The sequence below is a fragment of the Maniola jurtina genome, chromosome 10 (genome assembly GCF_905333055.1).
Source record: "Maniola jurtina chromosome 10, ilManJurt1.1, whole genome shotgun sequence".
NCBI lineage: Eukaryota > Metazoa > Arthropoda > Insecta > Lepidoptera > Nymphalidae > Maniola > Maniola jurtina.
In genome coordinates this window covers 10,857,747-11,001,925 of record NC_060038.1, presented here as the reverse complement: position 1 = coordinate 11,001,925, position 144,179 = coordinate 10,857,747, and the positions used below count along the sequence as shown (strand labels likewise).

At 35.8% G+C, this 144,179-nt stretch overlaps 7 protein-coding genes and 1 long non-coding RNA gene across 14 annotated transcripts; 2 read left to right on the top strand and 6 right to left on the bottom strand.

Moving 5' to 3' along the window:
* Positions 1 to 45,449: 45,449 nt before the first annotated feature.
* Positions 45,450 to 47,990, bottom strand: LOC123868709. Its single transcript, XM_045911272.1, has 5 exons — positions 47,769 to 47,990; positions 47,283 to 47,345; positions 46,903 to 46,992; positions 45,927 to 46,032; positions 45,450 to 45,605 (listed from the first exon to the last, which is right to left on the bottom strand). The coding sequence occupies exons 1-5, from the start codon at positions 47,863 to 47,865 to the stop codon at positions 45,572 to 45,574; spliced, it is 390 nt and encodes a 129-aa protein (XP_045767228.1). The 5' UTR covers positions 47,866 to 47,990; the 3' UTR covers positions 45,450 to 45,571.
* An 8,239-nt stretch (positions 47,991 to 56,229) lies between these two features.
* LOC123868708 (tetraspanin-5) lies at positions 56,230 to 74,565 on the bottom strand. 2 transcript variants are annotated; one of them, XM_045911271.1, is made up of 10 exons: positions 74,261 to 74,565; positions 73,541 to 73,661; positions 72,094 to 72,167; positions 71,755 to 71,829; positions 70,656 to 70,754; positions 69,058 to 69,237; positions 67,715 to 67,828; positions 66,813 to 66,929; positions 58,918 to 63,744; positions 56,230 to 58,779 (listed from the first exon to the last, which is right to left on the bottom strand). In XM_045911271.1, exons 1-9 carry the CDS (start codon positions 74,348 to 74,350, stop codon positions 63,676 to 63,678), a joined length of 939 nt encoding a protein of 312 aa, XP_045767227.1. In that variant the 5' UTR covers positions 74,351 to 74,565; the 3' UTR covers positions 56,230 to 58,779; positions 58,918 to 63,675. The 2 variants fall into 2 exon arrangements, with proteins under 2 accessions (XP_045767227.1, XP_045767226.1); XM_045911270.1 differs by lacking the exon at positions 67,715 to 67,828 and having other exon boundaries at positions 74,261 to 74,562.
* Positions 74,566 to 75,308: 743 nt separating this feature from the next.
* On the bottom strand, positions 75,309 to 87,756 carry LOC123868701 (transmembrane protease serine 9-like). Its single transcript, XM_045911260.1, has 13 exons — positions 87,635 to 87,756; positions 87,526 to 87,556; positions 86,999 to 87,164; positions 86,074 to 86,279; positions 85,149 to 85,351; positions 83,543 to 83,609; positions 83,101 to 83,145; positions 78,813 to 78,984; positions 78,072 to 78,280; positions 77,361 to 77,554; positions 76,858 to 76,915; positions 75,635 to 75,679; positions 75,309 to 75,488 (listed from the first exon to the last, which is right to left on the bottom strand). The coding sequence occupies exons 1-13, from the start codon at positions 87,680 to 87,682 to the stop codon at positions 75,412 to 75,414; spliced, it is 1,521 nt and encodes a 506-aa protein (XP_045767216.1). The 5' UTR covers positions 87,683 to 87,756; the 3' UTR covers positions 75,309 to 75,411.
* On the top strand, positions 87,756 to 92,128 carry LOC123868698 (acyl-CoA Delta-9 desaturase-like). Of its 3 annotated transcripts, none has more exons than XM_045911252.1 (7): positions 87,756 to 87,840; positions 88,335 to 88,827; positions 88,931 to 89,061; positions 90,118 to 90,323; positions 90,676 to 90,861; positions 90,968 to 91,163; positions 91,629 to 92,128. In XM_045911252.1, the coding sequence occupies exons 2-7, from the start codon at positions 88,584 to 88,586 to the stop codon at positions 91,854 to 91,856; spliced, it is 1,191 nt and encodes a 396-aa protein (XP_045767208.1). In that variant the 5' UTR covers positions 87,756 to 87,840; positions 88,335 to 88,583; the 3' UTR covers positions 91,857 to 92,128. The 3 variants fall into 3 exon arrangements, with proteins under 3 accessions (XP_045767208.1, XP_045767207.1, XP_045767209.1); XM_045911251.1 differs by having other exon boundaries at positions 87,787 to 87,869; XM_045911253.1 differs by lacking the exon at positions 88,335 to 88,827 and having other exon boundaries at positions 87,789 to 87,840; positions 88,958 to 89,061.
* An 87-nt stretch (positions 92,129 to 92,215) lies between these two features.
* LOC123869099 (transmembrane protease serine 9-like) lies at positions 92,216 to 106,526 on the bottom strand. Its single transcript, XM_045911836.1, has 14 exons — positions 106,472 to 106,526; positions 106,293 to 106,366; positions 105,350 to 105,428; positions 104,381 to 104,543; positions 101,447 to 101,649; positions 99,735 to 99,943; positions 98,266 to 98,323; positions 97,957 to 98,075; positions 96,529 to 96,649; positions 95,969 to 96,131; positions 95,134 to 95,339; positions 94,134 to 94,339; positions 93,129 to 93,186; positions 92,216 to 92,337 (listed from the first exon to the last, which is right to left on the bottom strand). The coding sequence occupies exons 1-14, from the start codon at positions 106,524 to 106,526 to the stop codon at positions 92,216 to 92,218; spliced, it is 1,836 nt and encodes a 611-aa protein (XP_045767792.1).
* A 1,720-nt stretch (positions 106,527 to 108,246) lies between these two features.
* LOC123868702 lies at positions 108,247 to 128,335 on the top strand. Its single transcript, XR_006796708.1, has 3 exons — positions 108,247 to 108,435; positions 123,142 to 123,145; positions 128,325 to 128,335. It is a non-coding gene; the product is annotated as an uncharacterized LOC123868702 (long non-coding RNA).
* LOC123868700 (trypsin-1-like) lies at positions 110,158 to 122,020 on the bottom strand. Its single transcript, XM_045911259.1, has 7 exons — positions 121,859 to 122,020; positions 120,667 to 120,781; positions 119,622 to 119,784; positions 113,787 to 113,992; positions 112,277 to 112,482; positions 110,973 to 111,033; positions 110,158 to 110,373 (listed from the first exon to the last, which is right to left on the bottom strand). Exons 1-7 carry the CDS (start codon positions 121,913 to 121,915, stop codon positions 110,252 to 110,254), a joined length of 930 nt encoding a protein of 309 aa, XP_045767215.1. The 5' UTR covers positions 121,916 to 122,020; the 3' UTR covers positions 110,158 to 110,251.
* LOC123868699 (trypsin-1-like) lies at positions 126,129 to 140,152 on the bottom strand. Of its 4 annotated transcripts, none has more exons than XM_045911254.1 (8): positions 139,863 to 140,152; positions 131,319 to 131,445; positions 130,406 to 130,441; positions 128,707 to 128,869; positions 128,020 to 128,228; positions 127,083 to 127,243; positions 126,684 to 126,774; positions 126,129 to 126,260 (listed from the first exon to the last, which is right to left on the bottom strand). In XM_045911254.1, exons 1-8 carry the CDS (start codon positions 139,956 to 139,958, stop codon positions 126,139 to 126,141), a joined length of 1,005 nt encoding a protein of 334 aa, XP_045767210.1. In that variant the 5' UTR covers positions 139,959 to 140,152; the 3' UTR covers positions 126,129 to 126,138. The 4 variants fall into 4 exon arrangements, with proteins under 4 accessions (XP_045767210.1, XP_045767213.1, XP_045767211.1 ...); XM_045911257.1 differs by having other exon boundaries at positions 131,338 to 131,445; positions 139,863 to 139,888; XM_045911255.1 differs by lacking the exon at positions 130,406 to 130,441.
* Between the last annotated feature and the right edge of the window lie 4,027 nt (positions 140,153 to 144,179).

The window sequence follows — 144,179 nt, the reverse complement described above, 5'->3', positions numbered from 1 at the left end:
TATAAATTTCGGCTGTGCATAATAAGTAGATATAGGTATACGTGTCAATGCGTTTAAGCATAATTAGCTATAAAAACTTAAGCTTAAACTTAAGTCTAAGCTGTATTTTGATAATAATAATATTGTGATAGGTGTGATTGTGGTCAAGCGCTTACCTATAGTGAATAAAAATAAATGTTTCAATCCCTTTCAATTAATATTAATGTGGAACATGGAAAAGAAAAAGGAATCTTATAAGGATTTATAAGTGATTGTGAATTTACCTGGTGTGAATGGTAACTCATTTCTATTATGAATTGCGTTTTATGAATTCTAGAAAGATTCCTTCAACTTGGCTGGACGGCTGGCTTTTATACGCCGACCGCTATGATTTATTGTTTAATTAATTATTGCAGTAAAATACTTATGACGGGCTTAGCCGCAGCTGTGTTACTCTTTGAAATCTTGGTACAAAGACGTACATTTAATTAATTTTATCAAAGTAATGGGTTACGCTGCCCTAATATGAATTTTAGAATTTATTTTCTCAGTTTTTATTTAAAAAGCCCTCTAGCTATATTTAAATTAATTAATTCTGTTTTATGCAGCGATCGTTGATTTTCAGTAAAGTAATTGCGTTTAAAAAATATTACGATCAACTACTATAATTGACCACGGAGCTAATATCAAAATGAGAAGAATTTAGTCCGTAACCCACTACGCTGGCCAAGTGCTGATTGGCAAACTTCACACATCTTTCAGAAAACTCTCAGGCATGCAAATTTGCTTGCGATGATTTTCATTCACGGTTAGAGCAAGTGATATTTAACTGCTCAATATGCAACTCAGAAAAGTTATATTATTCAAGAACGCCTCGTATAATGCATTACATACCTATCCATGCTATTTATATATTAATCAGCATGAGAAGAAAACCAGCTTAAATAAACACTGGCTCTATTCTGAGAACGTCTTCGGTTTTCGTTGCCTGGGCCAAAGAAGATATAAAATATTGGGGGTACCTACATAGATTAAACAAGAAATGTCAAAATGAAAATACTTTATTGATCATTGCCTTCGGTAGAATCAACAATGTCGCGTTTGTTCAACAGAGAACGAAAATTGCGATTGTTAAGTCAGTTTACTCTGTCAATATCATTGCGCATAATCGCTTTTCTTTTCTTTGTGTTTACTTGAGAATAAGTAATTTTGCGCCTAATAAGATAGGTATATGGTACCTACGGTATAATTTATACACCCTTTATAAATGTATGGAGATATTTTGGCGAATATTTTGACTATATTAGGTATATTTGTCACAATCGCGTAACCTTAACTAGAAATGGGTACCTATATTTCAAATTTTATTTATATCTACCCTCTTTTTCATTCTGACACTATTGCGTTTAAACTTTCGACACCTTTCTTTGCGACAGTTTTCTGATTAATGAGGGTACAACAGAAACATGGTAGGTGAAATATAGCAAAAATTAATTAATTAAGCAGCAATTATTTCAGTTGTCGACGGAGGGTTGATAAAGCCTGCGGGCACCTGTCGTTGCGTGCTGGTGTGCTTGATAATTTACGAGTACATCTTTATGGGCCCCATGCACTGAAATGGACGTAGGTATACACGTACGCTGGAAAAGGCTTGCCATACAATATGACAGTTAGTTTTATACCGATTTGAAACGCATCACCTAGAATACCGGGAATTAAAACTGACACTTTGTGTCAAATGGTCTTCGTGTTGACATCATGATGACAGAAATCTCATTACTAACATTTAGTTCCATTCCGCTCACTTCCTACTGCTATCAGCACCAAAACAGCAATCGCAGGTCCAGCGTATTCGTGTTAGTAATGGTCAGTGGCCGCATATAAATCTGTCATATTGGTGGTCATATTAAAATGATGTAATGTCTACTACTACAGAATACTAAATAAGGTAAAAGAAGATAATAACAAGTTGGAAAATAAAACAGTGATCTTGAGATCAAAATACTTTTTTTAGTTTAGCACTATTAAATATATGAATCCAAACTCATTTAGTCAGTAAAAATGGAAAAATTATAGGTACAGTAAAATTTCAGTAGCTTTAACTCAGATTTTTTCTTTCTCCTGTAAAAATTTCACGTAAATACATAAAGCATTTTATCTGTCAGCTCCTTCTATGTAATACCGGGGAAGCGTGCCACTGATTTTTAGAAACTCATAAAGAAATAATTTGCAACATCTCTATTTCTCTCTGTGCGTCTTATTCCCCCTTACTGCGAGTCGTAACCTCTTCTACCAAGGACCCTTTTGTGAACGAAGTCGTGCCATTTTCCTCGCTTCTTTGCGATATGAGATATGACACAAGTATTGCAAGGATTTGGAATTCTTTTCAAAATTCAGCGATCAGTATTTCCTAATAATTACAATCCGGTGAACAGGCATCGTCAAGGTAAACGCGCGCCATCACCAAAGCCACGTCATCACTTTCCATCAGGTGTGATTGTGGTCAAGGGCTTGCCTATAGTGAATTTAAAAAAAAATGCAGAGCTTCGTGGCCTTCATAGCAACATGAACTATGTGAAAATACGATTCAAAGTCAAAGTCAAACTCATTTATTCAAAGTACGTACTATTGTACTACTTTTGATGGTCAGAATTGTTATATTTGTACGATCTGTTCTGTTGTTCCATTACTCTAGTCATCTGCACGGCAACAAGCTCAGTTTATATTTATTCCGAATTCCGTCTACTAGGCTTCCCCAAAAAGTACAATATTTTGGGTAAAATAATACTTATAAGCTTTCATTACAAACCCCGAGGCAAGGCAATTTCCATTGTTTTCCATTTATCCAATTTATTATTATGGTTGTATTTTTGTATTCTTTTAGCTTGTTTTGTGTGTCGTGTTCCTGTTTCATGTTAATAGAGTGAACGCGAAGCGTGACGGTTTAATGAATAAGATATCACGGGAACAAATTCCGGGAAGGCTTTGTTTTGACTAAAAATATACAGTGCCTTTATGGCTTCGCGTGTGCGTTGAATTTTGCTTTTAGTCCGAGAGCCAGGGGATCAAAAGTCTCATAGATCCCACAGCTATCGACATCTTGCAAATCAAACGAGCACTTGATGAGAACTATAAGTTCCCTATTACTAACATATCCACTAGGTTTAATAAAATATCACAACAAGGTACCTACTTGGATAATTTTTTGCGGGTTAATAAGAAGGCAGTATCAGCTATAGTGACATAACCGACGACATCAATTTTAAGTTTCCGGTTATATACGGAATACGAGTATGTTTCGGTAATAAGGCGAAAATCACTATCCATATTATAAGAGTGCAAAAATGTGTTTGTTTGTTGGTTCGTTCTTTAATCATTTGACAGGTCGCAGCGGAGCAACGGATTGACGTGATTTTTTGCATGAGTATATTTAAAGACTTTACTTTTTATCCCAGAAAATCAATCAAGTACATGGGATTTTAAAACTTAAATTCACACGGGCGAAGTCGCCACCATCAGCTAGTGATATATATATTTTGATCCATATAATTTTTATACGCTCGACTCTCTGGCTTTTTGTTTTACTGTTGGAAAGCGTAGTGAGGCATCATGTAGGTATGCCTTAGTTGCGACAGCGTATATCCATCAATTGTGCCAAGTAAGCAATTTTGGCCCAGATCAGCGCAAGCGCAAGCTTATCTAACAAAAATAAAAGAATTATTATTATTATTTATTATTTATTTAATTAATTATTTAATTAGAACGGACCATTTATTTAAGTCCAATTACACTAATTAAATTAAATTACACAATCAAAATAAATTCAGAAAAAAAAAAAAAGTCAAAATCAAATATGTCAACTACAAATTCTCACAAAAGTGCAGAAATAAGAAATAAGAAAAGAATATACTTACTAGACAAGCTTTCGCACGACAAATATCCCCCTTTCCCCTCCAATTGTACGAAACAACGTCATAAGCGATTTGGATTTAAATAAAGGTGAACCGTGAACCTCATCAAAGTTTCTATCTTTAGGCCTTCAGGCTGTTTCAGACTCATTTTAATATAGCAGCCTCCCAACGCGAACAAGTTTGGGCGCCTACGGAAAGCGTAATTTGAGTATTTTATTTCAAAAGGTAATGTAACTTGTTTCCGAGCGAAACTGGTTTAAAGGTTAAAATAATTATGTTGTTGATGATACTATATGAATTATGATACTGATATTATAAATGCGGAAGTATGTCTGTCTGCTAGCTTTTCACGGTCAATCCGTTTAACAAATTTTGGCGAAAATTGGTACAGAAATCCCGGAATGCAATATTTCCGGGAATGGAAATAGGCTTTTTGTCGTGGAAAACAAAGAGTTCACGGGATTTTTAAAAGCCTATCCATATTACAAATTTTAGCGAAATTTGGTTCAGAGATAGCTCGCATCCCGACCGAACTACTTTTGTCCCGGAAAATCAAAATATGCTCACGTGATTTTTAAAAACCTAAGTCACCTAGGCGGACAAATCCGTGGGTGTCAACGAGTATGATAAAAAGTAAAGTAAAGTAAAAGTAAAATATTCTTTATTGTACACCAACAAAACAGTAATATATAAATAACATTATAGATTTATGTACAAAAGGCGGCCTTATCGCTAAAATAGCGATCTCTTCCAGGCAACCTTAGGGTGAGGAGATAATAAAAATTAAAGCAAGTGGAAGGGGTGTACTAATAAAATAAAGTAAATAAACATAATGTATATATAAAATTTAAAATAAATAATTAAGTATATAATAATAATAATATTACAGTAAATAAGAACGGAATAAGGATAGGAATAGACGACAGATACAAGGAATAAAAAGTAAAAATAAATAAATAAACACATCAGATTGAGGATAAATAGAATAGTTTCAGTTTCGTTTTGAAAATAGACAGAGATTTAGACTGTTTGATATCCAAGGGGAGAGAGTTCCAGAGCAAAAAAAAAAGATAAACTCTTCTTTCTATAATGTAGATCCCCACAACAGATTTTGAGTAATCCACACGAGAATAATTAAAAACTAAATATACGCAGCTCAGCTGCTCCCGCGCTTATGAAGTTTGTCAAGAAACATGGTAGTTTATACAAACTAAAATTCTATATAATTGCAATAAATCCAGTAAATTTGAAGAACGAGACAAAACTCTCTATATTGATTAAAATTAAAGGTCTCAGAATAATTCCATTTAAAATTTATATATACTCGTAGAATTCATTAAAACGGTCTTGCTTTTGTGCCAAACCGACAATGATAAAAGACAAACAATAGCCTTTTAAATCCTGGCCATGAATGAATCTAAATTAAGTATGCCTCTATGTAGTGTTATCAAATGCCTCGTTGTTCTATGGTTGACGAGGGCCTGGGTTGGATTCTCGGATTGGGTCAAAAATAATTAGATATTGGGTTCTTCTGTATTGAAATTCTCAACACAAGTCAGGAAGATGGCAGTGTATCACTCCCGTACTGATTTCTCTCCGGTCGTGTCGGATTTCCGTCCAATCGGCCTAAGAAAAAGAGTGAGGGAATGAGGAGTGCACCTGTGTTACACCAACTTGTGTACTTATAACAACTCCCGCGCAGTTGACTAACCACTGATTTTATTTCATGTTTTGTGTGCAATAAAGTTATCTATCTATCTGTCTGTAGAGATTGGCCGCCGCGCCGTGGCCAAAATCGGGTTGGGAGGACATTTCACATTACTACATAGAGATCATTGTATCGCACGCACCGGTTGCATGTTCAAATGTATGTTACTCAGCATGTATTCTGTACAAAATACGAGGTTGCGGCAGTGTGGCTTGACCAAAGTACTGTGGTAAGAAACTATTTCTACTGTACGACCCCGTATGAAGCAAATCACACAGTTGAATGAGCGCGACGTGACAGAAGACGGTAGGCTTCACCTAACAAAGGAAGAGTTTCGACATCAAGGTAGGTGTGCTCCTATGCGCACTTTGCAGTGTGGACGTCTTCATACAACAGGGATGTTGCCTATATCAAAATATTTTTTGGTTATTATTAGAAAGAGGGTCATCCGAAATACGTAAAATACAGGTCCTCTTTGACTTTTAAGTTTAATAACCATTAAATTCTTGATTAAACTACAAAAGCACGTCAAGTGTTTTGAAGTCACAATTCACTATTTCATATTATAAGCTCAGCTAAGCTAAGTTGCTTTTTTTTAGATTAATCAGAAGATTAATGCAATAAGAATAGTGGTGTTACCAATTAATAAGATTAATTGGTAGGGGTGTTACCAATTAATTAGATTAATTAATTAGATATTTTTTACATTACAACTCAGGTTTTGGTTTCGTATCGGCACGTATCGCTGCCATACTTATCGCGTTGTATAAAATCTAAGTCTTTTTATCTACTGTTTGCTACTGTTGTTTAGCAGGTATACCAAGATCGCTCGAAGTCATTAGTGACACGTCTCTAATGTATTTATTAGTCTCAACGTTAATATAAAGCTAAGATAAAGTTGCGATAAACTTTGACGTCTTTAATCAACTCTTTAAGAAGTTGCTTGCGTGATATACGTAAGAGAAAATTTCTTAAGCGATATTAATATTTTCCGTGTAAATCATTATTTTAACCTACTTTGTTAAACTTTGATCCAGTCTTCATTTCTAAACCTAAACGATTTTATCAAAAGTTATAGTATTAACAATAACTAGTAATAGTAATAACAGGTAACTTATTTGATTTGTGAATCCAAAATATGTGATTCGTTTTGTATAATCTAAGTATACCTAATTGTGAATAAGGGTCTGTTTATCTGCCTGTCTGCTTGTTACCTTTTTACAGTCTAGTTGCTAAATCAATCTTGACTAAATTGGGACCAGGGATAGGTCCCAGAGACAAAAGCAGTCAGGTTTTTAAAAACAATAAAAACAGAAAAGTATATTTCTGTAAAAAAACATTAACGGGATACTTTTCATTTACGGGAGTTGTGAGAAATGTCAAAATTCCATCAATTTGACAGAATTAGACCAGCCATCTAATCCAAACACCAAAACGGCAGTAGTATAGCTACCTAACTAAACAAACGAATTTTCTCGGTTTTGGATCAAGCTAGTTCACAAGCGCACTTCAGTTCCGAGTTTGCTTGCTTACTGTAAACCTCTGTAAATTTTTCAGATCTGAACGAATCAGGGTCACAACCCTCAGCAAAGAAGGAATACGACGAAATACATATTTATCTACATAATAACATAGGTACCTATGAGCTGAATGAGACTTGTAATGTACATATTACATATTATATGAAACTAGCTCATGCCCGCGACTGATTTTCTGGAATAAAAGTAACTTATGTCACTCTCCAGGTCTTCAACTATATCCATGTACAAAATCAGGTCAACCCGTTGCTCCCATGTGGTGTGATTGAAGAACAAACCAACAAACAAACATACTTTCTCATTTATAATATGGGTTGGCTAGTGATTATGGTGGTTACAACAACTCTTATGAATTCAAATGAAACACTAATGTTCGAACATGCCACAACAAACAAGAGATAAGATTAGAATCTCTTGATTGCGTTCCTTCCATTAGCGTCATTGTGAGTTTCTGTACGAGCTACACCTGTGCTATAACTCTGTTTGCGACCGTCATTTGGCTCTACATACTATAACTAATGATTATAATCTACTAAAATGTTATTTCGTGATGAAAGCTTTATGCCTGAGAGGACATTTCAGAAAACAAAGACTTTTGGACAGTATTTCTTTGGATTTGTAAAAAAGCGGGCTTAGCCTAATAAATAAGACGACCCCTATTCGGGAAGACTGGGGTTCGATCTGTGATACACACTTCTTAGTTTTTGGAGTTATGTGCATTTTAAGCAATTAAAAATCACTAATTGTTTTAAAAGAAAACATCGTGAAGAAACCCGCATGCTTCATGCTCAGCTTAAGGGCAATTCACACCAATTACGTACACGTGACACGTGCTTAGTGACGCGCGTAAACCCCTAAATCACCGGGTTACGGGGTGGACGTATGTCCACGCTTTATACAAGCGGTGTGCCATACAGTTCCATGTATTACAACGCAATGGTACACGCTACGTCTACGCAACGCTTACGCAGCCTGTGTGAACGAGCTATTATATTTTGAAAGGTGTGTGCAATCTGCCAATCCGCACTTGACTATAGCCTAAATCTTTTCATTCGTCAGAGAGGAGACTCGTACTCAAAAGTGATTCGGCGCTGTGATGGTTTGCGAATTGAGATGGTTTTGAGATACAAATCAGGGGAACTCAATTTTTTTCAAAAAACTTACTAAAAAGGCTATCACCTGAACTAGCGCATTCGCTAAAGAACAGGTTTTTTCGTTCACACGTGCCTTTTAAAATTGAACAAAATTTCGATACGAAAATTCTAAAAAAAAACCATTGCGGATTTTGCGTGCGCAGCGACGTTATTTTTTGTACGGTTAATAAACGCAGTAGGTCACTTATTTTTTATTTATTTTTTAAATTACATTCAGGTTTACCAAAAGACATTTTGTTTTAGCGTGACCTAGGCCCAGGCTTTGAACTTTTGCTATGAAGAACGGGGAATCACAATGATATTTTTAGAATAACTTTTTACTCATCAGTCTGAATACATAGTTCCTATATCTATCCAACTGCGCATAATATGAAGCCCAACTCAGCATAGAAACTCATAGAACATAATATGCAAATTGTTCATAAAATACTATTTAATCTGAAATCTGTATAGTACATAAATATTTTATAGCTCCATGAAAGTTTTGCAGTGCGGTGTGATGCTGTTTAAAATTCACGATTCACTCTGCACACAATAAATTAAACTGTAAAGCATTCCGGGCACTGTAAATTTTGCGCTTATTCCATACTAATTAAACTTTCTTTGTCTTTACACAACAATTGTAAAAGAGTCAATAAAATAATTAAACCATAACGCGTATAAAGAGATGAAGGACTCGCCATAATATGTGTTCTATCTGACAATAAGGCATTTGAAAAGTACGGTTAGCAAAGAAAGTATTTTGCATACAAACTTATTTCTACATTATTTAAAGTCAGTTTTTATGCAATATCATTAAATATTGCATAAAATGTAACATTATTTATAATTATTTAATAATGTACAAAAACTTAAAGCGCGAGTATTTAGCTAAAAACGACTAAGAAGACAAATCACGTGAAACGAATCGAGGATAAGTAGGTACCTGAGAATTTCTTAATTCAAAAATTCAAAATTCATAATGTTTTTATTCAATCAAACTTTTACAAGTGCTTTGGAATCGTCAAAAGCATCTACCACTGGTTCGGAACGCCTTTCCTACCGAGAAGAACCAGCAAGAAACGCGGCGGTTACTCTTTTCAAAGATTTGATATACCATGCCATGCCATGTATAAAAGTAATTAAATTAATCTAACCCACGAACTCATCTCTTCTAGTGACTAGACCAACGAGGTCAGTAATTTGGACTAGTGACAACACTTGTAAGGAAAGAATATATTATTTAAACTTTCACTTGTTTATTCAAAGTGTAATTGCTCCGAGGGGCCGCCGGTAAAGTGCGCTACATTTTAATTTTCGTGCTGGGAAAATGGGAATTGCTTCAAATCCCGCTCTCAACAAATGAGAACCATTGCGCAACCTACTTTATGTTTTTCTTTTTTAATTTGTTTTATTAGCAAATTAGATCTAGGAATAAGTAGTTCGAGGCCGTTGGTAGCTTGTTATCATTATTTAGCTTAGAAAATACGTTGGAACTGGCAGAAATAATTCGAGAAAAACTTCTGGGCATAATTTAAGTAAGTTAGTTTCATTCGAGAGGAATATTTTTACTATATTTCCAGTACCATCCCCAGTGTACTTAACTGTGGAATATAAGAATTTAGAACACAAAAAAGACAATAAAGGTTAAAAGAGTGGAATGAAATTCGAAAGTCGTCGGTTCAAACCCCACCCGTTGCTCTTTTTCATACCTACAAGCTTTGCGCTTAGTAGGAGGGTAAAGGGGGAATAATATAATCATCATGATAAGCTTGGCTAATATTTTTAAAAAATAAAATAAAAAACCAAAGGTATTAATCTTAGTACTAGTAAATACTTAGTACCGACCTCAGAGCAGTCTCCGATCGCCATGTCGGTAGAAGCTTAGATGCTTACGTATATATTTTAGCAAAGATCCTTACGCATTAAGTTAGGGTACGCCGCACGTGTCCCTGATAATATGATTGTAGTTAATTAGTCACGTGGATACAAGTTAATGAAACATTTAGCCGCATGCGTGGGTAATTTAATAAGCAGAAGAATAAGTGAGTTCCTATTTGAACCACTTTTATTTAAGTCAAAATAAGTTACAATTATATTTATATACTTAATCATTATTTTTGCAATTTCATCTTTCAGTTTTATTTCAGTTAAAACAAGTTGTAATTAATAAATGTTATTATGTATGTATAATAAATGTAATTATACTCATTATTTTTCAAATTTTAAAGCACCACAAGCTACGTTTGACAAGAATCATGCCAGGAGGAATATAAGGCTGAGTGTAGTGTAGGTATGAACGCACTTGCCTAGAAGATGCCTGCTTTCATGTTATCCGTAACAGGAAGCAGGGACGCTGGAAAGGCATGCTTTGTAGTCCATACCAGACATCCTGTGTGAAGCCAAGCCAAGTCGGCTAGTCTACATTAATATTGTGAAGATGCAATGTTTGTAAGTTTGAATGTAGGCGGTAATCTCCGGAAATATTCATTCGATTCTGAAAATTCTTTCAATGATACATAGCTACATTATTCCCGAATGCTATAGGTCATAAATTATATCACGCGGATGAAGTCGCGGGAAAAAGGTAGTCAGATATAAAATAGGAAGCTACATTTTATTAATTTTATATTATACGCTAAGTACCTTATGACTACACCAATTATAAACTTCTATTTAACCCCCTTAGGGATTGAATTTCCAAAAATCGTTTCTTAGCGGATGCTATAGCTATCTACAATCTGCATGCCAAATAGCCCGATACGTCCAGTGGTTTGAACTGTACGTTGATAGATCAGTCAGTCAGTCAATTAGTCAGACAGTTAGCTTTTCCTTTTATACTATACTAGCCGATGCCCGCGACTTCGCCCGCGTGCATTTAGGTTTTTCGAAATCCCGTGGGAACTCTTTGATTTTCCGGGATAAAAAGTAGCCTATGTGCTAATCCAGGATATTATCTATCTCCATTCTAAATTTCAGCCCAATCCGTCCAGTAGTTTTAGCGTGAAGGAGTAACAAACATACACACACACACACACACACACACACACACACACACATACAAACTTTCGCCTTTATAATATTAGTGTGATATTTAGAAAACCTAAGGTAGCAAACATGATACCCAACGTGGTACATAATACGTGTCTTGTATTACTTAAATAAGGGATGGTATCGTAGGAATGGCTCACCACACGTGTGGGTGTTTAATAAGAACAATAAGCATGTACGTGTTTAGACCACCTTTATTTAAGTTGAAATAAGTTATGAAGCGAACAATTTATGTCCGTTATTTTGAGTGCGGGCTATAAAGGTAAACGTTACAAAGGTGTACGTCAACGAAATAATTCCTCTTATTCTGGCTTTCCTTTGTAGTTCGGTTTTAATTAAATCAACTACTTTAAAGGCTCGTGCTTGGTTTTTCTTTGTGTATTTCGTCCTTAGTTTGGTTAGAGAAAATGTAGTTTTGCTTCAGAAATAAATTTATTTGGAGATCTACCCAGCAAAGCTTTAAATACTTTTAGTAAAAATTGTTTTTAAATAAGAAAACTCGCTACGACTTTTGAAGATTTTTTTTTTTTGTAAAATTCGTAGGGAAAATTAAACATATCAATTGATAAAAAGATTGATTGATTTATAAAAATAAAGATTCCCATTGATTTGAACTCTTTAATTTTTTGGGCTGAAAAGTAGCCTATCCAGGAACTTGTTTCACTTTAAAAAAATCACGTAGATCCGTGTGCCGACGTGATTAAAGGCAAATCATTAAAAAACACACTTTTGCATTTAAATGTTTGTCCCCCATTGATTTTGAAAACTATTTGGTTCATGTCCACCACTTTTGGAAAAGCGGGTCAGTTATGCCCGATAACCTTTTAACCTTATTTTTAATCTCTTTGTTGTTTTCCGTCTGAAAACTCTGAAATCACCCTGTAGTGCAGTAGAACCCGTAAGTAAGTGCGGGAGTAATGAGGGAAAGAGGTTTCAGTGAGCGGTTCATTAGTTTTATCCCACTAGTGAGGCGAGAGCTAAATAAGCCGTGAACTTTACTCGGGATTTTATACGTGAAATACAGAACCACATTTACAAGAGGTATTAGTTAACATATTATATTTGCAATTATATAAATACTTTTTATTATTTCTGTTTGATTTTGCTTACTAATATGATTGCTTATCTAATTAGGTTCGGACAAGTATGGCAATCGGGGTGGGAACGCCCCGCACACCCGCACGTCCCCTGCGCTAACCCGTTGCGGGATAGCGCGGGTGACGTGCGGGGCGAAGCGTCCCCTCGCCTCATACCCGATTGCCATGTCAACCTGTCGCGAACTATAGGTGAAAATACTACTCACTGACTGACTAATGAATGACTATTCTAAGGAACTTAAAACGCGTACAACTTGGGGTTTTGGTAGGTGAGTTATTTTTAGGGTGCGATTGAGGGTGCGTGAAAGGTTGTATTGTTGTCTTTTGTTTTTGATTCGTGGAAAATTATCTTATAGTGGCATGGACTGCTAAAATCGACGGCAACCAGTCTTGACATAAAGCGTAGGCAGACAAGGGGGCTATAACACTCAATCATATTGAGCAAAATTGGTTTGTAATAATTACAATACTTTGAAAATAAAGTATTAAACATTTTACTACGCAAAAGTTTCTTTTCACTATAAATTGTTATCTGCAAGGAAGTTCATTAGCGAAGCGGTACCTAATTAGAATTGTTTCGTTTGGAGCTAATTCCTGCCTTGGAAAATTTCTTTTTTCCATTCCATTTTTTTATGCAAATTTTGTAAATGGAACGCAGAACTCACAATTATTTAGAACTCTAGGTCGTCAGCTGTGGGATTAATACCTTTCATAAATAAAAAATTTAGTAGGTTATCTAAAATTTTCTCTGCTGAGTTTCTTATCGGCTCTTCTCTGAAATTCGAATTTTATTTCCTGACCGGTGATAGATTTTTAGAGTTAGAGACTGAGAGTTGAAATTTACACAGAGTGTGTAGTATTTCTATTACCTATAATATAACAAGATACACTAAAAACCAAGATGGCAAATTTTAAAATGACTGCCTTGCAAATTATTTTTTAAGTACACAGTGTTACGGAACCCTTCATACACAAGTCCGTCTCGCACTTGACCGGATTTTATTTGATTATTTTAGTCTGAAATCCATAATCTCCCTTTTTCCTTCAAGACTTTTCAATGAATCCAAGTTCGAATTGAGTACAATACAAGATAAAAATACAAAAATACTGACGGAGGTTTTACATAACCTACAGGGGATTTTACTAAACCTAAATCCATGCAAATGAAATCCCAGGTACCATTTGAGATTCTTATAAACTTCTGAATTTCAGGTAAGTATTTTAAATTTAATATTTCCAGCGAAAATCTCATAGTGCCTGCGGGAGGTAGCGGTACATACCGGAACAATTCCGTAAATCTCGCCGAATTGGGTAGCTCCGGTACGGGATTTACGGGATGTGATTACGTCTGCTAAGCCAACCAAATAGATCATTAACTTAATCGCGGATTACGACCCGAACAGACTCTCAATCAACAGATAATACAGGTGGAGTGCAAATTGGGATTGCGTAATGAAGGTTTTTATTACAGTAACTTTCACCATTTTTCAGTGAGACTTTTATTTTATTTTTCGTATTTCTGTAAAATTTGGTGTTCCGTTGAATCGATTTTGATGGAGCAATTTATTTCTAACTGACTTTGGTTCCAATTTGTACAGTATTAGTGATTCTACTTATACGACTAGGGATAGTACTAAGCAATAAAAAATGGTGAAGTCTGCCAATCCACACTCGTTAAGCGTGGTATTCTGAGAGATGACCTGTGCTCAGTAGTGTGCCAGCGATGAGTCGACGGTGAAAGAATCTTTCGGCAGCTACACCAAGCCTGATAGTTATTTTGTGCCTGTTACTTAATTCAATCTTGTGAATAAAACAATGTCTGAAACAGTATTCAAGTTAAAATTTTCGCACTGTTTCAGTTATTAACAAGTATAAATTAAAAATTTATAACACCCCCGACAAGTGAAGGTTACAGTAACTAGAAAAGAGCTGATAACTTTCAAACGGCTGAACCGATTTTCTTGGATGATAGCTAAGAACACTCTCGATCAAACCACCTTTCAAACAAAAAAAACTAAATTAAAATCGATTCATTCGTTTAGGCGCTACGATGCCACAGACAGATACACAGATACACACGTCAAACTTATAACACCCCTCTTTTTGGGTCGGAGGTTAAAAAACAGAACAGATAATTTCTCTATCCCTGTATATTTTTATAGAACAGGCGGTATTAAGTCAGTCTGCACACGCTGCACGACTCTAGATACTATAGAAACTTACCTATTATCTATGTATATCTTACAATTTGCTCCGGAGTCAGGATATTTGATATTAGGCATCTCATATACGGGAGGCGTAGCAAGCATATTGATTTTCATAACCAGACGCTGCCATATGGCTTAATATTGCGTATTTGTGTTGAACCTTTTTTTATACAGGTTAGCCTGCGACTGCAATCTCCCTGATGGTAACTGATGATGCAGTCTAAGATGTAAGCTGGCTAACCTGGAAGGAGAATGGCAGTTTTCACTAAACCCATATTCCTTTGGTTTCTACACGGCATCGTTAATCCATGCGGGCGAAGCTGCGAGTATCAGCAAGCTCTGTATTTTCAACTTTCTACAAATTACAGTTCGTGAGATACAGCACGGTGACAAACACACGGACGGACGGACGGACAGCGAAGGCTTAGTAATATAGTGCCTTTAGGACCCTTCGGATACGACGGGTCTACGGAAACATAAAAAATTACGTTCTTTTATAGCACTGATGAAGTCGGAGGGCGTCGGCCAATAGGTAATATTTAAATCTAACTGAAAAGCGTACCACTCCACGCCGACACGGAATTTCAATTTGCCGTCACCTGCAACTGCGCTCTATGATTGAGCACTAAATCATTCATTTCATACGTTTTCCAACGGTTAAACCTGGGCTAGGACTCTGATAACTGTGGGTTAAATGCGTACTTCGATAACATTTCGAATAAATTGGTTTTGGTGTAGATAAGTAGAATGGCTGTGATAGCCTAGTGGTTAGGCGTGCGCCTCCTAATCGTAGGTTGGGGGTTCGATCCCGGGTACGTACCTCTAACTTTTCCTCCTCCGCCGAAGCCTCCCTCCAGACTAGACCAAAAATTTTGAAAATTATATTATTCTAAACCCCTGCCGGGAATCGAACTCGGGATCTTTAACTAATAAGACCAGTATTGTGCCAGGGAAGCCGTTACTTAAGTATGGATTAGCCTTTTCTTTTTGTAAAGTGCCTGAAACAATTTAATTGAATAGGTTTATAAATCAACATTCAATTTACATAAAAAGTCAATTAGAAGGAATTTTTACAAACGTGAAAAGTCGTTCATCTCTCTAAATGAAAACGCGACCCTAATAAATAATTTGTATATAGACGCAATTAATTTTTTACACAACAAGATAAAGTACAATACTAAAACCAGACTAACCCCCTTAATAAACGCTGAAATATAGTAAAAAATATGGGTCTTTCGCTTGCTTTATTTTAATATCGTAGTATATTTATATTTATGAACACAGTACTTTCTCCTCTTTGATTTGATATCCCACTCGAAACAAAAGCAAAAAAAAATTTGAATACTCCTACTTTTTAACCCCCGACCCCAAAAAGAGGGGTGTTATAAGTTTGACGTGTGTATCTGTGTATCTGTGTGTCTGTGTATCTGTGTATCTGTCTGTGGCATCGTAGCGCCTAAACGAATGAACCGATTTTAATTTAGTTTTTTTTGTTTGAAAGGTGGCTTGATCGAGAGTGTTCTTAGCTATAATCCAACAAAATTGGTTCAGCCGTTTAAGAGTTATCAGCTCTTTTCTAGTTTTCTTGTAGAAAAGAAGGTTACATAACCGTTAGGTTCATAATATTATGTCAATTGACAAATGTCAAGCTGTCAAGATGGACGTTGCCTAAATACATAATTATTTATTTGAAAATGATGTTTTGGAAAACTCAGATACTTTAGATCGTAGGCGCGGAATAGTCCAAGAAAATCAGTTCAGCCGTTTGAAAGTTATCAGGTCTTTTCGGTTTTTTCTAGTTACTGTAACCTTCACTTGTCGGGGGTGTTATAAATTTTTAATTTACACTTGTTTGAATGTAGGATTTTCTTCGTATAAAGTGTAGCCTATATCACCCGGACCATAACAACAAATCAATTGATGCCTCATACATCAAAATTGGCCCAGTAATTTAGGCGCTGCGGTGGAACACACGTAATCTCATACAAACATACATACATAGACTGCTTAATAACCCTTCCTTTTGGCTTTGCCGTAGTCGGTTAAAAAGCTATCCATTTCTTGTTACTATGGGTGTTGCTCATCAGTATAAGTAAAAGGTTAATAGTCTTGAGTCAGTCTTTTAATAAGGTCTATCTAGCCGGAAAGCGCAGCATTAGCAGACCCTCCACTAGGTGGAAAGACGACATCAAACAAGATTCAAGATTCAATGATTCATTCAATAAAATGTAGGTACAATATGTTGAAATAATGTCTGATGAGCCTTATACATTTTACCACTATAACAAGTCTCAGTACTAAGTCAGTTAGCCGCTGGTTGCATGCAGTGCAAAACCATGGCAATATGTCCAGCAGTGGGCTTCTATCAGTCTAACTATTATTATTGATCTAACTGTTTATCTTCTTGATCAAAAAAGGTTACCATTCTATGCAGTCCATTTTTTCACTTGTGCTACATTAACACTAAGTATCTATTTCATACATATGGACGTAGGTTATCAGATTTAAATTACATTCTTATTAGGTATTTATTTTGTAGGTCCAATCATATACTATAGAAGGTATTTCGAAAGCCTAAGGGAAGATTTATTTATGAATAATACAACGGTAGCCCCTAACAAAATCGGACATTATTCCAAGTTATTATTCAAGACTGGTTCATATTGTGTATATATAAAATGAGCTTAATAAAGTGAGCTTGTATAGGGATAGTCCAGCAAGATGTGTACAGTAATCATTGAAATGAATTGTATTTATATCATGTCAGGAAAACTTGTGTCCTGTGTGTTAATGTCATTACTACCATTGGGAAGCAAATACTATCGAGAAGAAACTCAGCAATTGCTCTTTTTAAAAAGCAAAATATTACACTGCGTAGGTAGATATACCTACGATAAATAAAATTAAAGTTTATTCCAAGTAACAAATACCAATAAACGGAATAATAAAATTAATTATACCTGTTATTTTAAAATTAAGTTCTCAACGTTTAAATTATTAGTATTGCAAAGCAATTGAAGATCTGAAATAAAATTAAAAGGTTAAACAAAATAAATTGGTAAAATACCTAACTAAACTTTCAAGTTTAGTGGATAATGTAAATAATATTTGATCCTAGAGTTTTTATATAAACCAAAGTACTTAACTCAAAGTTAAAGGCCGATTCACACCAATTGCGTACACGTGACACATACGTAGTGATGCGTAACACACCGGGTTACGCATACGTTCACGCTTACGCAAGCGGTGTGCTATGTTTCATACAGTTCCATACATTACAACGCAATGGTACGCTACTACGCTTACGCAGCCTGTGTGAACCCGGCTATTAAGGATTACTGCACATGTACTGTCATAACTTGAAACCTCTTCATTTTAGCAGATTAACATAACTCTAGTGTCACGTTATTCAGCTTCAAAACTTACGCTCATAGTATTTACCATTCTCAAATGAACCTCCGGAGTTGCAGTTGTATGTATAATTTCTCATATACTCTGACATTTCTCGCCAGTCTAATGTTTTCACGCAGAAAATTACATAGAAGGCTCTCTAATATTGCAGAGCCAAATATAAAATCCTTCATACTTAAACTGCAGGAAGGAAAACTTTCACAAATCTTTTTAAAGTATATCCATAAAAGAATAAAGTCTGGGACAAAATTTTCAAAACTTAGACGGCGGTGTCGGAAAGAGACGTTATCATCGGAACACAGAAGTTACGCAATTTACATAAATCCCATATTAAGAGCACGCGTAGCTCCAGGCAGTACTAATATCATGTCATAATCCATTTTTCAACCTAAAAGATTACCAATATTCCCTTCATTCTACAACGACTTCCTATTCTGCCATATTTTATCTAAAAGCGTCCACCCGGTAGAAAAAGTTTGTAAATTATCGCCAAAACATGGAAATTTAGAAAAACTGATGCTTCTAAAAATATTTGCTACGTAGTACTATCAAACTATAAAATAACTACAAAATCGTTTGCATTCTTCTTTAGAAACATCTACCTATTTTTGAAAATTCTCATGATTTTCGGCAATAAATCATTTTAGTTTGTTAATCAATTGTTGGAAACATCTGAGTTTATAGTATCCCAACTATACCGACAATTTATTTAAAATCAATAGAGTCATGAAAACCTCTAGGAATTTAATTTTTAGGGTTCCGTACCTGAAAAGGAACAAGTGTAAATTAAAAATTTATAACACCCCCGACGATCCAAAGTATTTGAGTTTTCCAAAACATCATTTTCAAATAAATAATTATGTATTTAGGCAACGTCCATCTTGACAGCTTGACATTTGTCTATTGACATAATATTATGAACCTAACGGTTATCTAACCTTCTTTTCTACAACAAAACTAGAAAAGAGCTGATAACTCTTAAACGGCTGAACCAATTTTTTTAGATTATAGCTAAGAACACTCTCGATCAAGCCACCTTTCAAACAAAAAAAACTAAATTAAAATCGGTTCATTCGTTTATGCGCTACGATGCCACAGACAGATACACAGATACACAGATACACAGATACACAGATACACAGATACACAGATACACAGACACACAGATACACAGATACACACGTCAAACTTATAACACCCCTCTTTTTGGGTCGGGGGTTAAAAACAGAAGCCTTATAGGATCACTTTGTTGTCTGTCTGTATGTCCGTCGTGTCTGTCAAGAAACCTATAGGGCACTTCCCGCTGACCTAGTTTGACAAGTTTAACCTCGGTAAGCGGTTTTTGCTATTACGATTAAAGCTTATGATTCTATAAAGTATGATTATACTATCAGTCGTGCTGTCCAAATCACAGAGACCGTAATCAGCCAAATTGGACATCCAAAGCTCGGTTATCCATCCATCCCAACAAGCGCGAATTACTGTTGCCACTAGCAGCAGACTATATACACTGTCATCACTAGACGTTCAAATTCCCTTCAACATCATTACCATTCATTATCCTGATATACCAAAATTTGCCTTAATTCATGTCACAGAGACTACGCAAACTAATTAAAATTTGTTAACACATTCTGAGCTTCAGGCAATTAACGTTAATCCGCTGAAATATTCAGACAATGCTATTGAATCACGCAAGTACTCGTTCCTACTTAGTCCAAAACATTTCATCAGATAAATAATAACTCTACAAAATTTATTATATTTAACCTAGCGAATATAATGTAAATAATTTCCACAATAATTGTGAATGCAATATTGTCTATTATGTAATTGTTTTTAACCCCCGACCCAAAAAGACGTGTTATAAGTTTGACGTGTGTATCCGTGTCTGTGGCACTGTAGCTCCTAAACTAATGAACCGATTTTAATTTAGTTTTTTTGTTTGAAAGGTGACTTGATCGAGAGTGTTCTTAGCTATAATCCAACAAAATTGGTTCAGATGTTTGAAAGTTATCAGCTCTTTTCTAGTTACTGTAACCTTCACTTGTCAGGGGTGTAAATTTATAATTTACACTCGTTATAAAATTAATTAATTTCATTCCTTTCTGTAAAACCAGTGACGTTGTGATTTTATTGAACTAGCTGTTTCTGCCTGTGATTTATTTTACGGAATAACTGTTTAAGTTACTGGATAACACATCGCGAAATCGTCGATACTGTAAATGTCACATTAAAATTAATTCTGTTGATTCAAAGATTACCTAGCCTGGCCCGACAAAAAAAAACTGGGGTTTGGGTTTTAATAATACGTACCGGACTATATTATTATTTTGAAATAATTATTTTAATCCCTATATTTTTTATATATTTAGTCTATATCCCAAAATAAAAACATAATTTTATTCATTTTCACTAAGGGTGTCATTCACTGCGCGATTTTCTTCCGCAGAATTCTGTGGCATGGAAAGCTGTTCGTGCGTTTTTTTCGCGAATGCGCGCGTTTCAATAGAATTTCCATATGTCACAGAAATCTACAAATAAAATCGCGCGGTAAATATTCGCAATACGGGCTTATCTTTAGGGGTTCAATCTGACCTGTTTATTTTTCAGCAGTCTACAGAAAGTATTCAATTTGAAAGATCATGATATCGCCGGGGGTTCGGGCAAAGTTCGCAGAGGACACAAATTGAAGGTAATTGCGCTCCGTGGCTATTCCTTTCTCTTGTTTATTTGTGTTCGAGCAATTAACTTCGCCGAGCATCCGTGGTATTATTCGCTAGGTTTTAATTAAGTTTGAATAAAGCAGTGGAATAATCAATAATTTTATTTGTATTTAAAGTGTTGCAATATAATAATATTATATATCACATGGGAACTTTTATAAAGAGTAAAGTGTTGTTTGCTTATAATCTACTATAATTAAACTTTAAAATTATTGAACCGATTGTAATAATTCTTACCATTACAAGGATATGTTATCCAAAAGTAACATAGAACGAAATCGTATTTCTGGTTTAATTATTACAAAGCCTAAGTAGGTGATATAATAGGTATAATAATAAAGCAAAAATTTCCTAGAAATAATAAATCACCTCTAAGGTGAAGATGTAGGTGTAGATTGGGTAGTCTCCATTGCAGTTCTATTCATAAAGCTCCAAAGAAGTTTCTTCCTACTCAACCTTTAGATTCTAATAACTTGAGTAAGTAAAAGTCAAATTGAGAATAAATGTTAGTATTTTGATATTCAATAGATGGGAAAGCAATATAAAGTTAGTGCTGTCTGCTAGTTAAACGAACTTTAACAGTAGAAGCTTATTCTGGTCAAATATACCTACTATCGGGAAATTGCGATTTTATTTTGAATACAATACTTTGTGGTCAGTGCAGACATAAAATACGGCGTTATTATATAAAAGCTCTGAAAATTTTAAACGGTATTATAATATTTTTATCAGTGTATAAATAATAATAGGCATAAATAACGACCAGTTTACACAAAATATTGCAGCGGCAAAGCGGTTTTGTCGTGAATTATGAATACATTTCGCTGCGCGCTTCTGTGGCCACCGTATTTTGGATTCTGCTATTTCTACCGGTACACATTTAAGGTCCGAGATACATATAACGCGTCACGGTAGCGCGATGACAACGTGACAACTGCACATTAGATCATCATCACACAAATCGCGCGTACGTGTGTACGATTATCACATAAAACAAAGTCTTTTCGCCGAGTTTACCTGACTGTTTGCGCTAATCGCAGGAACTCCAGATTATGGTCTTCACCGATAGACCTAAAATAATTGCGACAGTGTAACGTGACGCTTGTGCGTATAATAATAATAATAACATTTATTTTCAATATATAATAATATATAAATAGGGCAGTTAATTAATTATCTTTTTAACTTACAATAAATTAAAATTTAATTTTAAAAAGTACAACCAAAATCTATGAGCTCGCGCGAAGCCTGAGTGTATCACTAGTTTATGATGACGTGATTCATACAATTCCTTGGACCTTGGTTCCTTTACAAGGAACACATCATACTGCAATTTGTGACGCCTGTGTTGCAAAATATGAACGTCAAATGAACACCGCATTGAACCCATTTCCGTCCATTTCCGCCGCGCCACACAGCATTGACGCGTTCTGTTTGTTTCAGCCTTTATAACATGCTTTGTGCATTATTTAGACTAAGCTCACGAGATTAAGTTTACTTCGGATTTAATTTGCGTTTTTTGTTCTGTTTCAATTTTATATACGTATCTCTTGCTGCCTCTTCCCTAATTCGCTCTTATCTGACGAGCCTTGCTCTTATTTAAAGGTTCTTAAAAGTTTCAGAGCCGGGTTCGTTTTCCTGTTGAGTCAGTTTGAGAAATGATAACGTTACCTTGTTATTACTGTACTGATAAAGCATTCGAACTTCCTATAACTTTCAGCAGAACTTACCAATTAAGGTATCTTTAAAATCTGCAACACCTTGTTCAACTGCACATCTTTCTTCAAATCATTAGATTGAACTAAATTAGTAACTATAAAAAAGCTGCTTCAAGCAAAAATTGTGTTCTAATAACATCGATTTAAATGTAAATTAGTCTATGTACCTACCTATATTAAGCTGCCAAAATTAGTATGACACTGGACATAAATATAATTGCAGCTCGTAAGAAAAATAAATATTCGGAATGATCAAATCTAGACTAATTAGGTAGGTACATTGAGTTCATTGCTTCAAAGAATCGGTGGTAGGTATATAGCAGCTGGGATGTTAAGAAGTGGTTATATCGGAATCGGAGTTTTTAATTTAATCGGAACCGGAATCGGAATCGGAACAGGAATCGGAGACGGAGGCAGAAAAGAAACAGAAAATGAAATTACACACATCACATCACACACATCACACATCAGTTATATTCTTATTATCAGTCCAAAAAATAATGCAGTTAGGTATGTAGGTAGGTATAGTTGTTGACATGTGTAAATTAAAAATTTATAACACCCCCGACAAGTGAAGGTTACAGTAACTAGAAAAGAGCTGATAACTTTCAAACGGCTGAACCGATTTTCTTGGATTATAGCTAAGAACACTCTCGATCAAGCCACTTTTCAAACAAAAAACTAAATTAAGTTCATTAGTTTAGGAGCTGCGATGCCACAGACAGATACACAGATACACACGTCAAACTTATAACGCCCCTCTTTTTGGGTTAGGGGTTAAAAATAGAAACACTCGAATCGAAATTCGAATTTAAAATCATTCACAGTACTAATAGTGAAGTTAATTAATCACCATCAGCATATTCGACCTCCAGTATAATTTCCGATTATTTATCGGAACCGAAATCGGAATCGAAGGTATAAAATCAATCTGAAGTTCCGAACTTTCGGAATCTAAATCGGAACTCTGTAACATCTCTAGTATATAGGTACGCCATCTGTATTCTCTCTCACCTTTATAATTAATGGGCAATGTTAATTAAAGGTAAAAGGTACAAAGCTATTTCTAGCAATAGATTTTAATCATAACTATCGCCACTTATTAGGATTAATTAATAGCAAGCCAACCGCTCCACTCAGTTGATTCATTTCATTCGCGACTCGAAGAAATATCCCCGCGATCCATTCCACTTTCTCATTTTAGATCTAATGAATGAACTCATCTTTGAAATCTGCTTTATTACTATTTTACAAAGCACTTTTATACTTTTAATGTCGAAGTAATTATTATCAAAAGTATAAAATTACTTTACATAATATTATTTAAAACTTTTAGCGACCTTCACTTGGCATATTATGAGACAAGCCTTTAGTTAAACCTTGACAGCGATCTCTGCACATGGGAACTCTTGATCCAGTCTAAGAAGGAAGTGGGTTAACTTGGAAGTGGTACACCGTACCTATGATAATTTTGTTATACTTAGGTAGGTACTTGGTACCCCTGATCGATTTCTAGTAGAAATCGATCAGGGGTACCAAGTACCAAGTACCAAGTAGAAATTTTCTACGCGACATCGTAGGGACTCGAACGCTCAAGCTTAGTGGCACGGCCTTGCCGGTAGGGTGGTCACTAGCCATGACCGAAGCATCTCACTAGATCAGATACAATTTAAAAACCCCGGAATCGAACCCAGTGCCTCCTCTTATAAGTCGCAAAAAAACTTTTTTCATGGTGACACGACATGAAGACGTCATCAGAATTTGCTCTTCTCTTGTGGCTCGACTCATTCGTAGTATCTGAATAGACCTTACAGGAAACAAATAGGCACAATTATTAATCAGCCTATACTGACCTATAGCCGTTTAAATACGCACACGTACAGTAGCAAATATCTCAATACATCACTTGCGTCGGTCGTTGAAACCACATGCTAACGATCTTTGGGAGATACACCTACCCGGCTGCAAAATAGCCTGTCCATAACCATATACAATAGACCCTTGTCAGCTAAAATACTCAAGCGTGTGGCTCTAGAGATTAAAATGTCCTCATACGGGTCATATAGAGGTTAGAGTTGCTAAAATTTTATAAAAAAATACAGGATACTGGACTGAGCTTACTCGAAGTCGCGGTTGATTATTTTAGATTTACTTGACGATTCTAAAGAAAAGCAGGGATGACAGAAGTGCTAAGAATATCGATCTTTTTTTACCTATTAATAAGAGATTCAGATTACTCACACTCTAAAGATTGGAATATTAATTAATAACATACCATAATCAACTTATGTTATGAGGTAATTGAAATATATCTATACTAATACTAATACTAATACTAATACTAATACTAATACTAATACTAATACTAATCTATACTAATCTATACTAATAAATAAAATTGGAGTGTCTGTCTGTAATTTCGAAATAACTACCTCATATTAAGCTCATATGGTTATTTGAACGATACCATAACTGAATCACACGTTTTTAAAATTTTTGTCTGTCTGTCTGTCTGTCTGTCTGTCTGTCTGTCTGTCTGTCTGTCTGTCTGTCTGTCTGTCTGTTTGAAAAGGCTAATCTTTGGAACGGCTGAACCGATTTTGACGGGACTTTCACAGGCAAGTAGAGGATTGACCAGGGCGTAAAATAGGCTACTTTTTTAACCGACTTTTAAAAAGGGAGTTGTGTTTTTCTACCTATGTACACCGAAATCTCCGAGATTTCTGAACCGATTTGCGTCATTTCTTTTTTAATCGATAGAGGAACTTTGCGACATTGTTTCATAAAAAATTTGGAGTCCAACTCCTCAATCCTGATGCTGCAGGGGATCTGACCAATCCACGCGGGCGAAGCTGCGGGCATCAGCTAGTAATAAATAAAATTGGAGTGTCTGTCTGTAATTTCGAAATAACAACCACATATTAAGGTCATATGGTTATTTGAACGATACCATAACTGAATCACACGTTTTTAAAATTTTTGTCTGTCTGTCTGTCTGTCTGTCTGTCTGTCTGTCTGTCTGTCTGTCTGTCTGTCTGTCTGTCTGTCTGTCTGTCTGTCTGTTTGAAAAGGCTAATCTTCGTAACGGCTGAACCGATTTTAACGGGATTTTCACATACAAGTAGAGGATTGACCAGGGTGTAACATAGGCTACGTTTTTAACCGACTTTCAAGAAGGGAGTTGTGTTTTTCTACCTATGTACACCGAAATCTCCGAGATTTCTGAACCGATTTGCGTCATTTCTTTTTTAATCGATAGAGGAACTTTGCGACATTGTTTCATAAAAAAATTGGATTCCAACTCCTCAATCCTGATGCTGCAGGGGATCTGACCAATCCACGCGGGCGAAGCTGCGGGCATCAGCTAGTAAATAATAAAACATGTAAGAAATTAATATTATCGGAAAATTACTCCTTACTTAATTCTACTAGTCAGTCTGTTAACTTTTCACGGCCCATTAGCTTGACCGATTTTAATGAAATTGGATACAGAGATAGCCTGCGTCTTAGAAACGGATTCAGGCTACTTTTTAAATCGAAAAATCAAAGAGCTTCCACAGTATTTTTAAAAACCTTATCCATGCGGACGAAGTCGCTATCATCAGCTAGAACTATATATAAAAAAGATTGCGTTTTTAAATCGTAATGTAATCAGAATTTGAAAATAGCTTCACTGGGTGGCGATGCATTTTTGCTGGTCTGAATCTCACCAGTTCGAAAAAAAGAGAATGTTTGCGCTTGGCCTATCAGAAAGCTTTCTGTTGAACTAACAAATAGAGCCAATTTGGCTTTGTGGCTTTTTCAAGCTTTTGATAATCCCTTTTGGCCCTTTTTTGTGTTCCGCTTTCGGTTTTTGATCCTCGACGTCTGACGTGTTAAAATGCATCAGCTACTCGAAATGAAATTATGGCTACTACTTTGTTACAATGCTACAGTTTCCTTTGGAATGTCAATTAAGTAAAACTATATGGCCGCCAGGTGTTATAACACAGAATATTTAATACTTTTCAGGCGCAGAAGGCTCACTGCGCAAATATACTTAAAAAAATAGTAATTCATAATATTATATTGCAATAAAGTGCAATTCTGCTTGCACAGCGCTGTGGTATGAGATTCTCTCTTACGAGAGATAGAGCTAAGCGAGAATCGTCAAAAGGGCGAACCACCGTAGGTATATTTCTCGGGTCGCATGATTATTATTTTAATTAGTCACTAACGTCCCACTGTGCAACTCTACTACGTAAGGTAATTATAATGACACACAGACAGACAGACGGATCGACAGCAGAGGCTTAGTAATAGAAACCCGTTGGCACCACTCTTCTACGGAACCCTAAACAGCCCCCAGAACATATCAATTGTGATGTGTTCCACGAAACATTTTCTGTACTTCAAGTGAGATAAAATGTGTTCGTACCCGTCAATACTCGCTTGATTGGTCCTTTAGGGCATATCAGCAACCTTCATGTCAATACTTACATCCCATGCAAACGCTGGAACGACCCTCGTCAACCAAAATACTTTAATACCCAAATGCAAGGGTATAGATTAAATTGTTCAACGCATTTGTGATCACTCAAATTATACAGCCTAGACGCTTTGATGTGATGATGTGAAGACTCCTTTAGTATACATCTATTTTATGTAAGCTCTTTGAAAGCTAAATCGGCTTTATGATAAGTCTTTGCGGCTTATCTGCCCTTTTGTGTCTTGTATATATTTTGTCGATTCAATCCTCAGCGTAGACCGACTAAGTCATCCTAAAGGCCGGGCGAGGCTGCCAAATTTAGTAGTCAAAACTTTATATTTTTGCTTTAGATTATCCTACTACCTTACCTCATACCTTAACTACAGATATTATTGTCATCTTTGTATAACATGAATTATTATCAAAGAGAGCACTGTCCTAGTACCCAGTTTAGGGACCGTTGATTTTCTATGTGTACCTACCTTTTAGAATTAAGATTCAATAATAAGTGCATTTAATAAGTACTTAATATTATAACACTAGAGGATACCCGCGACTTCGTCTGCGTGGATTTAGGTTTTTAAAGATCCCGTGAGAACTGTTTGATTTTCCGGGATAAAATGCCTATATCAATTACAGGGACGACGCAAGCTACCTCGGTACCAAACATACAAATCGGTTAAGCGGTTGGGATTTAACTTTTTAGAAATCCCATAGGAATTCTTTGATTTTTCAGGATAAAAAGTAGCCTATGTCCGTCCCCGGGATATAGCTAACCCTGTACCAAATTTCGTCAGAATCGGTTAAACTTTTGGGCCGTGAAAAGGTAGCAGACATACAGACGGACGGACAGACAGACACACGTTCGCATTTATAATATAAGTATGGAAGTATGGATTATAAACGCAAAAGTTTGTGTGTTTGTGGATGGATTTTTGTTACTCTTTCACGCAAAAACTACTGGACGGATTTGACTGCTTGAAATGGAGATAGATACCCTGGATTAGCATATAGGCTACTTTTTGTCCCGGAAAATCAATGAGTTCGCACGGGATTTTTATAAACCTATATCCTCGGGAAGGAAGAAGATGGAACTTCTCACAAAATAAGTTAAAGTTTAACGTTTCATTTTCTTTGACTATCAAAACATCTACGAATATTTTACTGCGTGACATTCCGCCTGCATAAATAGGTCGATCACTGAATAACGACTGTAATAAATGCTACTAATGGACCGAGGGGTACACGAGTCTACAAGAATTGGCACAGGATTCGTATTTTAAGTTCTTGTTAAATTCAAACGAGCCCATCATGTTACAGAAATATGGCTCACACAAGGCATGTTTATTTACATACAAAACTCGTTACACTAATATTGTTGTATTTAATTCCTGCACAAGTTCTAAGCTTTAAGCTATTGTAAAGATGTATGGACCTTCGACTAGGTCTTGTACCTATATAATATTATACATGTGTATAACTACTCAAAAAATAGCAAATGTACCTTAAAACAATGTTAAACTATAACATCTTTGGAATTTGCTGGTACAAAATAGATAATTAATGTTATTTTTAATAAAAAAAATAGTTTTAAAATTACACAGGCTCAAAATATATTTTCATTATAAATATTTGAGGCCGTGAAATTTTTATGGAAATCTGACCAATTACATACAGATACATAGGTAGGTAAGAACGTGTCTACAAAATTTCACTTAGTTTGATTTCTTGTTACTTAAATTGCAACCAAACTCCGTTTGCATGAAGAGCGCATCCAATACACTTCTCTTAAAGGTTAGACACAAACAAAACTCAAGGGCAGGGCGTCATTTGGATTGTGCTTGTATGAGTTGTAATTAACCCCCGACCCAAACAGTTATAAGTTATAAGTGTTATAAGTTTGACGTGTGTATCTGTGTAACTGTCTGTGGCATCGTAGCTCCTAAAGTAATGAACCGACTTTAATTTGTTTTTTTTTTGTTTGAAAGGTGGCTTGATCGAGAGTGTTCTTATAATCCAAGAAAATCGGTTATCAGCTCTTTTCCTTCACTTGTTGGGGGAGTTATAAATTTTTAATTTACACTTGTATGAAGTATGTTACACAAGAAAGCGCGAACAATGTCTTTTATACAAAGATACTGCAACAATTCTAGAATTATTAACATTGGCAGTGACATAGACTCGAGGGACCTTCCAAATTGGTACATTTGAGCTCGTTGCGGGTAACTGCGGGGTGGCTACAGTGCAGTTTCCGGTACATGATGATATGTTAGAGTTACAGCCTTGCATTCATTCCCCTGTGGGCGGAAGACATTAGAGAGATATAGAGCAGCGACTTTACGTCATACATTATACCTACCTACTTCAACATAATATGTATACCTACTACTAAGTGCGTAGTATGTGATATTCTTCATTTCTTTCAAAGAAAGAGCTTTTCAAAAGATTTCAAACTAAATGATGCTCGCGATTTTGTCCACGTAGATTTAAAGTTTTTAAAAATTTAATGGAAGTTTTGATTTTCCGGGATCAATAGTATCCTATATCATACTAGATGCAAGCTATTTCTGTGCCTTTCGTCAAGTTTCGTCTGTGCATTTGAACTACGAAAAGAACGACAAGACAAACAGAGTAACTTTCCCATTTATAATATTAGTATGTATTGTGATTTTCTTATATTGAAAGATACAAAATAATACCATTTCTGACAAATTAGATCAATATAAACTATAATAGTTGATGCCTGTGCGTCCACGTGTATTTAAAATTTTAAACTACTTTTAAATTAAGTTAATTGTACCGACCTCATAGTCCTAACTTCATCACTACAAAGCAGCGTTAGCTGAATAACTTATACATTACTTACAAACTTACAAGTTCTACTCCACTTTAAATATATACACACGAATATAACTAAAGATGCCATACAACCTATTGTTACACAAAATCATGTACCGAGCTGCAGAAATTTAATTTTTTAAAGCCTCAAAGCGTTTCCCAAACATTGTTTACAGTAACATACGGTACATTACGCTTGGTAAAAAATTGACACGCGTTCCAATGTTATGCATATTTTACAGCCACACATAAAAGCCTACCAAATTCAGTTTGATTAAAATGAAATTTTAAAAAACGTATCGAACCTTTTCACACTAAGGTTAATAACGTTTTAATCTTTACATTAATATGTTTTTATTGTTTCACAGATCGCTGCATCGTGAAGAACTTACTACTGGTCGATCAACATTTTCTTTCTTCAGAGTTCTCTGATACCATTGCATAAATTGAAACATTACACAAAACAACGAATTTTTCAGGGACAAGGTTGCTTGGAGATGGTCATTACATTGCTTATAATGTAAGTATTGCGTATTTACAAAACTGGACATATTTTATCATAAGTGGTACAGGCAATTTCATTAAGTTTCATTTCATTTCTTTACCGGAATGAAACCACAAAATACAGAATAGGTAAAGAAGTACCTAGTAGTTAAAGGTAGGTACACTCCTTTGCTTGTTACTGGGCAGATGACTACTGAAGCGTCATGTTATTGAAAAAACAGACGTAGGTATTTGCAAAGCGTTATAGTCAGTGAGCAATGGAGGGGCCTATATTCATGGAGGTTCAGGACAGAGCAGCATAATAAAATCAGAGCAACCGACGCAGAAAAACGTCGCCAAAGTATAGCATTTATTTAAAAGTCATTATATCTATAATATACCTATAAAAATGTTGTTCCCTAGAACAAGTGTTTATATTTCTCCTTCATAAAAGTGCAAGTACAAATAATTTGACTTAATTTTACAACAATCAAATGAACATATGTCACAATTTACGAACGTGCGCCGTAGCCCCACTACGTCCAAATCAATCAGTTTGTCAGACATCCTTCTGCGACGCACTGAGAGATCGAATAAGTCTTTCGCGCATAATTCGGCGAGGTGCGAATTCATCATTTTCGCCACAATATCCAATTACCACCACCAGCAGTTAGGTACTCGTACTTACTTAAAACCGCCGCAGACCTGTAGTGTCCTGAACGGGGTACCCCAAAGATATCGAGACGTATTCAGCAACGGTAAAAAAAAATTACATTCGTAATTTCCGGCCTAAAACTAAAATCTACGCCTAAATCTACGCTACAAATGCCATTCATCTAAAAGCCAAATAAAAATGTAGTTTTAGTTTTTTGTTAAAATTTGGCACAGCAATGTTTTTCGCAATCAATTAAAATATAGCCACTAGCTTTAAAAATAATAAAAAACGATACATCGTTTTGCTCTTACCACAGCCTAATTTTTTTGTCGTTTTCAATTTGAAATAAAATATTGTTCTAACAAAGTGATTAATCTGGATTGTTATGATAAAACTCTAGCTACGTACTACGTATACATACGTATGATTTGAAAAATGTGTTTTTATCATTGACTAAATAGCGTATGCCCGCGACTTCGTCCACATGAACAACCCAAATTGCAACCTCAGCTTTCAGTCACCCTTTCCTTTAATATATATTTTAGATTATCTCTCCTATTATTTCAACTTATAAATATGTTAGAGGTCTCGTGTTAGATTTCCAGACAGGAATTTGTCTCTGCCCTGGTCTGGCGAAAGAATCTGGCCATGGATAGTTAGTTATCAATCTACCGGCAAAGCCATGCCATCAAGTGATTGAAGTTTCGGTACAGTGCGTGCTTCATAGAAATCGATCCAGTTAAATGATGAATAGCCATTCTTCTTCCAGTTCCGCGTCCATCTTAATATACTACATCACCGTTACCACAGAACAGCGAGAAATCGTAAATGTTGGTTGTTTTTTTTTCTGATAAGAACCGCTAAGGTGTCGAATGTTCCGGCATCCGTGTTTCCTACCAAGTATAACTTGAATACCTTGAAGGCAAAAGTGAGTAGGCATTCTTTAGACAAGCGTGCTCTTAACTTGACTTCATCATTGCTCTGTTTCTCAGGCATGATTGTCGTCAAGCGCAAGCCTATCTCATACCATTAACCTATCAGGTTTTCGGTTCATCAATATTTCCAAATTAAAAAAATTCAAATTACAAATAGTGCAGATATGGACTTAACTTACGTAGAAAAATAAAAACCAAATAAAAAACAAATCCATAAAACATAATCTTATTTTTTGTAGTTAAAACATTATGTATCTACTATAGGAAAAAAATGCAAGCGATATCGACAGTGGTCAGTCGACAAAACTGGATCAATATGTGGTTTAACTGAAACGGACACGTCCGATAAAAGCCTATTCGGAACTTTTGCTCTTATTTTCAGCTATCTTTTATTGAATGGGTCGAATGTACAATCATACTGTATGTAAACGTTTTTTTGGCATCCAGTATTGTCTAGCCAGGCAATCATTCAAACTTTTGTGAAAGAACCGTTTCCGACGGTTTTCATACAGAGAGATTGCAAATTGACCTGTTTTTTTGACAACCTGTTAGCGAGAAATATATAGAAAATAAATATCGGAATACCCGGCGAATTTTTTAACAATATACCATTAATATCGCGGCTGTCGCGTTTATTATCAACAGGGTCACATACTATGTGCAGCGAATAATATTTTTTAAAGGAATATTTTAGCCATGTTATTCAGACTAATATTCCCTTTTCCTCCATCTAAGCGTAAAGCTTGTGCTAGGAGAAGATATGACAATGGTGGGGTTTGAACCATCGACCTTTCGGAATTCAGGCAGCTTCTTTAACTGTTGAACTATTGAGGTTCAATTGGCTCGTACTCTACGCTCGCTCAATGATTTGGTTCGGGTAAAGGGGCTGAATATTTTGCACACCCCAGTACAAACTCTACCGTGTCAGGCGGTACCTACACTTTCGCACTAAATAGGTACATACTAATATTATAAATGCGAAAGTGTGTCTGTCCGTCTGTCTGTCTATCTGTCTGTCTGTCTGTCTGCTACCTTTTCACGGCCCAACAATGTAATGGATTCTGACGAAATTTGGTACAGGGTTAGCTTATTTCCCGGGAACGGACATAGGCTACTTTTTATCCCGGAAAATCAAAGAGTTCCCGAGGGATTTCTAAAGACCCATCCACTTAACCAATTTGTGTGTTTAGTACCGAAGTAGCTTGCGTCTCTGTAATCGAAATAGGCAACTTTTAATCCCGGAAAATCAAACAGTTCCGGATAGAAAAATCTAAATCCACGCGGACGAAGTCGCGGGCATCATCTAGTAATTATATAAATGTGCGCGCACAAAGGGCTCCTTACCACTTTTTGCGCGAGGTCAACTCGCACTTAGCCGTTTTTCACTACTTGGGGTTAGAAAAATTACATCATAGTTCATACCAAAGATTAAAAAATATAGTTAAAGGCAAACTAAGTACCTACCAACAACTACTCGTAAGCTTGGGCCGTTACAGTGATTTGGGTCAGGTCAATTTGTTTCATAACAAACAATCGATCCTATCGACGCAAATAAGCAACACTTAGCACTCTGGAAAGTTACTTATTTGCCGAAAATTTCGGTATCAAAAAGGCTTGTCTAAAGTTGAGAGGACTTAAAAGACTTTCAGCGACGTTAGCGGGTAATAGATTTGCCTGCTTCCAAAACTCTTGGCGTGAAGTAGCTTCGGAATATAAACGAGTTTCCACGTCTCTCGGCTTAATATAAAACTGTTTTCGAAAATAGCTCTGCTTAGAATTTTTTTGTTTAAAGATTAATCGGAAATTCTACGTCGTAATCCAAAATATCAGTCGGTTAAAGTGCGTTATGCCGTTAAACTTTGACCACCAAATCAAAGTAGGTTGCCCAAGTTAACATTCATACCTTGCGTCATGATTTTGGCCCTAATTTGATAACTTAGGGATAAATTTTATCTATTATTGGTTGGCTGACCCTGACTTGTGCAACCCGTTTTAACGTTAACTACATGTATTATTTATTAGAAGAAATATTTTACTGTGCCAAAGATAATGCCAATCGATCTATCTAATCTGTTTAAACTAGGTTTGAACTGTGAAGGGAGCGGATATTAGCGCCGGACAGAGCTGCGATAAAGGGGAATTAGCAGCCTAGTGGGAAGGATGAAGACCGCTTACCACATAAATGATGGCTGACAGATTCGACTTACGACAATTAAAGGAGGCGATAAACACGGATAAATAATATTTTGTTTAAGACATTTAATATACTTCGTCACTTATTATTCGTAGGTTTAGAAAGGTCGTCTACTCGAAAGCAATAAACAAAGAAAAGTCCGTCGAACCTATAATTTGGATGAACCCTTAGGCTGTAACTCCACGAGCGAGTATATCGCAACAAGTCTGCGTTAACATCGTCAGGTAATCTCCACAAGACGATTACTCCTCCATTGCATCGTATCGTGACGATCACGCAACGGATAGCCGCAAGCTCTCATCTACCCGTTGCACAGTTGTTTTGTTGAACAGGAAAACGCTGCCAGCAAGTCGCGTTTCGCGGCCTGCTGTGAGCGTTTTCCGTGTGTTGCGTGTATGTCGTGTCTTGCGTTACGTGTCGCCGACGTTTTGCCGTAGTGTCACTCGTCTCATCGCCGCGATAATATCGCCGTATGGAGACACGTTCATATCTTTCATATTGCACGACGATAAAATCGTTGCGATACACTCGCTCGTGGAGGTACGGCCTTAACGGGACGGACGCAGACGAACGTACATAGCAACGATAAAGGGGGCCTAGTGGGCGGACGTTTCGACATAAATCATGACTGTTGTTTGACGACGCCGACTAACGACCGGGTAAAAGGGGTAAATAATGAATAATGCTTTCACCAGGAATAACAAGCTTAATTTTGCTCAACTCCACACGAATCTTCTAAGGTGGGTACGCTGCGTACTGCTGGCTTGGTTTCTTTTCCAGCATGTGTAGTAGCGTTTTCAAGGCGTAGTTTCAAGGCTAGGTACTGCCTCCCATTGCACAAGGAAACGTTTACGCGGACGTGCGCGTATGTGGGTTGAGATGATCATAATGATGATGATTATGAGATATTTGATCTTAAGCGCGACCTAATTTTGTCCAATTTAATATTTTAGTAGGTACGTCTAAGCAATCTGGTAAAAAGGGATTCGAGAAATTGGGCCCACTTAGGGTAATGATGCCAGTTTTTTCTAATATACCTGAAGATCGTTTGAAACGAGATTCATTCTTTTATTGAATACTAGCGACCCACCCCTGCTTCACACGACTTCAATGTAGATACTAATGTGATGTCAGTGTGGTTATTTTGATGATTGCTCTCAGTCAACTTGACTTCTCCCGACATCTTGAACCAATATGGTCATATTTTAATAAATTAACCCAAAACATTATTAAAACATACGTATGAATGAACCTTCCTCTTAAATTATTCTATCTATTGACGAAAACCGCATTGAAATCCGTTGCGGGCGGAGAAGGCGGGAAGCGATTTTGTTTTATAGGTATACTACGAGTATGTACAGACGTCGTCGCAATTAAACTAAAAGCTAGCCTCATTTAATTATTTTACAAATCACGCCCGCGTTGAATGGTGCCAAGAAAACTGGCTGCATTTCTGGACATTGACTAGACAGCCAAGCTGATTTTTTATGCAAAAAATGAGCCAGCCCTTCCGTCACCAATGAGACTATTAACTGCTGTAAAAAGTCTCGTAAGAATTTTTAAAGAGAGAAAGAAATTAAATGTTTCAAAGGTTTTTTTATATTTCTTTACAGATTTAACATTAAAAAATCTCTTTTTAATGGGCAAATGGAAGATAGATATCTATAGAATTTTGCTACTCTTTCATTCCAACCTTCGTTCGGCTCTTACCCGAAGCAAATTTAAATTAACTAGCGTTTTAAAAAGAAATTCTGAAATCTTTCAAAGGGTCAGTTTCTTCTGTAGATAGGCATCTACTTGTTTTGCGAATGCTCTGCAAAAGAAACTTTTTATTGAAAATCTTTTTCATTCGTGTTTCAAAAGTCTTCCGTAAAAAGACCAAGTAGGTACCTATTTATCAATCATGTTATTCATAGAATCTATATTATTCACTACACATAATATTATAAAATGTGTTTATTATTTGGTTTAGTAGTTTTATTCTTCTCGGTAGGAAAGGCATTCCGAATCGTCATTTACTAAGTACTGATGCGACTGTATGTCTGTTACCTTTTAAGCGCTGTAAAGTTAAAATTTAGCTGTTACAGAAACCTGTTACCACTTATCGCTACACAGAGGCATACTTACCAATTTAAATTTAAAAAAAAAGACTGTTCCTCCTGAACATAAAAAACTAGAGCCGAATAAAAATTTGGTTTACTCCCTCGAGTAATAAATGACACATACCTCGTTAAACAGGTATTTTTAAATCATCATGAGGTTCTTAGACATTTTTGAAAAAACTACTGTTTTCGAAATAATGATATTTTAGCAACTAGCATAACTACGGAACCCTACGTGTTCTGATATACCTAAACTTGACCTGTTTTTAACTCCTCAAAGTATCAAAACTTCAATTCCAAGTACACATAGGTACAATATACTGAGTCGCGAATTCCAAATTAAGTGGAACTTTACCAAAGTTTGTTTGCACGCCTGTAGGCTTTTCGGAAGTCATTTATACATTGCCTCATCCATACAACACTTAGAGCCTTTACACACGCCGAAATTTTCACGCGCAACCAACGCGCGATTCAGTAGCGTTTCATACTGGATTTCTCCCTCACACTGCGTCGTTTTCATTGCTAAATCAAGCCCATCGCCGAGCCATTGCTGAGTCCGGGTCTCTTATCAGAATGAGAGGAGTTCACTGGCAAGGCGAAGATCGGCAGATTTCACACATCGTTGAGAATATTATAGAGAACTCTTAGGTAAGCAGGTTTCCTCACAATGTTTTCTTTCACCGCCAAGCAAGTTTACGTAAAACGTACATAACTTCGAAAAGTGACACCGCTCCGAAGAACGAAGTAAGCTTTGGACCATCTAGAATCGCTTACCATCCACTTAGCTGACTAGGGTTGAAATTGCTTAAACAGCACACTTAAATAATGTGCGCTGTCAAGAAAATCATACATATTTTATGTACGACAAATAGTGTCTCTTGAGCTACGTTTGGGTCTCTACCACCACCGGTTTGGAAATATGGCAAGATCACCACAACCGACTGAATTTGTACTTCACAATAATTTATTGTTATTTTTTGTTTTATCTGAATTTATAGCGGTTTTAGACTGAGTATGCAAAATAAAAATTCAGTAATGGCTTGATCATTGATCATAGCTCATTTTACTGATCCGACGCACTGCGCGCGAAAGTTCCTCAATGTGCAAAGAACCTTACTTGAAGCAAATTTTAAATTAACCACAAGACGCCCTGAAGATTTCCACCCTCACGTAATTGACATTCCACAAAGGCACAAACGCGTTCAAATCTCTTTGCTTCCCCTCCAAGTTCCTCGTGTCTAATACGCACCGTTAAGATTTGGAAAACCGTTCAGACATTCATCTGTTTTGCCGCCTATATTTTTTATCAATTAGATGTTTATAATATGAACCTTGCTAGTTCATATTACCATCAAGTGACGGTACAGCAGTATACTGGAACGCTTGTCTGCAATCGAAAAAGGTCGCAGTCAAAAGCTAATTTGGTATTAAATAAAATTAATACATTAATATCTTCATTCTACTAACTACTTAAAATCCTATGTATAGAATTTTTATTATGGTATTAAATATGGTGTCCTACTAAATTCTATAGAATATCACTTCAAGTAACAACTAGCTACCAAATCTCAGTTTTGTTCAATCTGTATCTAATATCTATGTTTCAACGCGATAACAATATCCATAAATAGTTAGAGAAAGCAGCTCCACCGATATTAATTAAATCTCGCCCTAATGAAAGAAAAACATTTTCTGCTTCGCAAAATAATTGTTTGGTGATTTTACTGAGATTAGTTTTTTCATATCATTATTTATTATTTGAGTGGATTTTAAGAGGGCTCTCTCCGTCACTCGTTTCATACAATCGTAGTTCCAATTTAATTTGACAATTAAGCAACCAAAGTCCATGAAATTTTGCAGACATGTTCTAGAAACTAATATCTATGTCTGTGGTTTTCCAGATTTCTGTTAAAATATTCGGTTTCAAAGTTCCGGGGTCTTAAAAATTTTCATACAAATCTTTGAGCCCCTGTAATTCTAAAACTACATATTTTTAGAAAAATCTAAAACACCACAGACACAGATATTAGTTTCTAGAATATGTCTGCAAAATTTCATGGACTTTGGTTGCTTAATATTCAAATGAAATTGGAACTACGATTGTATGAAGCGAGTGACGGAGAGAGCCCTGTTAAGTACGTAATCTAATAAAGGTAGGTAGTAGGTAAGTTTTGCGATAGAATTGTTATAATAACATGGCTTAATCGATACTAATTTATATCCGATATAATTATCCGATTTTAAAAATTCTTTCACCAGTAGAAAGCTATATTATTCCTGAGTGGCATAGGCTATATTTTTTTTAAATAGAAATCCTTACGAAATTGTAATAAGCTACCCGTGCGAAGCCGGGGCGGGTCGCTAGTGGACAATAAAGTTTAGTTCAAATATTGCTGGCAATTATCGTCGTTTTCATTGTAGGTAATCTCAACCGAGACAGGACGTCTATACTGGACGAGGGTCGCTTGCAAGGATCTCCAGTCTCCACAGAACATGTTCATTGTTCATGTATGCCGTTGTGTCCTGACCAATTTCATAGATCCGCAAGATCACTTGGTTGAACCATGTAGTAGTTACACAATTATTGCAGCTAAGGCTGGACGCACATTTATTCTATTCCACGCAATCTCCAATATTCCTTACGTCATGTAGTAAGTATTTTATGAAAGTAAAGTGTACCAGTATATCCATAGCAATCAATTGAACGATAGCAAGATATCGAACGTCAGATTGCTTGACCATGTGCGTTGTGTAATACATTTTCATACATTTTATATTCACAGATGAAACTGCCAAGGACTTTACCCTCATCTGTACCAGCCGTAAGTCGTAGGGGAAGTACTGACGGAAGTCATGAGTGAAGGATGTCAAGGACGTCGCGCCTTTTATTACGACCTAGTTCTTCTATCGGCTTTACCATCTACGGCAGTATGCAGGAAAACTTATTAAGGCATGGATTACACGCTCCAGCTTCATACCGGTTAAGTAATGAATTGCCACTTGTTGTACGTGTCAAGTACCTTTAATTTGTGTCGTTTCGTGTCGGAGCACAATATAATTACGATACAGATCACAGAATAGAATAAAGATTATAAGTATTTACATCAAACTTTAGAAAGGGATAGGATCGGCAACTTTGGTTTTGTAAAGCGTTGTAAAATCTACGCGGACGAAGTCGCGAGCATCATCTAGTGTGGTAAATGTTTTAGATGTACAAGGTGGTATGATCTGACAGACTGTCTAACGTACAGGTGTAACCAGAACGCTAGCAAAAACGAAGAGAGGTATGTATATAGTACCTACTGATGATTACTGATAAGATACCATTAAAAAACTACGAATTTCTTAGCCTGTATTTTTCTAAAGTTCACAGAACATTGCAAATAAAATATCTGACTGACGCTAGAAGTCAACAAACGTTCCGTAAATAGGTCATTCGAATTCAATGCCGCCTCGTAACTAGGTTGGGCATTGAACGGAGTTTTGCACGCTATACCACGCGTATACAATGTGGGTTTGAAAAATACTATCACTAAAACTACAATATAAGGTAAATGGTATTGGTATTGGTGCCGTCTATATCAAAACTGAGTTGGTAAGGCTGTTAACAGCATAATGCCGTCATAGAAGAAGTTGACAGGCAAGTAGGTCAACCTTTACGCAGTAAGCAATTCGACGTGGGGTGAAATAACGAGATTAACCTGGATTTAAAATAGAGCAAAAAGCTTTAGGCAATAAAAACAGATTTTGTAAATAGATTTAGAATATTTAATTTCTTATACTCAAGAAAAATCTAATTTACTTTTTTTATAAAGCTTTAGATAAAATTAACGTCACATTTAAAGCAGTAAGTAAGCTTCGTCTAAAATCTTAAGAGAAGTGTAAATACTTTCAAAGTTTTATTCTTATACTAGCTGATGCCCGCAGCTTCGCCCGCGTGGATTGGTCAGATCCCCTGCAGCATCAGGATTGAGGAGTTGGACTCCAAATTTTTATGAAACAATGTCGCGAATTTCCTCTATCGATTAAAAAAGAAATGACGCAAATCGGTTCAGAAATCTCGGAGATTTCGGTGTACATAGGTAGAAAAACACAACTCCCTTTTTGAAAGTCGGTTAAAAAAGTAGCCTATGTTACTCCCTGGTCAATTCTCTACTTGTCTGTGAAAACCCCGTCAAAATCGGTCCAGCCGTTCCGAAGATTAGCCTTTTCAAACAGACAGACAGACAGACAGACAGACAGACAGACAAAAATTTTAAAAACGTGTGATTCAGTGTTGGTATCGTTCAAATAACCATATGAGCTTAATATGAGGTAGTTATTTCGAAATTACAGACAGACACTTCAATTTTATTTATTAGTATAGATAGTTGCATTTTATTTTTAAAAATCCTGTGGAAACTCTTTGATTTTCCGGAATTAAAAGTGGTCTATGTCACCTTCCAGGTCTTTAACTATATTCATGCAAAACCATGTCGATTCGTTGCTCCTTTGCCGTGTGATTGAAGGACAAACCCACACTTTTTCGCAGAATTATGATAATAAAATATCATGATACATATGTATAAAATAGTAACACAATCAAGCAATCAAACTCAATGATATTATCGTCTTCTTCATTAGTGTGTGTAGTTTGTAAAATGTTAACCTGTATCACGTAGTTTCCGTACGTACATAGTACGGACTCAAATATTTTCGAAATTCTAGCTGACTTTTGTGGGGTTTCATACAAACATCTTGACGAAATTCGGAAAAAAGACGAAAAAAAAAAAAAACATTGGGCCAATGTGTACTGAAGCCATTCCAGGTTAACCCGCTACCATCTTAGACTGCATCATCACTTACTACCAGGTAAGATTGCAGTCAAGGGCTAACTTGTATCTGAGTAAAAAAACCTCTAGAGTCCAAGAGCGTGTAGAATGCTTGTGAAACACCTGCTTGGTTGAAATGTCTTCTGCGTTGCCTGATTTTGATACAATATACCTAACTAAAATCATAAAACGAGAATGTCAGACAGATAGGCATGGAGCTGATTCTATAAACCTCTAGTTCGAAGCTTTGTGATCATATTCTATACACGTGTATTGTCTATGTATCCATATATGCTATATCAACTTGTACATAACACACGTATTAATCTTCGCTATTGTCTCTGATATCCATTCATAGAACCGTAATACCGTTATGGATGGCCGATTTCAATTGAACCTAAATTCTATTAGAGCTGCCTCCATAATGAAGCCTAGTTTATGGAAGTGACTAGTGAGTGAGCTAGTGTCCGTTTCAATGCAAACGTGTTCTAGTTTGCAGAAACGTCGACCCGGTCAGTTTACTATTATGCCTACTATGCGTTTAAAATGTAAAGACTACGCATTAATATTTGAATTTTCTTTAAAAATAAAGGGTAAAAGGTAAACCAAGCAAAAAAATATTTGTCATCAACGTCATCCTAGACTCCTGGACATAAGTCTCTTGTGGGGGCTTCCACATGCCACGGTCTTACACCGCTTGAATCCAAAGGCTTCCTGCGAGTGGTTTAATGTCCTTTGTCCACTTAGTGTGAGGTCTGCCAACGCAGCGCTTTGCCGTGTAAAAAATATTGCTAATGGTCAAAGTTTGATAGATACAAGAGTATACAAGGAACCAAAAGCTTAATTTGCTATAATCCGCTTAACCAACGAAATCTGTATGGTACGCAGCACCACACAAATTCCAACACCACTCAACGCGCGTTTCGCCCCGACACCGGAGCATCCTCAGGAGATGTAGACCTTACAATGTCTAATTGCAAAGTAATTTAAAAAACATACAAAACTAGCTGACGCCCGCGACTTCGCCCGCGTGGATTTAGTTTTTTCGAAATCCCGTGGGAACTCTTTGATTTTCCGGGATTAAAAGTAGCCTATGTGCTAATCCAGGATATTATCTATCTCCATTCCAAATTTCAGCCAAATCTGTCCAGTGGTTTTTGCGTGAAGGAGTAACAAACATACACACACACACACACACACATACAAACTTTCGCCTTTATAATATTAGTGTGATGGTCAAATCAAAGGTTTGGGTAGATACAATAGTTTCAAAAAACCATGAGAATGGTTTTATTCATATTTGAAACGCTAACCACATGTTAAACTAATGTAGATAAGTTAAATATCCAAATAATATAATATTAAAAGTTCGATAATCTCTCTGCCCGTTTGTTTTACCTTCATTTAGAGACTCCCACTTCGTTGCATGTACCATCCGTCAGGTCTATTTTTCCTATGTCACCCGGACCATAATAACGAATTGATTGACATCTCATTCATCAAAATCAGTCCAGTAATTTAGGCGCTACGCTGGAACACAAGAATCTGATACAAACATACATAGAGTGCTAAAATCATACGCTTTCCTATTGGCTTTGCCGTAGTCGGGAAAAAAAATGTAACGCGAGATACTCATAAAAGGTGATTTCATTTAGGTGAGTACCTAAGCCAAGTTAATTAAAAATTAATGTTAAGGTCAAATACCCTAAAATTTTCATCGCAAAATTCAATGAACTCATTTTAGTTTAAACTAAAATTAATTTTGCTTTCACAACTTGAAAGGTTTTCCACGAAATACCCTTCGGGAAATGTTGTTATCCTTTACAAAGGAAAGCAATAACATAATATTTATTTTCTTCAAAACAAACATTGATGCAAACTTGGTGGATTTATCTTATAATAAACAAAATGAACCCTTCTTTTCTGAGAGGAGACCTGTCCTCAGTAGTGGACCAGTGATGGGTTGATCATGAATTTATTAAACAACATGATATTCGTGAATTTGTCCACGTAGGTGAGATGCAGACTATCATTGTGCCAAATTTTCTCGAAATATTTTTTATAATAGACAGACAGATTGACAAACAGACAGACAGACATTCGTATTTATAATATAATGCATTTACTTATAGTTTTTGTCCTTACAGCATTGATATCTTACTAAAATCTTAATGATTTAACATTCTACACTATAACACATGCTTAAGTTTACATAATTCAGAGACCACTTAGATACAAAATTTACGACCGTTACTCTAAAGTCTTACATGAATATTTCATGGATCTCTGAAACGGTCTCATCAAAATACTCCATTTTAGCGATATAAGCGACATGCATCTACAAAAAATGTTTTGTTGACTTTACATTTTTCTATCAAATCAAAACCACGATGGCTTACACCTGTTTTAGAGTCAATTTAAGGCCTATAGTACGTCTTGCTATAAGAAATAAGTATCACCGGCCTCTTACCACACTTTAGGAATAAACTTTTTAATTATTTTTATTCAATAACAGTAATAAGGTCCAAATTCATGCGCTTTCAACTTGCGTTAGGCGCAAGCGCTACTTACCCAGATATGATATGCCATTACACATGCCTCATGTGTGTTATTGCACACGCACTCTTTTGCATTCTCTCCCTCGTTTGTTACGCACACGCAACACACAAGACGCGCTACTATATCTAATATGAATTATTGATACAATGCGTAGGTATAATAGCATGACGCATGCCTCAACGCAAGTTGAAATGCAAGTTGAAAGTGCACCAGCGTAAGTGTTAGACCAAAAAAGATTCCGACGAATTGAGAACCTCCTCCTTTTTTGGAAATCGGTTAAAAATGAGCCAGCCTGGAAAAACTCACGGTTGTATCTTTACAAAACTAGTGCGCCAGAGAATGTATTGTATTGTTATGAGTAACAAATACAGTTTTATCGCTAAAATAACGTTACAGAAGCACTCCTTCATAAATAGTAAACATTTCCGAGGAGCGTGCGTAAATCGGTCCCAACCCTATTTCAAAGCCCAATAATGGGCCGTTCATACGAATTGTGGCCTCGAAGGCCCCAATTTAGGTACCTTTCCATACCAACACTAGTAAAGAGTAGAAACCCTATTTATCCTTATGGATCGTGATGATTTCAAGTAAAGGGCTGTTAAACAACTATGAAATCGTAAACTCGAAAAATAAACTTTTACAAGTTCTTTTAAATCCCTAAGCCTATATATAGTTGCGCATCAATCGCAACCACCAATTTCGCCTTGATTCGCGTAAAATCTCTACGCGAAAAATATTTCCCCTATACACTTGTTAATAATTTTTAAGCACTTATCCCACCACCGACGAGGAAGCGATACGCTATCGACTATGCTCTCGCTCAAGAAACGTACAATAGATTAAATGATTTCGTGTGTAAAAGCTAATTTAAAAAAATAAGTAAGTAAAAATATTTTTTACGAACAATATTGTGAAAACACAATAAAATACTTAGTGATTAATAATACCTACATAGTAGGCAAGTGCGTACATAATTCCGTGTCAATACAAGAAATAAATAATATTCATAGTTGATCATCACTGACGTCGGAAACTCTCTCGCCAGTAGTTTTTCGCAGCAACAAGAGCTCTCAAAAAAAACTCAGCAACGTTCTCTTGGCGGTCAAAATACTCGCATGTCTGTCTCGACGAACCGGTAGCTTGCACACTCCGCCATAGCTCAGCTACATAACTATCCCAACAACACACTCGCTTCTCTTGTTCGCCCACTCGTTTCTAGTTTTCAGCTCAACTCGTTTTTCGCTAATCGTCGACGGTCGGCCAAGTGCCTTAGTAGTTCATTAACCGACCTTTTACATTGGCTCGTAAAAAAGATTAAAATTATTTGAAAATAATAACTCTCTTTGACTGGTGGCTGAATGGAAAGGTTTTCCTTTTACGTTACTCAATATAGCCTGCAGCTTGTTATGGAAAATGGGGCATCCCGACGCTGAAATATTAATATTGCGCTCAAGTTTTAACAAAAAGAACTTCGACAAGTTAATTAAGGTGATTTTTCAGAGTTCTGCATTACAGAAGAATTACACATTTTAGTGTAAGTACCTATATAGGTTACGTGTGTGTGTGTGTGTTAGAGAGTTATGTGTGTGTTGTTTGCTTGAATATAAACACGATGAAAACCAAACCAAAACAAATTAATTACTTTTATATTTTATCTTATTTTAGCCATTTCAGGCTTGAGACCCCAACACCTATCAGTTCTTCTTACTTATATATGTAGCAATAGAGATTTTTTAATCAATGTATTTATCTATCTATGAAGCCCTAATAGCGCAGCTATCAACGCACTAATTGACTTCCGAAAGATCGACTTTCGAAACTCTACTCATTGTACTTTAGTCGTCCAGGTGCAAGCTTTAAGTTTCCTTGGAAGGGAAAGGGGGTTAGTCATTATATATAAATCTTTAAATTATTAAAACTCTAAATTGAAAATACTTGCTCTTTAATTTTTCACTCACTAAAAAACATTTTTCTTTATTTTTATTAGGTTATGTTTTATTAAACAAACGAAACTGATAGGTAAGTAACCTACGGCTTCCTTTCCCGTTTATTTTCCGGCAAAACAACTATTTTCCTCTTCCCTGCAAACAAAAATAAATGCATAAAGTTTTCACGTTGAGTGATTGGCAATAACAGCCCAAGGACAATCAGACACAGCATTGGCGAGGCGCGAGAAAACGTTGTCGCACTGATTGTGCTTGGGCTGCTAATTTCCGCGACTGGTCAGGAATAAGTCAGCAGCCAGTTTTATTTTTATTACGAGCCTGGCTGCAATCAGACCTGCTGGCAAGTGATGCTGCAGCCTATTTAGCGCTTGCCTTGAAGATGCCTACTCAATTTTGACTTGGGAAAACGGATGATCATGATGACCTATCCAATATAATAAATAAGGGCCTACTCACATGAGCTCAGGATCCTGTTTACTCTGCAGCATGAGGGACAAGGCAGCTTTAGACGTCCGTTTGTTCAATCTTTCGTCAAGCTGCACCAAGTTGTCCAACATACGCTCTAGAATATACAAAAATTGATTAAATACGAACTTAAATTTTTCTCTCCGCATCATATTCCTTATTGCTGAGAATCGTGGCGCTTAATTCCATTAATTTCTTGGGATCATAATGCGGTGGGCTTCCAAATCCATAAGAGATATCTTAAAACTCAACTAAGAGAACGGAAATTGAACACTAGGTTTTACGGATTAGCAGATGATACTGAAAATAACCGGGACCAGCGGCTCTCTGACACACGGAGGAAGTGAAAATTCAAACGTCCAAATGACTTGGGTAAATTTTGCTTAGCAGGGCTCTCTCCGTCACTCGCTTCATACAATCGTAGTTCCAATTTCATTTGAATATTAAGCAACCAAAGTCCATGAAATTTTGCAGACATGTTCTAGAAACTAATATCTATGTCTGTGGTTTTCCAGATTTCTATTAAAACATTCGGTTTCAAAGTTACGCTGTCTTAAAAATTTACACACAAATCTTTGAGCCCCTGTAATTTTAAAACTACATATTTTTAGAAAAATCTAAATAACCACAGACACAGATATTAGTTTCTAGAATATGTCTGCAAAATTTCATGGACTTTGGTTGCTTAATATTGAAATGAAATTGGAACTACGATTGTATGAAGCGAGTGACGGAGAGAGCCCTGTTAAACAACGTGATTGCTTGATATTATGCGCTCTCAGATCGCAATGCAAATATAATGCGTAAATAAATATTTTAACAACTCACAGCTCAACGAATGAACCGATTTTGATGGTTTTCTGCTTATACATCCAGCCCTGGAGACGGATGAAGTCGCGGGCTTCAGCCAACTAGTAGGTATAATATTATAATACTTAAGTTGAAAAACAAGATTAACTGGACTCACTTTTAACTACATTAGCGGCTCGTTTTCTATACTCTGGCAACCAAATTGGCATGTTCAAATATTCAAATTCTTGGGGCGGTCCGTAAGCATCTGAAAGATAGTAAAAAATATATTATACTTAGTACAAGACGAACCTTCACAGACTGATAATCTGTGGGTACTAACAGTGAAATTCAAAAATCCTTCAATTTCAATTCAAAAATTCAAAAATCATTAATTATATATTATTCAATTAGAAAATTGATTCACTTTTGAGAACTTAAAAACAATAGTTTTATTGTCTGGTGGAAGGCTTCGGCCGTGGCTATCACATCACACTTCACACTAATATTATAAAGGCGAAAGTTTGTGTGTAAGAAAAATAGAAAAATCATACAAACCCCAAAGGTTATTTACTACTGGATCTATCTTGGAAGCGCCTCTACTTCTCGCACGCATATGATCTGGAAACAGAAAATCGTGCTTAAAAAAGATTGTTAACTTTAAGATTTAAAGCTAAAGCTACTTTCCAAATATAAGTAGTAATCTTTAACCACCCAAAAATCAACCATATAACAACCCATCAACGGTAGCGTTAGAAACTAAAAAAAAATCTGCAATTCCGTTTAGTTTCATCTCGTAGTCGTAACAACGTCGTATTAGAAATAACACTTTTTAATTATTTTAAATTTTCATAGCGGCCATTTTGAAATTTTAAGTATGTATTTGTTATTGTAACGGCATTCTATAAAAATTCTAACTCTCTACCTATAACGGTTCACGAGATACAGTCCAGATATACATACGGACGGACAGACAGACAGCGGAGGTTTAGTGATAGGGTCCCGTCCTGAAAATTGTCTTTTTAAACCGCAGAAATGCCTTACCTTTATATAAATTGTAGCTGTCTCCGTCATGCACGTTTGAGCATATCACCGCGATCACAAGGAGAGGTAGGACAATTAATATAAATGACTCCCGCATATTAGATGTGTATGAAGAGAAATGATGCAGCTCGGTTTAGCAACTCAGGAAATACTGACGGGTTGAATGTGGATCCGCTTTTATATTAGCAGGAAAAGGTCGGGGTTTGTTTTGATATTTTATTACCTTAGGGTTGGCAGAAAAAAGGAGACCATGTACTGAGTTCGATTTCAGATTAAATTCTTTTTACCCCACTGCAGCGGCAAAGCCAAAAGGAAGGGTTATAATTTTAGCGGTATGTATGTATGTATGTTTGTAAGATTCCGTATGTTCCACCGTAGTGCCTAAACTACTGGGCCGATTTTGATGAATGAGGTGCCAATTGATTAGTTGTAAAGATCCGGGTGGGAAGGTCCCAAAAAGGCTATATTGTTTACGAAAAAAATTGACCTAACGAATGTTACATCACAAAAAGTGGAGGTCTCCAAAAAATTTTTTCCTATTGTATCGAGCAAACAATTTAACTCTAATATTTCAGCGTTTATTAAGACGATCGCAGTCGGGTTTTTAGTTTTCAACTTTATCTTGATTCAAATTATAGGCATAGGTAGGCTTGACTGCAATCACACCAAATAGTAGGCGATGGTAAAGCCTAAGGTGGAGCGTTGATGCCTATTCACTCTTTTTTTGAAGTGCGTCTAGAAACGAGGAAGCGTAGGAGTTTCGACTAAATATTACTTAGAGGTGCAGGATGAAAATTAAATAAAACAATATTAGCTTACAAATTATATGTTCAATACAATAATATTAGCAATATACTTACCTAACTACACTATCTTTGGTGTGACCTAGTTATGACTGTAGCTTATACCTAACAATTAATTAATCATAGTTAGATACGTTTTAAATCCCTTTACGTAATCTAAAACTATTTTAATTACACAATCACTTTCGCGTGAAAATTTAATTAGACTCATACGACGGAGCTCTAAATTCGTTAGCCTTTCAATAAGCCTCGTTGAGCAAACTAACCTCAGCAACGTATACAAAAATAATAAGGATTATATCAACTTTACTAACTAATACCTAGAGAATACCTAAACTTTATATTATTAATTAATAAAATATATTATACCCCTTGTATAGGTTGGCCGAACGCTTTGACCAACCTACCTACCTCGGCAAACGTGTAGACTAGGCTTAAATATCTATTTCACACTTGCAGCCAGCGTTGGCCGTCTTTCGATCTAATGTGGATTTCCGTTCGTCAGTAAGTAATTCAATATTTCCGTGCACATATTATTATAAAAGATTTTTTGCGCAATTCTCATATTCTCACAGCGTTTAACCGGCACTCGCCGAACACCTATGGATCGACCCATTGTGGACTAGAGACATTATAATTTGCGTAGGTAGGGCAAAAGGCAATACATAATTTTATAACTAGCTGATTTGAAATGGTTGCGTTGAAGTGCCTGCCACTTTTGTCTAAGTTGACTCTTCGGCTCCCACGGTCATTACCTACCTACCCCTTTTTTTTTTTTTTTTTTCTCGTGAGGAAAATCCGTCATGGATACCACCGACCACGGGGGAGCACGGTGGTTATGTCGGACTCCTACCGACTAAAAACCTCACGAAGTTCCATCCCACCGCTAATGACGGAGCACAAGGGACCGGAAACACCTCGTTACTCCGCCAGCGGATGTTCGCCGTAGCAGACCCGCCACTGGGACACTACGTGCCCCAAAACGCCTAGTTAGAGGCATGCCGGAACCACAGCACGCCAACCAACCCGAGGACCACACTGTGAGCGACGGACCACCCCGTGTCCATCACCCACAGGTCCTCTCGAGGGCTAGGGTTCGCGGGAAGGGCGATCCCCTTTCCACGTTCCCTATCCTCAACATCTCCCTCGCCCGTCACCAAACCGGACAGGCGAGAGACCGGTGGGGCAGCTAGTGACTGGATGGGTGATGAAGCCCCATCACCAACCACCCAACACAGCCACACCCTCCGCTCCTGGGGCTATGCCCCATGGGTGCGTGTACTGCGCCCTCTGCTAGGGATACTCAGAGGGACGCGCGGACAACACCCCCTCCCCGCCAGGTCAATTAGCCATAGCCAACAATATCCCATGAAGGGAAATCGTTAACCATGTTACCAGGGTACACCGGCCCAAGCGCTGCTGCTATCTGCAACACTCGGGCACACGAGGAGGTTACCTGGCTGGTACCCCGTCATTACCTACCCCTACGTCAAGCATGACCTGCCCGCTGCCATTTTAGGTTGCTGATGGTTTGGGCTACGTTAGTCACCTTGATTCTCCTACGCATTTCCTCGTTCCGAGGATCAGACTTCTTGTAAGTGGCCATTTTTCAATGCCGTAAGTTAGGGCAAGGAGAACACACTGGTTAAAGACTTTCGTCTTAAGGTATTGAGCTATTTTTCAAGCATATTATTATGCATAGTAATAAAAACAAATAAAAGAAATGATGAAGCTACAAAATGCAAAATATCTATTCCAAAGTACGTAACTTTGGAATATTGTCTGTGGCAGCTCAAGGCACACCCACACGGCGCTGCCGCTGACAGCACAGCGGGGACCGAACTTTACAAAACAGACCAGCATTTTAATACTTCTTCGCAAGAAACGTAGATAATTCTAAATATAGGAACTTAATGGAATTTTACTATTCTGATTATTTTTACCCAAACCTAATAAACCCAAGACATTAAACCAGCAACATGAAAATGAAAAGTGTAAGTGAAAGTTTAGTCTGATTAGCTAACTGATTAGCGTTGGTAGTGACCACTATTAATAGAAGACACGAATGTTGCATGTCCATTGCGAGCCTATGGAACTTTTGAATTAGTAGGTTTTCATTTCACTATTGAAGTCCAAATTGGCTCTTTAATAAAGTGGTGCGAAATTATCGTCATCAAAAAATACAAGAAAATAAGTAGAAACACTTTAAGCAGCCCTAAGCCTTTCATTTGAAGTTTGGAGGTTTTAAAATTATTATTAGCACCGCAGGCTTTTAAAACTTGGCAAGGTTGTTACGAAGCACTATGAAATAGCTACTTTTTGTTCTCTTTTTACGGTAAATACCTACGGCACTCGTCTACTAAAAGCCCTTTCCCAAAGTGTTAGAATACAACCATTTTCGCCGAATATTTAAAAGCTCTAGTAGGTACACAATGGCCATTCGGCAAAATGTTGGCCAATGTGTATCAAAATTATTTCAAAATTGCACCAAGATCCTTTGATATTTCTGATAAAAATTGAAAAGCCAATAATGGCGCAAAAACACACTGTAAATGACAAATGTGCGTTTAATGAGCAGAGATTGAAAAGAAGTGATAGCCTAATGGATAAGACGTCAGTATCCAATTCGGTGGTTCAACCCCGGGCCACTAAAAAGGAACCTCTAACTTTTCGGGTTTATTTAAGCGTTTTAAGCAATTAAATATCGCTTACTTTAATAATTTCAAAGGAAAAATTGTGCGGAAAGTCCATAATGTTCTCAAAGGTGTGTAAAGTTTGCCAATCTGCACTTGGCCATTGTGGTGGAGTACGGCCTAAGTCCTTTTCGCAGGCCGGCGATGGGTTGAGATTACGAGCGTAGGCCGAATGCTGGTCGTTCGGTTCGGTTCGGTTAACGTGTATAAGGCTCTTTAAGCTACAGAGATTTTCTACTCATCTATCATTTTGCAAAGTTATGAAGAATAGGTACCAGAATATAATAGGTGATATCAAACGCAGATCCGTTATATAAAGCGGTAGTAAAAAGTGACATGAATATCACAGAAAGGTAGGTAACGGTGAAAAATTAAGTGTCTCGCGTTGGAAGTTCGGTATTTTTTGCGCCTTAGATTTTTCGAAAAGTTCATAAGGTTGAGGTGGAGTGGTTCTTTGTTCGCGCTACACAGCGAACTGTAAATGCCGCCCTCATTTGCTGAAAGCCGTCGCCTCAAGTGACAGAATGCAGCCACTTGAGTTGTAGACCATAGAGGTGCAGACATAAACCAAGCGATAAAAAAACGCCCGCACCTAGGTAATTACTTATAAGAAGTTGTAAAGGAAGTATAAATAAATATTTTTGTATAACATATCTACCTTTTAGTACCTACATACTGTTGTACAAAATCTAGGTAATTATATAGGTACATAAAAAAAAAAATTAACAGAGCAATAGATTCTGTGTTGGTTTTTCTAAGTCGGTAGGTATATAATTATTTACTTATCTACTTATTAACAAAAAGTAGGTAAGTAGATATCAAAACATCTAAATTTATTTATTTCATGTAGGTACCTACCTACTAGAATTTCTTAGCTACGTCATTGACTCCACCACTGTTTAGAATGTAGATTATACTGAGAATAGCCGCCCAGAAACTCAGTAGAACTTGCTCTTTTGAAATCATAAAATGTTTCCATAGGTAAGTATGTAACAATACTAACTAACTACATCATGCTGTGGGCAATTCTGACAGCTCATTCGATAGTTTCCACGCAATTTAATCTAATTTAAGTAGGTGAGTCTGGTCCTCAGGTTGATGTTATTTAGCGGAACATCGGCACCTCTAGTATTATTATTGCACCTCTTTCAATGCAGCCATTTGCGGAAAACGCGGCTTCTACATTTAAAAACGACAAAAAATGCGCATTTTTGTTTCTATCACGAAACTTTGTACGAAATTTTCTGTGCAAATTTTTCTGCATTCAAAAAATTGTTCTATACGCTTGTCTATCAATAGAACTGCGGTTTCTGGTTGTCAGTGGCTTTTCAACCGTAGGAAAATCGAATGTGGAAAAGCACTTATTGTCAGAAAATAAATCAGCATTCAAAAATGCTAACAGCTCACCGGTGCATGTTGGTCCAAATAGTAGGTACGATTACCTACAAAATATAGTACCTACCTACACCTATATGAAGGTATAACAACTGGGCTGACTTGATCGCATGAACCAAGACAATGTACCAGCTAACGCGTATTATCTCTTGAAAGAGAAAGAGAGAGATAAGAAATAAAAAGGCAATAAAACATAAAAACAAGAAAGAAAACAATTGTGCTAGGGTGCAAAGGCAGCCTTATAACTAAAGTAGGCACATATTTTCTTCTATTATCTACTTTGATATCAAAGAGCGAAATGAAAAAGCTCACGATAACAGAGTAGGTATGACATCCGCAAACCGTGAATCCGCCCCTGGATGTAACAAATGACGCTCGGCATATCCGTTGTGACACCATAAATCCTGTACCTACCAGGATGCGTTACATCTCTCATTTATTAACCGTTATCATCAACGAGTAACGCATTAATTAACAAAATGACCATAGCATTATTCAGTGACCTACCTAATTCCTTTATTTTGGTAGTACCTACTTACTATAAAAATAAAATAAAACAGTAGGTATTGAGGAGAACCCTCAGAATATAATAGTGCGTGTTGTCAGTGATGATTACATAATATAGATCCGAGATATGGCCGCTAACTATGAACCTCATAGGAAAGCTCAGTCACTCAGCGTGCGATGGAGAGAGCTATGCTTGGAGTTGTCTACGAGATTAAAATATATTACTTGCTTAAACGGAACAAGAAAAACATCGTGAGGATATCTGTAGGGCCTGTTATGTAGAGAGTCCTGCACAATATCCTCAAAGGTAAAGTCTGCAAATCCATACTTAACCAGCGTGGTGGACTTGTTAGTCCACCACTAGTGAGCCAGCGATGTGTTGTTGTTGATGAAGATGATGATAAATCAATAACCATATAGACTCCTTTGGAGTATCATAACAATAAATATAATCCCATGAGCGTCTGTAATCCGGATCTTACCGCATGACGAATGGCGTACGTCGCTGAAGTGACAAATGACGCTGGGCGTATCCGACGTGACATAAATCCGATGCCGCTATCAAAGCGGATCTGATAGATCCCCCATTCATTTCGCATTATCATCAGATTTGTTGCCTATAAATTAACAGGAATAGTTATAGATAGGTAGACCGTATCCAAGATAGGAATTGGTTCGGTATAAAACACGTTAAAACAAAATAAAATAGGTGACGAAAATTGGTACCTACTGAGATAGCTTGCCTAGGCCCGGAAAATCAAAGAATTCTCACTTCTCTCGGGACTTAAAAAAAATCCTAAATCCACGCGGATGAAGTCGTGCAGGGCATCATCTATTTGACAATATTTTCTAGCAATTAGTAATTTTAGTCACACAGAGGTTCGACGAAGCCGTCTAGGCGGAAGGGAGGACCTTGAGATGACCCCAGTAATTTCGGGACTTATATTGAAGGATCACTATCGTTGTGGTCATTTTACCAGGAGGTCAAAGGCGTCGGACTACTGTGCCTCTCCTTATTCATTCCGTATACTGTGCATTCCGGGATAAGATTAATTTCTCGCGATCTCTACACCGATCTATATCTAAGTATATTATTATTAATTTCATGATTGTAGGTACATATATAAGTTCCAACATAAAATACCAAAATGTTATTAAAATCCAAACAATGAAACCAGAAATTCGACGCTTTTCCAATTTTCGCTAAAATAGAAATTACTTTTGAAGCTCGATATTTTTCGTCGGTTTAAACTGCGCTACGAACAAAATACAGAAACAAAATATTATAAAAAGACCTAACAAGGGAATTCAGTCCACGTAATACAACAGAAAATTTATTTGAAGAAATAAAAACAAAATGTTTCAATTAAATACTTTCTATAAAGCGTGCTATTTTACAGTGAGGTTGCTAGCATTTTTATGTGATATTCTAACAGAAAGTAATGCGCGAGTTCAGTACCCTTAGTACAACATTGAACACCGCATACATGGTTAATAGTATCGACTACTCCTGACTGCCAAGGTTAACGTATTCATCCACAGTACGAGCTGATCCTAACTGTCAGTTTTGGACAGAACGACGATACAATGTGGAAACGTAGGTCCAACTTTTGTCTCACTTACACATTCACAAAAAAGTGGGACAGATATACGCTGCCATTTTGTCTAATTTGGCATATATTATTTCGTTTTTTGACGCTATTGACAGATGATTAACAGCGTGACAGTGACAGTCAAGCGACATCCACCGCACACTCTATGGTATGTTTGTCTATGGTAATTCATCTATATTCACTCTGAAATCACTAAAACACTGGTATCCAAAGCCAAATTTTCGTCAGATTAAAAAAAGTTACCGTTCTGTTGTCTGTTAAAGTGAAAAACAAAGACTACAGTGGTGAAAAAAAATAAAAGCAAACTGAATAAAAGGATTTTAATATACAGAAGTTCATTTAAATAGTTATTCAAGAACTAGTGATTATAATATATATTGTATTTAGGTGTGTAGGCACTATTTAAATAAAATGCAATGAGTAATAATATCGTATGTCAGCTTTATATGTCCGCTTTATTACGTTTTACGCGACAGACGTGATGCCTCGGATGTGTAGAAAGGGAAACAGTGGAAAAATACCATATAATACTGAAGCAACTAAGCCGCCAAGGTTTAAAATTCCAGAAGACAAATTATTATTGGAGTTGTCTCTCAATAAGTTCAGAGTTTTCGTAAAACGTAAACTGGTCGGAAAATCCTATTATAATGTAAAGGATTACCTATTTAAATGATACGAAAGCTTGATTGTTTTAATAAGTTTATGTGATTTTGTAGTGGTGAAATTAAAAAAAAAGAATACCCAGCTGAATTTGTTGTGGGCTCTTCTCAGACTAGGGCGCGTTTGGAACCCTCATAGCTTTAGTTTTAAGTTACGTAATTATTATCACCACTATATCGTACAACAATTTCGACCATCAAAAGGAGTACAATTGTACCTACTTAGAATAAATGATTTTGACTTTGACTTTAATTTTATAGAGCGCACTTTGACTTTGCTTAGACTTACTTAAGTTTCAGTTAAAACGCGACAGATTTATGCCAGCGGTATAACGCTGTCTCACTTTAACTGTGTCTGAGTAAAGCTAAAATGCGCTCTATAGATTTGTCTAAGAATCTTGTAATCTGCACAACTATTGAATGCTTAGCGGTCAATTACATCCAATTGTCTTGTTGATTGCTTGTCTGATTTACAGCAAGTTGGCAGCGTATTTCCTGCTGATCCAACGAAAATCTCTTATTCGAATTTCGAATTGCGATATGGCGCAAGTTTGTCGCGCACGTGCTCTCAAAAACGCTGCTAGCTGGCTTGCAGACTTTGTTAGTTTTCAAACCAACATGAAAGGATTTTGATACAATTCGCAAACTGCATTAACACACACATACTAAACGTATTGGGTCAGTGTGTATGCAAAAGCCGTTAGACAGCGAATCTGTTTTTGAGTATTACCTAGTAGGTAATACCTAGGTATACCTACCTATTACTATATAGATGAAATAAAACAAAATGCTTTGCAAATAATAATTTATTTAAGTAAAAAATATTGATTATTTTTTTTGTGATTTCAAATAATTTCTCTACAAATAAAATAAAAGTCTAACTACGATACAAAATATATTGTCATTACATCCTAAATACATGGCATATTCAATCCGAGTACGTTAATATTTCATTTGAAGCTTAAATAAATATTTAGTTACTAAATACTACGCTACTACAATCAATTAATTTTATTATTGGTCAATACATATTATGTAGTTTTTCAAGAAAACAATATAACTGAAAAGAGGCCAATGTTTACGAACCCAACTAGTGAATATACCTAACTCATCAACAATCTCTGCACAAATACATTTTCAATGACTTAACAAACTGAAATTAAAATATAGTTCCGTTTTGTAAAATAAAATGTGATACGTATTACGTACAAAGTTAAAGCGGTTACGCACTGCATCCGATCAGAATCTGTGAAAATACGGATGGATAGTGGATACCTATAAAAAACTCGGACCGAATTCGGATATAGCTTACGCACAAATCCGATATATCGACATATTGAATGTCCGATATCCGGTTTGAATCCGAGGCAATGTACAAACAGTACTACAGCTACTTCGGTCCGAATATTTCTTCCGAATTGGAGATTCACGGATGAAGAAAGTCGGATCCAATGCCTAAGTACCATACAAATAGCTGTTCTATAACTACTTTGGAACGCAATTTCACGGATTCGGATAGACGATCTAACAATGGGAGTGCCATATTTGTTCAATCTGTCAACTGTCATTTGAAAATTACGGGGTTTTTCTTCTGGCTTTTCACAGATTAGGCAATGTCAGGTAATTATGTAAAGTACGGTTAGCAAGAATTATTTGACTAGTTTTGCAGAGCAAATATGGCGTTCCCGCCGTTACTTTGTAGATGTTACTTATATCTAAAGTTGGTCTAAAAAAATGTTTTATTTTGTAAAATAAAAAATCTTAAGTCGTTACTATATTACATCAAAGTTCTATCCTGAGATTCACAGGTAAACACTTCTATCAAAATCTAAAAAAATACAAAAGATGAGAAATAAGTTGATATAAGAACCAACAGTTACAAAAATAAAATAATACTTCTTGACATACAAAAACTACCATAGGTACTTTCATTACAACATAGGTGCAACATTTGTAATACATTGTAAATACTTAACATATAAGGCTTTATCGCTTCAAAATAGAAAGGCATTAGCTAATCGTTATTATAAGCACAAAATGAGATTATTATTTAGCTAACAATCGTTAAAATACTGTAAGGCAGTGTGTTTTCGGAGGAATGGATTTAAGCGCTCGCGTAAATACATCGAATTCGGACGCACCACTCGTCCTTATAAAGTATTTTTGTAATTACTTTTCAGTTGTATTGTGTTGGTTTTTTTAATTATTGTATTGAACAGTGTCCGTATTAATTAAATTAATTAAACAAATAAATATTTTTGTAAATTATCACGTCATCTATCAATAATCTTATTGGTCTGCTAAGCATATCTCCGCTCCCCTCCGTATCAGTGAATACCGGGCCTAACATTTCAAACGCATACATAGTATACGCGGCCCAAATTCGATGTGTGTGCGCAAGCACTAAACATCAACGCTCTCGCTAGCGTTTTACTTTGAATTCAATAATTATGTATGTAAACATGACGTAACTGATTTTAATTGGTCAGTTGTAAAATAGGATTGGTTTGTAGGGTGTAGAATCAAATCGCGAAATAAATGTAATTTCCTTATTTTGTCACACTTTTAAATCTACATCATCCCTTTTAAAGTTTTTAGCAATGCTAAAGAGATCGCATCAAATTAAAATTTTTTATCAAGATAATTATCACTTCTAACAATCATTATTTAAGTATTGAAAGGATTATTGTCCTGGCGTCAAAGGAATTTGCAAAGGAATGTAAGGCAAATGTGGTGATGCAAAAACTTATGTCACAACGACGCACCTAATTCATTGATTATATTATATTATATTGCCATAAAGTGGTTAAATACAAGGTACGACCCAGTAATTTTACCGTTAAAGGTCGGAATTGAACAGGTAATTTTGATATAATTGGTACACAATTGTATATGCACACCGACTATCGCAAGGGCTTTTCCTTTGAACTAGAATGTTGGAGGCACGTGAGGTTTTGTTGCACAATTAAAAGGAAAAATCTAATTAATTTTAAATCCTATGTGGACATATTTCGTGACAAACTTATATGATTTTGTTCTTCATTTCCTATCTTTAACAGGGCGGATCCACATGCTTACGACAAACAGCAAACAGCAAGCGTGTGGACGAGTGCTTGCGTATGCTTGCCAACGCTTAACATCGCTTGCCATTCGATCCGATTGCCAGGCAAGTCATCTGTGGTATTTGCCGATGCTTGCTGTATGTTGTTTGTCGCAAGCATCTGGCGGCACCATAAGCATTACATCGTTAGACTTATGCTCTATGGTTCTGTGGTCGATGGTCTGGCGATACAGTTTTGATTTCTTTTCTTTCTTCTTAATATATTGTAACTTGTCTAAACCTTTCATCACTTCGATACATAGGTATAGTTCTTATTTCTTATTTATTTATTTGACAACCAAAACAGATTACAATAATAATTTTAATAGACTTACGATTTTTTCGCTACTAAACCTATGGGTATACCGATTTCCAAAACTACCCGTTCAATATTTATTCAATACTTACAGTACAATTAATGGGTCAGATCACTTCGAGATTCTTCCGAGATACATAAAATTTGTGACATAAGCTTTTACTGACTTATGATAGTATCAAAATAGCTTATGTACTTGTTATTATGAGGATTCGTTCCCGTAAATTGTCGACAAATAACTTCAACAGTGTCTTTGTGTGCGCAGTAGGTAGACAATTTTTCCACTACTACCAGTACCTACACTTTCGGCATTATAAACAAAAATCGGCTATAGATGGGCTTACGGACAATAATGTATATTGTAATGAATTTTAGAATAAGTAGGTACCTATAAATATTTTGCCCAATCTATATTATTTTTATGATTTTCATAAAAAATAATAAGTTATTAGCAATCAAGCCAGAAAACTGCTCACATGTGCTCCCGAACAACACGTTTGGGTGACAAGCGTATACAATAATCTTGTGTTCGTCGTTTGTCACTTATTAAGAAATACAAACTACAAAAATATACAGAACAAAACAAAATATTATTGTCGTTTAGAATTATTTATTATAAAAATATTTTAATAATTATTATTTATTCTGGAACAGCTTTTATTTTAGCCGAAAGTGTAGATAACGCGTTATGCATACCTTGTGTTGAGGTTATTTGCCAAAATCTGTACTTTTATGCAAAATAATGTACTTACTCAATGAAGCTTAATTTGAAGAAATTATAATGACTGCTTAGCCTATATCTAATTAAATTAAAATGTGATTATTATACTATCAGTAAAATTATAGTTATACAAGTTGACCTACCTAGTGTTAGTATTTATTTAGTAACTAGAATAAGTCAACATATTTTGTCAGGATTACGATTATAGTTAATTATAATATCAATTATTTAAAAAGCATACTTAGTTATAAATATTATTACACTAAATACATTGAAAATTTAGCAATAAATATAATTTCAATGAATCTCAATTAAAAATATTTGTGCGAAAACATTAACAGATCATCCGATAGTATTATTTTATTATTATTCAACATAAATTTATGATAGCTACCTTTCAAATATAATATAATAAAAGATAATTCGTAATTACTAATTGAGTATTACCTTATCACTAAAATATTACTTAATAAATATTTCGTCACTATAATTAAAAACGTTATGTCGCTGTAATTTTGTAAATAAATTAAGCTAAATAGAAATGCTATTTATTTTATTGATAACCCAAGCGGCATAAAACCATGCATAAAACCATTAAAAAAAAATTGTAGAAATCCTTTACTCTATCCACCAACAAAAGTTAGTAGGTATAGGGCTGTCTCTGTTACGTAATCCCATACAGATGACAAAGACAAAAAACTCAGTGGGTGTTAACCATTTTGAGTGGCCAACCAATCACAAACATGCTTTCAAAAAACATTCGGAATTCAATTCGAGAATGTTTTCACGAAACATTCGAAATTCAATTCGAAAACATAGTTTCGTTCATAGGTCATCGACTCACATGTGTGATGTGTAAGTGGTTAAAGCCCACTCATTTTTTGTCTTTATCATCATTAGTATGGGATTCAGAGAGACCCTATACTAACATCTCTCCATAGATAGAGTATAACAAAAGACTATCATTGGACGTACATCGAACGAGTCAACGAGAGAACGACATGACGATAAATTATAGTGACTTACAATGCTTTTCATAATAAAGCGAAAAAGCTTCCAAAACTCACTGTTCGAGATTTCATAGGACGGAACTTATACGTCATAATTTTAAAAGTCTTACAAAGTGTATATTACATTAAAAAATCCGCGAACTTACGTTCAGACCTGTTCAAATTGGTGTTAATTATTCGATTGAATACAAATCTTCATATTTTTCCGTAAAAACACAGTAAAAAGGATGCCAACTACCTACTACTTTTTGAGTTAGTAGAATTGGTTTCATTTCAACGAGTTTTTTTTTTTTTTTTCAACACTTATCTCGTTTATATTTCAATTCTCTTCGTCTTCGGGCAGTGAGTTTTAGATTTAGGCACCTAATAGGTAGAGAAATACATTATTCAATAAACGTTACGTCTAAACCTAGAATATTGTCAGCCATTATTCTCCTGCAGCTTTTTCACGACCCAATCGACAACGCTCTTACAATGTAAAATTTCCGCCTTTTAATAAAACAATCAAATTGAAATAAATACGAGTATTCCATAAAATGGGTAGTTACAGAGTTTTATCGTAGTATTCCACATATCTTTTTATCATGATTTGAGACAGAATTAATACTTTAGAACGGTAAAGCTTAAGACAGATTGAGACAAATTCCGCGCGGGATGTGGGATGCGAATTAGTACGAACCGCGAAATTACTTTCGTATGCGAATCGCTGTACTTAACGCATTTTTCGGTGCAAGCACAGAACTTTAAATAAGTTTAATATGGTATATATTTCTGTCTATAATAATGGGACCGTGTGTCACCGATTTTGAGCAAATCCTCCGTACAAAAATGTACAAAAATAATTCGTTTTAGCATTCAAAGCAATGTAAATTAAACTATAGCGCTATGCAAATAAGTTTACTTTTACAAAGATGCGCTTTTGGGTCACTACCCATCGTGCTTGGCGCGGCAACAATCTCGCTTCTTTAACATTTCTACACTTATTCTGATTTCGGTGGACGCGGGCGCAATCTCACATACGACTGCGCGGAATTTGCGTCAATTTGACCTCAGTTTTATGTGGTAGGTATATAATACGTATGATGCGTCAATTCCTGTTCGATTTCATACAATTCCTATACCTATTTAGTATAACTATTGTACAAATGTCCGAATTGGTATTTTTAATTCCCGAATGTAATAATTGCTAAAATTAGTTTAACAAGTTGTTGTATATACATATAGATCTATAATACTTTAATTCCAATACTAAATTCATCTCACAGCTCCCGTTTAAGGCTTTTTTTGGACATCAATTGAACACACGCTGCGATGTGATTGGACTCCAATAATATATATACATTAAGTATAATAGCAATATATGAATCACTAGTTTGTTATTTTATTTGCTAACTAAAAATAACTAAAAATACTAGTATTTAAAAAACTAGTTTTTTTACACCTTTCAAATATATCAGTTATAGCTGTAGAGTCATTGCACAAGCACATTCGACCCAGTAAGAGCTAATTAAGTAGGTAAAATAATTATTATCGTTTTTTGACTACACTTATTTTGTGTGTTTCATTAGATTATGTAAAGAATTAGTAAAGTAATAAGAAATATAATAATTTATCACATAAAATTTAGGAAATCTAAAATATTGTTGATTCTTTAATAACGTTAAATAAAAAGTATATTGTTCAAATCTAAAGAAATAAAATTGTTGCATATTACATTACATACATAATATAATGTAAATATTTACATTATTGAAGTCAATCACATCCCATATTTATTTACACATTGGATAATTCTAACAATTGCGTTTTAAAGTCACGTTTAAATAGACACTGTAGGATTCCAAGAATTCTCCAAGGCATAGGAAATTTCGAATAGAAACGAATAAGATTTTTCAGATTTTAATTTTATGGAAGCCACAGGGATAGCAAGATGATTGAGATTACGAGATATTGAGAATACAGATAGGTATTAATACTAGTATTTTACAGTATATTATACTGATATTATGCGTGGAAGCTTTTATTTAATACCGCTAAATCTACGTCCACATCAATGAAAACAAGCGCAGTACGTCATATTGTGTATGGACACAGATTTTCGTCAGTGTGAACGTCGTTTCGTAGAGAAAGGTTCAAACAAGCGTTAGAAATATTTACATCGTTCAATATCACGAGTCACGACGCAAACTTTTATTGATATGGTCGACGATTTTGACCAAGATGTTGAAAAATATACAAAAAAATATTTATAGTAAATTATCGCTAGTTGAGTCTGTTATTTTCATTTGTTATGCGTATTTATGGCAGTTTTCAAGGCAGATATATTTCAACAAATGTTTAAGGGTAATTAAGTACAAAAGGACCGATTCAATTATGTTATTTTAACGATTTTTATTCGTCTTCTTGCTATACATTCAGATTAATGCAAGCAAGTCTTCCACGCATAATAAGTCAGATGTTTAACAAATAAAATCACTAGGAAACTTGGTATGTAACTGAAGTAGGTACGTTTTGTACAAGCCCGCACAACGAGATATTATGCAGTGTGTAAATCCCGCGAGATTGAAATTCATGTGATTTTGATAAAATTCGTTTGATTTCAGCCTATACTTTCGTGATGGATGGATTAGATATTCCCTAGCTTTATTATATACCGCAGCTACTCCTTCATATAATTACTCATTTCTTAATTTCAAACTGTAGCTGCTTTTTAAATGCTAGGCTTGACGACCGAACTCAGCTAGGAACATACACTAAGGCTGAATTCTATAAATCGCACTTTGTCAGAAAATTCTCTCACTCATCTGCTATATTATTTTCTATAAAATATATCAAGCAGACGAAGACGCGGCCAAAAGCTATTTGTATAAAATCTCGCAGTCATAATTCGTAGTGCGGGCTATACGCTCACTGAACGTACATTTATACTCACACATCTACATACAACTAATAACATGGGTACAATTTATACGTGTATGCTGTCATAAAATAAGAAGTCTTACTGATTGGTCAGCAGGCGGGGGCGGTAGTGTGGAGCGTCTGAAGGTCGCGGGTGGAAGAGCATCACACCGCCGCAGGAGAGGCTGATTGTCAGTGCCACTTCGCCTTCTGAGCGAAGATGTCCGCGCGCAAGTTCTGAGCGAAGCATATCCCGAGAATCTGGTCAAATTAAAGATTTATTTAAGCAGTGCTGTCGTATTCATTTCATTCTGAAATTCGTATTCGCTAAGATGTGGTAGTAAATAAAAGAATTATTTAACAATGACTTGTACTATATCCTATCCGCGGTGGAGATGCTACCCGAGTGGGGACGCCCCGCACACTCCCTTTTTTTTACGTGGGGAAATCCTCATGGATACCTCATGGTTATGCCCACGGCTTACCGTCTCATTCATTGTTGCTGGGCACAGGAACACGAACGTATACAACTGCGATCCAGCTAACGGCGCCCGCCGAGGGCACTAAAAGGGTCCCCAACACAGTTTAAGGCTCGCCGGAAACAAGGGCTTGCCTTCCGAGGACCTACTCTCCCGCGGGTAACAGATTACCTGCACAGCCCCTGCGCTAGCCCACTGCAGGTGACGTGCGGGTGTACGGGGCAGCTCCCCGCCTCATACCCTAATTGCCATCTCAACCTGTGGCGTACTATTATAGTATAGCGCTCTCTCTTACGTGATCCATACAAATGATAGAGGCAAAAAACTCAGTGGGTGCTAATCATTTTGAGTCACCAACAAATCACAAACGAAACTATGTTTTCTAATTGAATTTCAAATGTTTTTTGAAAACATTTTCGAAATGAATTTCGAAAGTTTTTTGAAAACAAGTTTGTAATTTGTTGGTGCCTCAAAATGGTTAACGATCAGTTTGGGTTACCAAACGACCATTTTGGGTTACCAAAGAATCACCAATGAGTTGTTAATGGTTGACAGTGAGAGCGCTAATACTAACTTCTTTCCGCGGATAGGGTAAAAACATTTTTAAATCAATATCTACGTAAATTGATACAAGAATCTAAACACTATCATTTTAAGACACTGAACACGTGAATAATATTAAAACTGATTGATTTGCTTGAACTTAATACTATGAAATATATCTAAGAAGCACTAAATCCATTTAAAGCTTTCTACATAGATGAGTCGGAATTGTTAAAACAATCGTTATACACTTGACTAAGGAGCTGGCGAACAAAACCATGTATAATTACACTTCTGATCATTTTGACTATTTGTAATCTGGGCGTTTTGGCCCACTAAATCTCTGAACTCATTTCTAAGCAAGGCGGCCTTAACTGTGTAAAAATGTAGTCCGAAATTCGTGAATTATAAATTTAAATTTTATTGAGCAAAACATAAACACATAAACACACAAATTTAAACACTGTTGAACAATGTACTAAGACTAGATTATTATACAATTTGGTACTTAAAAAATTTTTGATGACAAAGTAAGATAATTAGTAATTAGTAACATAACTTTGTTTTTGAGTGTTGCAAGATCAAGGACTGGCTAACCTAGCTAGATTTTTTACATCTGTGTTAAGGATAGCCAGCCCTCTCCCTCAGTTATCAAAAATAAATAGGGAAATAAAAAAGTAGGGTGCACAGTGTGTGGGTGTGTGTTTGTATGTGAATTTCAGTGTGTATGTGTGTGTGTGCGTGTGTGTGTGTGTGTGCGTGCGTGTGTGTGTGTGTGTTTGCGCGAGTGTGTGTGCGTGATAGAGAGAGTGTGTGAGCGAGATTATAAGAGAGTGAAAATGTGTAGGGGTGCGTGAAAAAGCAATTAATTAAAAAGTTAGAAATCTGTAAAATGATTAAGATAAAAAATAGAAACAATTAATAGGTTTCTTATTTTAATTCACGTTAATTATTATTTTTTATGGTGAATATAGTAGATTTACTGATAGACTGTAAGAAATCTTCTGTTTCTTCATAAGATTTATTCATCAAAAAGGATGTAACTTTCTTTTTACACTGAGTAAGCGGTAAGTTATAAATGGGTAATTCTGCATTAATCTTATTATATAAAAAAGGGCCAAGATAATAGAAGAATCGCTTGGTAAAAGCTAATTTAGGCGCACGTAAAGTGCAGATCTTATCTTGACGCCGCTTTTCAATATGTCTATATGGTGTGTTTTTATGCTGATGTAAAATTATATTTAAAATAAAGAGCTTTCTGACACTAAGGACGCCACAATCTTTATACAGTATGGTAGTAGGAAATAGGATAGGCCGAAAAGTTGCCACCTTTAGTATGGCTCGCTGAGCAATTTCAAGAGGCTTTAGAGTAGTTTTAGCAGTGCCACCCCAACAAGTGATGCAGTATAGAATTATTGATTGGCATAAAGCATAATACACATTACGGATTACAGTGGAATTTGCAATGCTTCGTAGGTTTTTGAAAATAAAAATTAATTTTCGCACTCGAATTCAATCACTGAAAGAATTAACTCATTTCTAAGCAAACCGGCTTAAAATTGTGCTTAAATTGAGTTTAAAGTTCGTAATTTCGATCAAAACGGTACAGTAGGGATGATGACTACTAGTCAAATCAGCGTCTTTTAATCAAACGTCGAAACGCTCGCTTAGTCACGAAGCTTGTATGAAATACACAGATGTGATGTCATAAACGTTTGAAGTAATTCGATATGCTTTTTTAGTTAAATCGATAATTTAAAATGCAAGCAAACTTAAACATAAATTTGAAGAATTTCGGAAGACCCTCTATTTAATAGTTCCTAAGAAATAATTTGTTTATGACATAGTCATCGTCCTTATTACATTGAAGTTTTAGGTAATTTAACGTATCGTGATATCCACATAAATATATAACTTACTGATGAACTCACGTAATTGGTTGTGATTAGATTAATCACGTAAGTTAATCCGTGAGTTTTATATTTATAATGTCTGTAAAAATTCCGTCAAAATCGGTTCAGCCGTTCCGAAGATTAGCCCGTTCAAACAGACAGACAGACAAAAATTTAAAAAATGTGTGGTTCAGTTCGTTCTAATGACCATATGAGCTTAATATGAGGTAGTTATTTCGAAATTACAGACAGACACTTCAATTTTATTTATTAGTATAGATTTCAACTACGTGCATTCAAGTGTTTGCTCCTCCTTTAAAATTTATATTTATCTTCATTTAGTGTAATTACACCGTTTCGTTAGCCAGCTCAACTATGACACATAATAAAGTGCATCTACAAAATACAAACTTACTTGTGCAAAAGCGGTACAAACTGCGGACGTGGCGACAATCAAGAGATTACGGTCGAACCACTCCTCGGCGGCTTCTAGGCAACCCTTGTCATATATTATCTTAGCTATGTCATAACTCTAAAACAAAAAGAGAACTAAACATAAATAACTGAATAAGCACAGCGAAATCTAGTTTAAACTTAAAAGGTAATAAAATAAACGTAAGTGTATACGGGTTGCGAAGCTAAAGTGGCAATGTGCAGAGCACGTAGTTTGAAAACCGGTAGACGTTGGGGTTCCAAGATGCTAGAATGGCAACCTCACACCGGAAATAACACCACACACCACCGCGCGTCCTTTGGCCTGTTATCCGTGTTTGGTTTTCATTGTAGCAATTTCAATCGTATGTAAAAGTATAATATTGTAAGCAAATTGTAAAACTGATTTTGTGAGTCCTTTTACAGGTCACACTGGCATTTTTCCAGCAGCGCACAGCGTTCAGGTTTTTAGCACAGTGTATGCGTCACGTTGTGGCGTCGAGGCTGCGTATACGTTCGACAAAGGCCTACGCTGGAGAAACGCTGGTGTAAAGGTGCTCTAAGTTTTTAACCGACTTCAAAAAGGAGGAGGTTCTCAATTCGTCGGAATCTTTTTTTTTTTATGTATGTTCCCCGATTAATTGAAGAAGCCTGGGCCGATTTGGTTTTTTTTTAAAGACTTGGCTCCACTGCACTCTGCGGATACGCGCCAACCCTAAACAAGCGATCGCTCAGGCGATAAAAGACAAGGGCCTCCAGTTTAAAGCACAACAGCAAGTGAACCTCAACTTATAACTAAACTACGGACACATGAAGCCGTGCACATAACATGGTAGGTACTAGGAGCCCAGAAGAGCCCCGTAAGCATAATGAGTCCGTGTAAACCTTCAGTGCGAGCGGGGCTAGCACCAAGGCCGCGACGGGCGCGAAGTTTCGCTGCAGCCAGTCTTCGCCCGCAGCCAAGCAACCACGCTCATGGATCACACGCTCGCTCCCTTGCTATATTCATGAGAAACTTTCAAAACTTGAACCAAATCCTCACGTTTTCTACGTTTTATATATTTGAGCGGCCGCCCACGGCTTCACTCGTCAATATCCTCTTTATTCCCTATTCCGTGGGATTTTTAAAAAATCCGGTCTTGTCTACATTATATGAGGAACCTCTGAGCAAATTTTCTGCTTTCTAGGTCCAAGGGTTGGGCTTGGGCACATATGAGTCGATCAGTCAGTCGCGTGGTGGACTATTGCCTAAGATATTATTATGGAGGAGGATGAAGAGACCGCACGCAGTAGTGAGCTGGCGATAAGTTGAGATGATGACAGTCGATTGCGTTAAAGTGACAGCTAGTATGACGATCGAAATCATTTCTGATTAGGTGACATTCTTACACAATCATTAGGAAATGCATGCAAGAATCAACCAAAGTTAGTCAATCGCAACTATTCAGATTGTAACAACATGATCATCACAACTTTCGCAATCGACCTACTGAGCTTGAATTATTTGTATCCGAATTCAATAGTTTTCTTTGTTAACTAAATGAATGCTTGGATTACCAATACCAATAACAAATTGTCCCACATTAGAAAAATCAATTTACATTTTCGGCATATACTTTGGAATGTATTCATTTGTACAATTTTGAACTACGAACCTTTTTTACCATTTCAATGTTGAGCCATCAGATAACCATAACAGAAAAAATACCTGACTGTTATTGGATAATTCGCAATGATTGTTGAAAAATTTCAATTCTTCACTTGGCTGTGAACAACAAAGCACAGAAACATTTCGTACGCTCCATTATAGCGTAACCAAATCTCTTCCACGGTGGATGATGCATATACTCCACCGCGTGCGTCTTCAATTCGATTTAAACTCAGTAATTGTCACTTTGAGATGACCAATCACAGCAGCGGCCAGTATCTCATGACACACACTACGAGCCAATCATGAGCCTGTTGCGATTTAAACAGACGTGAATTTGCAGCCCCTATTTTCAAATTGTTTAAACGCGCATTCTATGTATAAAAATTATTATTATACGTCTAATAATTCAACTTTTACTCACATAACTGTTTCCAACATTCAGTGACTTAAGATCTTAGACAAAAGAAAATTAAGAATTCACCACCTGTCAACGTCTCAAAGACGCTGCCCTGTCAGCCTGCTCCCCTAGGATAATTATACCCATTAAATCTAAAAATTAGATAAGGCTGCAACTTACATAAGTGGGTTTCCTGACGTCATATCCGCACTGCTTGTTGCGGATAATGTCTTGCGGTTTGTTGCGACAGCAGCTGAAGGGGACACCGCAGGCCTCTCGCGAGCCGACGGCGCCGCTTGAGCAGTTGAAGTAAGCATTGCGATCCCAGTCTCTTGGCCCTTCCACGCCGCAGCATTGGAGCTGAGAACGTGAGATTTTGGTTTAGCGTATAGGCATCTTCTAGGCAAGCGTCATTACTTTTTAACTTTTTTTTAAGTATGATTGTCGTCAAGCGCAACCCCTATATTGCAATAAAAAAAAAACTTATTTAAATTTTTGTAAATGGTATGGTAAATCTACGAGGTTATCCCGAAAGGTTACATTATCCATAACTTCAATACAGAGGGAGTGTTTGTACAATTCATATTTTGGTAAACATTGGCATATGTGTTAAACTATTTTACACTAAAAAAAACTATTCTTATCGCTTTAGTAGCAGATTGTAATGCTTCGGCCACATGAAGATTTACGTCAATGTCCAACAACGCCATAATTATCGCAATAATTCAGCCGATTATTATCAAGACGTCAAATTGAATGGCCACACTTGAACGGTTAACGACTAATGTCAATCGAATTGGGGTCAAAATCGTCTAACGCCAAACAGCAATGTAATTATCGCGTTAGGTCATGGCTACACCTACGGTTAACGGCGTTTCTCATTAATGTAGCCGGAACATAAAAATAATCCATAGAAATTATTTTTTTCCATCACAAAACGTGACTAATCATATATGATGTACCTTAAGCACGTGAAATTGCATTAAGTACACACGTTCCTCAGTTGCAACAAGGTCACAAGAACGAATAGACGATGCGATTAGGGCAGAAACATACTTATAGCAAGCTAGCCGATTCGAGACAACTGATAATGTCGCTTCGGGTGTTTCTGGTATGATTCTGGTCATAGAAAATAAATAGCGACCTGCGAGAACTAGAAGTGTGAAATCTCTATAAGTGAGAGTAGAGTAGAGAGTCATTTTTAATCCCAAAAACCTTAGAGGTCAGGTAGAGTCTCTACCTGACCTCTAAGGTTTTTAGAGGTCAGGTGTAGAGAGACTCAAGTAAAACTTTTATAGGGAGGGTCGTTTTAAATACATCTTATGCTCCTTGCTCTAATTTTTTTTTTCAGCAAGCAACCAAACCCAGATACTATTTCATATATTTTTTATTTTTGACCTCTGTAAGTGAAAGAAAACAGTCACATACATTTGTAAGCAAAAAACTGTATAAGTGAGAAAAATCTTTTCTTTGAATGTGTCTCGCTTGATTTGGATAGGGCCGGCCATGTTGTCAGAAATGGTCGGTTAGAAAACTTTTTGTTCCACTCACTCTGCACACACAAAACGAATACGTCCAATCCGGCAACAATCTGTCAGTCTGACAGATCTAATACAAAATGAGTAGAGTGCATTTGGCGCAAATCCGATTTTTTTTCTGATAATGCAGCCGGCCTAAACATGCGCCAACACTATTTATATAACTAGTCACGTATGTTTCCACCTTTATTCAGTAAAAATTACGAGCATTCACAGAAAATGTTAGATATAGGAACATACCCAATCTTCTTGGATCCAATCAATCAGATTCTGTTGGTCGGGGTCCTCTCTGTAATGAGTTATGAACGTCTGGAATCCACTTGTAGCTTGCTGTTTTATCTAAAAAAATATTACACCCAAATTGAAGTTGTTGTAATATTATGACCAAACTGATTACCAACTGGGCAATAATAATTAGTTACAAAAAAATGGCATGTCACATAATAGGTATATATCTGAAAAAAAAAACTATCCCGCTCTGATTGACTCAGTGATCAACACTGAATAATAGTGCAGAGTTCGTTTGACATTCATTTTTAATCCATTGAAGATTTTCTATTATTTGTTTTAGTATCACTCAGTCAAGCTGCAATGTAGAACCAACCAATGTACCAAAATGAGCTTGGTTGTTATCATTCAGTATTGATCACTGAGTTAGCAAATCATCCCACTGGATTTCTTTTGCGAATAGACAATTGTCATTTTACCGCCCATTTTTGCCCAGCTGTTAATCAGTTCATAACATATCAATTTTGACTTGATTGTGTATTGGAAAAATGACTTTTGTTAGTAGGTATGAGTAAGTCTGATTGAAGATGCATATTTCAGTTTATTATTCAGTGCATTCAGTGAATATTTTGGCTATAGAAGAAAATACAAATATTATGGAACTTTATTGTACCCTTCGGACATTGGCATTTTAGTGTAAAGGTATTGTAACGTACATTGGAGCATACATTGAGTTAAATAACGGACTATTATCCTATTCAAATGCTAAAAGGCGCGATTTTGAGCCGAGCCAACTACTAACAGTACTCACAGCTTTGTTATTATCAACATTATTACATCATCTGAGTGGGTTTGGATTTTACAAATCCTGTGAGAACTTTGGTTTTCCATATTAAATGTAGCCTATGTCCATCTCTGGAATGCAAGCTATGGTATGTAGGTACCGAATGTCTTCAAAATCGATTTATTGGATGGGCTTAGAAAAGATAACTGACAGACACATTTATCCATTTATATTAGTATGGATTTAGTAAGTAAAGTTATTGGCAAGTGTAGCAATTAAATAGGGTAATAATTGGATTATTTATCCAGGGCCTTGATTAAAACATACCCAGTCTTTAAACACAAAGAACAATATCCCAGCTGTCATCTCTGCCAACAGAAGTAGTGCGAGGAACACTGCATACTGTAACAAATATTAACATTATTAATCGATAAATAATAATTATAAATATACTAGCAACAAAATCTATTATTGGATTGATAAATTAAACACATTAGGAACATATTCACTATGTAGTGGTGACATGAACTTAGATTTTGACAGTCATTGGATTCAGGCAATGCTAGACTGTGGTGTGTAAAAGTCCCAATAAGGGACCTATGTCCAGCTGTGGGCGTCTATTTGTTGATGATGATGATGATGATGATGATGATTAAACATACTCACACAAGCTAACAGGCACGTGTTCTCACGCAAGGCACCCACACATCCCGTAAATCCAATTATAAATGTTATAGTGCCTGCAATCAAACAATCAATCATTATTTTTAAGCCACCTTGACATTGTAATTAATTTAATTTAACACATTAAAATAATATGGTTTTATTGCTTAATATATTATTGTAAAATTGTTTGTTATTTAATAATTTGACACTTGATGGAATCTCTATAGAATAGAAAAGATTTGTTAGTATTCAAGTAAATTTTACAAGTGCAATTGTAAGAATCGTCAAGTTTTTACAAAAATTGAACTTTTTAATGGACTACATTATCAGTCTCAAGTCTCAACTAATTAGCTTAGTCTAGCACCATAATAAAGGGATTTAAAAAGTATATGAATAATATTACACAGTACAGTAGTGCCCAGCAAACAACTTGAACAAAAAGCAGCATAGTGAAGGAAAGTTGGCAAATCCAGGAAGTAAGACTCAACTTATCAACCAATGGCGTGCACCCGCGCCGACTTTTCAACCAATCGCGTGCACCCGCTATTTGCCAGCCAATCGCACCAATGTTCAACTTGCTTTATGGAAGCTAGCGTTATTTTGCGGAAGTCCATGATATACAAGGAACCAAAAGCTTAATTTGCTATAATCCACTAAACCAGACAGAAATATAGACCTTACCTAGAGAACCTAATTGCAAATTTTGGTTCCTTGTAATGTTCAACTTGTTTGCTGAGCACTGTAAGGAAGCTTAAAATTATAACTAATCATCATTAACGGATGCAACTAAGGTCAATGAGATCATAATGATTCACAATATATGAATTTTGGTAAATCTATGATTGGTAGGTAAATATAACATTATGTATGCTAATTTTGACAATGACCTGATTGGTACTAATATAATGAGGCCATTGTTTTAATTGCCTTTGTTACATTTTTACACAGATTAGTTAAATTAACATCTATTGTTTAAAAAAACGATTCCAAGGGCAAAACTGATAGGAATACAATGTGACTGTTGTACACAATCTCTAAACTAAAATGACAAGTAAATATTGCTATCCCTTTCATAATGCTCTCTGCCGAAAAGGATAGCAATAGATTTAGGCATAGCAATTAAGTTTAGTTAAGAGATGTTGAAAACAAAATCAGCCACAAATTTTTGTTACATTTATATACTATACTAATTTAACTCAATAAATATTTAAAACAATTAGGCAGACATTGCAAAAATAGAATTCTGTAGTATTCTGGAGTATGTATGAAATATGCAGAAGGATTTACTATTGATCCAAGGCTACTATGTAGAGAGAATAGTGTCTTGACCATGGAGATGTTTATCTTGCACAATATAGTACAAAAAAAATACAGTCAAATTGAGAATCTTCTCTTTTTGGAAGTCAGTTATAGATTTTAAGAGTTTAAAGTATAATGTATCACTTACCAACACATATCAAGATAAATGCTGGATCCAAAGCAATATTAGTCAAGCGTGACAGATTATTGAATGTGTCCTTTTCAGTCCAAGCCCACACACCAACAGCCAATACAATGAGGCCAAGAAACTGTAAATACAATCATACATATTATCTTTGGTTTCACAGATAGATATTGATAAATCTAACACAGACCTGTTATATCTCTGGTCTGGGCACTTTTAGTTTTAAGCTTACATAATTAATTATCGGCATACATCATTATCTTCAACAATTAACAATCAAAAAGTGTACAGTGGTACCTACTTTGAATAAATGATTTGACTTTGACAATAATCAACTGATAAGACTAGTACTTGTTATAAAAATACTAGTACAGAACTCAAAATTAAGTAGCAAGAAATGTATCTATAGAAGAAGTATTTACCTACTTAGCCAATTCAGGACAAATGAAAGTTGGCATTCAATATCTAATACATTGTGTTGACTAAGACTTTGTAGAATAAAGTACTTTAGATAAGTTAAAATTACTACTACTTAATTTAGTCCTACTGTAAACAATGTTCTCTAAGCAAATAAAAACATTTATTGCATTTAATGAATGCAGCCTTGAAACAGCTTCAAATAATAACTAACTATGAAACAATAAATCGGGATTCTGATTAAGCGTAGGGTACAATAAGTTATCACTAATCATTACTTATTTATATAAAGATAGATTAACTTACCCAAAATAATACATTAACACCAAAAATCACATATTTTAAACAACAGCTCACTTCGGTCGTGTCACGTCGATATTTTCTTATGCTAGGCATTTTTACGAGTAACTAACGCATATCCAAATATAACGGTTAACAGTATATTAAAGAAAACAAATTAATTTATTAACTAAACTTCACGCTACATTTGTTTTATTTAAATTTAGAACTTCGGACAACAAAATAGAACAATGAATGAAAATTTGACAAGTAGGCCAAAGGCCAACTACCACCAACCATAGAGAAGGATTAGCCACCCACCATAGAGCTGAGCTACCAACTGAAAGAAAAAATTATTGTGAGGATCGCAATAGGGATGGCGGCAGCGATACTAAATTACCGGTTATCGAATCGATATTACTAATATAAAATGTTTTAGAATTTAATTTACTAACCAATGCTGTTTTATAATTATTCTGTATTGTATAAATACTGTAATAAAAATATACAGTAAAACTTGCCTCGAAAATTCCAATTATTAACTATTATTATTCACTCACAGCTTTCAGACTACACTAAATTCGGTTTTCAAACCACCCTAATTGCCGATTGAGGCTTTACTACTTTACCGCTAGATATTATACGGACTTGAAATAACTAGGCACCTAGTTATGTAGGTACTATTAGATGATACCCGCAACTTCGTCCAAGGCCGTAGAATTAGATTTTTTTAAAGTCCTATGGGAACTCTTTGCTTTTCCGGGATAAAAAGTTACTTATGTCGATTTCCGGGACGTAAGCTACCTACCTCTGTATAAATTCCATATAAATCTGTTAAACGGATAGGCTTTTAAGAATCCCGTGGGAACTCTTTGATTTTCCGGGATAAGAAGTAGCATATGTCCGTACCCAGGATGTAAGCTAACTCTGTACCATCAAAATCGATCAAACAGTTGGTTCGTGAAAAAAGACAGACAGACAGATACACTTTCGTTTTACAATATTAGTATTATAGTACCTACCTATGGATAGATGGAGGGCATTAGGGTTATTTACCGAGAAACAAAAACCATGATAACAATAATAATTTTATTTTAATTATTAGGCACTTTGGTTTTATTTTTAAACCTATGTTATTGTGTAGGCTACTATGTATATTAAGTAAGTAGTTGTCAATGCTATGAATCACACGTTTTCCCACTGGCAGAATTCTCTTTTATCCAGTCGATGTAATTACTAACTTTCGTGTATACTCCTGAAAAAATATATACATATAAATATAAGTAGGTATGTGAGGTAATTTTAAAATAACTTACTTAAACAGAAAGAGGTATTAAGGTAATTATTAATACACTAGGTCACACAGTTGTGCTGAGAGCAAACATTTTGGAAATCGCAAACCTGGATAGTTGGGATCTGCACAGCCTATTCCCCATGATACAATTCCTACAACAAAAATAATCATAAATATGTAGGAGCCGTGAAGGATTAAAAAAAAACAAGTATGTAGGTAGTTAAAAAAAATCATACATTTACTATAGGCATAACCTGCCCGCGAAATTCAAATTTAATTTGGTTTTCGCAATTTGTAAACTAATACGACAACGTAGTCTTATGGCATTTTAATTGCGCCAATGGCAGTATCATCCTCACAGGTTTATATAAAAATCTTTACTTGAAAGGGTCCAGTTTAAGAAATTAGCTCTAGTATCGACTAACTTGTGAATTATAGTCGATACTAGAGCTAATACGCACCACCGCAGATGTCTAAGTTTTCAGTTTGCGCTATAGGTACCTATAAGTGCGAACACCGTCTTCTGTAAGTGTGAAGATGGACAGGAGAAATGATAGGTGATTTCATGAAAATACCAGAATAAAGCTTTGGTACAAACTGTAGGTACGTTAATTAATTATTATTATTTATTCATGGAAATCAGCATCCTAAACGCTCACTGAAATGGACATATACGAGCACGCTGGAAGAGGTATGCCATACAAAATGACAGCTATTTTTGTAAATTATTCAATTCAATTCAACATAATGCCAACACGAAGAACATTAATTAGACATAGTGTACTTTTAAATTTCCGGTACCTATGCTTCGAATAAATTCGAATTTATTCGAAGCATAGGTACCGGCATTATGTTGAATTGAATTGAATATTTTATTCAATTCATGTAGGACAGTATTTTATATTATGCCACTTATGATATAGACTCTATCATCAGTTTAGAAAAGAGATTCCACTGAGAAGAGCTGGCAAGAAAGTCAGCAGTTTCTCTTTTTTTTTTTAAACAAAATATGAATAACTAAATAAATAACTAAGTAAATATTATACAGTACATAAAAGTGACAGATGTCTTAAACGTTAGTCACATTTAGTTTCGAGTACAATCACACGACGCTCACTGTTGCTATCAGCGCCAAAGTGGCGAAAATCAGGTAAAAATAGGTCGGCAATCGCAAATCCAGCGTACTTGTATTAGTAAATGTCAGTTTAGAGGCTCCACATAGGGATGTTCCTGAACAGCCCTGAATCGATAACATTCGTTACATATTTGTTTTTATTTTGTTTTTAAAATATTTTTACGTTTGTTTTTCGGACTATTAAGAAAATTATACCTGCTTGGACAAATTTTCCATCTGTTTCAAACACCACAAGAGGTCCTCCACTGTCACCCTTCAACAAAAAACATTATATTTATTACTAATCCTAGTTAGCTACTAATTTACAAATAGGTAAATACTATACTCAATCCACGGAGAGAAGTTAGGGCTCTCTGTTACGCAATCTTATACAAATGATAGAGACAAAAATCTCAATGGGCGATAAAGATTTATAATGGCCAACCAATCATAAACGCGACTATGTTTACAAATAATTGAATTTCGAATGTTTTTTGAAAAACATGTTCTCCATAATGTTTTTGCACAAATATTTCACCTTGTTTTCCTTCACTATTGAAAAAAGTGACATTTGGCTGCTTAAAACGCATATGTAGGTTTATGTAATTCTGAAAAGTTAGAGGTGTGTGCCTGAGATCGAAGCTTGGACCCCTCAAATAGGAAGCGCCATCGTAACAACTATCACCATTGAAGCAGAGATTTATAAGCAGAGTTTTTACCTGACAGCCATCCTTCCCTTTAGTGTAAGTGCACATCATGGTTTGCTTCAAATGGCCTTTCAGTTTCGAATTCATACATTCATCGTCCGTGAGAATGGGAAGGCTGGCTTTCAACAGAACCTTCGAGGGTGCTTCGTTCTCACCCATGCGACCCCAACCAACTATTGTAGCCATTCTATCACCGAAGTTTTGTCCTGTAAAGCAATTGCATTTATAAACTGGAATTTGTGTGGTGCTGCGTACTGTTTCGTTGGTTTAGCGGATTATAGCAAATTAAGCTTTTGGTTCCTTGTAGATTTTTATTTATTTTTATGCATAATAGTTTTTGATTTATCGTGCAAAATGTCGAAAAAATACCCGAGTACAGAACCCTCGGTGCGCGAGTCCGACTCGCACTTGGCCGGTTTTTTCACAGGGACTCAGCTCGCAACGCGTCGCGGTTGAGCCTGCACATTTTCAACTCACAGGCATCGCGTTTCACCCACCCGCGTAGTATCTAAACCACATGAGTAGATATCTGTGATCTGTATATCTAAACTAAACCAAGACGTCGTCGTACGTAGGTCCTGTTTAGGTGCGCCGTCTTGCCTACACAATATGTAAACTTGCGCAGGTATGACGGAGCGTGTAGCCAGAGCTTTAGAGAAAAAAAAAATTCTGGTTTTTAATGGTACTTAAACCAATTTTATGATCGAGTGTATATAAACATACCCGGTTGCGGTAAACAAACTGGCATGATTTTCGTATTAAATGGCACGGGTTCGTTTAATGCAGCGATTGCTATGTCATTTTCATCTCGAACGGTTGAAGAAGTGAAGTCCTCGTGAATGACGACCTCCGATATGGTTCTCTTCTCGACTTCCGATAGATCGTCCATGTTATCCAGACCGGCTAGTACCGCCATATTTGATGGATCATCCCTAAAACATACAAATAGTTTCTTTTTAATTTTTCGGCAAGTTAGCCTTGCTACTAGTAACGCTGTAGTAAAACTGCCAAAATAATATTAAGAAATCATAATCAATCCTGTATTTTGTTTAAATTGTCGTAATATACGCAATACGCACTATCATGCCAGTGCGTCGCCTAACTAGAATTTGGCTGGATACTATTAGCTCTATGTACCTATTGGTCTTATAGTAATAACCGGTCTTGTTATTCTAATAAGAAAACTAGAACTGAGCTGATAAACTTCATACGGCTGAACAGAGTTTCTTGGATTATAGCTAAGAACACTCCCGATCAAAAGCCACCTTTCAAAATTCTAGTTGAATAAAAATATTTAGATTTTTTTTTAATTTTAAACAAAAAAAAACTGATTCAAAATCGAGCTACGATGTCACAGACTGATACAAAAATACACAGACACACAGATACACATGTCAAACTTATAAAACTCCCCTTTTTGGGTGGGGGCAAAAATAGGTAGGTAAAATAGTTAGATTGACTTGCCACTTAAAACAATGACCAGCACTCAATACGTGTTGGTCCGTAATTAAAGCACCGCCACAGTGCATCTTATCCTTCTTCGTGATAGCCACAGTCCAGGGGTATGAGTGCGGTTCTGCCCTCCTTCCTCCGACGATCCTCATTGACACTATGTCTTCAGATGGCTTGCCACATTCTAATAAACATAACTTAGGTTTTTTATCGATTACAAGTTAACCCTTAACTGCGATCTCACCTGGTATTAAATGATAATGCAACCTAAGAGGATTTTTTAACACAAATGCAACCTTCTACCTATTACGGTTCATGAGATACAGCCCGCTGACAGACAGATAGACAGACTGGCAGACAGACAGATAGACGGACGGACAGTGGAGGCTTAATAATAGGGTCCCATTGGCACCATTCGTGTACGGAACTCTAAAAACCAACTTACCGCATGGCAGAGTGCCTCCTTGGGCTGAATCGCCGCCTTTTACCTGAAAACATGAGCTCTCCTATTCAATCTATAGCTTCATCATCTTAACTTCACAAGTACTCTACTTCCCAACTCAAATTATTGAATTTAAGCATGCAAAATAAAATCTACAAACCTTTAGTAAATAGGTGAGAAGCATTAGTTTATACCACGTGTCAAAGAATTGCATTTTTATTGGAAATTATTTTATTTATTCTCACTTTACTCCTTGAACTCTCACTGTATACTGTTTGCGGATTCTTAGCTACTTACTTATTTTCGCGACACGCTTTAAACCATAGAAATTATTTACGCAGTCGGCCTTGTAAAAACGTACCAGATGGTTCAAAAGTTATCGAACGCAGTAAATCACTTGATAAGTAGGTACCTATAATTTTTATCAAAATAGGAAATAAATCATAACCGAGAAAACCGTGCGTAAAAGGGACACATTAAATTATTACCGTTTGAATAATTGTGACTTTAATTACATGAATCATTTCTATAGAGATTTATTAATTACCTACCTAATCTACCAAAGCATGAAATATGAGAAATTAATAAATATTATAAATCAGAATTCCTCACTTTCTTATCGTTCTTGTTTGAAGCCCATTACTTTTTAGATTGCATTCGAAAAATTTATAGCATTGGAATAAAATATATTGAAGTAAGGAAGTGGATTATGCCAGTGACTTGATACGCGTGGATTAAGGTTTTTTAAAAATCGCGTAGAAACTCTTTGATGTATGTAATGTATATATAAAAAACCATATATAGATACATACATCTGAATCTGATATGAATGTTGTGTCTGTACCAAATATGTAGATAATGCCCGTAATTCGTCCCCGTACATTCAACTTTTATAAAATTCCGTGGTAACTCTAATTTTCCGAGATAAAAAGGGTCAATTTCCAGGATGTGAGCTATCTCGGTACCAAATTCCGTCAAAATTGGTTAAACGGATGGACCGTGAAAAGCTAGCAGACAGACACACTTTCGCATTTAAATGATAATTAGATTACAGTGGCCCCCCGGTAATCCGGCAAACGTTTTGCAGGGCAGTGTCGAACTATCGAACTTGTCGGATTATAGAGTACTGCCTAAGACCCCTATAGTCCGGCTTTTTTAACAAAACAGTACCTTGTAATCCGACAGATTAAAGATCCAATGATCAGATTCTATGTGTTATGTAGAGTATGTATACTCTGAAGTACAAATCATAGGTACTTCACTATGTATTAGTGTTGTTATGGATATCCATATCCGTAACCGAAACTGAATCCGTAATAAATGTTTTGGATAGTTTCGGATAGGGCGGAGTCTAACTAAATACTACACTCGTACGAATTAACTGTGCACTCCGCTGGAATGGGACACCTTCATCAGTTCACATTTTACAGTTCCTTAAAAAATTAATATCCGTAACCGAAACTGAATCCGTAATAAAAGTTTTGGATAGTTTCGGATAGGGCGGAGTCTAACTAAATACTACACTCGTACGAATTAACTGTGCACTCCGCTGGAATGCGACACCTTCATCAGTTCACATTTTACAGTTCCTTAAAAAATTAATATCCGTAACCGAAACTGTCGGATAATCCGAAATAATTTAATATCCATAACCGTAACCGAAACCGATATTATTATTTTTTTTTTCTCTCTCGTCTGGCTTTTACAATGATTAGCCAATGTCAAGTGTGTAGTTATTTGTTAGCTAAACTATACAAGTATGGACCCCGTCTGTGCCGGCGCTCGCCGACATACGCACGGCACCCCCTTAGAGCGCTTTCCAGCCAGTTTTAACAAAAAAAACACTCCAAAAAGTCACAACACGCGCGCCAGCAAACGCCACCACAGACGAAGTCCATATTATTTTTTACCAATATCCATATCCATATCCGGATCCGAAATTATATATCCATAACATCCCTACTATGTATGTCAAAGTAAATTCAATAACAATAGACTTATCGGATTACGGGGGGTGCCGGATGAGACAGAGGCCGGATTACCGGGGGTCCACTGTATTTAGTGAATTACTAATTAATTATTATATCGGTAATAAATTCTTGAAATGGAATTTGAATTTGGAATTGAATAAGTCATTATTTACTGACTGACTGAGTAATGTTAATTCCTAATGTTTCATAATTATTTCTACAAAATGAGATAAAATTACTGATTTAATTTAATTCGTTTGTTTCTTCTACATAGCACATATTGACATTTTATTTTTTATTATTCTCGACTAAGTAGTTGTACAGTTTGGATTTAATATGAGATGCCTATGTAACATAATATTTGCACGCCATTCCGTGGCAAATGTGGTGATACCAAAATGAATTGTAATTTCTATTTTAACCTGCATTTGAGCAAATAAAATTATTTGATTTGGTTTGATTTGAAAAAGTATGTTTTAAAATTAAAAAAGTAAACGAATTACTACAGTACAGTGGACCTCCGGTAATCCGGCCCCTGTCTTATCCGGCACCCCCTGTAATCCGACAAGTTTATTTTATTATTGAACTAGCTGATACCCGCGACTTCGTTAGCGTGGATGTAGGTTTTTTAAAAATCCCGTGGGAACACTTTAATTTTCCGGGATAAAAAGTAGCCTATGTGCTAATCCAGGGGATAATCTATCTCCATTCTTAATTTCAGCCCAATCCGTTCAGTAGTTTTTGCGTGAAGGAGTAACAAACATACATATACACATACACACAAACTTTACCCTTTATAATATTAGTGTGATCGTTGGATCTTTACGCCGGACTATAGGGGGTTTTAGGTAGTACTCTATAATCCGACAAATTCGATAGTCCGACACTGCCCTGCAAAACGTTTGTCGGATTACCGGGGGTCCACTGTACTTTTCTGAAATACGTAAATCGAAATTGAAATAATTTAAATTTTGATTAAATAATAATATTTTTTAATTCAATACGTTCAAAGCGACTACTAGGTACATCTTTCAGTCAAATCTCATAAACAATACATTCCATCTTCCGTCATTTCTTTGATCCATTGTACATAATTGGCGACGGTCGTATAAACTCCTGAAAGTTGATAATAAATTAAATAAAGTACTTCAATTATTACTGCAATTTTTTTGTATGTTCATTCATGAAAATTTTAGAATGAAACGTAAAGCTGGTGCCACGAATACCTACTAGCTGCATTTCCTTGTATATCATGAAAATTCCGCAACGTACCTAGCACCTGCTTCTATCCAACATTTGTAGATAGCTCGCTGATGCCCGCGACTTCATTCGCGTGGATAACTCTTTGATTTTCCGGGATAAAAAGGAATTCTTCCTATCGTCCCCTCAGGGAGACAGATAGGAATAAATAGTTCGATCTGTTCCCCTACACGCGACGAGGGGACAGATCGAACTTATTATTTCCAGTCTGTCCCCCCGCTGCTTACTTAGGGGGACAAATTGGAATAAAAAGTTCGATTTGTCCCCCTGCTACCGACGAGGGGACATATCGAACTAATTCTTTCCAAACTGTCCCTCTGTTGCCAACAGTTTTGTTGTTGTAGCCTAATATGTATCCACGGTATAATCTACCTCCATTCTTTAGAGCCAAATCCGTCCAGTAGTTATTGCGAGAAAGAGTAACAAATATACACACATACATACACACGAACTTTCGCCTTACTCTATTCTATTCTATTCGCCTAAAACTATAATATTAAAGATGAACATACAGATTCGTCACGATTTTTCCCTGTCCCGTTAAAGCCAGTGACATTAATTTAAATTGAAGTGTCATTGTATCGGATTGTAAAAAAATACATCTTTGGATTATAGTACGAATACATACCTGGATAGTCTGGCATAGCACAATCAATCCCCCATGAAACTATACCTATGAACGTAGTAAGATTAGATACGGCAGTTAATATAATATAATATAAAACACATATCAATTGATGTCAATCAAGTACATTTAAAATGTACTGTTTGATTAAAAGGAAATAGAAACCGAAGTTGTTAGAATTACACAGGCAAGTGCCCTCTAGGTACCTGTCCGCTTAGGATCTTTCAATAATTATTGTGATAATTAGAACGGCTAGAAATTTCATTATTGTAACTTAAATGAACTCAATCAAGTATTGTTCTCACATGCTCTTAGGTCTTAGTCGTTGAGTCTGCCATCCTTTTTTGTAGGGAGACTACTTTGTCATTTTAGTTTAGTTCAGGGATTATGGGCTAATTCTGTTGTACAACAGTTAGCCACACTGCAAGAATTAAAATAAACTTACCTACTTGATACCATTTCTTGTTATGGGTTCGCGAATGTGTGGCAAAAATAGGTCCACCACTATCCCCCTATAAAAAGACTACATTTATAACCTAATATGTGCCAATGTTTGACCAAGGGTCCCCTGTATCTATCCTTCCACTTCTTCCGGTCTTTTGGTAGTTAGGGCCACTAGGGCCAGTTATTTAAAATGCGTCGACTGCCAGGAGTTTGCAATTATCCTTGTTTGACTTTAATTTCATGCATTAAGTTGCCTTCAAACTACGGAAATATAATATAATACATAAATATCGTTTACATCGCAATATTACATCTAAGTGTGAACAGTGACATTTAAAAGTAGGGTGAGCGATATTTATATATTATATTACATTTCCGTAGTTTGAAGATAACTTTAGGTGTAAATATGATATTATATTATATCTCCCCCTAATGTACTCTCGTGAGCTAATGAAGTTAATTTATAGAATACTAGCGATCCGCCCCGGCTTCGCACGGGTGGACATTTATTTTTTAAGCTCTCTGAACCCCTGCGGTTTCGCCGTGCGAGTCGTGCGACACCATCATTCATTTTAATAGCAATTACAATTTTAAATTCGTAATATCTTTTGAATGGATTGTCCGATTGGAATAAAATAAAAAGTAATTTATAGCTATTGAAACAATCTTGCTCAATAAATAGTTTATTTGGATAAGGATTAGTATTTGACGATAATATGATCAATAAACATAGGCTAATAATTTTAATTACTTTTATTCTATGGAAAAGCGGTTATAATGGCTAAAATATAAATGTTTGGTTTATACTATCGCGGACTTTTTTGTAGGCATTATTGAGTTCTACAACTTTTCTGTAGAAGTCAACCATACATCTCTAACCATTTAGGCAGCGTTCGCGAGAATCGTTAACGTACGGCAGTTTTTTCGACGCCTTACTCCACAATTTTCACTACCACAAAAAATCCTATCTATTTTCCGGGATAAAATATAGTCTATACGGATTCGGAAGAATCCCCCTAAGTAATGGTAAAAGAAATTTTGAAATCGGTCCAGTAGTTTTTGAGCCTATTCATTACAAACATACAAAAATACAAAAATTCAAAAATACAAAAATACAAAGGTTTCCTCTTTATAATATTAAGTATAGATGTATTCAACTTATTGATACTCTGCTAATGGACTTATGGTGTCTGTATTTCCTGCTACATAAAATTTGAGTACCTTCAAAATATCTTCTGGCCAAATGCGCTCCAACATAGACCTCGTCATTCAAGTGCAAGCATATTAAATTTTTACCCCCGACCCAAAAAAGAGGGGTGTTATAAGTTTGATGTTTGTATCTGTGTATGTGTATCTGTCTGTGGCATCGTAGCGCCTAAACGAATGAACCGATTTTAATTTAGTTTTTTTTGTTTGAAAGATGGCTTGATCGAGAATGTTCTTAACAATTATCCAAGAAAATCGGTTCAGCCGTTTGAAAGTTATCAGCTCTTTTCTAGTTACTGTAACCTTCACTTGTGTGTGGGAGTTATAATTTTTTAATTTACACTTGTGTAATAAAGTATGTGACTTATATGTCATTGTTTGTAAATAGAAGGTAAGTTTACCTGACAGGCATCTTTCCCCAGACTGTAAGCGCACATCATTGAATCCGATACAAGATTTTGCCTATATATGGCGGATCTGGAACAAGTAGCACTTGGCACGATTTTAACTTTGGTTTCCAGCAAATACCGCGAAGAAGTTAGTGCCCCTTGCCTCGTTTTACCCCACCCCGCTACCGTCAGCGCCAGATTACGGAAGTCCATGTCTATAAACAAAATAGTTGACTACCGATTAATAATCCTTATCTTAATAGCATTCTTCAGCATAGCGGGCGATTGTGAGATAAAGAAACGAGACGACACTAGACCGAACAAGATGGTTGAGCAATGAAGGATTTCAACGGCCAACTAAGGGAAGCCATTTAAAAAAAATCAGATAGTCAACATGGCCAAAAACAGAATGAAAATAATCCTTCCTAGTCGAACCTGGAGATACACCAGAACCACCATCTGCATACAATCGATCCAGCAATGAAGGATTGGCATTAGGGTGAAATATATAGAAATATGCGTTGATTTTGTATGTAATCAATAGCACTTGCACCTAAGTACATTGTACATTGTAATGAGTGATCCAATTGCTTAAAGCAATAATGCTAGACGCCCTAACGCCACTTAGCAAATAATTAAAACAATTTGAAAGTGTTGGCTTCTGTCAGGATTAAAGGTTAAAAGTAGGGTTAAAAGCTATGAATTTTATGAACCCCTGACCCAAAAAGAGGGCTGTTATAAGTTTGACGTGTGTATTTGTCTGCGGCATCGTAGTACCTAAACTAATGAACCGATTTTAATTTAGTTTTTGATCGAGAGTGTTCTTAGTTTTATACCAAGAAAATCGGTTCAGCCGTTTGAAAGTTATCAGCTCTTTTCTAGTTACTGTAACTTTCACTTGTCGGGGGTGTTATACATTTTTAATTTGCACTCGTACCTTTACTAGGTAAACATATTGGCCGAACTTTGTCAGAAAACTTGAGTGTTTTCTCCAGCGTCAACACCGCAATATCGTTGATATCTCGCACAGCATTCGAGGTGAAATTCGGATGATTCTCGCCGTATGCTATTCCGAGCACGGAGTGTGACGATCCCAAGCGATCATGCATTCCGATATGCGCGGAGAGATCTTTGTAATGAACCCTAAGGTGGGTAATGAGAATCATTTCTTTATTACGATAGTAATTTTACTTACTTAACACTTAAGTATGTACTTGACTATCGGCCGAAATTAGTAGATATTCAATCTAAGTATCTGTAATTAGCAACGTTGTTGTTTATCAAGAAAGACCATACAGTTTAAACAAATACCTAACAACGTTGCGGTGCATTGCTGAATATCGACAAATTACGGATAGCATCGATTTTATTAATTTTGGCTGTATTTAAGTTGTGCACTTTGTGGCTCCACAAAGTCACACCACACAAAGTTGTCATAATTATGGTAACAGGTAAAAGTACTCGTGAAACATCAATATAGTCTGTTGGTAAGAACTCTATCTAACTCTACAGTGAATTTTTTTCCGTACTATATTCACAATATAGAGCTGTGAAGCTGTGATAGCGTAGTGGTTAGGACGTCCGACTCCTAATCGAAGGTCGGGTGTTCGATCCCGGGAACGCATCTCTAACTTTTCAGTTATGTGCGTTTTAAGCAATGAAATATCACTTGCTTTAACGGTGAAGGAAAACATCGTGAGGAAACCTGCATGCTTGAGAATTCTCCATGTACTCAAAGGTGTGTGAAGTCTGCCAATCGGCATTGGGCCAGCGTGGCGTGGTGAACCCTTGTCACTCTGAGACCCGTTGATCATGTCAATATAGAGTTATTAGCAACAAGAGTTTTATTTTAAGTTACGAACCCAAAAGTGATGCAATGACCTGCAGTCAATAAGTGCTGGTCGGTGATAATAGCTGCTCCACAGTGGAGCTTCGATCCCAACATGAGGGCCACTAGCCATGGATACTGGTGTGGCGGAACTGTGCTGCCACCTACGATGCGACGGTTTTTCCCCGCGATACCACATTCTTTGAAGATCAGGTAAAAATAAAGCAAAATGTAAGTAAGTAAAGTTTTGTGACCATTACGGCGATACACGACGGATGATGATTAAATAAAACAGGCAGCGTTTGGATTTTTTAAACTATGAACAAAACAAAGACTTTCAGAGCCTCGATAGCTCAACGGCTGAAGAGCGGACTAAATTCCGAAAGGTCGTCGGTTCAAGCCCCACCCGTTGCACTACTGTCGTACCCACTCCTAAGTCCTAACACAAGCTTTACGCTTAATTGGAGGGGAAATTAGAGTATTAGTCATGATTTGCGTGCTTCTTTAAAAAAATTATGAAAATTCAAACGTTAAAGAAAAATTAAAAACAAATTGCCTTACCGCACGAGCTGCTGACTTCACTTAAATAAACCTATAAAAGGAACAATTTTTAACGCAAATTACAAAATTAATGAAAAAAAAATTGCAACTTCTTCATGATCAAACTTACAAATTCAAATGTTAAGTAAATTAAAACATAATATAATATAGGTTTCATTTTATACGCGTCGTTAATAAAAGGAAACGCATGGTTCAAAATTGGAACGATTGCGTGGAAAAGAAATACCTACTCAGAATTTTTAATTAAAATTGAGTTGATATCGATGTTCAAAGCCATGACGCGAATTAATTTTCATCGTCAATTTTATGCACAAGGTAGATTGACTTTTCACATAAATCTGCAGGTGCAGGTATGAGGTAATCGATAAGAAAAAAACATCAAAAGGCACGTTTTTAACCCTCGACCCAAAAAGAGGGGTGTTATAAGTTTGACGTGTGTATCTGTGTATTTGTGTATCTGTCTGTGACCTCGTAGCGCCTAAACGAATGAACCGATTTTAATTTAGTTTTTTTTTTGTTTGAAAGGTGGCTTGATCGAGAGTGTTCTTAGTTATAATCCAAAAAAATTAGTTCAGCCGTTTAAAAGTTATTAATAAGAAGATAAAGAAAGATTACAATTCTTTAAATAAAAGTAGGTCCATCAGCAGTTAACTCAGCACTATATTTTAATCCAATATTATATTGGCAAATAGATCAAGCAAAAAGCAATGAAGTATTTTTTAAATCAAACAAATTTTTTTTTAATAAATGACCAATTTAACCCAATTCTTTGAAATTTTACTAAATGAATCTCCTGATAAAATTAACAGCATTAAAAGCCAAGTTCACAAGAACCTAAAAATTAGCAAATTGAATACAACTATGTCAATTGAACACTATCTATTTGTAACATTGATTTACATACAAAACTGAGGTTCAAGTTTGGATTGCCCAATACGTTCAGTAAACGTATTCTAACAATACAATGCAATGAAGACACACATTTGAAATAAAAACATTTAAAAGAGCAATCGGTATTCTTCGTCATCAGTAGTAATTAGACAATTACTGAGACCGAAATGACTCCCCAAGATACTAGTACTACAAATAAAAATAATTACGAAGATAATGTCCAAAAAACGAAGGATAAAAGTGACGATTGCAATGAAATTATTCTTACAAAACGCATAGGAACTGATTATTCCTACAAACATCAAATAGTATGGAAAAATGCTATCGGATTCCTTTTTTTACATTTAATGGCATTATGGGGACTAGGCATAATTTTTACGGGTGGTATCACCTTTAAAACTTTTTTATGGTGTAAGTTTTACATTAACTTTTTTAACATTTAATTTGTTTGTTCATTATTTATAGTTTTCTTTTGCTTCTTGCTTCTTCGAATTCATTGTGTATTTGTTTTCAGTTGTATTACTGTTGTTCATCTCTACAGAAGGAGTAACAATAGGCGCTCACCGACTTGTCGCTCACAAAACTTTTAAAGCGAGTCCTCTTTTAAAAGTCATTCTTCTCTTTGGTCAGACGATGGCTGGACAGGTAACTTCTTGCTTCTTTTTACACCCTCAACCACTGAATTTCAAGACAAATATTTTATGTAATTTAGACTAGGTAGTTCATCAACCTGGTAGACGACTTAAATATAAAAAACTAGAATTTTTTACAGAGATTCCGTTTGTAATGTAGATAATAATTTACGAGTACAAGGCTGCATTTTCAGGAATTCACACAGGAGAAGGAATAAAGAAAATATATATATTTTCGCCGAAGCTAAGGGTTGTCGCTAATAAAACGAAAAAACGATAAATGATTTCTAGGCGTTTAAATCCAATAACATGTTCATTATTATAAAATGATTATCTGCTACATTATTGCTGAGTATTGTGTCTAAGCCCAATAAAATTTTACGATTAGTGGGTAACTTTGAAATTGTTTAAATGATATTATATTTGCTACTACATGATGCCCGCAGCTTCGCCCGCGTGGATTGGTCAGATCCTCTGCAGTATCAGGATTGAGGAGTTGGACTCCAAATTTTTTATGAAACAATGTCGCAAAGTTCCTCTATCGATTAAAAAAGAAATGACGCAAATCGATTCAGAAATCTCGGAGATTTCGGTGTACATAGGTAGAAAAACACAACTCCCTTTTTGAAAGTCGGTTAAAAAAGTAGCCTATGTTACTCCCTGGTCAATTCTCTACTTGTCTGTGAAAATCCCGTCAAAATCGGTTCAGCCGTTCCCAAGATTAGCCTTTTCAAACAGACAGACAGACAGACAGACAAAAATTTTAAAAACGTGTGATTCAGTTATAGTATCGTTCAAATAACCATATGACCTTAATATGCGGTAGTTATTTCGAAATTACAGACAGACATTCAATTTTATTTATTAGTATAGATAATATTCAATTAATCAAGCGCAAATAACTTATAATAATAGCAAACTCGCATCCGGTGGTTTGTACTACATTGGGAGTTGATCCTTATGTAGTACAGACCACCGGATGCGAGTTGTTAAGGGGTTGTCTAACGACTCTCATAAGCAGTTCTCTATGTTCGACGGCAAATTAATATAAAGTTTATTGACTCAACAGAACTCCGTCTTCATCTGGTCTCGAGACCATCGTCTTCATCACCGCTACTCGGATACAGATGGTGACCCTCACAACTCGAAGAGAGGATTTTTCTTCTGTCACATGGGCTGGCTCATGATGAAGAAGCATCCTTACGTCCTCAATTTAGGAATGAGGATCGACATGAGCGACTTACTAGCTGATCCGATCGTTATGTTTCAGAAAAAGTAAGACACTAGATTTCATTTAATTTTTTCGCGAGTTTTTATATGATTGCAATAAAGTAAGTTTTCTGATGGTTATTATTTACTAGTCTATTGATTTAATGTCCTATATAATTTATAATAAGCTTTACCTGCCTTTAAACTGACTTTAGATGTTTAAATAATATTTATGCAAAAAAAACTCAGTCGAATGGTCATTATGTACCTACTACAGAGCACATTAATTTTCAGAATAGTGAATTAATTGATCAATGGAAAATTTTCCTTTTTAGTATCTAATATTTATTATTTCTGTTGTGTTCACGTTGTTTTTATATTATTTTGTAATTAATAATAATTAATTTGACGGTTTCAGGTACTACTACTATTTATATTTCCTAATTGCCGTATTCATACCCGTGTTTGTGCCATGTTATTATTTCGGAGAAACGTTGAGGACTAGTCTTCTCACCTGTTACTTTGCTCGTTATATGACACAACTAAATGGCACCTGGCTCGTCAATAGCGCTGCACATCTTTATGGCACAAGACCGTATGACAAGTAAGGAAACTTCATACAATCAAGATTTTTGTCATAAAACAAAAATAAATATACTCGGTATTGACATAATATAGGTATATTTGTATACATTACATTATATTTTCAGGAAACTACAGCCCGTAGAGTCATGGTTCGTCTCGTTCATAAGCTTAGGCGAGGGCTGGCACAACTACCACCATGCTTTTCCTTGGGACTACAAAGCTGCTGAACTCTCTATGCACTTTAACCAATCAGCAAGCTTCATCAGATTCTTCGAGAAAATTGGACTTGCTTATGATTTGAAAACTGCTTCACCAGAAATGGTAAAGTATTTTCGAATTACTAAATGATGCTCGCGACTTCATCCGCGTGGATTTAGGTTTTTAAAAATCTTGTTGGAACTTTATAATTTTTCAGGGTAAAAAATAACCTATGTCCGTTTCCAGGATACAAGCTATCTCTGTACTATGTAAATACTAAGTAGATGATGCCTGTGACTTCATGCAAAAGGCTTTAGGTTTTTAAAATCCCGTGGGCATTCTTTGATTTCCCAGAACCAAAAGTAACCTATGTCTTTCCCCAGCATGCAAGCTATCTCTTCACAAAATCTTGTCAATATCGGTTAAACGGATGAGCCGTGAAAAGCTAGCAGACAGACAGATAGACAGACACACTTTCGGATTTATAATGTTGGTATGGAAGTGTGGATAGTTTATCTGACATGGCTGATAAACATACGCAAAATGTATTTCAGTGTTTTTTATTAATACTGTTATTGTTCTACTCAGGTAAGAAGACGAGTAATCAAAACTGGCGATGGAACACATTACGAGATGGGCAATGATAAAGACCGGAATGCGGTTACAGCCATCGGAATATTACATCCCCTAAATCCCTCATACAACGTTGTTTATTCAGCGCCTGAAGCGGTATTAGAAGATAAAGGGCTGCCTTTGAACGATGAAAATGATGTTTTTGACCCTAGAGTGGCGAATAGGAAAACTGCAACTGCATAAATACTTCGATAGGATGTTACTGTATAAGAAGTTCGTTTGAATGTAGTGAGATTAAATGAATTGGATGGAATGAATTTTTAAAGATAAGGAAATCGATTAAATAAATAATTATATGCAAGTGTGTGTTCATTTAGATACATAAATGGAAAAACATAATATGGAGCTGTGAACTAAACAAAATATTACTCAAGTTATGTTTCTTTAATAATGAGAATACTTACTAAACATAGTTTATAGTAATAATTAAATTAAGATATAAGTTTAAAATCAAATTTATAGTCACAGTTGTATTAAAATAAAATTGTTGTATAATAACTTGTCTTTTATTGAGTCTTTCATAGAAAATTAATGGGATAATATCAGTCAGCACAGAAACAGCCGTAACGTGCGTTATGTCTAATCCAATTCAAATACTTCGTGACCCTGGTGTAGACTCCTGGGTATCCGCGTCTTCCACAACCAATGCCCCATGAAACGACACCTGAAAAGCCGAAAACATTATAAACAAGTGTAAATTAAAAATTTATAACACCCACGGGCCCCGACAAGTGAAGGTTACAATAACTAGAAAAGAGCTGATAACTTCCAAACCGATTTTCTTGGATTATAGCTAAGAACACTCTCTATCAAGCCACCTTTCAAACAAAAACTAAATTAAAATCGGTTCATTAGTTTAGGAGCTACGATGCCACAGACAGATACACAGATACACACGTCAAACTTATTTTTGGGTCGGGGGTTAAAAACAACATTAAAAGAGTGATATCGAGAGATAGTTTTGGCATCGTTTCCCCAATTCAGGTAACAAAGAACTGAGTCCCCTTTAAGAGGGCTCTCTCCGTCACTCGTTTCCACTCGTTTCATACAATCGTAGTTCCAATTTCATTTGAATATTAAGCAAAGTCCATGAAATTTTGCAGACATATTCTAGAAACTAATATCTATGTCTGTAGTTTTCCAGATTTCTGTTAAAATACTCGGTTTCAAAGTTACGCGGTCTTAAAAATTTTCATACAAATTTTTGAGCCCCTGAAATTTTAAAACTACATATTTTTAGAAAAATCTAAAACACCACAGACACAGATATTAGTTTCTAGAATATGTCTGCAAAATTTCATGAACTTTGATGGTTGCTTATTATTCAAATGAAATTGGAACTACGATTGTATGAAACGAGTGGAAACGAGTGACGGAGAGAGCCCTGTTAACAAATGGACTGCTGGACACAGCTGTTTGCGAACTGTATGACATAATATTGGCAGATATACATACCTAATAACTCGTAGCGCTTATCACCTCGTTCAGCTGACAACGGCCCACCACTGTCTCCCTAAAAATATTAACACATTTTGTTTTTGGTCTACTTAACAACTAAGAAGTTGAAGAATGTATATTTATTTAAGACCACTCTCTACTACGCCCTGTTCTAAATGACCCTATCCTCACTACCAAAGTGGAATAATATCTCAAGATGAAGTTCACATGTGCCTACCTACGAGTAAATTCTAATTTTATGTACAACTAGCTGATTCCCGCGACTTCGTTCGCGTGGATGTAGGTTTTTTAAAATTCCCACGGAAACTCTTTGATTTTCCGGGATAAAAAGTAGCCTATGTGCTAATCCAGGGTATAATCTATGTCTATTCTAAATTTCAGCCCAATCCGTCCAGTAGTTTTTGCGTGAAGGAGTAACAAACATACACACCCACACACACACACAGACACACATACAAACTTTCGCCTTTATAATATTACTAGTGTGATAGAGGATGCCCGCGACTGCGTCCGCGTGGATTTAGGTTTTTAAAGATCCCGTGGGAACTGTTTAATATTCCGGGATAAAATGCCTATGTCAATAACCAGGGACACAAGCTACTTCGGTACCAAACATACAAATCGGTTAAGCGGATGGGTTTTTAGGAATCCCATGGAAACTTTTTGATTTTCCGGGATAAAAAGTAGCCTATGTCCGTCCCCGGGATATAAGCTAACCCTGTACCAAATTTCGTCAGAATCCGTTAAACTGTTGGGCCGTGAAAAGGTAGCAGACAGACAGACACACTTTCGCATTTATAATATTAAGTATGGATGAAGAATTCGAACAAACATGTAGGTAGGTTGTTTTAGTTCTGGTTTTAGGCTTTCATGGTGAGCCAACAAGATCATTATGTCTTACCAATATCGAGTAGGAGATTTTAAAACTTAAATAAAAACAACAAATACATAATAATATAATAAAATATACATTAATGTAAAGCATAATAATATATGTTTCACCTGGCAAGTATCCTTGGCTCCTACTTCGGGATAACCAGCGCAAAGCATATCGTCAACGATCATACTAGGTTCATACTTAGTGTTCCTACATTGGGCGTTGCTTAAAATTGGTAGCTCTACATCCAGTAGATTGCAAGAGTGATTCTTCTGTTCAGCCATCGATCCCCAACCTACCGCTATAGCCTTTACTCCTGCATATGTTTTATCTGTAAGCATGGAGGATTTTTTCAATTTCTTATAAATACGATTATAATCTTAGCTGATGTAGACTAAAGCTGACTAAAGATGTATGTAAACTCGCATCCCCTAGAATTTTTTTTGGTTACAAGTTAGGCCTTGACTGCGATCTCACTTGGTGGTAAGTGATGATGCACACTGCATCGCATCGGAACATTAAATTGCTTGGCGGCACGACTTTGTCGATAGGGTGGTAATCAGCCAGCCTTCCACCAGACCAGACCAGTTGCAATATTAGAAATTATTGACTACAAAACTGGCCGTAGATAATATTATTGGCGTCACTCAGAAAAGCAGGTATTATTTAAATATTTTTATCGGAATATTGGAATGTCCTCTCAAAACCAACACAAAAAACACAAGTTCAATGTGTAAAGGTTATCCGAGAGTCTTAATCTAAACAAACTAATGCCAAAATAAATAATTTAATTAGAGCGTGATTGCTATCACAACATCTAATTATCCAGTTCACAATCCAAATACCGAAAATATGCGATATCGCTCCGAATCTCAGAAGGAGACTAAACTAAAACCTTCGAAACACCCGTATTTATGCAAGTTCAATCTTGTTGGCCTCCTAGCAACAGATTGTATGACATCGAATGAGCCAAATATCGATTTTATCAAACTACCTGCATTAGATAAATTAATAATTTTATATTATTTTTGACAACTCAAATCAATTTTTAAAAATAACCTTACAATATGGAGTTAAAATAAAATTATCAAATATGGCTGTTTTATGTTTCTTCGATTAACTTACCGTCACTATGAGGCAGGCACACCGGTTTGATGGTGTCAGATATTTGAACCCTTTCGTTGAGTTTAAGCAGTGCTATATCATCCCTGAACGTCAGGTATGTAAAGTTGTGAGCTATAGCGTTTATCACGTAGCGGGTTTCTGGTCTGTGAGTTTTGTTACACCGGTTGTGCTCACCTAATGTCACCTTTATCATAAACCACATTAATCTGAAAAAATATACAATATTTCATGGTTACTATTATAGCATCTATTTTTAAAATACTTTCAGCAACAAAAAAAAATTCAATTTGTTAATATGTATAAAAATATAATCTCTACTTCCAATGGATAAGTTTTGTTTTTATTTGTTAGATTTAAAAAAATTCTACAAGACCTACAACTGCTTTCCAACTTGTACCTGCCTCTAGCCTCTACTTCCAATGAGTAAAATTATTTCATTGAATTCATAGTAAGTAGGCACCTAAGTAATAAATAAAAGTAATCTAGCTATGTTACTTAATTGGATATAGAGAAAATTATCATTGATTTAGGATCATGATATATTCATGAAATGAAAATGTCTCATGAACAAAAAAAAAGAGTACCTAAGGCTATAAATGAAAAAGATTAAGTCCAGTAACTCAATTCCGTAAAACCTGCATCAATCATTATTGAAGTCGCAATTGTTGTTACTGGCTAAATTGATGCTATATTGTTGCGACAATGCATTTTAGCCAATAGTGAGCGACCGTCAACCAATCAGAGATGATTGCGATCATGAATTGTAGCTGTCATTCTACCACAATCGAGCAACAGATATCTTATTAATCATTAAATTGATTTGTTTAGTACATACCCTTTGACACAGTGAGCTGCAGTCAAAACATATCTGTCGTTAATGAGCATACCCCCACAGTAGAACTTGTTGAAGTACGTCAGCCTGGCTACCCAGGGAAACTCGTTGACGCCTGTCTCTACACCACCCAAGATCCTGGACGCTTCGTTACGCTCTCCACAACCTAAGTTCATAAGGGAAATCTAACATAGGTCTTTATTATATTACTAGATGATGCTCGTGACTGCCTCGTACGGGTGGATTTAGCTAGTTAATTATTAGAAATTTGTCTGGTGGGAGGCTTCGGCCGTGGCTAGTTATCACCCTACCGGCAAAGTTGTACCGCCAAGCGATTTAGCGTTCCGGTACGATGCCGTGTAGAAACCAAAGGGGTATGGGTTTAATAAAAACTGCCATACCCCTTCCAGGTTAGCCCGCTTCCATCTTAGACTGCATCATCACTTACCACAAGGTGAGCCTGCAGTCAAGGGCTAACTTGTATCTGAATAAATACATATTTTAATACCAATAATACTGCCTAATAATTAATTTATGAATCCTAAAAAAAATTAAAAACTTACGGCAATTACACTTGTTGATATCCGCTGTAAGCAATTCTTCTGGGATGGCTTCTACAACATTTTCAGCGGCACTTACACTAACATAATCTTCTGTGGAGTTAGCAGTTTCTTCAGCCTGAACCTTAATATAAAATATACCTTAAACTCACATGTTTGAATTAAATCGGTTTGTCGGTCGATCAAACATTAGTATTAGAGAAAAAGATAATTCTATAAGTAGATACTAGATGAAACTCACAATTTCGACTATAAATGTATTTAAAAATCTTATAGAGACTCTTTGATTTTCCGGGATAAAATTAGTCTTTGTTCGTTTCTAGGATACAAGTTATATATGTACAAAATTTCGTTCAAATCGGTTAAACGGATAGACCGTGAAAAGCTAACAGACAGACAGATACACTTTTGCATTTATAATATTTAAAAGTATGGATCACAATGAAAACCATTAAAAGCACAAACTTACAATAATCCCATAGCAGACCAACAAAATAAACACAACACTGCGAATCCACATGTTTGTATCTGAAATACACTAATTTCTTTATTAACAAAATTATCTAGAGTCTAGTATCCCTAAGGCGCAATGCAAGTAAATACTAAGTACAAGATGAGGCTGCACAGGAATGAGTACATTGCACTCGCAACCACGTTACTGCGCGGTGACTATTATTAGGTTACTACTAGTTTTATAACCTGAACTCGTCCAATCTTACTTGAAGGATACAGTTCCATTAATTCGACACTGCAAAAGGGGGTTTTTTTTACACTTATAGCTATGAAAAAAGTCCCGTTCATAGACTTATTATATTAATGGCCCCGTTCCATTTCATATCTTTGTTCTACCTATTCTTCTTTATTTACAACCTCTCCCACTTCCAGGGGTCATCTTTTATAGAAATAAATGCCTTTCTGTGCAATTTTTATCTTTGTTTTTCTTTTTGTTACAATTTTTGGGTTCGAAAAAAAAGTTATAGCGCTAGGCACTTAGAGACTGTAGGCCTCTCCTGTCTATCAAACATTTGTGAAAGATGTTTCTTGTGTAATATAGAGTACTCTCATAACATATGAATACCTCACCGGACATCCATAAGTTTTCTAACCTATGAGATCTTTTAACAAGAGTAGATGACGTCACCCATCAATTTTTTGTCAGAAGATTTGTTCTATCTCTTACTTCATGAAAGCATTCTAGAAACGCATATGAATCGATTCACTTCCTGATGCCTTCGGATGCCTACCGTACCGGTTACCGTCTTTCTTATCGCTTTTACAATACCTACGTACTTTTGTACATGCCTACTTAAAAAAAAAAATTACTAATCATCTTCTATGCATATAGTATCAAATAAGGGGGAGCCTCTTGAAATAAATAAGACAATAGTAAAGCGTTTTATTAATACAGTATAGGCACATTATGTAAAGTTAATAAGCACAATAGCATGCGTCAGCGGTGTTCTCTTGAATCCAGCCTAAGTGCTTTGTAACTCTCGTGTAGACACCCGGATATCCAATTCTTGCACATCCATATCCCCATGACACGATTCCTTGAACAATGAAAGAAACATTAAAAAGGATTGCAATTCACCTGTTGATCAATAACCTACTTTATAGACCGCAGTACCAAAATAAAATTATTACAAAACTAATTAAAAAATCTATAAACCTACAATAAAGGTTTTTTGATTGATGACCTGAGGATTATTTTTGTGTAAACTATTAATACGAGTAACGTACCAATTAAATCATATGCATGATCAATATTTTCAGCTATCAGAGGTCCACCACTGTCTCCCTGTAACAAAATGAAAAGCTTTTTATTGGTCCAAAAATTTGCAGAAGAAGTAAAATTAGGCGTTTGGTCACGTTTGATCAGCCGTCTATTCCTACAATTATTATGGTACCTATTTCAAGTTCCCAGCTTACCTTATATTTAGAAGTAAATAATTAAAATAAATTAAATTACATTACATTAAATCAAATTAAACTACACAAAAACCTTTTTATTTCACCTTAGATATTTAGCTTAAAAAGTAGAAACATAGAGCGCCTGCGATAGAGCTATTAACTTACTTAGGACATATTTTTTGCTGCCACTTTTGTTCCTGCGCAATACTAAGGTCGCTTCAATAATAATTAATTTAGTAAGTAAACAAGTGTAAATTAAAAATTTATAACACCCCCGACGATCCAAAGTATTTGAGTTTTCCAAAACATCATTTTCAAATAAATAATTATGTATTTAGGCAACGTCCATCTTGACAGCTTGACATTTGTCTATTGACATAATATTATGAACCTAACGGTTATCTAACCTTCTTTTCTACAAGAAAACTATAAAAGAGCTGATAACTCTTAAACGGCTGAACCAATTTTTTTGGATTATAGCTAAGAACACTCTCGATCAAGCCACCTTTCAAACAAAAAAAAGTAAATTAAAATCGGTTCATTCGTTTAGGCGCTACGATGCCACAGACAGATACACAGATACACAGATACACAGATACACAGATACACAGATACACAGATACACAGATACACAGACACACAGACACACAGATACACAGATACACACGTCAAACTTATAACACCCCTCTTTTTGGGTCGGGGGTTAAAAAATAGAGTTTTAAATCTTTTTTAAACCACCTCTATATAAGTTGGCCGTTTCAAAACAGCTGTTCTGTTGGCAGCCATTTTCAACAGAAGTGACTTGTGAACGTTAGTTCTGTCTAAACAAGTTTTCAAGTTTTCTAAACAACCCGACTGCGGTTTGCATTGCATCCTTTTCACTGCACATTAAAGCGCATGAATCCGATTTTTAAGAATTTTATGTAGGTACATTCGCGCCATCAAGACGATTCTAATGCCGTGACATTTATCAAAATCGGTTGAGCCGTTGAGTAGTTACGGTACGAGCGGACGTAGAAACGGACGAAATATACATACATACAATACAAACACATAACCCTCCACTTGCGCTTCGCCGCAGACGGGTAAAAAAGACCTGTAGAAGGGCTATTACAAATAAAAATGGTGAAGCTTTCAAAATTAGTATGAAACTTTACATAAAGTTGTAAACAAAAACTAATAGCAGCTTACAAAATTTTTTGCTTGGATTGAAACCGTTTTGTGTACATAAGTATATGTACTATGTAATAAGTAATTATTACATAGTACATACTTACGTAGTTTTCAAAATCACTTACAGTACAAGCATCCTTATGAGCTGTGGCCGGGTAGCCAGCACACATCATGACGTCCTTTATCTTGGATTTGTTATACTTGGTGTTGCGGCACTCTTCATTGCTGAGGACCGGCAGCTGCGCCTCCAGGAGTGTGCACGACCATTTGCCGGTCTCAGCCATTGCTCCCCATCCAGACACCGTTGCTAATGTACCCGCGTAGTCATAATAATCTGCAATATTTTATATATTACATAAAAATAGAATAAGATAGAATACATTTTTATTCAAATAAACTTTTACAAGTGTTTTTGAATCGTCAAAATAATTTACCACTGGTTCGGAATGCCGTTCCTACCGAGAAGAATCAATTTTAAATCCCCTCAGTTTTATTAATTCAAACGCACTCGCGGCACACATTAATAATTATGTAAGGCATCAGTTTGCATGATAAGTACACGTTACTGCCGATTGAATCAAGAGTCAAACCATTACGCGAGCCATTGAATGATATGGTGTGGAGAAACCAATGATTACAGACTGATACAAAATCGGCTCAGGGAACATTTTAATCTTTTTTAGAATTTTAATTTTTTTTATATTACTTAACTTTACAGACATCGTTCTCCTTTAGATAATAAAACCCTTGGGATTCGCCAATAACATATGAAAGTCATTGGATATCAATATGAGTAAAATGAATCATAACACCTACGGAATTACTATCTTTATGACTTGATATAAAAAGCTAAGATCCTAAATTTTATAGATCATAAATTCGAATTGAAATCTTGATATTAAGAATATTTTATTTCACATAATTTGACTTCTTCGTTTGTAGGTATATTAATTGATAAAAATGTTTAATTCTTTATCTCGGGTGTAATGCAATTAAGGAACACCTTAATAAAAATGACCCTTTTAACTATATGAATTGGGGATATCAGGCATTTTTGATAAGGGCTCTTATCCCAAGACATAATTGACGCCGACGGAATTAATGTCTATTCAGGATCTAAATAATGGCATTCTAAATAGTGGCATATTATTTAAAAGAAGAACTTACTAAATGTCATATTAACGTACAGTTCAAACCCCGGTTTAAAAACTTGAGTATATCAGTTTTTTCATAACATAGACTGATCTTCCGGACTGAATTTTCAGAGAGTCCAATGGAAGTCTTAAAAAACCTGCGCCCAAAGTCGTATATATATAAAAGACTGAAATCTTGTAACGCTTTATATGTAGGTATATAATAGCGACGCAACGTTGCGTAGCCTAGACCTAATGTGAGCCATATATACAGAATAACGAACGAGTGAACAAAAAAGTAGCCGAAGGGGCAATGAGCAGGGCATATAGTTCAAAAAACTGATAGAGGTTGGGGTCCCAAGGTCTTGAAAATGGCGTTCTCGTACCACATAGCGCAGAGACAGAGACATGAAACAAGTCACTGGGAGCTGCTGGATTCAAGCGGCGGAGATTGCATCATCGTTAGTTGATAGACGTAGGTACATATATGAACTGACAATGATGTCACAGTTCATGGCAGTTGTGACGCTTGGAACAAATCTTGTGATGAGAGTGAGACAACTTTTTCAATTCGGCTAATTATAATTTATAGCCCTAGTGTTAGATACTGACAGGACGTCAATTCCAGGTCAAACGAGAGCTCACTCATTCTAGTTCACTGTGATGATTATGATGGAACAAAAGTTTTATTAAAAAAAACTAACCTGACTTAGGCAAGCACACAGGCCGGATGGCATGTGAATATTCCATGGGCTTATTGAGCTGCAGCAGTGAGATGTCATTCGACAATTCAGTCAGTGTGAAATTGTGGATGTACATCTTTGTCACGTATCGGATCTCTGGTATGTGGTACTTATCACATCGGTCGTGTTCACCAAACTTCACTCGGAACATGAACCACATGAAACTGAAAACATAAATCTAAATACATAAAAAGAAAAGTTGACTGACTGACTGACTGCCTGACTCAACGCACAAAGACCGATCGAGCTGTTTGGCATGCAGATAGCTATTATGACGTACACATCCGCTTTAGGCGCGGTTTCCACCTAAGCGGAGTGGAGAAAAGATGTGTACAGTCGACCAATATCAAGCTATCTCTATGCCGATTTTGAAAAAAATTGTTATAGATGTAGTTTGTAGCCTTGTATCCCAAAGATGGACATAGTAAGTACCTGACTTGAAAATTTATGAGTTCATGGAAAATTAAAAAACTTAAATCAACGTGAGTTACTCCTAAGCACGGGCCTATATTGTGAAACTATGTCATGTATGAAATAGTGGTGGACGAGACTGTCATACACAACTGCTAATTTGGACGGATTTCGATAAGATTTACGGAGTTTCATTTTAACCAATACATTAGAGTTCAACGCATGTGCAGCTGCTCGTAGACTTCATTCAACTAAATTCATGTTAAGTTACTCGTAATTTCTCTCCTTCAGTCTACTCTTATTTTTATTATCTAGGTAGATGTTCACTTTATTTTCGAACCTAAGTGTTTAAATTATTTAGTTTTGAATAACTGTTAAACACAAAATATAACAATCCACCCGTTAAATTAGTAAGAAAGAATCCAAAACAGAAAATAATTATTTATCAAATAAAAACACAAGGTAAAGGGATCCTCTTAAGTTTCTAAACTTGATTTATATATACCCTTGACTTTCCTGTTTAGGTCAGGTAAATTCAGACCTAAGCTTGGAATCTAACACACGAAATGAAGTCATCCTGATTTTAATTTGACGACATACGATTTACATTATCGTCATTACCGACTTGAAGATAAAAAAAGTTATTTCATGTAGGATGTTTCAATGATATGTCAAGACTCTATCACCAGTTTAGAAAGCAGATTCTACTCTAACAAAAAAAAACAGAGATTTTTTTTAGATTCCTATACTCGGTAATGTAAATCGTGTGTAAGAACCTTTAATCCTTTTAGGTAAGTGAATAAATTTTGTGGGTTGACATTTAGCGTGTTATGGTATAATCAGTTCCAAAGAAGCAACCTGATATTTTTCTTCAATTCGTGTACCTAAATGACTACTGGAACCGAATAATATGTTTAACTTCTTACGATCGTGTTTTCAAGATATCTCCTTCCTGTCCAATGTTCCCTAAAAGGTGTGTATTTAAAATACACGGGTACAATTTAAAGACAAAAATCTTAGTTAGTCCTTTTTGCTTAATTTAACTTCTTCATGGCATCGAGAAAAAATAAGTGTCTACCAATTATATACTGGTAATACAAATTTAGATAATATTTAATCTAAAATATCCAATAATATTAATTTAAATTTTAAAGAGAGAATCATAAGGAAACTGAGGCTTGCCCTCATGATTGGTTTGTTATATGGTTATTTCTGCTTCTAACTTCCCAACCAATTCTGATAAAAATCGCGCACTACCTAACTCATAGTATGTAAGTCACCCTAAATACTAAAATATATACATTTAGTATCATTTACTTAGCATAGTTTATTTTAACTAGATAAACTTAATGGTTGTAGGTTTATAGTGATTTAAAGATAATAAGGTAAACCAATTTAAATAGGGATTTATTCAGCGAAATACTGTTAATAACCATAATTATTGACGGTAGTTCGCTGCAATTTATCGTAACTTGCCTCGTTACAGTGAAATTTTTGTTTCTAATTTTTATATTTAAATATTTATTATATTTGTAAACAAAGACACGCAGTTAATATTGATGACCAACGAGAAGATATTAATTTGAATAAAATCACGCCGTCCAGCTGTGGCTTTATGTGTGAAATTAAATTAGTTAAATTATCCATTTACTCAGTATGTGGCTGACATGGCACATTTATCTTGAAGAAGCTTTGCATCGGGGTGGTCACAGTAACCGTAACCTAATACGAAAACAAACTAAAAAAGTATTTTTTTGGGATTTTTTTAAATATGTGTAGCAGCCTTTAAAAGCTTAAAACCTCTTTGGCGTAGAGATATTATGCTCGCCTCGGGCAAGTATTGAAACTTTTTCTAAGTTAATTGTCAGATCTGGTTCCAATCCAGTTGAACCGGAGGTAGACTTGACCTATCATAAGCACTTGTAAAGTAGGCGTAGGTCTATGAAATTAATGAGGTTAAGGTCTATGAATTCGAGTTTAGATGCTAGCAACAGAGTGGTTTCATAATATCTATGAACAAAAGTTACGATAACCTGAAACCATATGACATCTTAGATAGCCAAATAATAACTATAAAAGTGTACCTAATATTCAAAGTTTATTTGTTTACCTACTACAATACCCGCAACTTCATCCATGTGGAAGGACGTTTTTAAGAATCTCGTGGAACTCTTTGATTTTCCGGCAAAAAAGTAGCTATTTTCTTTTCTGGGATATGAGTTATCTGTGTACCAAACTTCAAAATCGAATCGTCAAAACAAAACAGGTAAAGGTAACAAACCGACAGACTCATTATGTTAGTATGGATATGACAAAGGAGACGAATATTTTGCATTCTGTAAGCATGTTAGACTGAACACTACTCCAACTTTGATTAAAATCGGTTCAACTATACACGGATCTACAGCAGATAAAGTAGTAAACAGTAAAGTCGTAAACAGATGATGATAAATAAGTATTAGATAAATAAGTAATTTTTCGTACCCTTTTACGCAATGTGCTGCAGATATAACGTATCTGTCATTGATGAGAGATGCTCCACAGCCGAAAGAATTCCCATAGATGAGTCGAGCAATCCACGGAAATGCATTTGTATCAGCTAAAGAACCTCCAACCACTCGAGCCTCTTCGTTGCGCTCACCGCAACCTGCAAAAAAAAGTTTTGAGTTTTGAATTTTACAGATCGTTAAATTTTCACGCTCGGTTCCAAGGTATACCGAAAATGATTCAAACACTGGTCTGATGCCCACGATTGCACCTGCACGGATTTAGGTTTTAACAATCCCATGGAAACTCTTTGAGTTCTTTGATACTGAAGGAGCCTATACCACTCTTCAGGACTTTAACTACATATGTATATTATTATTATTCATACCAAAAAATTACGTGGATCCGCTGCTCGGTTTCGAATTAAAGGACAATCTAACAAACAAACTTCCATACTTATGGGTAATAACATGGCCACTATCCTCTTAACCATTTTATTGTATCGACAAACAAGAGCATTCGGGCATAAAAAAGACAAAGTTCAAAGAAAAAAAAGATTGCACGAATCGAATGCTGTCGAGACATGAGTTTTTATTACTATTTTGGCAAAGTGGTACACAAATTAGCTAACTAAAACCACAGTTTAAAAATACACAATCGTCCGACGCCTCTCCCGGCATTACTATGGAGATCCCGGGACGCTCGTTAAGAGTTACCGCTGATTGTTCTGTCTAGATGGCTTCGTCGAATCTCTGTTAGGTTATAACACACCATCCTTACTCTGCGCTAGAACTACAAATTAGATGATATTTGTTATTTCAATGTGAAAATGTATCTTCAATCGGTCTCACAGTAACGCCACAGTGCTTTGATGTTAGCGCTTTAGCCAATGTACATATTGAAGGATTAAGAAATAGGAATAAGAAATAAAAATTACTGTAAACAATAAAATAGTAAGTTACTTACTACAATCTCGACACGGAGGCAGTTGAAACTCTTGGTCTTGTCCATATGCGTAATATTCATCACTTACTCTAAGCAAATCCTAAAACAAGCAATTTAAAACAGTTAAATCATTATAAACCTGTTAGTCAAACAATTACAAAAATGTATTAAGCTTAGATGTCCAAACATTAATTTTTAACCCCCGACCCAAAAAGAGGGGTGTTATAAGTTTGACGTGTGTATCTGTGTATCTGTGTGTCTGTGTATCTGAGTATCTGTGTATCTGTCTGTGGCACCGTAGTGCCTAAACTAATGAACCGAATTTAATTTAGTTTTTTTTGTTTGAAAGGTTGATCGAGAGTGTTCTTAGCTATAATCCAAGAAAATCGGTTCAGCCGTTTGAAAGTTATCAGCTCTTTTCTAGTTACTGTAACCTTCACTTGTCGGGGGTGTTATAAATTTTTAATTTACACTTGTACCTTTAATATAGCTAGTAAGTAGTTACCAAAAGTAAATCCACTATTTTACTGAACATTGGGAATGCAAAATCGTAAAGTTATATTTATATAAATCATCATTCAACTTAAGCAGAACTTAAACAAAATAATATTTTAATAATTGAAAAAATAGTAAGTATAAAATAAATTTATTATCTTTAATTCCGAGTAGGCTTTTATGTTACTAATTATTTTTATTCATTACGTGTATAATAAATATTTCAGCTATTATTTAAATCTTAGAGTAAAAATTTTAACAAAAAAATAGGAGTAAGACGAATGTATTCAGTTTACATTTTTTACTGAGTAAAAGTGGGAAATTATTCAGTTACCGCTTCGCTAATCAAGATAAAATATATAAGCCATCAATTTTTGTGACAGTCTTGTAGCAGAAAAAACAGCGAAGGATTAATCATCTAATCTGCGCGAACCAAATTATGCATAGAGAAAAAAGTAAAAAATCTTACCTTACTTAATGTGTCCCCGGCACCGATAGACACACACAAAATAAAACAAACTAAAAAACAAAACATTGTTTTTTCTTCGTTTTTACTTCAGTTTTGTGGACACTTAGACAAAACAGGTGAATGGGATGACACACACATGGAAAGTAGTGCTTAGGGCTCAAAGATTTTAATACACTAACTCATGCCTGAGCTCTGAACGATCTTATGAATATTGCGCACCCTAAAATGTGGCATTTCGTTACTAAAACACTAAAGTTATAGCCGATATATACTTGACCCGTCGCGACTAATCTGGAAGCTATATTTTAAAACAGAATTTATGTCTCTTTTTGGTAAATTTTGCAGCAGCCAGTGTTTATTAAAACTTTTATCTCTGAAGAAGCTTTTTAAGACAGCGTTTTAGGCGCCGATTAGAGGCTGTATGGTCGGGCATGTTATTTGGCAATGACCGCACAGATCAATGACCTCCTACGTATCTAACTCTACTATAAACTAGTCTAAAATATGAACTCATTGCTGATTTGCGTCTTATTGACGACGTTACAGGTGTTTTCGACATCTCAATTTGTTTTATCCACCATGGCGCGAACGACCACGTGTTGTATACATATTTAAAAACAAGCGATTATTCAATTTTTTTTACTATGTTTGTCTATTAACGGTAAATTACCGTTCATTTAGAGTTTTTATTTTGTACAAAAAATCTATAAGTACATATAATAAAATTGTAGAAAAGTGGTGTCTGTACAATGGAAATATATAAAAAAAAAGTAGCAGGGGTTGTTATTATATCGATGCCGAACCCGAAATTGTAATTAATTTTTTTTTTGTCTGTTTGTCTGTTTGTCTGTTTGTCTGTTTGTCTGTGTGTTTGTGCACGCTAATCTCAGAAACGGCTTATTCGATTTAGATACGGTTTTCACTAATATATTGTAGTAAGCTTCACTTAGGATTTAGTGTTTATTTCATGTCAATCGGTTCATAAATAAAAAAGTTATGTCAATTTAAAGAATCACGGCGCCTCGCGCCTGAGCGTCCGTGGCTATATAAAGCGCGAAAAGTCACTATTCCACGCGAACGAAGTCGCGGGCACAGCTAGTATATAATACTTTGTGTAGATACTAATAAGATTTTTGCACGTGTCTAAAAGCTGCGTAGATAGGTAGGTATCTTTATTATCTTAAAAGTCTCTTATAAAATATGAGATAATTTAGCAAACCATTTACTTAATACTTAATCTCTTATAACTAAGTAAGGAGTTATCTACTCACTGTGTATTGCTGGTAAGTAATCTTAATAATTACAATAATAAAACAATATCATCTCTTGACGTTTTACTGATATTTTTTCGAATCAATTTCTGGTAAAAACAGATTTGCTATAATTAAACCTTGTCTTAAATACAGACAAGGGTAAATTAAAAAATTTTAACAGCCCCAACAAGTGAAGGTTACAGTAACTAGAAAAGAGCTGATAACTTTCAAACGGCTGAACCGATTTTCTTGAATTATATCTAAGAACACTCTCGATCAAGCAACCTTTCAAACAAAAAAAAATTGGGTCAGGGGTCATAAAGGTGCCTTTTCTATAGTTAGTTTTAAACAAAATAATGTTAAAAAATGTCTGCTGCGAGGCTTCAGCCGTCGCTAGTTACTACCCTACCGGCAAAGGTGTGCCGCCAAGTGATTTAGCATTCCGGTAAAATGACGCGAAGAAACCGATACCTAAGCGGTTTCCAACCTTCCAAACTTGCCAGCTTTCGCGTTAGACTCTATCATCACTTGCCAACAGGTGAGATCGCAGTTAAGAGCTAATAGAGAGAGAGAGCCAGCCCGTGCCAGAATGCCGATCACGTCATGCATTGCCAGAAAAGTATCGTGGCAACTGCCTGCCAGACACCCTTAAACTTTGAGGACGTCTGGCAGGGAGTTGCCACGATACTAAGGTTCATGACGTGATTTCTAATACTATTCCAAAGAAAATATAAAAAATTTGATTTTATACTTTTACGTAAGATTTTTACACATTTATTACCTGTTATCTCCCAAAGCCACCATGATCCAAACTTCATCATCGCTGATCATTCCTCCCTGTGTCGGGAAGAATACGCAAATAAACTTTCAGCTTTTATAAAATAACGAAGGTCTGGCAAGCGCTGGCTCTTAGTCCATAACTTGTATCAGAATTAAAATTATCTGTTTTTAACCCCCGATCCAAAAAGAGGGGTATTATAAGTTTGACGTGTATATCTGTGTATCTGTCTGTGGCATCGTAGCTCCTAAACTAATGAACCGATTTTGATTTAGTTTTTTTTTTTGTTTGAGAAGTGGCTTGATCGAGAGTGTTCTTAGCTATAATCCAAGAAAATCGGATCAGCCATTTGAAAGTTATCAGCTCTTTTCTAGTTACTGTAACCTTCACTTGTCGGGGGTGTTATAAATTTTTAATTTACACTTGTTCAATCACAATTTTATCAAAACACTGTGACCTATTACTGTCATTCACCTTAATTAAAAACCACTTGATTTTAATAGCTACTAAAATGGTCAACATTTTATTTTAATTTCGTGTTTTCCTCAACAATCGATCCATCCGTTATAAAGATCCAATTTATTGGACCAGAATCTCCCAGGCAAAAATAAAACTATAAATGTGAGGTACTTTATTTATCATTTTTTACAATTCCACTTACATCTAAATCTTAAATAATATGGCATTATTATTACGTATATATTTCATGACTAATAAATATTACAGTCCAAAATAATATAAAAATATATCTAACAGGATCCTATTGATATACCTATTTTTGGTACAATTTGCAATAAATATTTTTAATACAATAAAGTTAATACATACCTATATTAATATTAAGTACAATGGAATTGATTTATAAACTTGAAACTTATAATATGTATTCGCTTTAAAGTTTTGAATGGCGGAATGTTGGCCCTAGGATTTGCATTGTCTTAAAAACAAATATTTAAAACGAGTGTTTTAACTTATAGCAAGTCTCATTCCAGTGGATGCCGGATATAAATCTGAAGATCCAATTATTTTAACGTAACTAGACAAGCTTATTGCCAAAGTCATCATGAATGATAATACAATATTCTTACTTATTGCATTAAAAACGACGTTTATCTTAGATTACATAAAATTTAGTCGTCCTTTAAAATAATATCACTTAATCAGTAGATTTTCGCATTATTATTATTTACACAAGTTCATTGACTGATAAATGTATTCTTTTGTCATTCATATGACTAACAATATTTTATTAGCTTAAACAGCCATTCGTCGACTTAGTTCTAGTAATGGCGTCGATATCCTAAAAATTTGATCAATAAAAGAGAATTACTTATTTTATATCCTTATGGTATAATTTATATCGCAGATAATGATTTAAAATTATTGTTCAGGGACTAAATCACTTAAAATTTACGATTTTGTTGCAGGATTTTAGAGTTTATTATATATTTAATTACTGCAATATTCTAGCAACTTATATAAAGTATCCTTTTGTGTAATAAATAAAATTTCAGGATTAATTACGATTTCTTTTGATGTTGGTCAATAAAACAAAAACTTATTTTGGACAATTTAACTGAATCCCCACACAGATACTCGCTCAAAGCTTACAGTCAATCTCATACTCCTTGTAAATAGCAATGTTACATTGCATTTGACCATTTAAACATGCAAGAATGACCTTAAAACATCAAGCATATGCATTCGTAGAGATTACTATAAATTTCGATATAATATTTTTGCACATAATACTTTTAGGTAAATGTTTCGATAAGATCACGTTAGGTTAGACCATACGTTTCAGAATTAATACGACTCAGTTAAATTTTTGAGCGCCCAAAAATCATACTAAAACTTGTTTATGTACTTAATAAATTGTTGACAGATTTCTGCGGATAAATGTGTTCAGTCCCCGATCAACTTGTATTTCAGTTGTTACAATAGCAAGCGTCTCGAGTGTTCTCTCTAATCCAGTCCAAATAGTTGGAAACCCTTGTGTATACTCCGGGATAGCCCACCCTAGCGCAGCCGTTACCCCATGACACCACCCCTGAAAAAAAAAAATATTTTCGAAAAAACTCAATCTCTCTTAAAGTAATATGAAGTTTATCTACCAGTAAAATAAACCGTGTGTGGTTTCGGCTGGTGTTTTTTTAACATTTCTTTTTTTGCTTAACCAATTTTTTTGAAGAAAATAGTTAAAAACAACTCTTGAAAAAACTGATAAGTTCAAAATTTAGATTAATAATTATTCTATACCAGTGCAGCATCTCTAGCGACATCAATAGCACAATGTATAATTGGTACCCAAAATTTTGCACTCAGAATCGGCAGATCCTTTATTTCAGTTTACAGTTGATAGAAGATTGAACCCAGAGTTCAATTAACTTCATGAGAATGAAACTCATGAGCGAAGCTCCATAAAAATTGGTTCAATAGGTAGAAGAAATTAAAACGTTCATCGCAAGATTTGTATCAAATATAAGAAAGTGAAGTGTAAATAAAACTTAAATTAAAATAAACAAATTCTGAGGAGCAATTTATAAACCAGTGAAAGTGACAATGTAGGTAGTTTGTTTGCAGAAGGCCGCGCGGACGAAATAGGATTTGCAAAGTAAGTATATACAAGTAGGTATCCATATTCATTACCTATTAGCTCGTACCGCTTGTCGTACTTTCTCTCTGTGATGAGAGGTCCACCGCTGTCGCCCTGAAACAAATTTAACAATTACAATAGGTACGGCGATTGAGAGCGATATATTAATGAGGATGCCCGCGACTTCAACCGCGTGGATTTAGGGTTTTAAAGATCCCGTGGGAACTGTTTGATTTTTCGGAATAAAATGCCTATGTCAATTACAGGGACGCAAGCTACCTCGGTACCTTTCAATCAAATCGGTTAAGCGGATGGGTTTTTAGAAATCCCGTTGGAACTCTTTGATTTTTTGGGATAAAAAGTAGCCTATGTCCGTCCCTGGGATATAAGCTAAACCTGCACCAAAAATCGGTTAAACTGTTAGGCCGTGCAAAGGTAGCAGACAGACAGACAGACACACTTTCGGATTTATAATTTATATTATTGCATAGAAGTATGGATTCTATGTAAAGATTTGGAAAAATTTATCAGTCTTTGCAGATTATTCTCATTCTATTTCATATTGCCTCATGAAGAACTACAGCGGCGTCATTTCGATCGATAGACATGCAGTAGTGGCCATGGAAATTCCTAGGTCTCTTGCAAAGACACGAAAGTTCTGAAGAACACGGTCTTGTTTTGATTCAGGCGACCCGAGCAAAATCGCCAAGCAGACAGTTGGCAATCTCAAAGTATGGTTGCCTTCTGTGTCGCTCCAGCTTGAAATCAACTGAGTAAGTTTGCAATTTGTTCTTGTATAGGTTTTTCTAAAATATAGAAGTGCCATCGGTTATATAGCATCGATAGTCTAACAGGGAGCATTAACAGGCAGGGTTGATTGCCTTGAGTAATAGAATGAAACTGCACTCCCTTGCATCCATTCCAAAATTGCCACACAAAATTGCACACATTCCATTTTGTGACATATTATTCTCAAAGGTGTATAAAATCTGCTAATCCATACTTGGCCAGCGGGGTGGATCTTACTCATTCTGAGCCGGCAATAGTTTTAACTGATGATATATTAAATGTCAAATCGTTTAAAAAAAGTTTAAGCAAACCCAGAAGAGGAATAACAGTTTTATTTGTTAAAGACTAACTGCTGATTTGGTTCTATGTAGTATCTAACGAGTCGCAGCCAAAACAATGTCACAGAGTAAATTTTTCATGGCCCGCTTTTTTCCGGTGAAATTTCTGAAAACCCTATTTTTATGAGGACAGGCTACGTACTAAAGAAAACGTCATGCAAAATCTCAATTAGTCTGATTGATAAGGTAAGTTACTGGTCTCGGAAAATTCATAAAAAACTTGGACTCACCTGACAAGAATCCTTTTGCCCAGACTTAGGGTATCCAGCGCAAAGCATGTTGTCAGTTATCATAGTTGCCGTGTACTTGGTATTCCGGCACTCTTGGTTACTTAGCACCGGTACTTCGACTTCTTGCAGCGTGCACGAGACCTTGCCTTCCTCTGTCAACGTACCCCATCCTGATGCAACTGCTTTGGAGCCAACGTAGAGATTTTCTGACAATAGTAAAAAAAATATTTCTGAGGACTTCTCAAGTGAAACAACTGTTATAAAAACAAATAGTTTTCTTTAGTAGTGTATTTGTGAATTTGAGTACTAATAATCCTGGAATTGGTGTCACTCTGTCTAGAGTCTGCCCCTATTGAAAAATTATACCACCAAGTTATAAAGCTTTCCTGTATGGTGCCGTCTAGAAACCGATTATAAACATATTATGTGTTCCAGAATAGCAGCTTTTTAATTTAGACACATAATAATTATTATTTATTATATTAATTATTATCACAGTCAAGGGCTTCCAGACCTGTAACTCAATAGGAAAAAATCTAAAAAAAAACAGGAAAATTCTTTTCTCCATTGAATGAAAAAGTTTTACGTTTTTCAATACTTTTGTAATAATCAACTCTAGAACGTGCTTTAAAAAAATTACTTAAAATCTATAAAATAATATATTAATATAACAATAATAAAATTATATCCGCAAGTTTGCATGTTTTAAAAATCAATTAATTATGATGTTCTGTATGTGTTATTCTGTATTTTAACAGTATATTAAACTTGTTTTATAACGATTAGTTACTAAAGAAGCAATCGTTTTTCTAATGTATTTTGTTAATTTCATAAGGTAGGCTATCATTATGAACAGAATATGATTAATCACTTTCTCTCTCGATTAATCCTTGAGCTTTTTATAAAAGTTTAAACTTAGAAAATACAAACGAGAGTGATTAATGATTTATTTGCGTTCACAGAACAAAACTTGTTATTTTGGCAGTAACAAGCAAGTATGGCAAGTGTGTGTTTTGGTAGTGCAGAGGTTAATTACCTATATTATATTTTGTACTTTGATCCAAGCCCCATTTATTATTTGTTCTTGATTAATATCCTACTACCTTGTACTATATAAAAAATATTCTTCAACTTAAAGCTTTGATCTAACGAAGTTCTTATTATAGTGATTGTACAATGTCCTGAGTTTCAGGTATCTTCATGAGGTTTAACTTTGACGATAATTGTAAATAATCGATTAAAATATGTATAATTTAATGCATGCAAGAAAAATTGCTTAGTCCGAATTGAAACACTCCTACGTCAGTTCTATGACATTATGTATTCTGTGACATTACTTAGTACAAACGTACAATAATTAGATAAGCCCTTTCTATTGAATTGCACTAAAACCAGAAAATGGAAGTGAGATTAGGATTTTCGTTACATAAGTCTAATAAAAAAGTAGGAAAATTGTGTGAAAAACCCAAGATTTCTTGAAGTTGTATTAAGTAGTATTAAAAAAACTTACGATTATTTTTAGGCAGACATATTGGTTTGATGGCAGCGCTCATAGGGACTCTCTCATTAAGGCGCAGCAAGGCGATGTCGTTGTCGAAATTCGTGAGGGTGAAGTTGTGGGCGATGACACGTATCACAAAGCGAGTTTCAGGCCTCACTGTGGCATTGCACCGGTTGTGCTCACCGAATGTCACCTTTATCATAAACCACATAAAGCTGGAATCAAAAAGACAAAATATTTAGAAGAGCTTATAATAAAAATGTTTATTGCTAGGTGATGCCCACCGCATCGTCCGCGTGGTTTTAGATTTTCCAGAAGTCCCGTGAGACTCTTCGATTTTCCGGGATAGCAATCTCTATACCAAATTTTGTTAATAATATGTGCTGAGCAGGTGAACTTTTAAAATACATTTGGAAACTTTGCCGAGAAAACGTAACAGATAGACAGACACCCTTTGGCATTCATAATATATGTACGGTATGGATTATATTCTGTCTGTATATATAAAATTCAAAGTTCTGACTGACTGAATAATTGGCTTAAGTATATATCAACGCACAGACTAAACCGCCGCGCTGATCCTTGAGACATGAAATTTGGAGGATATCTTGTCATACTTAAAAATGGATTACTTTTCCTAAACTTTGTACCTAGTTATTATAATCTTAATGTCTATGAATATTCCTAGTAATTATCATCTGAGTATATTAGGAAATAACAACCATTACCTTCGGTCATAGCCTACATTAGACTTCAGTCATTTTACGAGATCTCCCGCTTATAGCAAAAAATGTTTTTATTTTGTCCTTACAATTCAAGAAGTTTTAATGGTTATGTATATCAATACTAAGTAAATATAGCTCCTGACCATTTACTGACTGAAAAATTAATAATTCATTTTTTGTATCCATTGTGTGATAAGAAACATTACGTGTTATTAGCATGTTGTGACATTACAATGCCTTGTTTGTATTGGCATTGAGCGAAAGTGACACAAAATATTTTCGGATTCGAATGCTACTCGTTTACGCTTTCTCTAACAATAGTTTGAACTCGGTTACAAAGGTCTTGGGGGCGTTTGTAGTTATTTTAAAGTGAACCTCATTAACCGCCTTCATTTTAGTTCCAGTTTTTATATAAAATTTTCATTTAATATTTTATTATCTTTGAAATAAATATCTGTATATCTACCTACTACCTACCATAAGGTCATAACTAAACTAAGCTTCACATAATTAGAATCACTAATGCACCTTTATTTACTGTCAATATTTGAAGTTATAGTTTACATTCTAATTAGAGAATCATGGCATTGTTAAAAGTTAAATCTCACCCTCTCATTCTGTCTAATAAGGTAGAGATCAGACTGAATTAATCTCTTCTTCAATCTTGCAATAAACAGACAATAACAATTCGATAATGCCCGCAATTTCATTCACGTCAATTTGATTTTTTAATCCCGTGGGAACTCTTTAATGTTTCGGGTTAAAAAGTAACTAGCCTAATAATATGCCTCTAGGATGGAGGCTATCTCTGTACAGAATAGATGATGTTCGTGAATCCCGTGAGAACTGTTTCATTTTCCAGGGCAAAAACTAACTTATAATAATAATGTCCTTTCCTGGGTTGCAAGCTAGATATCTCTGTTCCGAATTTTGTCAAAAACAGTTAAACAAATGGGCCGTAAAAAGCTAGCAAACATACAGAGAGACATATTTTCGCATTTATAGTATTTATATATCGCAGTTATTGATATTGTGTATCATCGTAATCTTAATTTTATAAAATCTATAGGTAAGAATTTTATATTTTTTATTTTGTTATCAAATGAATTTTCTTAATTAGGTACATGTCGTCAACTCTACATTATCATTTTGCTTTTTCAATTTGCTTCGATTCGTCTACTGACAATAAAAAAAATTAACAAGATGCTAACCAACGATTCAAAGTGGACATTTGGTGAGGATAATGAACTCGTATAAAGTTTGGAGCCTGCCTCTCGGCCGGTTTAAAGGTGAACGCACTGACATCACTGATTGGAATTCACAAATTCAGACCAAGCACTTATTTTGGGCTTGTTTTGCCATTCCCCGGTTATCGGACCCGTATTCCGATGATTTACGATGTCATCTGTAATTTGGAGACGCATTTACATTTCCATCAAAATAAAGAACCCCAATAACAAGAACAAGTATCTCATTTAGTGTCCTCCAAATCTCCTTTGATTAATATTATAGGTATAATCATTATAAATTAGGATTTAATCTATTTTGTTTTAGCCACTGACCTCTATTAAGGGTCCGTTTGTAATGTTTTATAAATATGTTACAAATATTAGAGTTAAACAAAAAATAACTGTCATTTTGGATGGCACACGTCTTCCATGGTACTTGTATGCCCATTTCAGTGGTTTAGCTGGCACGTCATTTGTATACCATTAACCTACATTACCAGAAAAACATTCTACTTCAAAATAATACGTCGAAATCAGAGTCCTAATTTTATTTCATCGATTAACCTTAATTGCCCTTTGAATTTAAACCTACTTGACATACATCTGATTAGAATTAACCAAAAACAAAATTCGTGACTAGATTTGTAATCCACACTTCCAAACTGTTATACCTAATTACAAAAGTATCAGTCTGTCTGCTAGCTTTTGACGACCCATCTGTTTAACCGATTTTGGTGAATGGTACAAAGTTAGCTTACATCCTTGAGATGAACTTTATCCCGGTGATTTTCTGGTTCCCACGGGAGCTAAAATTGGTAAAAAGATTGCACCCTGGATACTAACATACCAATTTTTATTTCGGAAAATCAATGAGATCCTACGGGATTTAAAAACCTTCACGCAAAAACTACTGGACGGATTTGGCTGAAATTTGGAATGGAGATAGATAATATCCTGGATTAGCACATAGGCTACTTTTTATCCCGGAAAACCAAAGAGTTCCCACGGGATTTCAAAAACCTAAATCCACGCAGACGAAGTCGCGGGCGTCAGCTAGTACAAAATACAAAAGATAAGCTGTATATAAGAGTAGGTGTAAAGTCAACATCCTCTTGAGTTTTGTGCAAATACTTAAAAACGACTTGCTAAAACGTTCAAGCTTACCGGTGATTCAATCAACTGGTGAAGTGAACTCAAACAAACATGGGAAATATGTAAACAAAGCAAGAATTTTCATGACCATAAAATTATCAGCTATAGATAGAAATTTCTTACGAAAACGCTTCTTTCTATTTAGATATACAAATAATGAAATTGTAAAAATAATGGCATAATATCTAGTATTATTTAGTTATAGTTTTTATATAGTATTTAAATATCGTATACCTACTTTAAACGAGCAATGGAGATTTGTAATGGAGCCCAAGAAGAAAACGAGATTAATAAAATACCTACCTCTACCTACCATGGGGGAGAGTTATGGCTGTTGCGTAGACCATTGATCATAATGTAATTATTCGAATTCCTACTGCATAACGATTCGTCTCGGTAGAGTATTGCAATTTTCTCCTGAGCAATTAGCCATTTTTTATAAATGAAACTTAAGCTATTTTCAATACTTAAACTGTCTAAAAATTATTAAGAGGGCTCTCTCCGTCACTCGTTTCATACAATCATAGTTCCAATTTCATTTGAATATTAAGCAACCAAAGTCCATGAAATTTTGCAGACATATTCTAGAAACTAATATCTATGTCTGTGGTTTTCCAGATTTCTGTTAAAATATTCGGTTTCAAAATTACGCGGTCTTAAAAATTTTCATACAAATCTTTGAGCCCCTGTAATTTTAAAACTACATATTTTTAGAAAAATCTAAAACCCCACAGACACAGATAATAGTTTCTAGAATATGTCTGCAAAATTTCATGGACTTTGGTTGCTTAATATTCAAATGAAATTGGAACTACGATTGTATGAAAGGAGTGGAAACGAGTGACGGAGAGAGCCCTGTTAATTACTTTATTTTAAAGAATATTTTAACACGTTTATACTTTTTACATCACTTAGAATTTGCATAATATCGTCTGATATGAGCTTTAAAATAATCTACAGGTAGGTATTTTACGACCTGTTTTAGGTCCATTATCTTTATTAATCTTCTAAGCAACTGGTCTGACTAGACCTAACATGTAAGTAGGTATTAGCCATTTCGATTGATTGGTGGTAACCACAGAATTCAAATTAGGTGGAAATGTTATTTTATTTTGGGCAGAGTTATTAAGCATCATTTTCACATCGTTGGCACACCAGTTTTTCACCCATCAGCAATAAATAATTAATTTTTCGTTCCAGTCTAGTTTGCCAGGGACGCTGCCGCCAGGGCATCTTAATCCTTTGCCGTCTTAATTTTATTTTTACTTATTCTGAGAGGAACCCGTGCTCAGAAGTGGGCCGTGCTCAAATGATGATTCATCCAGCCGCAGTAGAAGTGTTTGAAGTAAATCAACTTGGCTATCTATGGGAACTAGTTGATGCCAGCTTCCTCGCCGCCTACTTTGTATTTATCATATGCCAGCAACGTCAACTGCTATGCATTGACACACTGGTAGTAACCGTTAGCCCTAATTTGCACGAGCGTTAAAAAAGCGCTGCGTTAAAACCCGGCGTTGCGTTGAAAATACAAAGTGCGCGTTAAAAAAGCGTTGACGTGTGAACAGATACTTGGAAATGCATTTGTTCTATTTGAATGCTTTTTAACGGCCGTTAAAAAAGCTCTCGTGCGAATAAGGCCTTACTCTTTGACATAATGCGCAGAAGTGAGCAAGTATCTGTCAGTAATGATAACCATCCTGCCACATAAGAAGCGCTTGAAATCTTTGGGAGCTCGTTGATGCCATCCACCGCACTGCCCTGTATGCGTCTATACTGTGCCAACGATACGAACTACGCCTTTAGTTAAACATGCGTTAAAATACAAGAAGTAACAGTTACCCTTAACACAATGCGTGGCAATCCCGCCACAGGAGAAGCACTTGAATTAAATCAACTTGACCATCCATTGAAACTTGTTGATACCGCCTCCTCGCCGCCTACTGTGTGCTTATGCTATGCCAGAAATGCGAGCTGTAGTCTTAAGCTAAGTTAAGTTTAAGATACAAGCAGTTATAACAGTTACCCTTTAACACAATGCGCGGTCTTGAGCACGTATCTGTCAACGATGACCATCCCGCTAGAGTAAAAGCACTTGAATAAGCCATCTGTGGGAACATGTTGATGTCAGCCTCCTTACCACTCACTCTGCGTCCACGCTATGCCAGCGATGCCAGTTATTAAGATAAAAGCAGTAACAGTTACCCTTTAACACAATACGCAGCAGTGAGCACGTATCTGTCAGCGATGACCATCCCGCCACAGTAGAAGCACTTGAATAAACCATCCGTGGGAACACGTTGATGCCAACCTCCTTGCCACTCACTCTGCGTCCACGCTATGACAGCGATGCCAGTTATTAAGATAAAAGCAGTAACAGTTACCCTTTAACACAATACGCAGCAGTGAGCACGTATCTGTCAGCGATGACCATCCCGCCACAGTAGAGCACTTGAATAAACCATCCGTGGGAACACGTTGATGCCAACCTCCTTGCCACTCACTCTGCGTCCACGCTATGACAGCGATGCCAGTTATTAAGATAAAAGCAGTAACAGTTACCCTTTAACATAATGCGCAGCAGTGAGCACGTATCTGTCAGCGATGACCATCCCGCCACAGTAGAAGCACTTGAATAAACCATCCGTGGGAACACGTTGATGCCAGCCTCCTTACCACTCACTAAGTGTCCACGCTGTGCCAGCGATGCCAGATATTAAGATAAAAGCAGTAACAGTTACCCTTTAACACAATGCGCAGCAGTGAGCACGTATCTGTCAGCGATGACCATACCGCCACAGTAGAAGCGTTTGAAGTAAATCAACTTGGCCATCCATGGGAACTCGTTGATGCCAGCCTCCTCGCCGCCTACAATGCGGGACACTTCATTCCTCTCGCCGCACTCTGAAATTTACATTAAAACATTATAAGTTTCGTATTATCTTTTTTTTTTAATAGAGGGTGAATTTAATTTTCATCTCATTTAAAAACTAAACCATAACAACTTAGCGGTTGGTAGGAAGTAATTGAAACAGAACGTGATACTTTATTCTTTTATGATTTCAGAAAAGCTACGAAATGAAACGCAGGTCCACGCGAGACACCTTGCGATACGCTATATAACTGATTTTCAGGAAAATGCCGATGAAAATGTAATCTATACTTTTAGCTAAATATTAATGAAGACTAGTAATATTCTTTTAACAGACTAGCCTAGCCTTAAGCTCTCACGTGATAATATTGTCGGAGTCGTAAAATTCTGGTGAAATTAATTTACATGTCATTTAAAAATTGAATCATTAACAGCTTAGCGGTTAACGCTACTAAGAATGGATAAAAAAGCTGAGAATACTTTATCGCATATGGAAAAAAGCAAATTAATTTACCTACTTATATTTGAATAGAAGTATCCTTCTTATGATTCATATCCATACTTCCATACTAATAATATGAATGCGAAAGTGTCTGTCCGACCACTAGCTTTTCATACCGATTTGGATGAAAAGTACCTACCTACAGGGATAGCTTGCTCGGGATGCCAGCTATGAGTAAATCAATATTGAAAGGTGTGTACTGTGTAGTGATTAATAAAAAATAATATCTATTGTTATAAGTTTTAAATATTCGTTCCTCTCCGTTTCCAGAATGCAAACTATTTTTGTGCAGATTTTTGTTGAAATTGGTTGAATCGATGAGGCGTGACAAACAAGAAATAGACAAACATGAAAATTAGTACAATGATGGAATGATAAAGGATTGGCATGATAAATACAAAAATAAACTAACTGCATGTGCATGACGTCTTAGGTTGGTTATGCTCCAGCCATGGCGGGCGGTTGCCCCAAACGCCGCCAAAGAAGTTCTTCGTATACACACCACGTTTGTCCCGTATTAACTCAGCCTGTTAATTATAAAAAAATGTGTAATGTAAGTACTACTTTGATATTATGGCATATTATTGTAAATTGAATACTTGAAACGAGCAACCGCCGAGTTTCTTGCTGGTTTTTCTAGGTAGATTATTTTGACGATTCAAAAAAACTTGGAAAAGTTTAATTGAACAAAAATATTTTGATTTTTTTTTTGAATATAATCACTTGTTTCATCATCATCATCAGCTTATTTGTAATATCAGCTGCGGGACATACATTTTTCCGAGTGCGCGCCATCAAACAGTCCTCGCCTTTCTCATCCAGACACTTCCCATCATCCACGTTTATTCTTTGCCGTCACTTTAACTTGGTCAGTATTACTTATCTACTAATTACTTAGTTATAAGAAATAAATAAAATTATTGTTCAACGCTAATAGTTAAGTATATCATAAAAAAAAGAATACCCGGCGTGAGTTTGTTATGAGCTCTTCTCAGACTTGGGCGCGTTTGGAACCCTCAAAGCTTTAGTTTTAAGTTAACGTAATTAATTATTACCTCTATATCACTTTTCAAATCTGACAAACAAAAGGTGTACAATAAACTACTACTTCTACTTTGATAAATAATTTTGACTTTTTGACTTTTAATCTTCAAGGCAGGCACGCTCCAATCTAGACCTCATCATAGCTTTCCATCAGGCACGATTATCGTTAATGGTAAGTCTAACTTGCACAAAAAATATCGCTCTTTCTTAAGGCACTAGAAGCATGAAGCACATATTGTGCTAACAGTAATAACAGCAACAGAATCAAATAATAGGGAAGTTTGAAGCGACACCCTTCCGATTTATATCCACCCTTAAGTAGGTATAGTCAGATAAAAGTATAGCTTATTGCATTATATGAATTTTTGAGGAAAACAAATAGGAAATTGAAATAAAAATAATATATACTTAGATCAGTGCTAAAAAATATTAACTTAACCCAGCGAAGAATTAAAAAAATTGGAAGATATAAAGTAAAATATATTTAAATTAAAACAAACACCCAAAACTAAAACATTTGATAATATAATTAAAAAAAATAATCGCAATCCATCACTAACCTGCGCGTCAGTGAAAGTGTACGTAACAAACACAAAGAAAAGAAAGCACCTCCACATAGTGCCGTTGGAGTTGATATACAAAAAAAAAGAAAGAAAAAAATAAATTTCGAATTCAGAAATCGCACAATTTGCACATCGCCCGTCTTTGAACTTGTCGCACGGTCTCACAAGCTAACACACACTGAGATGTATTGGTGATCGCGCGTATGCCGACATACATTAACATAACATTGGACGTGATTTGGGTAGTCTTAGGCACCCCACTAGCCAGTCTAGAGATAATAATATATTATAGTTTCACGAAAGAGTGATACCTATACCACAGTATAAGGGAGACACAATTCTCCAGAGTCGTTAATCTCGTGGTAAATGACGACCACGAGGACTCAGCTGCCATGACTCTGGCATACCTATACCTACCTAGGTCCCGGAATTACTGGGACTTGTTTTAGATTGGTTTTTTGATTTGGATGGCTTCGTCAAGCCTCTGTAGGTAATTACATAGATACTGTCCTCACTCTGTGCCTTTACTCTGCGAAATACTTACCTAACTTTAGGTCTTTCTTGACTCATTCTACCTAAATTATTTGTGTTGCAATTATGTTAAATTTTAAAAATATGGTTTTCTTCAATCTCCAGCCACTGTGCTTGCATCAGCCCAATCTAATCTAATAGGCCCAATAATTTTAAAATCTTTCAAAATGTCATTTTTCTTCTCTTTATGTTTAAAATTCGCTGCCCGTTATCAGAATCTGCCTGATTACAGTATTTTTCTTTTAATTGTGGCTATCCGAAGTAGACATAGCTATACATCATATATGATGCAGAGAGAAAGAGAAAGACACCTGTATATCCTCACTCCTGATGGTTGTGATACTTTTTAATGAGAGAATTTTTAAGTCATTGTGCTCCTCATTGTTCTCCTCATTGCATTGTCATTGTGGGACATATTAAGATACCAGCAGTCGATTTCTGTATCCTTCTGCCTTAATTTTACTCTACGGAAATCAAATTCTTATAAATCCCCGTTAAGCGAAAAGTCTATAAGTCAAAAATGACCAAACTGCTAGGCTTAAAAAATGAAAATGAAAAAAATTATAACTTTGTTTTTACAAAAGCTATTTCTAAATTATAAATTTATAGGTAGGTACTGTAATTTTTTTCTGCTTTTTTTCTTCCAAAGCGTTTTTTTTTCAAAAGGGAAAATAACTTTTTCTTTATCGATTAGGTACCTACTACATCGGAAAACTGCGAAGTTTCAACTGAAATCGGGAAAAGAAAAGTTCTGTATTTTTAAAGGGCGCGCTTTTAGAACGACGAAAAAGTTTCGGCTATAACAATGATGAATGAAGATCATTGCGATGTGATTGTAGAAACCATTATAAAACTTTGCTAGGCCTCGTGGACGTAATGTAGGTCCGTGATAGGTCTATAACCACTCTAATTTAAAAGCGCTTCATAGCGAAGATGAATTGTTATAGGTACCTATTTAATAATAAAATCTTATATCAATCGCCTTAGCAATATCACTTCTACGCGTCTTTGCATTCCGAATTAGACACGTTTCTCTCAGAGCAACGTAATGTACGCGACAGGTCGAGATGGCAATCGGGGGGGACGCTACGAACACTCGCACAACCTCGCGCTATCCCAGTGCGAGATAGCGCGGGTGACGAGGTCAGTCATGGCAGGGATGCAGCTCCTCTGTACCTTTTATAAAAATCTGTTAAACTATGGACTTTAAGAGACCCGTGGGAACTCTTTGGTTTTCAAAAATAAAAAGTGTAAAAAGCTGTCAGACAGACAGATACACTTTCGCATTTAAAATATTAATATGGATTTATTAAAAAAATTACTGAGTAGGTTTATATTTTGTACATTTGGTTTTAATTTTCTAACTTTATCTTGTGAATTAGGAAATACCAAACACTTTGTAGAAAAAATATATTTATTTAAAACCAGTAAAAAGTTAAAGTAACAACAATAATAAAATTAACTAACCAAATTATAAAATTTTAAAAATTAAACTATGTTAACTATAAAATATACGATATAAAGGTTTACCTATTTTTTTCTTAAATCTACACAACTTGTTAAATAAGCAGTTAGGTACCTATAAGTTTAATTAACAAAAGTTAAATTAAATAACGATATTACAATAAAACAATTTTATCGTGACGTAGATCACAGTTACAGCCTAAAGAGCGATTTTTAAACTTTAATTATTTAATGTTATTATTTATTTAAGATATTATAACAAAGGGTTACAATAATATTTATTAATAGCAACATAAATGTATTATTAGTACTTAAGATTAACCACTCTGAGTAGGTATATAAAATTAAATAAAATTAACAAAAATAAATAAGGTATGTTGACTCTATTCTTCTCATAATGTCGCGATTAACGAATTATTAATTATAACAAAAATGTTAATGTTAAATGATGTGATAAAATTAAGTAGGTAGGTAAGTACCTACTTATTTTTGTCGTTCATTAATTTAAACCGCGCTTAAATATCACAATTTTGAGTTTCATGCGAATAATAATAAATCTTTATCTATCGATTAGTCTGTTTTCTGTACTGTATATGCACTTACGATGTGTATGTTATAATTATAATTAACGGTTAAAATCCGAAATCTAATTGATACATTATACCTACTATTTATCTGATTGATATAATTCGCGATTTATTTAATGAACGACAGAATTATTATAATGGCGATCGAATGATGATCAATAATGGTTAATGTCCTGATGATGATTAAGAAGATGTTAATGATTATGATAAAATTGATATTGATGATTATGATGAAGATGATAATATTGATGATTATGATAAAGTTGATATTGATAATTAAAATGACAAATTGCATTTATGGTGATGAATGGTGAATGATAATGATAGCAAATATGTACAAATACTTATTTCTCTTAACATTTTATGTACAAAACATTGAACACGTAGGTAGTGTCTACAGTTGCTTAATATCTATTGGTAATCTGCACCACCGGCCTGCTCGCTATATTTACATAAATACTATTATCAATAAGACTAATTATGTATTAATTTCTAAAAAAAGTACCTACCTAAAAGTACACAGGGATATCATTTATCACACTTTCACGATGTTTGTTATTACTCTTTCACGCAAAGGCTGACTGTGCGGATTTGGCTGTATAGAATGGACATAGATTGTACCCTGGATTAACACATTTCAGGAAAATTAAAGAGTTCCTATGGGATTTAAAAAAAACTTATATCAACGCGAACGAAGTCGCGGGCATCAGCTAGTGAGTAATACCCCTATGTACTTTTACAGACTGTAAGTTAAACTCTGCAAGATACAGGCTAAGGTAGGTACATCCTTGCATAATAATCCTAATACATTAACAGTGAAGCTTTTATTGTTAAGTTTTATTATTAGGAGAGTGTTAATTGTTAGTAATTTGACAAATTATTCTAGTGGCACAAAACGACTGTAATAGTTTTGGTCCCTTTTTATGGATATTATATTATTTATTTTATCGATCCCGTATTACCTAAGGTCGTACCTAAGTATTTTGATTCTATGATCAAATATGGCAAACTTCCCGTTTATGTAAATATTAGATAAAAAACCGGTCAAGTGCGAGTCGGACTTCAATTTTTATGGTTCCGTACATAATTATTATAAACATAATATTTTGAGTAGGTAGGTATGTGAAATATTTCTTTTCCGAGATAGAACATCGTTAAAAAACCGTGAAAGAAAAATCCAAAAAATGTTCGTTCGTTTTGGTCACAGCTTACAGTTACGGACTATTTTATAAATCATTGTTTTCAGTATTTGCTGTTTAAATACAGTGTATGCTACATAATATACCAAAATTTCGTATTCCTAAATTTATAAATGTATATATAACTATGGGAAATAACTTAAATACCAAAAAAATCTGGTTTGAAACTCGTTTGGCCTACGAGCTAGAGACCTGTGTCACGCGGACACATAGCAGAGTGACATTAATTATAAGTCTTCGTTTTTTACCCTTTGGGTACGGTACCCTAAAAATTATTATACATTTGCTCGCATACCTATTACTTAAGTTATATACATTTTTTACAAACTTTTCATCGATTGGTACCTATAATAATTTAATATCGTACATCAACATGTAATATAAATATTTTTTTACAAAAGTATTACACAATAATTATTGTGAACGATACTTAAAACAAAATAAAATGAAAATCTTTCAAACAAACAAAACATTTTTATACAAATAAATAAAATGATTAATTGCCACAAAGGCAGGTGTCTCGCAGGTTCGCCCTTAGCCAGGGCAAGTACCGGGTTATCCGAGTGTAAACTCCAGGGTACCCAGGTCTACCACAGCCGACACCCCACGATACTATACCTGTAAATAAAATAAATTGAAATCTAATAAAAAACTACCAATCAGACTTTTCCAGTCCAAAGTCACACACTTCAATTCTAAAATATTTTTGTTTTTAGTTGCTTTTTACTGTGGGATGAGAGGTTACTGGTGTGTATTTAATACCTACAGGCTATTAAAGCCTTTGGGCAGTAAAAACCTACCATGTATTTTGTATAGAAGTACGTAAATAAGTTTTGTAAGTTGTTACTTTCGTAATTTATTTAAAGTTCTATCGGACCAAAAATGGTGCCTAGTTGTACATACCTATCTACACATTTAATCAAAATAATTTAAAAAAGTTCTGGATCCTACTTAGGCTTCAACAAATTGACTTAAGCATTCAATACCCTCCAGTACGCGTTCGTATCAGGAAGAACATGTCGTTAATAAAATAATACAGACCTATGATTTGAAACTTGTCTCCATTTTGTATAAGCAATGGACCGCCGCTGTCGCCTTGGCAAGAGTCTGTGGACGCTCGACCCGCGCAAAGCTGAAAAGTTAATATTTCTTTTTTAAATTTTAACCTCGTATGCATAAGTCCTCAGGGTTGGCAAAGAGACACTGATTTTACCATGAAATGTCCAATATTTACAAGGAATAATGATACAAGCCTATCGCCGTAGTTCGCAATGTCTGATTGCGGCATTCTACTGGCTGACACTCTTTTGATGTTGGCTAAAATCTTTCGTACTAAGACAAAGCTCTATGGACCGGACCTACATCGCATCGCAACGGTTTGTTTAGCGGTTCAGAGGGATATCAAGTCAGGCAGAGTCGGGCAAAATAAGTTATACTGACCATGTTGTTAGTAATTCGCGTTGCTCTGTACTTCATCCCCCGGCACTGCGTGAGTGACAGAATAGGCACCCGTACTTCTTGCACAATTGCGGGTAAGTGACCACCCTCCGATGTACGGCCCCATCCGACCACGATGCCCTCTTTACCTGATGGCTCTACACCTAAAAAAACAAAGAATTTATTATAACAACTTAAATTTTCCTGGTGTGTATGCGTTGTAATTAGCGCACAATTAGTAGGTACCAACATGGACCATTCTCACTCTGAGAGCAGACTTGTGCTCTGTAGTAGGTAAGCCGGCGATGGCTTATTCATGATGAACACGGACCACAGAAGAGCAATGGAAAAGTTGTTGGACAGCAAATCAGAGGACCGTAGAGGACGATCTAGAAGATTGTGGATTAATGAAGTGGAGAAGGACAGGAGGGTTTTGTGTGTTCTAGAAGGAAGCTGCATTTGACTGGCCCAGATGGAAAAGTTTGCTTGACCAAGCCAAGGCACGCCCAGGGCTATAGTGCTTTGTTAATGATGATGACGAGGTACTAACTAAAGAAAACCATTTACAAAGAAATCAATTTAATCCAATTCAAAATATTTTTATTCAATTAGACTTTTACAAGTACTTTTGAATCATCAAGAGCATCTACCACTGGTTCGGAATGCCTTCAAAATCAAAATATGGTAAAGGTAGATGGTTACTTGCTGGAGGCAAACACAAGGGTTTGAGTATCTTGGAGAAGTTGACGGGTGTGCGCAGTTTGAGCAGCGCGATGGCGTTATACTCGGCGTCGCAGCTGTGATGTTCGCACGATGGCAGTGACGGCGTTCATGATGGCGGCGTCCTCTGTCGTTGCCGTTTGGTCGTGGTCACGCAGGTTTATTCAGATTTTCTTTATTATAGGTTTTAGAGTTGTTAATAATCAAAAAATACACATACTTGCTGGAGGCAAACACACGGGTTTGATGATCTTGGAGAAGTTGACGGGTTTGCGCAGCTTGAGCAGCGCGATGTCGTTGTTGTATGACTCGGCGTCGAAGCTGCGGTGTCGCACGATGGCGGTGACGGCTCTCATGATGGCGGCGCTCTCTGTCGTCACCGTTTGATCGTGGTCGCCCAGGATTACTCGGATTTTCGATCGTTTGAGTCTGGAATTAGGTAAAAACAACGTCAATAATCTTCACAGGATTGTAGTATGTAAGTAGGTATATTTTTCCCCTAATGATCCAGCCATGATGAAAAAGAGCTCTCTTGGAAAACGACTAACAAAGTAATACGAACTTCATGTACATAATATGGAGCGTGCAGAAGGCACAGACTTCAGCAAGTTACTGCTTTACAGTTACAACATGGATAACTTTGCATTTTTTCGCTCAAGTGTTTCGACGTTTGCAAACTTTAGTTTCACATGTTACAGAAACATTTACTTAGCAAACGAATAAGAGTTTTCACTTTAATGCAATAAAACTGAAAACTCTTATTCGTTTCATGAAAGACAGCCTTGAATCAGAATGTCTGATTCCATACCGCGCTGGTTCGAAAAGTAATTTCCACAATACCTACAGGCAGAACTGACAGTAACAATGTAAGTACTGTAAGTACTTCCATTTTGAACCATCTACTTACTTTCTAACGCAATGTGCCGCTGTCAAAACATACTCCTTAGACAGGAGCGAGGCTCCACAGTGGAACTGCCCGTCGTATACGAGCCGCGCCATCCAGGGGTACCGGTTAATACCAGCCGGCATTCCACCCACGATGCGGTTCTCCTGGTTCGGCCCACCGCACTCTGCAGCGAGAAAGTGAAATTAATTAACGAGTTGCAGGAAGCCGGACCTGTGTTACGGCTTGATTGGATTGCGTAAATGTATATCGGAAGTATTATTGCTGGGTAATACCTGTGTTGAAGTTATTTCACCGTTTTAAGGATTTATTTGTAGCGACTTTTCCTTAACAAAAGCAATCGAGCAATACACGCTTGTTTTAGGTTTTCTAAAACATTATTATTATCTATCTATACATATAATAAAATTGTAGAAAAGTGGTGTCTGTACAATGGAAATATATAAAAAAAAGTAGCAGGGGTTGTTATTATATCGATGCCGAACCCGAAATTGTAATTAATTTTTTTTTCTGTTTGGCTGTGTGTTTGTGCACGCTAATATCAGAAACGGCTTATTCGATTTAAATACGGTTTTCACAAATATATTGTAGTAAGCTTCACTTAACATTTAGTGTTTATTTCATGTCAATCGGTTCATAAATAAAAAAGTTATGTCAATTTAAAGAATCACGGCGAACATTTTTAACGTACATGCTGCCCGAAAAGTCACTATTCCACGCGAACGAAGTCGCGGGCACAGCTAGTACTCTACTAAAAGCCGTGGATAGCCTAGTGATTAAGACGTCCGCCTACTCCGGAACAGGCACCTCTAGCTTTTCGAAGTGCATTTTAAACAATTAAATATCACTTGCTTTAACGGTCAATATAAACATCGTAAGGAAACCTGCATGCCTGAGAGTTCCCCGTAATAGTCTGAAAGTTTCAGCGTGGCGAACTATGGCCTAAACCCATCTTATTCTGAGAAGAGATACGTGCTTAGTAGTGGGCTGTCTGTGAGTTGATCCTAATGATGATAAAGATGAATTATACTTGTCAGTAAAAGTCTGGGGTAATTAAATACCTAAGTAGTAAGTACCTACATTTTTACATACGAGCATTACCTACTTATTACGAACGCACAAAAACATTACAGTTAAAAAAAGCTTTTTTTAAACGATAAGTATTGCGATAAGTAGTTAGTTACAAAAAATGATGACCGTATTCATATAAATTACAAGCAAAAAATATATACTTTGTGTGCATTTTACAAGATGTGCATGATAAACTGGAAAAAGGGTGTGCATAAGATTATTTACTGTACAAAAACTTATGAAAAATAAGAGAAGAACACAGATCCGTTTTGATGCAAGGAATTAAATCCCCTCCCTCTCGCACTGCCAAGGGTCACTGGTAGAGATCTCTTATACAGATAGGTGCTTCCCTGTCCACTTTATCTTTCTTTTTATTTATATTGTTACAACTTTCTGGTACAAATAAAAAATAAAAATAAATAAATAAATGTGTAACGAAGCTTTTGGGTCTAAAACACGAAAGATATCGCAATTACCTGCTTCCGGGTAGGTATTATTAATTATTTAACAGTAGGTATGAAGCTGTTGAACTACTACAATTAGGGTGCTTTTTATTTAAAGGGGTGCAAAGGGTAAGTATGTACATGCTAAAAGTGCTGTAAGATTTACTTTATTCCGGTGCGTAACTTACCTAACTTTCTAGGAAGTGGGTTTGCTCTGCCGCATTCTAGAATGTAAACGTGATTGAAAAAAGTTAGGTTTCTAGAAGAAAATTCCAAAAAAAGTAAGTGCCTACTTTGATATAGTATCTTACTGAAAATAAATCTAGATAGTTATATAAAGTAGAATAATATGTAGGTATCTATCTACTCTTTAAGAAATTGAAAAATTGTGTTATTTACTAGATAACAATGCTAAAAAATTACAATTTCAATAGTTAGAATGAGTCTTATAAGATGAAAAGAAATAAGTTTTTTTGTTCTGCTTTAGATATGGTCTATTCTCCGCACCGATCGTACCTGCGATCTATCTCAGTACTGAGTGAGGTACTAAGTACCTAAAAAGTTTTTTTTAATAGAGATGTTTTGAAATATTACTAATTAAATTAAATATAAAAAACCGGTTAAGTACGAGTCAGACCCGCGCACCGAGGGTTCCGTACTCGGCTATTTTTTCCGACATTTTGCATGATAAATCAAAAACTATAATGCATAAAAATAAATAAAAATCTGCTTTAGAATGTACAGGTAAAGCCCTTTCATATAATACCCTACTTGGTATAGTTATCTTACTTTGAAAATTGAAACACATTTTAATTTTTTTTAAATGATGTAACCACAAATTCACGGATTTCGGATTTTTTCCTTTACTTGTGCTATAAGACCTACCTACCTGCCAAATTTCATGATTCTAGGTCAACGAGAAGTTTCTATAGGTTTTCTTGACAGGCACGACGGACGGACGGACGGACGGACAGACAACAAAGTGATCCCGTAAAGGTTCCGTTTTCCCTTTTAATGTACGAAACACTAAAAATTCATCAGATATTTCAAAATTTAACATGGTATTTTTACTTGCAGGTTTACAAATAGGTAATTACGTACCGCAGGAACAATTCCTGACCTGGGTATCTTCCTCGTCATCTTCCACGCTCTGCTCCTCCAACAGAGGTACTTCCAAACCGAAGATTTGGTCGAATAAAAACCTTGACGATCTGTTGCCCGTGGAAACCTGCAAGCAGTTATTATACTAAATTAATTTCAAGAACGAAGACTGAAAGAGCAAATTAAAACGTGCGTATCACGCAGATAGGACCATTCATTTAAAGTGCAATTTGTTCAGAAAAAACTTTAAATACTTACAAAGCTTAAGTAAACTTTTTTTAAAGTAAGTAGGTATGTTTATTTATACATGTTCCATCGTAGCGCCTAAACTACTGAGCCGATATTGATATCGATTCGTTATAATATTGGGTGACAGAGGCTACATTCAAAATCAATATGGCGGATGTTATCCAAAAAATTACATTCTAAAAGTGGGAGAGTCTTTGATTTTTTTTTCTATCGTATCGAGTGCGATGTCAAATGAAAGAAGAAAAAATTCTAAATTCTAATTTATTTTATAGTTACACAATTTTAATATATACCAAGCGACAGAAAACAATTAGTACATTTCATTAGTAGTCGGGTTTTAGTTTTGAAATCTAGAATCTGTTTAAGTCAAGAGTGAATCTTCTAGGCAAGCGCGCTCCATCACTTGCTAGCTGGTCTGATTGCAGCCAAGCGCTAGTCTATAAATAAAATAAAAAAATTAATGACTTGTTTTTATTTTAAGAGACCTAATGCTAACCAACCACAACATAACAATGCTTTTAGAAATAAGTAGGTAAATGATTTTGGTTTGATTCGATGTGAATGCATTTTTAATGATAAGCGATACAAATGGATACAAGACACTTAATCTGAATTTAAGATTCAAAACAATTATTGCGAAACAACAATATGGTTACATCACGCACAAATTAACATGAATTTTGGGGGCATTTCGGATATAACCCGTGGAGATACATAACTTACGTAAGATAAGCTTTGTTGCGTACTTTACTTTCGCATGCAACCTCAGAAGAACTTTTACGCAATAAGATAATTGCGGAGCTAATGTCAATGTTACTTTCACAATCTTAAGCTGGCTCCCCACGTATGTACATGCTCGACGAGCATGCTTGATCGACAGCATGGTAAAGTCTGATCAATCTAATTTACTGACACTTAAACGCCTAACTAGCACGCGGGCCAGTATAATATTGTAGTCTTTGCACGCGGGTACCCGGAGATCCTAATCATTATAATTTTATTATTAAATCCATACCCCATACTTCCATGCTAATATTCTGTCCGTCTGCTAGCTTTTCACGACCCATCCGTTTAACCGATTTTGACGGGTAGGTACATGACTGAGGCTGTTTTCTGTCCCGGAAAATGCAAGCAAGAGTACTCTCGAGATTTTCAAAAACTTAAGGCCACACCAAAGAAGTCACAGGCATCATTTACCTATTTGGTATGCACGTGCTTTTTACCCCAAGATAACAAAGAATTCCCGTGGAAAATTATAAATATAATTTCTACAAACGATGTCAAAAGTTAGTTTATTATAAGTAAAGATAGGTAAGTAATAACCGAAAAGCTTGAAGTATAATGGAATTAAAACGTCGAGCATGTCCGCACGTAGAACGCACGTGTCGGTCGCTTGGTGGATAGTTCTATTTTTTATTTTTTTCCTGATTCTTTCATAAGTTTGATATGCTTTCTCATAGTGGGGAAAGAGACTATAAGTACCTATCTAATGAGAAATATTTTTTGCGCGTGCGAATCTAAAAAGGAGAAAGATTATTTCGCGTGCGCAATCGCCTTTTCATATCTTCAAAACAATAAGTAAACGCGCTTATACATAGCTAGTTTAGCAATATCTGAATGTCAAATAAAATCCTTTATTTTCAAAGCGGGTACATATCTACATTGTAGAGCTTTTTTGTATTAAAATAATAAGTACTTTGCGAAGGTTTTCTGGGTCGAGTGCATGAAAAATATGTAGACGTATGCAAAGTAAAAAATTGCCAAGTTTACTTACCTACATATGATACAGCCTAGAACTCACTTCTAGGCTGGATCACAATAGCTGTCGAGAGATGGTATAGGCATACTTACCTACTTATCTAATCAGTTATCACCGACCTAACCGCTCAATTCAGAATTCCTGAAAGAGCCGGTAGAATCTCGACAGTTTATAATCTGTAATTCTATTGAACCTCCATTCAATACGCATGTGACTATGTTAAATAAGTATTAAGTTCACACGTAACGCCTACTTTTTTATCTAAGTCGCGAGTTCAATCCACTCTTCGATGCTAGTATTTACTCAGACAAGAACAAGAAACATTGAGGTGCGGCAGCTGTTAGGTACCTACTTGTATTTCTAGATTTCTTTATAAAACATTGCATAGTTGCTTGATGGATTACTATTTTTCTTACATAGAAAACTTACGATGCAAGCTATCCCTGTTTGATGTGTACGACTTCATCTACGTAGGTTTCTAAAAGTCCCGAGGGAACTTTTTCAATTTCCGGGACAAAATTAGCCTATTCCCGTCCCTGAAATGAGAGCTAACTCTGTACCAAATTTCCTGAAAATCTAGCAGACAGACAGCCTGACAATACAACCTTAAATTAGGTAGGTATGTACGTTCATTTGATAATGCATAATACTAAGGAATTAAGAAAAAGTTTCGTTGGGAAAGCCTGACTGAATACCAGGCTTGGTTACTTTAGCCACATCAGGGAAGTTAAGCATAACCCTTGTTTGGATTTAATGAAAAAGGTAAGTACGATTATCTTTGCAAATACAAGAAACGTGTCTTTGCATTCCGCAAGTTGGAATCGAATGTTATGCGCTTTCCCTTTCCAGTAGCCACCGGCGACCACGTAATGCTGACGAAACGACCGTACATATATGTTTTATATTAGCTAACATACTGTGACATAACCCGCTAACAAGGCTAAGGTTGACCATATTATGTAAACAAAGTCTACGATTTGGTCAGCACATTTTATTTTTTTAACCTCGATATCTAAGCAGCTCTACCTAAGCTTCGTCTTGGTTCGAAACAAGTTTCCATTAGCGATTGAGGGACCATAGTTATTTTCGTAAGCTTAGCTTATGCAAGCTTCTATACTTACCTAGCACCTACTGAACCAAATGGTGACACTTCTGATGTTTACGTGTTTCCTTTTCAACAGTGTCGAAATCGTCATAACTTTTATTATCTGGAGTGACTGATCCAGCTTTGCTTCCTATAAGATCTATTTTATGAAAGGAGCTTAAACAAACCTAGACGCCTACTTTCTAAGACATTGATGTATGATTAAACTTACAGTTTACACCTTACTTAGAATTGCAGAGCCCAGTTCGGTTTAGTAGTTTATGAGCCAATAACTATAAGTAAGTACCTATGTCTTTTCCTTTAATGATAAATTCCAAACATGATATAGGTAGGTACTCTCGTAGGATGTAAGTAGGTACCTACGTACCAAAATCTTTAGAATATCAAGCGATTAGGAATCTACTTTTCTAAGTTACCCTACACGAAAGAATTTACTTCATTTATCAACCTTTTTATCTGCATTTGCGTCTGCGTCTAATAAATCCTTAGTGTCAATGGCATTAATTAGGTAGGTATATAGGTACTCAGCAAAGACAAAAAATTATTGTACTTAAAAAATTGTACCAATTAGTTTGAATACAAGCAGATCGTGACCTGTTCATGAGTCGTGACCTGTAAAACTTTCGCTACGTCCAATGTCAATCAATGTCAGGTGTTCGAATATCGAGGTTCAACCAACAAAAACATCACAAAGAGGTTCTAGATTTTATATAACTTCTACTAATCTGGATTGAGCCGTGAACCGATTGGTGGTCAATTTCGTAACGGACCTTGGTAATTGCTTCTTACGGGTACCTAGATATCATTTCAATGTCAGGTCGTAGACCGATTGTGCAAAAACTGCTAACCATCAAACGAACGAATCAACGAACTATTAAAACTTCGAGAAAAAGTTACAGCGCCCCGGCCGCCGCGCCGTTTGGCTCGTCTTGACGGGGGCACTGCCGTGCCCCCTGATAAGTAGGTAACAGAAAACATTTTCTTTCAAAGAAAAATTTTTCAGCTTGTTCCACTTATGAAAAATTAAACTGTGCTGGTGCTTCTGTTAATCGGGTATTTCAGTTTAAATAGGTACTCAAGTATTGTAGACGCTCTTATAGCCTACTAGCAGTTGCCTGCGATTTCATCTGTGTACAATTTCTAATTTTCCATGAGATAAAGCAATTTTCTCAATGTAAAAAGCGTCACTTATACTAACTTAGTTAGACATTTAGTCTCACAATAAGTTTCTTTTTTCCAATACCACTATATTATGGAGAACTCTCAGGCTTTGAGGTTTCCTTACGATGTTTCTTTCACTGATTTACTTCATAGGCATCTAATTATCGAAGTTTTCAGTGGTCAAGAAATGTGACCAACACGATTGCCCTCGATTTCTGCTTAACACTTTACTCGTACAACACTTTCTGCTTTTGATGAACGACTCCGGATAACAAAAACGAGAGTACAATAACAATTACCTCGTGAAAGGCTTGCAATTACATTGGAAAGTAGTTTGATGATTGACCTTACGAATTCTGAAGCATTAAAAGCAAAAGAAAACCAAACAATGAAGCGAATCAAATTAGATGAAGAGCTTTTGATCGATTGATTGGCTTCAGTGTCAAGCAGGTACTTAGGTAGGTACTTATCTTCTAACATTACATTAGTGAGAAAATATATTTTAGCTGAGTTATAAACGCCATCATCTGATTAGGCACGTCTACTAATTTTTCGAAAATAGATACCAGCGAAAAGAACTAGAGAGCGGGTAGGTTCAATAATGCCCGTGATAGCTCGAAATTCATCTTTCGCACCATTGAAGTCCTGTCATGCCCACGACTCATACAACTGGGTCGAAATATCGATAATTCAAAATCATCTTATTAATCCTGGTATACAGCCGTTATTTATATTATAAGTTATAACTAACTGATGTTAGCGACCTCGTCCGCGTGGATTTAGGTTTTTAAAAATCCCAAGAAAACTTTTTGATTTTCCGATATAAAAAATAGCCTGTGTCCATGCAAAAAAATTATGTCGATCCATAGCTTTGTAAAGGCCGCCGCCTTTGTAACCAAACCAACAAACAAACACACTTTTGTATCTATTTAGGTATAATATTGAGTATGATAAGTTACTGAAAGTTTTTCAATTGACCCATTTTCCATTAAAAAATGGGCACTCCTATTAGGTAAGTAGCACTTACTGCTTACTTGGGCCAAATCCTACTTAATACTTATTATAAACGCGAAAGTTTGTAAGTATGTATGGATGTATGTTTGTTACTCTTTCACGCAAAAACTACAGGACTGAGGAATGGAGATAGATTTAACCCTGGATTATCACATAGGTACTTAGGCTACTTTTTATCCCGGAAAATCAATGAGTTCCCATGGGATTTTTAAAAACCTATATCCACGGGAACGAAGTCGTGGGCATCAGCTAATAAAACCATATTATAGATACAACTCGTCTAAAGCAATGCTCTTGAACGGCAAGTACCTATCGTCCAATAATGGAGTCGGTAACTTGGTACCTATCAATTTAATTACCTACCGTAGCTTTCCGTAGAGCACCATCATTATCTGTTAGTTCATTAGAAGCAGTGGTTTGTGTTTTGTTATTAGATAAATGGATGCAGCCGTGCTCTTCCTGTTCCCGTGTACCATTTAGTTCTGCTCGTAGCTTGTTCTGACAATGTACCCGTGGGCAGTGTTACAGTTACTTGATTGTGTCTAATAGATGTGGTCTACAAGTCTTAAACAATCCAGGGTAGATATGCTTCTCTCTGCTTGTTGTTATTATTGTTGTTTTGCAGTCCTGCGTCGCCGCATTAATCAAAGTCTTTATCGTCGGTGTAGTCTGTAAAATCAGTGTACTTCAGAGATGCACCTACCCGTACTTTATCCTATACTAGCTGATGCCCGCGACTTCGTCCGTGTGGATTTAGGTTTTTCGATATCCCGAGGAAACTCTTTGATTTTCCGGGATAAAAAGTAGCCTATGTGCTAATCTAGGATATTTTCTATCTTCACTTCAAATTTCAGCCAAATCCGTCCAGTAGTTTTTGCGTGAAGGAGTAACAAACATACACACACACACATACATACATACACACAAACTTTCGCCTTTATAATATAAGTGTGATACTGTTGGGTATTGACTATTGACATGTAAACAAATTCAGCTTAACCCTTGGGGCCTTTTCAGTGCGACGCGGATGGCCTGCGCGGACGTCCGCGGCGGACGGTGGAGTGTGTGAAACCTCAACAGCGCGTTCAGAGCGACGCGGAGCTGTCCGCGTCGCGGAGTTGTTGAGGTTTCATACATTTTGCCGGAAAATCTTACCACAAAACCAAAAAACTTTAGGCGCTGTATAAAATGATTTTAAACATGTGTGTTGTACACAACTACAGACGTCGTACAAAAGCCCCTTAAAAATATCAGATAAAAAAATCCTTAAGAGAAAGCTTCTCGCTAACTATCTTTCGTATCTGTTCCGTACCTTTTTTATCAAACGTGGGAAAATCTTTTTAAGATAGATAACTACCTCCTAGAGTCTAGACTTTATGGGGGAGAGATTGGGTTGTGGGATTTCTGCCCACGCTACAATCACCTCGGTAGCCAGCCTCGGCGTATTTATAGTCTATAGATTCTTATTCGGAAGCTCTGGCACCACCTTTAAAACGTACGTCTTATTTTAACTTCTAATGTAGGTAGATAGGTACATCAATAACTTCTTTGCGCGATGTCCATGGGAGTTAAAAAAATTAAGTTCTAGTCGTCATCATCATCATCTCAATTCTCATCCTATCGCTGGTCTATACTCAGTATATTGGTCCCCTCCTAGAATGAGAACGGATAAGCAAATAGTCCAGCGAGCCCAATGCGGCAGACTTCCACACCTTTAAGAACATGATGGATGAGATGTCTCGGGCATGCAGATTTCCTCACGATGTCTTCCTTTATCTGTTAAAGCAACTGATATTTACCTAATTGGTTTTGGGTAAAAGTTAGAAGCGAGTCGTGCTCGTCATCGAACCCCGAAGGAGGCCAAAGCCCCTGCTATCACCGCTTTTAACCCACTAGTCTAAATATTATTGTGCTTAGATACCTACCTAGTTACGGATAATTTAAGGAGATCAAATGTAGTTATACATGGACATTGAAGGCAGAAACTAATTAAAGCCGATTCGGAATGAGGATGGCCAAAATAATATAATAATGGCCTGATATTGCGTGCGGCAGCCAAGTACCTAAGTAAAATATTCTTATGTAACGTGACGTAACCGGCGAAAGTAGTGCATGTCCGTTTCATCTACGAATATTATTGCTATAGAATCATTATAATTCTTTAAGGTCCATTAGCTGTATTTAATGTCAGCGTTCGTGTTACAGGAAGTTAGAACCTTAGATAACTTACTTACCTAAGTATTTATTTAAAGAAAGATATTTGGAAGACACAACTACTCTTCTTCAAATAGGTACGTACTACGTACCTAGGTAGCTTTTACCCGACTTCAAAAAAAGGAGAAGGTTCTCAATTCGACTGTATGTTTTTGTTTATTTTATTAGGGTTCCGTACCTCAAAAGGAAAAACGAAACACTTATAGGATCACTTTGTTGTCTGTCTATCCGTCCGTCCGTCCGTCCGTCGTGTCTGTCAAGAAACCTACAGGATACTTTCCGTTGACCTAGAATCATGAAATTTGGCAGGTAGGTAGGTCTTATAGCACAAGTAAGGGAATAAATCTGAAAACCGTGAATTTGTGGTTACATCATAAAAAAAAATGTAAAACGTGTTTGGATATCATATGAAAGGGCTTAACCTGTACTTATTTTTATGAATGATAGTTTTTGATATATCATGCAAAATGTCGGAAAAAATACCCGAGTACGGAACTCTCGGTGCGCGAGTCTGACTCGCACTTGGTCGGTTTTTTTTTGTATGTTGTTACTCAATTTCTTCGCCAAATATGAACCGATTTTGATTATTTTTTTGTTTGGTAAGTGACATTTTAGAGGTGGCCTCATTTACTTTGGTGAAGATCTTATGAATGTCTTCGGAGATGGAGAAGAGCTCCTCAATGGTTTTGGGATTAGCTCGAGCAGCCCTTTTCATTTGTTACCCCAGACGATACTTAAAAATAACATTTTAGTTCTATCTTGGTAAAAAATACGTACCTACTACCAAAATTAATACTACTTACTACAAAAATTGCAACCATAATTTTTGCTGGAAACACCAAATTTATAAAATCTAGACTTTGAATAGTACCTAATAACAGAAACTGCGGTCTTCAAGTCCTCATTAACACGATCGACGTCATAGAGTAGGTAACAATAATTAACATCCAAGTATCAAGAGAGTGCAATCCACTGAAAGTAAAAGTGCATTGGATGTCGATGCACGCGCGCGTTGACCGATAAAGAAAATCTTTTTACTCACATGGTTATCATGTATATCCTGCGGCGTGATCTTCCTACCCTCCAAACAGCTTAGCGTGAGCACAAAAAATATAGCCACTGATCTCCATGGGCACATTGTCGGTTTTCGGCTGTCGCGATTCGTCGCCGAGGTATTTATTTACGCGGCATTTCCTCGCGACGTTTCCTCTCGAATTCAGCGTTATGACATTTCGAATATTTCGCGAATAAAACGCAGGCGCGACTGTCGCTGGCGGCCGCGGCCGCGCGGGTTCCTGCGCTGAGGTCTTCGGCTTCGCGTACTTTCTCCTCGGGCCAAAAGCGAACCCCACCCGTCGCCACCACTATTCTGTTTATACTACACAGCTGTTTTATGTTATCAACAGAACATTAATTATTATGAACGGTAATCGTTTCATTTTGATAAATTAAGCACGAAGTAATACGACATAAGTATATATTAATCCGGTTGGTAGGTACCTACCTAGACCTATATTTTAGTTGAACTGTTCTTTCACATGTCTACCTTGGGTAGGTATGTAAAAAAAAAAAAAATATAGGTAATACCTAGGTAGCTACTTATATTTTAAAAAATTGGCACTATGCCAATAGGAAAAAAAGCTAGGGCTAGATTGGGTGTATTATATCAGTTTTGGCTATAGGCTCAACAGAACATGTAAGGCCATCAAAACGGCCGGTGTATTTTTTTTAAATTCAGATAGGTAAGTTAACCCTTGACTGCAATCTCACCTGGTGGTGGTATTTTTACAACACTGCCCAAAAGAGGGATGCAATGTTTTCAAAGTTCATGTAAGTGTATAATTATGCATGTATTATTGTATGTGAGTTTCTTCACTCCACCATAACTTCTAAATGCCTGAACAGATTTGAATGTTATATGGGGTATCGTTAGAATCCTTATGTATCCCGAGTGTCACTGGCTATAAACTAAAAAAAATTCAAACATAGCGGCTGTATTTCATATAAAAAGCAACATAAAACTGCCAATAAGTCATGACACGGATGCTGGGTTTTCCACGCTATGATAAATGAAAGTGAAATGAAGTTATAGTTAGTTTACGTCTTATACTACCTAGTTAGTCTTGCACGACATTTCCGCAACACGTTCCGCATAACGAGATGCTGTTCATCTCAAAATACTTATAGTTCGCACTTCGCGACAGGTCGACATGGCAATCGGGATGGGAACGCCCCGCACACCCGCACAGCCCCCGCGCTAACCGGGTGCGGGATAGCACGGGTGACCTGCGGGTGTGTGGGGCGTCCCCACGTTTTATATCCCGATTGCCATGTCGACCTGTCGCGAAACTATACATAATGTAACAACGATAATATTTGCATGGCATTAGAAATTACTTACCTTCTTTCAGATTAAAATCTTAATTTTCTCGGTAGGTAAAGAAATCAGTTAGGTGCGAGTTGGACTCGCATACAAAGGATTCCGTACCATCGTACAAGAATTAAGAAATAACACTTTTTAATTTCTTTAATTTTCATGGCGCCCATTTTGAAATTTATATATATTTATTATTTTGTTGTTACTAGAAATTTGTTATAGAGGCAATAGAAATACACATTCTGTGAATATTTCATCTCTTTACCTATTACAGTTCACAAGATATCCACAGCCCGCTGACAGACAGACGGACGGACAGTGGAGGGTTAGTAATAGGGTCCCGTTCGCGCCCTTCGGGTATAACCCTAAAAACTACGCATTGGCTGATTTGACAACCTTTTTGTTGGTGGGTACTTGGGTAGTAAGTAAATACGATGGCGCAGGGGTGTTTACCCCGCCACGCATTGGCTCTTCAATCAACCTTTCACTTTGCACGCTGAAGAAGGAATAGGTATTATCCGGCGCTCCAAAATCAATAGTAGTGTGCCTACCTATAACCTTAACTATATTAATCTTACCTACCCATGTGAGGGCATGTACCCTACCTTGACAACCTCCCTGGCGCTGCTAAATGATTTGTTTAATAATGTGGTCTGGAAGTTCCCGTGATCGATACCCGGAAGTAGCAACTTTAAAATCCCATCAACGAAAGTGCCATAGCTTCTAAAACCCCTAATAAAAGTGGAAGGTTTGGTCTTAAACCATGGCAGGCCTGTACCACTGAGACCACGGTGAGATCGCAGTCAAGGTTTAACGCATATAATGATGGTACAGTCCGACAAGGCTCTTTTGGCACTTGAGTGAGGGCGCAGTTGTCGCTTTAAATGCCGACACAGCGAACCATCAGTACAAGTGCACAATTCTCGAGTGGCGGCTTTAGTTCCGATTTTGGCCACACGCCAAAAGACCTTGTCGGACTGCAGGTATTGTAAGTATAAAAAAAATTGTCAGATTTCTCGCATGACCCTTAGTGTACCTACCTGTCTACTACCTACCGATTTGGCATATTTATTATTTACCCTTTGGCCTTTACCTACACAGCCAATGTATAAATAAGTTACTGTACTCAGATCAAATTATAGGTAAGTACTTATATTTGATAAATCATTATTACTATTACCTGCTATTGATGCGTCCGTTGAAACTATTGCTCTTTAATTTTGATAGGCGCTTTTCATAGGACTAATAACTTTCATAGGACGTTCAGGACCATACACGAGTCACGACTAATTTAATAAATTAGAATTATTTTAATAAATCAGCCCGCGACTTCATCCGTGTGGGCTGAACAAATTGTAAACCCCTATTTTGCCCCCTAGAGGTTGAATTTTCAAAAATCCTTTCTTAGCGGATGTTTCAGCCCAATCAGTCCAGTACCTACCTAGAGCTGTGCGTCGATAGATAAGTCACACCCGTATTCACAAACGTTACTATAAGGTCTCATAGTGCGCTCGAACGCAGTGTCCGTTCCACCAATCAAATGACTGTATCACGTCAATTTACAATGATCTGATTGGTGGAACCTACACTATGCGTTAGAGCTTACTGTGAAACCTCATAGTACCACTTGTGAATACGGCCGTTAGTCACAACTCACAATATATTTACCTACCTACTTAGATAAAACTTTTGAATAAGAATTAATTTCAATATCCTGCAATAATATAATTTTCTTAGTGCCAGGGAATAAGTGTTCTTTCTTTGAATAGGTACCTAGTTCCTGACTTCAAAGCTCAACAACGAGGCTTTACTTCACGGTACCACATTGATTTCATAATGACGCCTTTCTGCTTTGCGATCTAAATCAAGGGTAGAAGACAAAAAAACAACATTTATTTGTATTATCTTTATTTAAAAAAAACCATTCAAATCATAGAATACTTATAAAAACACACGACTTACCTTTTCTACGATAGGAAAAATAGTTGAAGTAGTAAAACCCGCAGTCTCGAGATGTCATCATGAAAATAAAATTAAATAGGTTAAAAAATTAAAAGATGGTTAACTTTTTTTTATACATAATATTTGATGATGTTTTAACTTTCTGAAGGTAATGAAGGTGTAAAATTGATAAAGTAGGTAAAATTGTTATGATCTGAATGAGTCCTGTGGATTTGCCTCCTTATATATCTGACTAGAAGATAAACTAAAATAATAAACATTAGTTTTAGTAATACCTACTCTCATGCTAACAGAAAATTAAAATATTTCCTCGAAAAGACATCTAAAGTTAGTTTCAGTTTTGTTTTAAATTAGATACATAAACAAGTGAGTTTGATATGCATGGCAAATAAATCTTTAATTAAAATATTATCAACTAAATGAATAAAATCAATTAAAACATCTTTACGGAGACGGAGACCTCTATGGTTTCCTTGGGGAACTACATGATCAAAAGAAAAGGTTAATTAAGAAACATACTTTCACAAAAACGTAGGTAGGTAAAGTACCTACCTAACTAATTTCTACAAATAGATAACATCTAATTGGGGTTTTAGATGGGATTTCAGTAATTGGGGTCAAAGAAAAACGCTTGTTTTCGGAATATAAAACTGCGTACAACTGCAATGAATATGGTTCGAGACATCTATCGTTGAAGTCTCGAACTTTAACGTGAATCTCTTGTTCACATTAAAAGTTCGACAGTGCGACACTGCTGACATTGGAGAACATCATTAATTATTATCATTTTCCCAAAATGAAAAGATATTCATTGATTATTCAATAAAGGGCAAGGCAAACAAGTGTACCTACCCTACACCTACTGGTTATTTTCTAGGGTTTTAGTCAAAAATTTAAAGTGTCAACTAAGGGCCGGTCGCCATTTTGTGAAAGGATTCAAGTTCAATAGGAATATAAGTAGAGGCTATTAGGTTGGTGAAAGTAACGCTATTTTGGACATAATGGAAATTTTCGTTCGTG

Excerpts from the sequence above, each read along its gene's own strand:
- LOC123868709 (XM_045911272.1), bottom strand. The coding sequence starts at position 47,865 with ATGCGGGAGTCATTTATATTAATTGTCCTACCTCTCCTTGTGATCGCG. Across the intron at positions 47,346-47,768 it reads CAGCTACAATTTATATAAAG|ATCATATGCGTGCGAGAAGT; the intron begins GTAAGGCATTTC and ends TTCTGTTTCCAG. Across the intron at positions 46,033-46,902 it reads AGCCGCTAATGTAGTTAAAA|AGCGTATGTTGGACAACTTG; the intron begins GTGAGTCCAGTT and ends TGTATATTCTAG.
- LOC123868708 (XM_045911271.1), bottom strand. The coding sequence starts at position 74,350 with ATGCCTAGCATAAGAAAATATCGACGTGACACGACCGAAGTGAGCTGT. Across the intron at positions 73,662-74,260 it reads GTGTTAATGTATTATTTTGG|TTTCTTGGCCTCATTGTATT; the intron begins GTAAGTTAATCT and ends TTGTATTTACAG. Across the intron at positions 67,829-69,057 it reads ACGTCAGGAAACCCACTTAT|CAAGGGAGCGAGCGTGTGAT; the intron begins GTAAGTTGCAGC and ends TCATGAATATAG.
- LOC123868701 (XM_045911260.1), bottom strand. The coding sequence starts at position 87,682 with ATGAAACCTATATTATATTATGTTTTAATTTACTTAACATTTGAATTT. Across the intron at positions 87,165-87,525 it reads TGAAGTCAGCAGCTCGTGCG|AATGTGGTATCGCGGGGAAA; the intron begins GTAAGGCAATTT and ends TGATCTTCAAAG. Across the intron at positions 77,555-78,071 it reads AGTTTGTTTACCGCAACCGG|GACAAAACTTCGGTGATAGA; the intron begins GTATGTTTATAT and ends ATTGCTTTACAG.
- LOC123868698 (XM_045911252.1), top strand. The coding sequence starts at position 88,584 with ATGACTCCCCAAGATACTAGTACTACAAATAAAAATAATTACGAAGAT. Across the intron at positions 90,324-90,675 it reads ATCGTTATGTTTCAGAAAAA|GTACTACTACTATTTATATT; the intron begins GTAAGACACTAG and ends TGACGGTTTCAG. Across the intron at positions 91,164-91,628 it reads AAACTGCTTCACCAGAAATG|GTAAGAAGACGAGTAATCAA; the intron begins GTAAAGTATTTT and ends TGTTCTACTCAG.
- LOC123869099 (XM_045911836.1), bottom strand. The coding sequence starts at position 106,526 with ATGCCACATTTTAGGGTGCGCAATATTCATAAGATCGTTCAGAGCTCA. Across the intron at positions 105,429-106,292 it reads CCGGGGACACATTAAGTAAG|GATTTGCTTAGAGTAAGTGA; the intron begins GTAAGATTTTTT and ends TGCTTGTTTTAG. Across the intron at positions 98,076-98,265 it reads TCATGCATATGATTTAATTG|GAATCGTGTCATGGGGATAT; the intron begins GTACGTTACTCG and ends TCATTGTTCAAG.
- LOC123868700 (XM_045911259.1), bottom strand. The coding sequence starts at position 121,915 with ATGTGGAGGTGCTTTCTTTTCTTTGTGTTTGTTACGTACACTTTCACT. Across the intron at positions 113,993-119,621 it reads GCTGCGCATTGTGTTAAAGG|CTTTATGTGGTTTATGATAA; the intron begins GTAACTGTTACT and ends TTTTGATTCCAG. Across the intron at positions 111,034-112,276 it reads GGCAAAAGGATTCTTGTCAG|GGCGACAGCGGTGGACCTCT; the intron begins GTGAGTCCAAGT and ends AATTTGTTTCAG.
- LOC123868699 (XM_045911254.1), bottom strand. The coding sequence starts at position 139,958 with ATGTGCCCATGGAGATCAGTGGCTATATTTTTTGTGCTCACGCTAAGC. Across the intron at positions 128,870-130,405 it reads CCCACTTCCTAGAAAGTTAG|AGTGCGGTGGGCCGAACCAG; the intron begins GTAAGTTACGCA and ends TTCTCGCTGCAG. Across the intron at positions 127,244-128,019 it reads CGTGTGTTTGCCTCCAGCAA|GTGTAGAGCCATCAGGTAAA; the intron begins GTATGTGTATTT and ends TTGTTTTTTTAG.